The 139,936-nt window shown below is 46.0% G+C and overlaps 5 protein-coding genes and 2 pseudogenes across 19 annotated transcripts; 5 read left to right on the top strand and 2 right to left on the bottom strand.

Moving 5' to 3' along the window:
• Window positions 1-7,386: 7,386 nt before the first annotated feature.
• On the bottom strand, window positions 7,387-16,454 carry ARRB2 (arrestin beta 2). 2 transcript variants are annotated; one of them, XM_072940499.1, is made up of 16 exons: window positions 16,238-16,454; window positions 15,977-16,150; window positions 12,604-12,634; window positions 11,919-11,979; window positions 11,762-11,806; window positions 11,336-11,532; window positions 11,045-11,104; window positions 10,652-10,719; window positions 10,412-10,547; window positions 10,116-10,200; window positions 9,770-9,842; window positions 9,359-9,496; window positions 8,571-8,654; window positions 8,397-8,476; window positions 8,231-8,285; window positions 7,387-7,938 (listed from the first exon to the last, which is right to left on the bottom strand). In XM_072940499.1, exons 9-16 carry the CDS (start codon window positions 10,454-10,456, stop codon window positions 7,845-7,847), a joined length of 654 nt encoding a protein of 217 aa, XP_072796600.1. In that variant the 5' UTR covers window positions 10,457-10,547; window positions 10,652-10,719; window positions 11,045-11,104; window positions 11,336-11,532; window positions 11,762-11,806; window positions 11,919-11,979; window positions 12,604-12,634; window positions 15,977-16,150; window positions 16,238-16,454; the 3' UTR covers window positions 7,387-7,844. The 2 variants fall into 2 exon arrangements, with proteins under 2 accessions (XP_072796600.1, XP_006217624.1); XM_006217562.3 differs by lacking the exons at window positions 15,977-16,150; window positions 16,238-16,454 and adding an exon at window positions 15,624-15,759.
• A 3,708-nt stretch (window positions 16,455-20,162) lies between these two features.
• Window positions 20,163-44,043, top strand: PELP1 (proline, glutamate and leucine rich protein 1). The gene is given in 17 exon segments (XM_072940496.1): window positions 20,163-20,485; window positions 25,659-25,723; window positions 26,099-26,204; window positions 29,404-29,553; window positions 29,793-29,864; window positions 38,742-38,801; window positions 39,084-39,234; window positions 39,432-39,561; window positions 39,709-39,796; window positions 40,256-40,344; window positions 40,424-40,540; window positions 40,653-40,800; window positions 40,936-41,095; window positions 41,770-41,825; window positions 41,972-42,178; window positions 42,304-43,779; window positions 43,896-44,043. Coding segments are annotated over 17 exon segments (3,417 nt in total). The 5' UTR covers window positions 20,163-20,236; the 3' UTR covers window positions 43,989-44,043.
• Window positions 44,044-60,710: 16,667 nt separating this feature from the next.
• On the top strand, window positions 60,711-69,853 carry ALOX15 (arachidonate 15-lipoxygenase). 2 transcript variants are annotated; one of them, XM_031674963.2, is made up of 14 exons: window positions 60,711-60,845; window positions 62,435-62,639; window positions 62,884-62,965; window positions 63,055-63,177; window positions 63,340-63,447; window positions 63,643-63,802; window positions 64,447-64,585; window positions 65,805-66,019; window positions 67,324-67,410; window positions 67,500-67,669; window positions 67,846-67,967; window positions 68,530-68,630; window positions 68,753-68,920; window positions 69,030-69,853. In XM_031674963.2, the coding sequence occupies exons 1-14, from the start codon at window positions 60,711-60,713 to the stop codon at window positions 69,207-69,209; spliced, it is 1,995 nt and encodes a 664-aa protein (XP_031530823.2). In that variant the 3' UTR covers window positions 69,210-69,853. The 2 variants fall into 2 exon arrangements, with proteins under 2 accessions (XP_031530823.2, XP_072796105.1); XM_072940004.1 differs by having other exon boundaries at window positions 64,447-64,653; window positions 65,828-66,019.
• Window positions 69,854-85,005: 15,152 nt separating this feature from the next.
• On the bottom strand, window positions 85,006-88,196 carry LOC140686281 (transient receptor potential cation channel subfamily V member 3-like). The gene is made up of 2 exons (XM_072940003.1): window positions 88,123-88,196; window positions 85,006-86,058 (listed from the first exon to the last, which is right to left on the bottom strand). The coding sequence occupies exons 1-2, from the start codon at window positions 88,180-88,182 to the stop codon at window positions 85,723-85,725; spliced, it is 396 nt and encodes a 131-aa protein (XP_072796104.1). The 5' UTR covers window positions 88,183-88,196; the 3' UTR covers window positions 85,006-85,722.
• Window positions 88,197-101,360: 13,164 nt separating this feature from the next.
• Window positions 101,361-139,593, top strand: LOC102544848 (leucine-rich repeat-containing protein 37B-like). Of its 13 annotated transcripts, XM_072940549.1 has the most exons (15): window positions 101,368-101,546; window positions 104,224-104,386; window positions 107,584-107,614; window positions 111,170-111,241; window positions 117,719-117,790; window positions 120,649-120,720; window positions 121,301-121,381; window positions 125,404-125,475; window positions 126,020-126,094; window positions 128,774-128,892; window positions 130,827-130,978; window positions 134,312-134,416; window positions 137,445-137,494; window positions 139,157-139,300; window positions 139,410-139,593. In XM_072940549.1, exons 1-15 carry the CDS (start codon window positions 101,481-101,483, stop codon window positions 139,504-139,506), a joined length of 1,371 nt encoding a protein of 456 aa, XP_072796650.1. In that variant the 5' UTR covers window positions 101,368-101,480; the 3' UTR covers window positions 139,507-139,593. The 13 variants fall into 13 exon arrangements, with proteins under 13 accessions (XP_072796657.1, XP_072796656.1, XP_072796654.1 ...); XM_072940553.1 differs by lacking the exon at window positions 125,404-125,475 and having other exon boundaries at window positions 101,365-101,546; XM_072940552.1 differs by lacking the exon at window positions 117,719-117,790 and having other exon boundaries at window positions 101,367-101,546.
• On the top strand, window positions 131,818-132,739 carry LOC140686337 (leucine-rich repeat-containing protein 37A3-like; annotated as a pseudogene).
• On the top strand, window positions 132,774-133,838 carry LOC140686443 (non-histone chromosomal protein HMG-14 pseudogene; annotated as a pseudogene).
• Window positions 139,594-139,936: the final 343 nt, after the last annotated feature.

Here is a 139,936-nt window from a genome sequence, read left to right as displayed (position 1 = left end):
CAGCGCGGCCTCGCCTAGCCCTGCTCTCCTGGTAAACTACAACTCCCAGAGTCTCCTGCGCGTGGCCAGGTCTGCGCCAAGCGCCGCGTGACCACCTCGGGTAAGAGGCAGTACCGAAATACTCCCTAGGCTGAGGCGGTTCAGAGCTGTCTTCATGACCGTCTTGTAGTCTATATTTAATTCGTTCTACGATAATTTATTGAGCGTCTGCTGGGTGCTAGTTGATGATGGCGGGAGCCCCGGGGTGTTTCAGCCTGGACAGCCATGGACACCCATGGACCCTCTGTTTGCTTATCCCACTCCGCCACCTATCGGGGCCTGGGGAAAGCTTGATTTGATGAGTGTTACATTGTTCGCCCTAGCGCTTCCCCTCGACAGGAACCCAGCTGAAACAGACGCTCAGAAGCCAGCTCCTTTCAGCGCTTATTGATCGCCTATTATGTGGGTACAAAGGTGAAGGAGGTGCACTCTCACGTGACGATGGAATAGATGTTTTGTTAGAGATACACCCAGGGTGTATCTCTAGGAACACGGAGAAAGCATTGTGGGAGGAAATGCTGCTTGAACTGAATCTTAAGGGTTAACCAGGTGGATAAGAGGTTAGTGTGGAAACGGGAGAGACGCAGACAAGCTCGTGGTGCCGTGACGGGGGCTGGCATATTGGAAGTCCAGCCAGGGGTTCGTTGGCTGGAGAGAGTGTGGAGTGTGGCGGTGGATAGTTGTGCGTGGCCAGACCAGGAAGAGGCTTGCAAGCTAAGGAATTTGGACTTTATTTGAAGGCATTTGGGAGCCTTTGTAGGATTTTCAAGAAGTGTGTTCTGACCAGCTTTACCTTTTAGGAAGGATCAATCTTGACAGTTTATGAAAGATTGAGAATGAAGCCAGTTTGTACAGTGTTAGCAAACGAGCAGACTTTCAGTTACACTTGAGGGATCTAGAGTTTAATTTCACTCCTTTCCCAAATCCTAATCAAATAACAAGGAGATTTTATAAAGGGGTCAAGGAGAAAGAGAGGAGTTAATAGCAAAACTCTAAATAGAAACTGGAAGACAGAAGGGTATGTGGTAACTGATTCAGCAGTGAAGTGGTAACTAAGCCGGTAGTGAAGAAAGCTTAGAAGCAACTTGATTTACCCTGAAGTCAGTGGCATCCCAGTACAACTGGGCTGTAGGTGATATTAGAATTAGGAAGATTATTTGAAGCAGTTAGACACCACCACCGTCCCCTCGGCAGTCACCTCATTTACTCCATAGATCTTAGCAGATTCTCACCCCCAGCTCATCAGATTACTGAGGTCATCGTTGTTGTTGTTGTTGGAGATGGAAAACAGAATCTCTGGCATGGAGGGCACCTGGGCGTGATTGTACTGAGAACAGAGATTAAGTGAAAGTTGATTTTACTGAGTGGTGGTTTCTAGAACTCTGGCAGGCAGGTCAGAGACTGGAAGACTCTTATCTAGGAAATTTGACTCTTCAGAGAAAAGACCAGGGGTTCTTCAACAAAGCAGCTAGCCAGGTCACCCCATAGTGAAATACACAGTTGTTAAGTCCCAGCTGTGTCCGTAGATCTTCTAGTCAACTTCTTAGTACCTCATCCTTAAATATGAGCAGACAGAAGAGAAAGGATTTCTAGATATTTGAAGAAATTTTCTAAGATGAAAGGCAGAGAGCAAAATAAACAGGGAAAGAAAAAATCCACACACACACCCCTTAGATAGTGTAGAGTAAAACTTAAGGGGAAAAAAAAGAACCTATTGATGCTCTTGGGTAAGAGATGCCAAAATAAAGGATTGAACTCAAGGAAACACACTTGAGAAATAAAACCATGAGGGAAGGAATGAGAACTAGGCAAAAGGGTGGGAAGAGAAACTGAGGCACTCTCCCAGCAAGTAAAGCAAAAGAAAGAAGATGGCGTATAAGAAGGAAAAGGTAAGAAAATTAGAGAATCAGCCCAGGGGGGTTAAATTCTGTAAGAAGAGAACAGAGAAAACAAAGGGGAAGAAAGGACTTGCGCTTCCAGAAGAAAAGAGCTCATTCAGTGCCCTGCATCAAGGCACGTCATAAACTGTCAGAACACTAGGCTCAAAGAAAAAGGTCTTGCAGAAGCTTCCAGAGAGAAAACAGACCACATGCTATGGATCAGCAATCAGAAGGGCGCTGGGCCTCCGAACAGGAACACTCCACAGAGAAGACGGTGGAGCAGGGCCTGCAACATTTTAGGGGAAAGTGATCTCCAATCTGGAATTCTCGACTCCAGCTGTGCTAGGGTGAAGGCTGAAAATGCCGTGACTCAACAAAATAGAACTTTTTTTTTTTCTCAGAAAACAGTTCCATGTGCTCCACAAATCACACAGAGACCAAGGCCAGCAGTGCGGCTCTGCCATCCTTTAGGGTCTGATGCTCAGAAGTACAGTGTGCAGGCCAGCAGCATTGGCATCACCTAGATGCTTATTAGAAACGCAGAACCTCATACCTGCATCCCAGTGTTCATAGCAGCGTTATATACAATAGACAAGACATGGAAACAACGTAAATGTCCATTGACAGATGACCAAATAAAGAAACTGTGGTGTGTTTATACAATGGAATACTTCTCAACCATAAAAAGAATAAGATAATGCCATTTGCAGCAACATGGATGGATCTGGAGCTTGTCATTCTAAGTGAAGTAAGCCAGAAAGAGAAAGAAAAATACCATATGCTATCACTCATATGTGGAAAAAAAAAGAAAAATGAAGACACTAACGAACTTACCTACAAAATAGAAACAGACTCACAGTAAACAAACTTATGGTTATGGGGCGAGGGAAAGGAGGTGGAAAGGGGTAAATTGGAAGTTCGAGGTTTGCAAATATTAGCTACTATATATAAAATAGATAAACAACAAGTTTCTTCTGTAGAGTGCGAGGAACTATATTCAATATCTTGTAATAACCTATAATGAAAAAGAATATGAAAAGGAATATATGTGTGTGTATGTGTATGACTGAAACATTATGCTGTGCACCAGAAATGGATACGCTGTAGAGTGACTGTGCTTCAATTAAAAAAAAAAAAAGAAATGCAGAATTTCAGGCCCCACCATAGACCTACTTTACTGTGTTTAAAGATCTCCGGTGATCTGCAAGCCCAGTAAACTTTGAGAAACACTGCTTGGGGGCATTGCTGTCTGCAGTGTCAGAACTGGATTGCTGCCCTCCCTGGGTTGCAGCTGGCAGGAAGGCAGAATGTAGACAGGAGGCACCCCAGTCTCAGAGGTCTGGCCAGGGAGTGGTCCATGTAATTTCTACTCACGTGTTTTTGAAGAAAACTCAGTCACGTGGTCTTCCCCAGCTCTGGGGTTCTGGGAAGTCCAGTCCTGACCCAGGCGGCCCGTTCTTGTTTCAGCACCATAGCAGAAGGGATTTTAGAGGATATCTGGACTCTCACAACAACCAACTATTAATAACAAAGAAAGAATGAGGGCATCTTGATATGTACAAGATCTCAAATTTCTCTTCCCAGTACCTTTCTTAGGAGGTTATTAGAGTTGGACCCAAGTTAGAAGGCTCCTGGAGAGATTTCTTCAAGGAGGTGGAAGAGATAACATCTGTTTTCTTCTGAATGAATCAAGAGGATGTATAGACTTTTGGAGGAGAGTATAGGGCGGAATTAGTGATAAATTTGGAGAATAAGCAAAATTTTAAAATGACAGTTGTTCAGGGAAAACAGTTGTGCAGGAAGAGAAAGATAATCGTAATATACCACGTGATGCAGCCATGGATAACATTTGCAATAAGTGCTGAGCACTCACTTAACCTTGACTGATGGAATTCTCTTGGGAGCGTGGGACGTGGGGACAGGATGGAGAATGTCCCACAGTAGGGGCTGGGGGGCAAAAGGGAGCTCAGGCTTCACCTTCCATGGCGGGAAGACGATGCTTTAAACAAAGATCAAGAAGTAGCAGAAATAAGCTTGTTAGAGACATGGAGGTAAATACCCAAAGAAATATCCGGAGGAGGTGAAGCAGTTGCCTTAAGGAGAAGGAAATTGGAGAGGAAAGGGGTTTACTTTTTATTGTAATAGGCCATGTAGTCCTGCCTGACTCCTTAAAAAATGTGCATCTATAACTTTGAAAATAAAAACACAGAAAGTGGGAGAAGAAATGGAGGCATACTTTACTGTGAAAGAGCCCTGAGCGTGGAGGAATGTTTTCTCTTTTGCTTCTTTCCTTTATCTCTTCTTCCCTCCCTCCCTTCCTCTCTCCTTCCTTTAATGGAAGAGACTTGTGTGGGTTTATTTACCATGGAGGAAGAACCAGCAGAGAGAGGCAGAGGTTGAAGACCCGGGGGCGGTTCGATGAATGAAAGTCTCAGAGGGGGTGGGAGGGGAGCGATCTGAGCACAGGTGGAGGGATTAGCTTGGAACCAGAGGAGGCATCCTAGCCTGGGCCGTGTAGGAGAAACGGTGTCGATGTCAGTGCTTGTCGGTAGGAGGTGGGAATTGAAATCATTCATCCCTCGCAGCCTCATCTCTGGAAAATGGGAGAAGCATCCTGAACGTGAGGAAGGTTTGGAAAATTAGTGGGTAGGATGGGACCAGGAGAAGGAGGCGACCAGGCACTTGGAGAGGGACCAGAGTTTATCGGATATCGAGGGCCCAGCTGAGATGAGGTTAAAGACCATAGGTTTGTAGTGGCCCAGATCCATTCCCAGCGCCTAGCACTGTGTGGGCACCTAGGATGTGTTAAAAAAAAAAAAACTTGTTAAATGAACGAGTGAAGATGGTTATGTGACTTTCCTCTGGCAGTCCTCAGCAGCCCTGTGGGGAAGCTGAGAAGGGCGGGGTGGCGGTTGGGCAGAGCCAAGGGTGGGGTTTGAGAGCCAGTATTGTGATAGGAGGGCTGGTTGAGGGTGCCAAGGAGATACGGGTTGGATATAATGATCTTGAAGTTTAGTCTGGAAAGAAAATGCAGTGTCAAATTATGAGAAAACACAAGGGCTAAGAGCTTTGTGACAAAAAACCAAGAAGCTATTCAAAAAAAGTGATTATAATTGACTACGGTTTAAAAATTTTAATTTAAAGATTATGAATTATTAGAAATACCAGAAGCAAAATACTTTGAAACCAGAAGTGATGGTGGCACAGCGTTGTGCAGGGACTAGATGTCACCAGATTGTACACTTTAAAATGGTTAACTTTGTGTTATGTGAATTTTAAGGGGTAAAAAAAAGCTAGGAACAAATCTAGAAGACAAACTGGGAAAAATATTTTCAAAACATATGACAAAGGGCTAATTCCTTTACTATATAAAGAGTTCTTACAGTCCATTAAGAAAAACATCAAACCCAATTAATTGGCTTCATCCTCACTCATAGTCAAAGAGAAGCAAATTAAAACGTGCGTGATTAAGTCACTTGCGTGATTGGCAGTGATGAAAAAGACACTCACCCTTTTTGAGCCGCCGATTCTGCTTTTAAGAATTTGTCCTTATGCACTTTGCATGTGCAAAAAAGACATATCCTCAAGGATAATTATTGTAATACTGTCTGAATTAGCGAGAGTGGACATCCTTTATGTCCATCGATAGAAAATTGGAAAAAATAAAGGACATCTAGGCAACGGAGAGTGTCTAGCTCTTTAAAAGAATGAGGTAGATCTGTATGTATTGATAAAGGAGTGTTCTCCCAGCTGTGTTAAGGGGAAAAAGCAAGGTGTAGAAGAGCGTTCATAGGATGCTACCATCTGTATTTAAAATAAGCGGGAAGTGTGTTCCTGTGTGTGTGACTGACTGAAGAATGTCTTTGGAGGAAGAGTCAAGCACCTGGTGATAGTGATCGCCGTTAGGAATGAGAAATGGGAGGCTGGAGATCAGGGACAGGAAGGAGCCTTCTGTTCACTCTGTACTGTTTGGATTTTTTTTGAATCATGTGTGTGTTTTACTTTCTTAAAAACATGAAAAGCTGAAAGAAACAAGGCATTGTTTCTCAAAACGTGTGCTAACTCAAAAATATGGATTCGTGGATTTTTCCCGGGATGGGCTGAATGAGAATCGGGGACATAGAGCCTGGACTCTGTCTTTATTGTGTGTCCCAGAGGGTTCTAATTCATCTGAAAAAGTTGGAGATCCACGGGCCAAGAGCTCAGAGGTCAAGGAGCAGGCTCATGGGAGTCAGAGGGAGTCCTCCTCCGCCTGAGGAAGACCAGGGTCTGCAGGGTGGGCGGCTGCCGTGGGGAAGTAAGCAAGGTCATTGGCGTTTTGGCAGCACTGCAAGCCGGTTGGTAAATAATGATGTAACTAGATGTCTTGAGCCCTGTCGTGGATTAAAGGCCTGTGTGAGCTGCCCCATTCCCCTCACCAGCCCCATCTGGAAGTACTTTGTCCCGGGCTGTCTCTGTCCCAGTCCCTCTGAAATACGCTCTGTTCCTTCCTGCCGTCACACGTGGTGTTACTGCTGCCGAGACCCTGGAATTCCTCCTCGTCTTCCAGTTCTCTGCTCAAAGGTCCCTTGCCTCCAGGAAATCTCCCTCCAGCCCCGGCCTAGGTCAGGACTCGCTAGCTCCTGCAGTTCTCCTTTGGGGCACAGGTTTTGTAATGTTTTCATGTTCGTTTTGATCACTGCCATCCCACTAGGATGCCTGGCACATAATAGGGATCTAAGCCAAGATGGCTCATGGCATGAATGAATGAGCCTTAAGAGAAAAAGGAGAAAGGCTGGGCTGCAGAAGTGGGAGTGGGTGGTGGAGGTGAGGAACGCCAGGGGAGTATTGCTGACTCCCTCCAGCCCAGCCTGGGACTTCGGCCAAGCCTCTGGGAGTCCCTGATGAACGTCAGAGGAGCAGCAGCAGGATGTAGCTTCCTGGACTCGTCCACAGCAGTGTGACTCCCTTTGGCTGCCCAGAGCCTTGGCTTCTGTGCTAAAAATGTATGAGGCTCCCCTGAGATGTCTGTCGTGTGGCTTCTGCCTGCTGCTGTGGTCCCGCTGAGCCCCAGGAAGGGACAGCTCGAGCAACCCTGAGGAGCCGTGGGGACAGACGCACTGGGTCACAGCAGGTCACCGTGCAGCCATGAGTGGCAGCCCCGACAGGGGCGGGCCTGCCTGCCCAGCTCCCAAGAGCATCTAGTCTGCAGGGGAGTGAGTTATTATTCCCTCTGTAAATGAACACGTTTACTCTGTGGCTTTACTCAACTGTACCTTTGAGTTTGGACTGACCAAATCAAGTTTCCGTGTTTACCCTGGAATACAGGTTCAGCTCAGCCATTCAGTAAATGTTTATTGACAGACAGCGTGTGGGCCAGGTGCCCTGCAGGTGTAGAGAAGAGACTGGCCCTCACCCACAGCTGCCAGAGCCCTGAAGGAACACACGATGTACTCCCTAAACGCTATGCAGAAAACACACGTGCTCATGCCTATTAAAAGGTTTATTTTCTTCTTTATGCTCAGAAACAAAGAAGTGGCCTTGCCTGCCAAAGGGTCTCATCTTGAAGGAATGGGAGGCAGAGGCAGTGACAGGAAGGGGGTGTTGGTGTGAGGTTGACTGCAGAAATGCTTTCTCCCCCTTCCCTCCTAGCTCTCCTCTAAGGCGTCCCCATCCAAAAAATTTCAGTTTGAACACAGCTTGCCACCCGCTGGGGGGTTGGGGAAGCACAGCTGTAGTCAAAAAATTAATGCCCACGTTCCACAAGAGATGGGTCCAGTGCGTATCTGGTCGGGGGTGGGGGCAGGAGGCAGGGGAGGGGTGGGTTGAGGAAGCTGCTGGCTGGGCGGGGCGGGAAGAGAGGCTGGGATTCCCCCTGTGGCAGTGGGGATCATGGTCCTGCCCGTACCTCTCCCAGCACCACCACTCCCTTCTTCCAGCCCCTTCCTAGCAGAACTGGTCGTCGTAGTCCTCATCCTTCATCCCCTTCAGCCGAAGCCGGGCGAAGTCCTCAAACACGATGTCGTCATCTGTGGCGTAGCTGGGTGGTGGGGAGGAGGGGGTGAGGGGGGCTCCGGACCCTCTTCACTGTCTCCCACGGCCCTCCCAGAGACGGGGCTGTTGAAGCAGCAGCGGGACTGGAGGTATTTGCAAGAAGGGACCAAGGGTGGGAGGCGGGGTGTAATAGGCAGCTCAGCTCACAGGGCTAAGTCATCTCTTCAACCATCCCTCCCTCAAAGAGAGAAAAATAAGGGGTAGTGGGGTAGATCTGAATGTTACAAGAATCTTTGTCCAGAGAGTCAAAGCAGGAAGGCAAGGGACAAGCCTCTTACTTGGTATCAAATTCAATGAGGTTGGTGTCCACAGGGGCATCTGATTCAGGAGCAGCTGAGGGGAGGAGAGTGGGAGGGTGGGTGGGCGCTGAAAGGACCAGCTTTCTTCTCCACTGGCCCTACTGTAGGCCCTTCCTCTGGGGGCTTGGGAGGGTGGCCGGCTCACCTGACTGGGGCCTGGGGAGGGTGATGTGGTCATGGGGCTTGGGGTGCATAAGGACAAAAGGCAGCTCCACGGAGACATCCCTGGGGAGGGAGAGACAACACGAAGAGACAATGAAAAGCCAGAGGAAACCATCGTGCCCCCCACCCTTGGCGCCCCCTCCCCACAGCCACTCACCCGCCTCGAGACACCACCAGCTTCACCTTGACCCTGTAGGACACCAGGATTCCCAGCACCTCCTTGTTCGCACCTTCTTTCACACTGCAGGCAGGGGGCGGAGTTGGACCAGAGCCCTTTGCCCTGCACCCCAGCCTACCCTGGGGGCTCACATCAGGATTTGGAGCAGGACTTTAAACTTGCTGTCATGTAAAGTACCCCAGTGCGTCCTAAAAGCCCAAGTTCTTCTGACCCCATGGCCCTGAACTGTCTTGCTCTCCATTCGTCCTCTGACCTCACTTCCTACCCCTCTCCAGGCTTGCCGTGTGTGGTTGTGCATGCAACGACAGCGGGGGTGGAACCCAGCCCTCCCAGGGGTTCGTGCAGGCTAGCAGGGGCTCGGTGGCCCCTGACGGGGCCCAAGATACCAGGGCCGGCCTGCCTTTTTGTCTTCGTGCTGCTGGTGCCCTCTGCCAGGGGCCCTCCCACCCTGCGTAGCCATGTCGCCTGCTTCCTTTGGGTCCTTACTCAGAACTCACCTCTGGCCACCTTCTTTAAAGTTAACCCCCCACGCCCCCACCCCCATCTCCCTTCTCTGCCTTTTCTCATCAACACTGGTCACCACACTAGCTCTATATTTTGCCATTTCTGATTCTTCTGGCCTCCCTCTCCAAGAATGTATGGGATCCTGTGGGTCTGTTCTGTTTACCGAGAGCGCACCGGTCCCTGGGACAGAGCCTGGCACATTGCTGGCCCAGAATGAGTGTCTGTCTCCTGCACTGCAGGCCCCCCACCCTGACCCCCCTCACATGGTGCTGGAAGCCAGGTTGGTGTCCTCATGCTTGAGCTTCCCATCCAGGGCGAGGCCTCGCTTCTCCCGGTTGTCGCTGAGCAGGGGGGTGATGGTGTACACCTTACAGAACGTGGAGCTGGGTGACACCTGGTCACTGGGAAGTGGGGACAAGAGAACGAGACTCTTGGAGGGGCCAGGCGGGGTGAGGGGGCAGCTTCCCCATCATGAACCCCTTCTCTCTTTGGGCTTGGGGCCCAGGGGGTAGGTTTTGGCTCAACCGACTCAAGAAAATGAGCAGCTCAGACTGGAGGGAATGCCCTTGTAAGTGGAGACAGTTCGGGAAGGATTCTGCCCTGCCTCACATCCCCGCACCCCAGGCCCACCCTTCTCCCCGGAGATGGGGACCCAGGGCTGTTATGGTACTCACTCTTGTTCGATCTGAGCCACAGGACACTTGTACTGGGCCGTGCTGAAGAGGCAGATGTCAGCATACTGTCTCACTGCGGGGCGGGGTGAGGCTGAGCAGCTCTGACACCCACCCCACCCAACTCCAGACTGCCAGGCAGGGCCCCAGGCTCCAGCCCATCACTGCCTCTACCCATCTGATGACACATGCCCTCCCCCTAGCAGTAACCTCCCTCCATCTCGTCCTGAATTTTCTGAGCCCTGTGGGTCTCCTGCCTTGGAGTATGTCCTTGGGCTGAGGGGATGCCTGAGTCCACGTTGGCAGCAACTCCCTCCCCTAAGAGCCCTTTCCAACCCCCACCTCCTACCAGAGACTTTGATCTTCTTGACGGTCTTGGTGGAGTTGTTGGTGACGTGGACGTTGACATTGAGGGGCTCCCCATGGTAATACAGCTTTTGAAGGGAGGGAGGTGTAGTTAATTGGGTCTGTTTCCACTGACCCCATTATGAGCATGCTCCCCCCCATCACTGGGCTTCCCCCCTCTAACCCCGAGCCCACACCCAGCTAAAGCGGCCTCCATGAAGAAAACCACCATCCTGATGTGTGGCTTCCCCCTCCCACCATGGTCTGGCCTGCACTGCAGCACCTGCGTCACCTCCCCACCTCCTTGTCCAGGGACGCCTCAAGGTGCAGGGACCGGTCAGACATGAGGAAGTGGCGTGTGGTTTCAGCTGAAGGCTGGGGGCCGGGCTTCTCGGGGGCAAACTGCACCTTTCGGATCACCAGCCGCACAGAGTTCCTGGGGGCGGGGATGAGGGGTGGGAGGGGTTGGTCCTCAGACACCCAGATGTCCTGGTAGCTGGGAGGGAATGGTCAAGCCCAGTGGGAGGTTGGTTCCTTTACCTTTTGTGGCTTTTCTCTTCGAGGGATTTGGCACAGAAGGCTCGAATCTCGAAGTCTACCCCGCAGGCCTTGGGAGGGGGAGGAAAAGTCACATCTTACACAAGGCGCCCCCCCCCCCCCCGCAACCCGCCGCTCCCTTCCTGCCCGCTGCCCTCATCTAGGGCAGGGACTCTTGCCCCATCCTGGGCTGAGGAGCACAGGGCCTGGGGGTTCCTCCTCCCTGAGGCCTAGGGCCCGGCAGCGTCACATGAGCAGTGGCCAGCTGAGACGCCCCCCCCCCACTACCCTGGGGACTTTTCCCTACCCTTAGTCCCACCTTGACTTCACCTCAACAGCCCACCCCACTCTTGGGGGGGGGGCCCAGGCTCCTGCTGGACCCTGTCCCTCCTGTACCTTCCCTGTGTCCTCTGGGCCCGGCTGCAGGGTGACGGAGCAGGGCAGGTTCTGGGGTATCTGTGGCAGAGGGAAGGAGAGGCTTCAGTTCTTCCAGAAAGTCCCCCAGATCTTCCTCCCAGTCTCAACTTTAAAGGCTGGAGAAGGACTTTGGGGGAGGCAGGGTGACCCTGAAGGGAGGGGGGTCTGGGTTCCCTCCTCACTGTTTCTTCCAGATCTGCCTGTACTGGGCGCCTCACCCCCCCAGCAGCCCCAGGCCCCTTGCTCTGCAGCAGGTGGGGGTGTCCTTACGGTGAAGAAAAAGGGGTAGGCGTGCTGGCCTAGCTTCCTCAGCAGCCGGTCCTGCAGGCGGGTGGGGGGCCGGGGCGGGTTGGGCACCGGGGGGAAGGCCTGGTAGGTGGCGATGAACAAGTCTTTGCGGAAGGACAAGCCCAGCACGTCCAGGTCTTCACGGCCATAGCGGAAGGCACAGGTGAGGGTCACGAACACTGGTGAGGGAGGGCAAGGTGGGGCGGTCAGGAGTGCCCCCTTCCCTGACCCCCAGGTCCTAGGGTCCTAGCAGCAGCTGCGCCTCCCTCAGCAGCACAAGACCTGCCTGAATCCCACTCCTGGCTTCTGCCTCAGCCCTCTATCTCTCTGGGGTCCCCCTCAGGGTCAGCTCGTTTCATCTCCCCACCTCCCTCCCTCCCCTTGGGCCCCTGGACTCCGGTCTAGTACCTTTGCGGTCCTTCAAGTAGTCAGGGTCCACGAGCACCACGCCATCTGGGAAGGGGACACGTGAACTCAGTTCCCATTAGGGCCTCTCCTCCACTCCTGTGCCCAGGAACTTCTGCCCATCTTGGGGGACATGATGCCACTTTCTGGGCACACTTACCTACGGGATCCACTTTATCCAGGTGATCTACAAAGTCTCGCTTGCCCAGGTACACAGTGAGCTGAGGATGTAGAAGGGATCACAGGGAAGACTGGGTGGTAGGAGGGTGGCAGGGCATCAGAGCCCTCCAAAGTGGCTGCCCTGCCCTGGTTTTCCCAGCCTGGGGTATCTGGAAGGAGTTTCTCCTGCTTTCCTCCCAGTAGGGTTTGAGTGTGTGGTGGGGGGGTGTTTCCCAGGCTACCCAACCTTGAGGCTTTTTAACTGCCCCCTAATACCTATTCACACTTCTGCTCACCAGTGTGTGTGTGTGTGTGTCTAGGAGGACCTCACCCTGGGCAGCCAGTAGAGAGATTCACCTGTGACCCCAAGGATCTCGGATAAAGAGGCCATATCCTGGGGGCCTGTGAAGTCTTCTGGCCCCAGGCACATGGGTTGGCTCCTAAGAGGGCTCCAAGCATGGGCTTCGGGCCCCTCCCCCCTGGTCTTGCTTAGGGACCCAAGCCTGTCCCCACCCAGCCCTGTGGCTGGCTCAGGCTTTTGCGGCATGGGGCTTCAGGAGGGAAGGAAGTCAGCTCTTAGCTGTCACAGGAAGTGGGGAGCCCGGGGTTGGGGATCGACTAGGGGCAGGCTGAGCCTGGTGAGGGCCCAGGGAGGGTTGGGAGGAGGAGCACTGTGGGAGACTCACCTTGCAGTTAGGACTCGACTTCTTGAAGACCCTAACAAAACAGAAAGGGAAACCCCACTGCCTCCCTCAGACTCAGCAGGGACCCTGGTGCCAGGACCTTGTCCCTTCCCAGCCTGAGAAGCAGAGCTCACCCGAGATTCTTGCCTGGAGGCTTCAGGCCTTTACCCAGCCCTATCCCATCCTGCTCCTGCCCAGAAGGAAAGGTAACCCCAGGTCCTTAATAATTCGCAGCATGGCAGGCCCTCAAAGCTGGTTGCCATGGCAACCCCCTTGCTCCACCCTCAGTCTTCCCCTCCTTCCATGGTAGTGGCCACTGGTTGCCACAGGAACCACTTAGCCTCTTCCCAGAGGACCTCCCCCAGGGGGACCTGAATGAGGAGGTTGCAGTAGTGTCTGTGTAAGACCTAACCCTCTTCCATCTCTTCTCCACCTCCAACAAGAGCTGGAGTACTTGGAAGAGCAATGGCCCCGGGCTTCGCCTCTAAAATGGTTTCTATTATGGGCACTACCTAAGTGCGACCCTACTCTCCATTAACCTCCAACTGTCCCCATCTCTGATCTCAGCAGCTTAAAAGCTTATTTGTCTTTCAAGGCCCAGCTCAGATATCACCTCTTTTAGAAAGCAGATCCAGCCCAGACTCCCAGTCACTCTTGTTTTTGGGATTCCTGTCACACCTTGTTTGTGCTTTCCCTGGGGTGGGATAGCCTGCAAGGGCAGCTGTATGTATCATCTGTCTCACTAGATAGACTGAGTATCAGAGGCCTTACTGACGTAGGCATTCCCCAGCACTACGCCAGCTGTAAGATGATGACGATGCTGGCTAACATTTATTGGATGAATGGTCCATGCCCAGCACTGTTGCAAGCATTTCATGTGTGTTATCTCATTTAGTACTCTTAGCAACCCACTGATGGAGGTCCTAATAATAATATTCCTGTTTTACAGACAAGGAAACTTTCCAGTGGCTCGGCACAAGTCCAGTGGGGATCCCCCTCCTAGCATCCAGCCTGGCTATAGCACAGGTGAGGTCAAGTATTTTGTCTAAGGTCACAGAGAGTGGACATGGTGGAATTGCTTACAGACAGAGGCAGTCTGGCTCCGAGTCCATGCTCTTCATCACTAAACTACTATACTCTCCTGCCTCTGCAATTGGCCTTATGTTTGTTGGAGTGAAGGGGATCCGCTTTCCAGTCGCTGAAACAATCTAAGCCTGGACTCCACCCATTGCTGGGAGGGTAAGGAAGTGTCTGGCAACCCTGATGCCCTGGCCACTTGTGGGCCTGTTCTTTGCTGGACCACCTTATTCCTCCCAATCCACTTTGCCTCAGCAGTGGTGCTGGGAAGTGTCCCCAGGTAGTAGAAATTGAAAGCCCACCAACTGGCCCAACCCTCCTCCAATTCTACCCCTTAGTTTCCACTACGTCAACTTCACATGGCCCTTCCAGAGGGCCAAGCTATCCAAAGACTGTAAGGCAAAGGGTGTGGAGGCCCCCAAGTATCCCCATCCAATAAAGGAGAGCAGATACTGGTATGGGGCAGCTGGGATAAGCCCCCCGTCTCTTGTCCCAGCTCAGGGGCTGATTGCTATGGCACTGTCCAGCTTTCCCTCCCCTTGGCTTCTGGTTTTCCTCCTTGTCCCAGTGCTTCTTCCAATTAGGCGTCCTGGCAGAAGGCTGGAACAGCCACAATCCATTGGACAACTGGGAGTGTGGCTTTAGGGTAATTGCTTTGAAGCAGCTGCAGGGCACCTGTCCTTTGGATCTTAACCCAGCCAACCTCCTGCTGGTTAGGCAAGAGCAGCAGGTGTATACTGAGGTTGGCCAAGGAGGAGGAGTGTTGGGGTGACCGCAGAAGAGCCCAGCGTGGGGGACAGCAAAAGCAGATACCCCCCTCACACTTCCTGCTATTCTCTCCATTTCCTGTGGCCCAAAATTTGATGGGGGTGGGAGGAATTGTGCCAAGTCAGCAGTACCCCTTTGGTATATCCATCCCCCTCCCTGAACCACATAACGGAAATCTAGGGCCTCCTTCAAATCAGCAACTTCCCCTTTCTCTGTGTTTAACCCCTAATCCAGGACACTAATCCTCCCTCTGATCACCTCTCCAATATCACCGACTTGGCACTTAGAAACCTATGTTCTCCTACTCTATGGGTAGGGAGTAGTGGGGCTGATATGATAATGTTTTGCAGAACAAGTGACAGCTCAGAACAAGGCCCCCATTCCTGATCCCATAGCCCCAGTCTTTTTCCTCTTTTGCTCCTGCTCCCCACGGACTCAGGCATTCACCCCCTTCCCCCTTAGGGGTGTTGGGTCACAACAGGAAGTGGATTTTGCTAGAGACCAAAAAAGAGAACTCGGGGTGTCAGTGGAAGGAAGGAGCCTCGATTTCAGAGAAAACATCCGGGGAGTGGATGGTGCGCCCAGGGCGGATACTGCCTCCCCTCACTCCCTGGAAGAGGGGTAAGGCCCAGAATCGGGGAGGGTAGCCACGCATTCTGCTACCCCAAGATGAAGCTGTTGCTCCTAGCAACCCAGGGGAAGGCAGAAGTTTCGAAGCGGAGCCACCTGGCCCTTGGGACAGGTTGGGGCAGCCCAACTGCCTGTAGGGTATTGAACAGGAGGCTTTCCAGTGGCTCGGCACAAGTCCAGTGGGGATCCCCCTCCTAGCATCCAGCCTGGCCATAGCCGACCCCTCGGGGCCGGCCACCTGCTCCTCCTTCCTCCGCCCCTGCATCGCAGCCTGCACCAAAGAACCCAGTCGTCCGGTCCCCACATGCCTGGGAGAACCCATAGGCAGGTTTCCTGATTCTCTTCAGCCCTCGCGTTCTGCAGGGGCCGTAGCATGCGTTCCCTTCATTATCTCGGAGGACCCAGGCGTGCGGCCCCGGATGGCTGCCCCCTAGGGACCCAGGTGTCTGGCCCCCGGCTTCTCTCCCCGGTGTCCTTGTCTGGGGACTGTCCCGGCACCCGCCCGGAGCCGCCGCCCACGTCCCGCCGCGTGGCCCCACCTCCCTTACCTGGTCCCGGGTTTCTCCCCCATGGTGCGCGCGCCCGCCACCCGCCTGGTTCGCGGCTGGCTCGCAGCCTCCTAGCCCGCTGCTAGGTCCCTGCTCCTCCCCGCGCCACTGCGCACGCGCGCCCCTGTTCTTTCTCCACTCCCCCCTCCCCTCCTGCCCCCACCTCGGATCCTGGGGAACCGAGGCCAGATGCGTCAGCCCGGATCGCGCGCGCCGCGGCGCTGCCCGCCCTCTCCTCACAGTCACGCGCGCTGATTGGCTCAGCCCGCCCCCCTCCCGAGGGACCCCTCCCCAGCGCGCGCAGTCCCTACACCCTGCTCTTCCCGCCCATCTCCCCGCCCCACCGAGCTCACCTAGGAACTGATTGGACGTCCTCAAACCAAGGCGCCCGCCCTCCAGAAGGTTAGGGCCTTCTGATTGGTTCCCTGTGTCCAGGACACTGCAGGGGTCCCCTCCCTTTTGTTTGCTTTCTCGGTGGAGGGGGAGGCGACGGGGGCGGTAGGAGGCAGTGAATGAGCTCAAGCAGTCTAGGAAGGAAGATGAGGGGATGCACACTTGTGTGAGCGGTTCCAGTTGCGAGATGCTCGCTTATTGCGCGCCGCTCACCGGCTCACCCCAGAGGTTGCAGCCTTCTTTGGTTCGCTCTCCGGATTTATTGTGATGTGTCAGCTCCCCCTGGTGTCTGTCTTTGTTCTTCGCAGGGTTGCTTTTCCTAATTTCTCTTACTACCCTTCTCCATCCATTCATCGCAGCTAACATCCATTCATCCGTTATCCATCCTCCCATCCATCCATGCTTATTTTGTGCTAATCACTATGCTAGTACATGAGGACACAGACATACATTAATATGGTCCCTGGCTTCCTAGGATAGTTGAGGAGACACATAAACAGGTTATTATGATCCCAGGATTGCGGTAATAGAGGTAGGACTCAGAAGACAAAGCAACTCCCAGCGCTTGACTGGGGGAGGGATGGAGGGAGTGAACGCTGTCCAGAGGAGGGGACATTTGAGGACAGTCTTTCTGTCCTCGTGGCATGATGAGATTTCTCCTTTAGGAAGATAATTTTGGGCCAAGTGGAGGGTGGAGGGAGTGGGGCCAGACTGTTGTAGACTAAAACTAGACACGAAGGGATGACGAACCATAGAGTGGAAGGGAGAAGGGGGTGCCAGGCTGAAGAGTCATTTCTAGGGCAAAAGTTGATTGGACTTGGGGAGGATGACGAATGACATTTCTGGACTTGAGGAGATAAAATATTTCCCTTCTTTCATCTCTTTTCCCATACTCCCCCATCTTCCCCAGATAAACTAACTTCACTCTTCTCCCTCCACTCTTCCATGCAATAAAAAGTAATGTGCACAGCAAGACAGTTTCTGAGATCATCTTTAAGGTTCAAACACAGGCCTTACTCACCCGCTGCCACCTCCCCACCCCCAGTTCTATCACCATCTTCTAAGCTCATTCTCACCCCTTTCAAGCTATAGCTCATATATTTCTTTTAGACTCATGAATCACTCTTATCAAGGGGTCATGACCAGAAGGTAATGAGATCTACATTGCTACATATGTAGAATGATTTTGGAACTGACGGGTAGTGATCTGCCTGGCATGAAAGCTACTGTATTAAAAAATACTAACATAAAGACAACTATAGAAAGATATTAAAGAAGACCAGAAAGAATGAAAGAGATACACCATATCCTAGGTGGGAAAAACTATCATTACAAAGATGTCATTTCTCCTCATAGTGTCTATAAATTTAACACCATATCAGAATAACAATGGGACTTTTTTTGGGGCGAAACCAAATTCTAAACAAAATTAGGAAAACCAACTTTCAAGTAAAGCCAGGAAAATTCTGAAAAAATAGGAGTAAAGGAGGCAGTTGTCTTACCAGATAATTTATTATGTTACAATCATTAAAATAGTGTTGTTGGTGTGGTAATATGAAATATGGCAATGAAACAGAATAGAGAGCCCAGATACCCACGTGGTATTTCAAGTCAATGGGGAAATAAAGGCAGATTCACTAAATAGGGCGGGGACAATTGGCTATCCACTTGGAAAAAATTATATCTCCCACATGTAAACAATAAATTCTAACTGGGTTAAAGATCTAAATGCACAGAACCAAACTATGGAAGTATTAGGACGAAGAAATACTTTTATATTAGAACCATTTTATAATCTCAGAGGTTAGGGAAAGCCTCCCAAGATAAATTCCAGGGCTGTAAGTGGTAACAGCTGAACACTGTATGTACAGTATCTACCAGGTGCCAAACATTGTTCCAAGCGTTTTACAAATATCAACTCATTTAATCCTCACAATCCTACGAATTAAGGTTCTATGATATCCCCACTTCCTAGATAAAGAAATGGAGACACAGTTAAGTAACTTGCAGACTCACACAATCAGCAAGAGGCAAAGCTGGTGTTTGAATCCAGCAGTCTAGCTCTAGAGTCTGTGCACTTAATCATAACACCTTACTTCAAAAAGACCGAGATTAAAAAAATAGCAAATAAAAAGGCAAACTGGTAAAAAAAAAAAACAAAACCCTTGCAACCTTGCAATACATATAGCCATCAAGAATAAATTCCCCCCCAAAAAAGAAAAAAAAAGAAAAAATTCCCTCATCTACAAAGAGTTCCTAGAAATTAATAAGATAAACAACCCAATAGAAATTAGGTAAAAGGTATAAAAAGGTAATTAATAAAGAAGAAACTACTAAACATATGAGAAGTTATTTCATTTTACTAATGATCAGGGAAAATGAATTAAAAGAAGGAGATATTCCTTTTTATCATTTGGTTGACAAAATTAAAAAATAAACCTATTATTGGGATGATGTATAAACAATAAAGCACTATTCTACATAGTTGGCAGGGGTATTAATTGATACAATCTTTCTAGAGGGCATTTTGCTTAGTTCTTGTCAAAATTAAAAATAATCATCTTCTTTCATCCAACACCAATTCATTTAGTCACTCAATAAATATTTATTGAGCATCTTTTATGTGCACTGTTCTACGTAATGAGAATACAGTAATGAAGTTGATAAGACCCCTCTCATGGAGTTTGTTTTTTTTTAATGGAAGAGATAGTCAGTAAATAAGGAAGATAATAAGTAAATTTTGGATAGTGCTATGAGTAGTAAAAAAGAAAAATTAAACAGGGTAATGTGATAGAGGGTGATAGGGGTGGGAGTGGGAACTTCTTAAAAAGGAGCCCTTTCTAAGGATGGCCAGATGGTGTCAGTTATACAGAATTCAAGGAAAGTTTCTCCAGGCAGCAGCAGTAGCGTGGGAAAAGGCTCTGAGGCTTGCTGGAGGATAGCAAGTGGGCTAGTTTGGCTCAAGGATAGGGAAAGAGAGGGAGAATGACTCCTGTGGTATGTGTTGAAGTCAGAGAGGTGAGTAGGGGTCTGATCGTGTAGGTTCTAGTTGGCCATGGGTGAAAAGATGGTATTGCATTCACATCATAATTGGAAGCCACTGAAGGGCCTTAAGGAAGGAGTGACAAGAACTGATTTACCTTTGAAAAGACCACTCTGGTTGCTGTGTGGAGAAGAGACTACAGAGGGCCAAACAGGGAGCAAAGAGAGCAATGAAGAGGCCACTGTAGGAGGCTAGGATAAGAGGCCAGTGAAAGAGAATGGTGACTTGGCCCAGAGTGGCACTGCAGATGGAGAAAGAGAGAACAACGAACCCTCTTGGGTTAGTGTATTTTGGAGGCAGAATGCCAGGATTTGAAGGATTAGATAGAGTGCAGTAAAAGAGGAAAAAAATGATCCTTGGATTTGAATCTTGGATTTGAACTTGATTATATTCAAATTATTAAGATTATCTCTGTGCACAAAAAGTGCACAAAGGTTCACTAAAGTGTTTGTATTAGTGAAAAACTGGAGCAGTTTGAAGTATTCGGCAATAGAATTGTGAACTCACGGTGCACGCAATTCATTGTACCATGCCGCTTAAAAAATGGCTTAAAGTTGCCCACAATATAGTGAAAAAAGCCAACTGCAGGCTCCGCTCTTGTAAAATAAACTGTGTGTTTACGCATAGACTAATACTGGAAAGTATACATATTATTCGGGGAACAACTTAAGGGGAGAGGTTCTCTTTTTACTTTATGCCCTCTTTTGAATTTGTTTTTGCAAGGCGCGTGTATTGTATTATTTCTGTAGTTGTAAACGCAGTTTAAAAACGTCGGTGAGTTCAAACAAGGCCAGTCCCTTAGGTATCAGTGAAGCCTTGAGTGAAAGTGTCCTGAAACTCCGTTACATTAAAGGCTAGCTTTCAGACTTCGGCGCCTTTTGTCCGGACCACGTGTTCTTTAAGCGTCACCGGCCCACCCCGGGCCTGCTCCCGCCCCCGCCCCACCCCCGCCCACCTGGCAGGCCTTGACAGCCAGGGAACCGACTGAACCGCCGCCTCCCAGGCGCCCGGGCTTCTCCGCGTTGCGCATGCTCCGTCCCAGCCGGAGCGCGGAGTCCAACCTCCGTTCACGCAACGCGCAGGACCACGGCCCCCTCCCCACGCCCCTTCCCCACGAGGCGTTGGTCGCGGTGTGTTTGCGTCATCGCGCCACGCCACCACTAGAGCCCGGGTGAAGATGGCGGCAGCCGTTCTTAGCGGGCCCTCTGCGGGCTCCGCGGCTGGGGTTCCCGGCGGGACCGGGGGTCTCTCGGCCGTGGCCTCTGGCCCTCGTCTCCGCCTGCTGCTGCTGGAGAGCGTGTCGGGGTTGCTGCAGCCGCGAGCGGGGTCCACCGTTGCTCCCGTACATCCCCCAGTCCGCTCGGCCCCACATTTACCGGGGCTCATGTGCCTATTGCGGCTACATGGGACGGTGGGCGGGGCCCAGGTGAGTCTGTGGCCCGCACACCGGCGGCCCTGTTGGAAGGTTGGCGCAGCTTTTGTGCCCCGGGGTCTCGGTGTACCGCCGCTGCAGTTGGGAGGTGGAGGGAAGGAGAGCTGGGGGCAGAAAGTGGATCCAGATATCACTGTGGACGAGATTAACGCGTTTCTCCCTCATCAGCCATGAGCAGGAGAAACTCAGGGAAGAGGAAGGGCCTCATTTTTGTATTGCTAGGCTGTTTGTAGTCACACGTGAATGGGTTCTATTCCAGGCCCCGTCACTCATTAGAGGTATGATGTTTAACTTTTCCTCTGGCAGTATCTATGTTTGGGATTGTTTCGACTGAGTGAATGGACGTATTCAACAAATATTTACCGAGCTCTTACCGAGGGCCCAATCCTGGGCACTCCAGTTACAGATGAAATGGCGATGAACAAAATGTTATGAAACACTATGAGAATTGTATGGTAGGGATCTCAAACCTAATCTGGAAAATTGCAGAGATTTTCCTGAGGTGCTGGAATTTAAGCTGAGATCCCCAAGGATGAGTAGGGGTTGGGTAGGGAAAGAAAATGGGAGGAGCGGTTCAGTTAGCGGAAAACTCGTGTGGGAAGGTCCTGTGGTAGGAAGGAACTGAATAGAAGGGCATCCTGCCTGGGGCTCCCAGGTGGAGGGGAAGAGAGTGGGCGCGATGAGGCTGTTGAGGTAAGTAGGCAGTGGACAGATCATGGAGTGCTTTGTAGACTGGCTTAGAATGGTCCATTGAATTATATCAAGAGTAGAATCTAACATCCATTCAGTTCTGCAAGCTAGAAACCCAGATGTCATTCTAAACACTTCTTCTTGCTCACACATCTCTATATGCAGTCTGTTAAGTCCTTTTGATTTTATCTTTTAAGTAACTTTCAGATCTGTCCACTCCTTTCCATATCATTCCCATTGCTCCCATCCTAGCCTAATTCCCATCATCTTGCCCAGGTGAAAGCACTGATTCTAAGATGTAACTGGCTAACCTGTGGTAGGTTCACCTTTAATATTTTGTCTTCCATCTTTCCCCCTAATCTTCCCCCAAATTCTGCTCATCTTTGAAGACCTGTGTACATGAGGTCTTACTTGTCCAACCTTTGTTACTGGGACCTTCCCAGCTCTACGATTCCTTTCAGGAAGAGAGTTGTGACAACCTGCCGGGAGGTTCCATAATCTTAGCCACAGATTTATCAGAGATGACCTTATTTGTTTATATTAACATTACTCCTCAGTGAGGGTGACAGAACTGTGTCTCTGGTACATTCCCACTTTCTCAACTCTGTCTCCCGCCCCTGGAGCATTTTAAAGCAAATCTCAGATCTCAGTTCCCCTGTAATTGTACAGACTTTGAAGGACAGAGTGTATTGTTCTGCACTGTGTCCCTAGGGCTTTGTACTATCCCATTGCCTGGCCAGTAGCCAGTGATTTTTTAAAAAAATATCGATGAGATTACAGAATTCTCTTGCTTAAAACTGTACAGTAACTTACTGCACCAGGCCCTACATATTGTGACCTCTGCTTGCCTCTTGACCTCATCTCACACGACTCCTGGCCTGTCTTCACTGCTCCAGCCACCCAGGCTGATCTCATTTCTGCTGCAGCTGACGCCTCTGCTAGCCAGTCCTCTCTCTGCTGGGAAACACCTGGGGAGGTGAGCTGCTTAATTTGGTCTCAGCTTACCTGTCTCCATTCAGAGGAGCCTTTCCTGGCCACCGTGTTTTAAATACAGTAGTCCTTCCCGCTTCAGTCATTCTCAGATTATTCTGTTTTGTTTCTTTCCTAGTGTTTATCACTATTTGAAATAAATTAACTTATTTATTATCTGTCATGTTCTCTCTTCTCTTCTTACCCTGTTTAAATTCCACTATAATCACTTCCTTGCCCCTCTCCTTTCATTGTACTTGCCTGGCAGCAGTCCTTCTGTGTTGAATCCAAATCTGTTTATTTGGTGCCTGCACCTGCACCGCTCAGTATAGCTGGAGAAAAGCATGTATCCTGATGACTGGTCTCACTTAATTAAAAAATTTTTTTTATTTTTTAAATTTAGATTTTTAATTGAAGTATAGTTGATTTACAATGTTGTGTTAGTTGCATGTATACAGCAAAGTGATTCAGTTATATATACATATTTCAGATTCTTTTCCATTATAGGTTATTATAAGCTAATGAATATAGTTTCCTGTGCTATATAGTGGGACCTTGTTGTTTATCTATTTTATATACAGTAGATTGTATCTGCTAATCCCAAACTCCTAATTTTCCCCTCCCCTACCACCTTCCCCCTTGGTAACAATAAGTTTGTTTTCTATGTTTGTGAGTCTGTTTCTGTTTTGTAAATAAGTTCATTTGTATTATTTTTTTAGATTCCACATACAATATATGATATTTGTTTTTCTTTGACTTTACTTTGTATGATAATATCTAGGTCCATCCATGTTGCAGCAAATGGCGATTTTTCATTCTTTTTTATGGCTGAGTAGTATTCTAGTGTGTGTGTGTGTGTGTGTGTGTGTGTGTGTTTGTGTTTGTATACACACCACATCTTCTTTATCCAGTCATCTGTCAATGGACATTTAGGTTGCTTCCATGTCTTGGCTAATGTAAATAGAGCCGCTGTGAACACTGGGGTGCATGTATCTTTTTGAATTAGAGTTTTCTCCAGATGTATGTCCAAGAGTGACCGTACTGGTCACTCCTTTATAGTCTTCTTTACTGATTCCTCCTCACCTCTTTGATCTCTAAATATTTGAGTGCCCAAGAACCCAGTCCTTGTGCTGCCTTTTTTCTTCGTTTATACTCATTTGCTCAGGGAGCTGATCCAGTCTCATGACTGACAACTTCCCGTATTCATACTCTACGTAGGATTTCTCCTAACTCCGGACTTATCCACCCAATGCCTGCTTGGCATCTCTATTCTGATGTTTAATAGACATCCCAGATTTAACATATCTGAAACTGAATTCCTGATTCTCACCCCCAAAATCTGCTCCTCCTGCAGTGGTCCCCTTCTTAGTAAATGATGACTCCATCTTTCTAGTTGTTCAAGTGAAAAACCTTGGAATTATCTTTGCCTCTTCTCTTTATCTCCCGCCCATATCCAATATGTTATCAAGTCCTGTGGGCTCTACCTTCAGAATCTGTCCAGAATTTGAAACTGCATCCTCTCTCTCCTGGATCATTACAGTGGCCACCTGCTTCTGTCTGCTTCTGCCTTCTCTGCAACGCAACTCATGTATTGTGGATGTGTTTTAAAAAATAAATTATGTCAAATAACATCCCTTCTCTGCCTAGTTCTCTCCCGCCATGGCTTTTATCTAATTGAGAGTAAAAGTCAGCAGTCGCCTATACGAACAACTCTGCAAGATCCGGCTCTGCTCCTGGGACCTTTGGCTTTTATTACTCCCCTTCTGTCTTGCTCAGTCTTCTCTAGAGACAGTTCGCCTCCTGGCTGTTCCCCAGATACACTAAGGGCACTGTTGTCCCACAACCTTTCCTTTTTCTCTGCTCTGCCTGGAACATCCTTTGTTTCTTGTTTTTTGTTTTTTGTTTTTTGTTTCATTATCAGTGTGCCTTTTTTTAAAAAAACAGTTTTATTGAGGTGCAATTCACATACATACAGTTCACTGATTCAAAGTACACAGTTTCATGGTTTTTAGTATTTGCAGAGTTGTGCAGCCTTCACCACGATCAACTTTAGAACATTTTCATCACTCCCAAAGGAAGCCCTAAACCCATCAGTCGTCACTCCCATGTCCCACCAACCCCTCTCTGCCCTTCAGCCCTGGGCAGCCACTAATCTACTTGTCTCTATAGGCTTGCCTGCTCTGACCATGTCATAGAATAGAAATGAGTCCTACAACGTGTGGCTTTTTGGGTCTGGCTTCTTTCACTTAGCATGATGTTTTTAAGGTTCATCCATGTCTCAGAACTCCATTCTTTTTATGGCCAAATAATATTCCATTGTATGGGTATACTACGTTTTGTTTATCCATTCATGGACACTTGGGTTGTTTCTATTTTCTGGCTGTTACGAGTAATGTTGCTGTGAATGTTTGTGTACAAGTCTCTGTGAGAACATACGTTCTCTTTTTTCTTGGCCATATACTTAGTGGGCTTGTTGGGTCATATGTTAACTCCGTATATAACCTTTTCAGGAGCTGCTGGGCTGTTTTCCAGAGTGGCTGCACCATTTTGTGTTCTTAACAGCAGTGTGTGAGCATATCAGTGTGTCTTGCTCTCACTTTCCTCTGCTCCAGTGGCCTTTTTAGTGAAGGCCCTGTGTCCCCTCCACATGAAACGCTGTCTCCCTACTCCAGGTGCTCTGTTCTGTCCTCAGTCTGCTGTATTCTTCCTGTAGCACCTAGTACCAGCCAACACACTATTTTTTATTTGGCCATTTGTTTATTTTCTGTCTCCTCTAACAAGAACATAAGCTCTCCAGCCCCTAAAACAATGTCTTACATGAAGTAGATGGTAAATAAATGTTTATTGGGTAAAAGAATCAGCATTGCTCTTCATGAGAACCGGGACCTTATCTATTTTATTTAGCTCTGTATTCCGTCATCTGACTCGGTACATAATACGTGTTTGTTGAAAGGAGTGATGAGTACCGTTAGAGAGATACTGGGGGAGATAAGAGTGGAGGCTGGGGGTAAAGAGGTTACTTGTGGGAAGGCTGAGGAGGAGACCTTTCAGGGCTCCCACATGTGCTCGAAGACAGCCAGGAACAGGAGGAGGAGGATTTGTGTGGGGTGAAGGAAGAAGGCTATCAGATGAGTTCAGTGTCCAGTCAGCAAGCATTTAGGGATGTCCTTCTGTGCTCGGGGCTGTCCAGGGAAACAGAGGTAAAGGAGCTGGGATGAGTCGGGCTGTCTAGCCATCTGGGTAGCAGTGATTTGTTGGGTGGGAAGCGGTGGGGGTGGTGGTCAGGTAAGACGTAACCGAGGAAAGCCTGCAGGACGGGCTGCTGTGAATGTCACCTACTGAAAATAGGGCAAAGGCTGAAGGCATCTAGAGGAATGGTCTTTTGGCCTCAAGGAGGTGTTACTTCGGAAAAGGCTTTAGAAATGCCAGACAGGGAAGGACTTGGAGAAGCCTTCCTGTGTCCTTAGTGTCCTATTCCTGACTCACTTCCCTGTTTCCTTCCCTCCAGAACCTTTCCGCTGTTGGGGCGTTGGTGGGTCTCAGTAATGCACGCCTCGGTTCTATCAAAACTCGGTAAGTCTTTAAGCCTGTTTTTTCCTCCAGGTGGTTGTTTCTTTAGGAAGAGGGTTATATACCTGTCTGTCCGCTGTCCCCACCCCATGGCTTCGGACTCCGTGCCCGAGAAGGTGGAGAGTTTGATTCTCTTCATGGGCTCACTTGAACGCCACCTGTTCCAGCTGCCAAGTTCCCTATGCCCCACCTTCTGTTCCCTTCTTTCCTTGCTGCTCGCCCCTCACTCCCCATCCTCCAAGTGTTTCAGGAGTGAGAGACCATGGCGGATCTGGAGGCGATGTCCTACTCTAGCCTGGGGGAGTAAAAGAGCAGGGAATAGCTCCCCCTGCAGTCGGGCCACCACCCGCTCGTCATCACTCACTTCTTTCTTTTAAGGTTTGAGGGCTTATGTCTGCTGTCCCTGCTGGTGGCGGAGAGCCCCACGGAGATGTTCCAGCAGCACTGTGTCTCCTGGCTCCGGAGCATTCAGCAGGTCTTGCAGGTAAGGATTCAGCTGCTGCCCTGCCTCCTCCCCCTCCCTCAGCCATACCTTCTCCCTTTTGGATGTGGTTCCTCTTCATGGCTTAGACATTTAATTCTGAGGACAGAATGATTAGAAGCAGTTTCCTTCCAGTGGGGAGGATGAGCGTCAAATAGAAACATCATTTTAAACTTTTTGGTATTTTTATCTACTAGGTTCTTTTAATTCATCTGACCTTTCACACACTGTAACCTCTGACAGTTTCACTTCCTGTTAGCTTTTCTAACGGGCGACATCTCTAAAGTTCCTTTTCCCAGGTGTTTGTTTTTTTCCCTACTCTTCTCTTCCTCTTTTAACATTTAAATTTTTTTCCACTTTGACATCCTTTGATGGCATCCCCACTTAGTTCTTGCACAAGCCTGTTCTGAGCACACACGGCCGGCTGTGCGCTAGGCTCTGGGGAGGCAGTGGTGAGATGTACTGGGACCCTGCCTTCACGGTGTTTAGAGTCAATTGCAGGGGTTGGGAAACTTTCTATGAAGTAAATGTTTACAGATAGTAAAATGTTTTTGGTTTTGTGAACCACATATAGTTTCTGTTGCCTGTTGTTTCTTAGTTGGTTTGTTCTCTAACCCTTTAAGATGTAAAAACCACTTTTAGCTTGGGGCCTTGCAAAAACAGGTGCCCACAGAGCATAGTTTGCTGATCCCTGTTCTAGTGGAAGAGACGCTATTTGACTGATTACATAATGAGCGTGAAATGGTAAACTGCAGTAGGTGCTGTGGAGGAAAAGGCTGTGGTTCCCTGAAAACTTGTAATGAGAGGAATCTGACCCAGACTGGGATGGTGTGAGGGGGTGGTGATCGGGGTCAGTGGTTCAGGGAAGGCTTTCCTGAGCTGATGAGTAGAAGTAAATGGGGCTGAGAAAGTTTTCTGAGTGTTCTAAGTATAGAAAGGCCCTGAGATAAGAAGAGTTTGGTCCATTTGAAGACTGATAAGCGAGCTGGTGTGGCTGGGGTTGGAGAGGTAGGTGGATGGGGACCAGGCCACGTGAGGCATTGTAGGCATGCTGAGGGAGTCTGGTCTTTGTTCTTGGAATAGTGGGAACTCATGGAAGGGCTTTTCCTTTAACTTTATTTTTAAAATTTTCAAATTATTTTCAGGGGGAATAATTAGGTTTATTTATTTATTTTCAAACAGGTACAGAGATTGAACCCAGGAACTCATGCATGCTAAGCATGTGCTCTGCCACTGAGCTATACCCTCCCCGCCATGGAAGGCTTTGAGTAGGGGGGAAGGAGGTGGCGGTGGTGATATGATCAAATTTTCATTTGGAAATATCACTCTGGCTGCTGTGTGGAGAAAGGATTAGAAAGGAGCCAGAATGGCAGCAGAAAGACCCTGTACTGAAGTAACCTAGGGGAGCATCCACGGTAGCTGGACTAGGGTGACAGAAGAAATGATGGCAAGTGGGTGAGGGATTTAGAGGTAAAGGCGACAGGTCCTGATGGCATACGGTCAAGGAGAGGATGTTTCCCGGAAGACTCTGGATTTCAGAACATGGCTAGACAGCCAGGTTCAGAGGGGAGTGGTGAAGATACCATGAGGATGGCCCTGGGCATTCAGTAGAAGCCCTCTTAGGAAGCTTACCCCAGATCTGGTGCCAGTGGGAGTGGCCAGATATTTCAGGGCGGAAGCCCTGAGTGGGTGGGTTCAGTGGGTGAGGGCTTCAGTCACTATGTTTTAAAAAGGGGAAGAGTCTTCAGCATTTAGATGGCAGCGGAAGGTGAGGATGAGGCTCAGATTGTCAAGTTGAGTGCTTACACAGATTGGGTTTTGAGGCACTACACATTCAGTGGTCAGGTAGAGGAGGATGAGCTTATAAAGGAGGCTGAGACAGAGTAACAGAAGGAGATAACCAGGGTGGTGGGTTGGATGGAATCCAAGGGAAGAGTGCTTCGGGGAGAAGGAGGAGTCATTTCTGCTTAAGCCCCTCTGGGCTGGAAGAAGATGAGGACAGAAAATTGTTCATCAGACTTAGCAACTCAAGGGTTCTGAGACTGTGAAAGAGTTTTTGGTGGTGCAGTGGACACTGAAGCCAGATTGACCTGGGATGAGCAGTGAGTGGGAGGAGTGGAAACAGGGGAGGTAGGCAGTCCTTTCAAGACGTCTGGCTCTAGCAGTGACAGAGAGAAATTGCACAACAACTGAGATCGGGCAAGTGGAGTGGGGGCTCGGGAGGAGGAGTTTTGGTATAGGAGAGACTGGAGCATGTCCAGACGTCAGCGGGAAGAATCCTTCTGAGATGGACTGGAGAGAAGGGGCTAGTCAGCAGTGTACGGTTCTGAGAGGAAGGCAGGGGACAGTACGTAAAGCATCGAGGAGCAGTTGTCCTTGGATGGGAGGAGTACCTCCTCTAGTGAGATAGGAAGAGGGACAGCAGGGATGAAGGTAGAGATGGTGTTTCCAGGTTTGGTGGTGAGGGAGTTCCCACTTTGGGCTTCAGTTTTCTCTGAAGTCGCAGGTTAGGTTGTGCAGAGGTGGTGGTGGAGAGGAGGGGCTGAACAGACAGCGTTGCCCAGAGAGAAGTGCAGTGGGACAGCTGGGCCGTGTTGGGGGCCTGTTGTAGCTGATAGGCCTACCTGGACTTAACTTTCCAACAGATGTTCTTGTTTCATTGACATGTAGCCTCTGGTCTGGCAGGAGGGACGTGCCAAATGCTTTCTCCTTAGATACATGTTAACGGTTGGGGGGAAGTCCTAAATTCGAACTGTTTTTCCTCCATAAGTTCCAGGGTGTGTTTGAGCCAGCCAGAAGCAAGCTGAGAGAGATGGGGCGGTCTTGTGGCTGAGACTTTTTCCCCCAGTCTCAGAAGTGCTCGTCTCTATTCCCGGTAGGGAAATGTGGTATGAGAGAATCAGGCAACTCTTGAGATCTTCTGATTAGTCAGATCTTTAAAGTGTGTCTTTGTTCCTTTTTTCCCAAACAAATTTCTAGGACCCCCAGACACCCATAGTGGTAAACACGTGTCCTTTCTGTAGACAAATATGTTACCTTGGCTGCTCCGTGGCTCTGGTGCACTCTGTTCCTAGTGGATTCGATGGTAATGTCGACATTAGCTGTGGTATTTGTCAGAAGCCCCAGGTTGTCACACCTCTCGCTCCTCCTCCTGTTGACCATGAACGTGAGGCTGGGGGCCTGAGGTGTTGTTGCTCTTTAGTCCCAGGACCCACCCCCCACGATGGAGTTGGCTGTGGCCATCCTGAGGGACCTACTCCGCTACGCCGCCCAGCTTCCTACGCTCTTCCGGGACATCTCCATGAACCACCTCCCGGGCCTTCTCACCTCCCTGCTGGGCCTCAGGCCAGAGGTGAGACCCCCTTTGCAGCTCCCCTGCCCCTCAGCCCCTTGAGGGCTGCCCTCTGTTCACACTGACTGGGTTAAAGAATGTGCTGGGAAACGACTGGGGAAAAGGACTGAAGATGTGAGAGGAGGGAGAGGCCAAGGGAAAACGTGAGGAGAAGGGGCCCTGCGGGGCGGTGGGGCGGAGTCGGGTCTGCGGGGGCGTTGGGCTTTCAGCCTCTGTCTCACTTTCTGTTTTTCCCACAGTGTGAGCTCTCGGCACTGGAAGGAATGAAGGCTTGTATGACCTATTTCCCTCGGGCGTGCGGGTCTCTCAAAGTAAGCATTTGTGGGAGCTCCTCTCCCCACCAACAGAAATCTGGTTTTTGTTTTTTTTGTATATCTGTATTTTTTATTGAAGTATAGTCAGTTTACAATGTTGTGTCAATTTCTGGTGTACAGCATAATGCTTTAGTTGTATATGAACATCTGTGTATTTGTTTTCATATTCTTTTTCACCATAGGTTACTACAAGATACTGAATATAGTTCCCTGTGTTCTACAGTATATACTTGCTGTTTATCTATTTTATGTATTTTTGTATCTGCAAATCTCGAACTCCCAATTTATCCCTTCCTACCCCCTTCCCCACCTGGTTACTCTAAGTTTGTTTACAATGTCTGAGTCTATTTCTGTTTAGTAAATAAGTTCGTTTGTCTTTTTTTTAGATTCCACATATAAGTGATATCATATGGTGTTTTTCTTTCTGGCTTTCTTCACTTAGAATGACAATCTTCAGGTCCATCCATGTTGCTGTGAATGGCATTATTTTATTTTTTATGGCGGAGTAGTATTCCATTGTATAAATAGACCACAACTTCTTTATCCACTCATCTGTCAATGGACATTTAGGCTGTTTCTGTGTCTTGGCTATTGTATATAATGCTGCTGTGAACATTGGGGTGCAGGTGTCTTTGAATTAAGGTTCCTTCTAGATATATGCCTAGGAGTGGGATTGCTGGATCATATGGTAAGTCTACTTTTAATTTTTTGAGGATTCTCCATACTGTTTTCCATAACGGCTGCACCAAATTGCATTCTTACCAACAGTGTAGGAGGGTTCCCTTTTCTCCACACCCTTTTCAACATTTACTGTTTTTGAACTTTTGAATGATGGCCATTCTGACTGGTGTGAGATGATACCTCATTGTAGTTTTGATTTGCATTTCTCTGATAATTAGCAATATTGAGCATTTTTTCACGTGCCTATTGGCCATTTGTATGTTTTCATTGGAGAATTACTTGTTTAGATCTTCTGCCCATTTTTGGACGGGGTGTTTGTTTTTTTATTATTAGATTGTATGAGCTATTTATATATTCTGGAAATTAAGCCCTTGTCAGTCTCAACTTTTGCAAATATTTTCTCCCATAGGTTGTCTTTTTGTTTTTATTATGGTTCTTTTGCTGTGCGAAGCCTTATAAGTTTAATTAGATCCCATTTGTTTATTTTTGCTTTTATTTCTCTTGCCTGGGTAGACTGCTCTAGGAGAACATTGCTGAGATTTATATCAGAGAATGTTTTGCCTATGTTTTCGTCTAGGAGGTTTATAGTGTCTTATCTTATGCTTAAGTGTAAGCCATTTTGAGTTTATTTTTGTGTATGGTGTGAGGGAGTGTTCTAACTTCGTTGATTTACATGTGGCCATCCAGTTATCCCAGCACCACTTTCTGAAGAGACTGTCTTTTTTCCAGTATATTCTTGCCTCGTTTGTCGAAGATTAATTGGCCATAGGTCTGTGGGTTTATTTCTGGGCTTTCTGTTCTGTTCCTTTGATCCATGTGTCTGTTTTTGTACTGATACCACGCTGTTTTGATTACTGCAGCTCTGTAGTATTGTCTGAAGTCTGGGAGGGTTATTCCTCCAGCTTCGTTTTCTTTTTCTTCAGTATTGCTTTGGCAATTCTGAGTCTTTTGTGATTCTATATACATTTTGGAATTTTCTAGTTCTGTGGGAAATATGCTGGGCAATTTGATAGGGATCACATTAAATCTATAGATTGCCTTGGGCAGTATGGCCATTTTAACAATATTGATTCTTCCAATCCTGGAGCATGGGATATCTTTCCATTTCTTAAGTCATCTTAAATTTCTTTAATCAATGTTTTGTAGTTCTCTGCGTATATGGCTTTTACTTCGTTGGTCAGATTTATTCCTAAGTATTTTATTTTTTAAAAGGAATTGTTTCTTTACTTTCCTTTTCTGATATTTCATTGTTTTTTTTTTCTCTTTCATTGTTAGTGTAAAGAAATGCAACTGATTTCTATATGTTAATCTTGTATCCTGCTACCTTGCTGAATTCTTTTACCAGCTCTAGTAGTTTTTGTGTGGAGCCTTTAGGGTTTTCTATTTATGGTATCATGTCATCGACATACAATGATAATTTTATCTCTTCTCTTCCAATTTGGATCCCTTTTATTTCTTTTTCCTGTCTAATTGCTTGGCTAGGACTTCCAATATCATATTGAATAGAAGTGGTGAGAGTGGGCATGCTTGTCTTGTTCTGGATTTTAGCAGGAAGGCTTTCAGCTTCTCACTGTTGAGTGTCATGCTGGCTGTGGGTTTATCATAAATAGCCTTTATTATGTTGAGATATGTTCCTTCTATACCCCCTTTGGTTAGAGTTTTTATCTTAAATCGGTGTTGAATTTTATCAGATGCTTTTTCTGCCTCTATTGAGATGATCATGTGATTTTTGTCCTTTTGTTGATGTGTGAATCACATTGATTGATTTGTGTATGTTGGACCATCCTCGTGTCCCTGGGGTGAACCCAACTTGATCATGGTGTATTATCTTTTTAATGTGCTGTTGGATTCTGTTTGCTAATTTTTTGTTGAGGATTTTTGCATCTATGTTCATCAGTGATATTGGCCTGTAAATTTCTTTTCTGGTAGTATCTTTGCCTGGCTTTGGTATCAGGGTGATGGTGGTTTCATAGAATGAGTTTGGGAATGTTTCCTCCTCTTCAGTCTTTTGGAAGAGTTTGAGAAGGATCGGTATGAGCTCTTTGTATGTTTGATAAAATTCCCTAGTGAAGCCATCTGATCGTAGACTTTTGTTTGTAGGGAGGTTTTTTATTGCTGATTCTATTTCACTTCTAGTGATCGGTCTGTTCAAATGATTTACTTCTTCTTGATTCAGCTTTGGTAGACTGTATGTTTCTAGAAACTTTCCCATTTCTTCTAAGTTGTCCAATTTATTGTCATATAGTTGTTCATAGTATTCTCTTATGATTTTTTATATTTCTGTGGTGTTGGTTGTAATTTCTCCATTTTCCTTTCTTATTTTGTTTGTTTCCTGTCTCTTTTCTTGGTGAGCCTGGCCAGAGGTTTGTCAATTTTGTTTACTCTTTCAAAAAACCAGCTCTTGGTTTGATTGATTTTTTTCTATTGTGTTTTAAATCTCTATTTTATTTATTTCCTCCGTGATCTTTATTATTTCTTTTCTTTTGCTGACTTCACGTTTTTTGTTTTTCTAATTTTTTAGGTGGTAGGTTAGGTTGTTTATTTGAAGTTGTTCTTGTTTTTTGAGGAAGGGCTGTATTGCTATGAACTTCCTTCTTAGGACTGCTTTTGCTGCATCCCATAGATTTTGTGTGGTTGTGTTTTCATTGTCATTTGTCTTAAAGTATTTTTTAATTTCTTTTTAATTTCATCATTGACCCATTGGTTTTTTTTAGTAGCATGTTGTTTAGTCTCCATGCTGTTGTTGAGTGGGGTTTCCTTTTTTGTTCTGTGGTTGTCACAGCCTTGACAGGGGCCAGGACTGCCCACCTGTTGCTGGAATAGAGGGTTCTAGACCCATTTTTGAGCTGCAGTGTGTGGTAGGCGGGGTTGGAGCACTTCAGCTGGAAGGAAGAGTTGCTGAGTGTACCTCCACAGGAGATGTCCACTGGGAAGTGCCCTCTGTGGTGTTGTCTGTCACTTGTTATGCAGGCTTACAAAGTACTCTTTGTTGATGCTGCATTTGTCCCTGCCTTAGCTGTGGCAATGTCAGCCACCCTCTGGTGTAACCCAGGTTCTAGGCCCCTAGAACCACCAGCACAGATTGGCCAGTGTCCGACGCTAGGACCCACTGTAGCGTGCAGTCATGCTCCTGGATCCGTGGTGTGCAACAGGGTCAGCACAGACCCCAGCCCCACCTTCAGATACCATTTGGTATGCCGGCCTGCTGTAAATATCTGTACCTTGCAGTGCACCAGAACTCCACTCACTGTTAGCCCCAGAGGCGTGGGTCCACGAAGGGTCCAGAGAGAGCACATCCACCCTCTCTGCCTGGGGCTGTAAATAAATCTCAGTCCTACCTGTGAAGTTGCAGGGCCGCTGGGTATGGGTTCAGCTTTCAGCCCCACTCCGCGCAGCAGCACTGGCTATGACTGAGCCCCACCTCTCTTCTCGTGAGAACACACCAACAGTGGAGCCAAGCAGAGACAGAAGCTATGGTGCGACTCTGTCGCACCACCCCACCCCATGCACTTCAGCAGTGGTGCTTCTTTATCTGGGTCTCAGGCTGTTCTGTTCCTCACACACCCCCAGCCGGAGCTCACACCGCCCTCCAGTCCCCTGAAGCTGCCTCTGTGCAGTGGGCCCCTATCCTCTCCATGTCACCGATCTCCAGTAGCCAGTCCCGGCTCATCCCTGAGGGCTCGCATCTAGCCGGGGATCGCAGGGACCCTCTGTGCCTGTTTCTGTTAGTTCTGTCTGCCAAGTGGCTGCCTTTTTCTCCTCCGAGCCTTGGAAGCTCTGCTTCTGTCCCCAGTGACCTCCCGACTGGAGAAGGAGCGTCCCAGTGTGAGGGCGCCTTTTTCCTTTGTTGCTGCCTACCCACAGGACTGGCCCTACACCGATTTTCTTTTTCTTTTTTTTCTCTTACTGGATTTTGTGAGGAATCCTCCTGTATTTTGAAGCGAGAGACACTGCCAGAGTTCAGTAGGTGTTCTGTGCGATTCAGTGGGTCTGTAGATGTAGTTCTTGGTGTCTTTGTGGAGTGGGCGAGCTGTGAGTCTCTACTTCGCCATCTTGGCACCACCTCCTCCCCGACAGAAATCTTGATAGCTGTCTTACCTCAGATTCTGATGCTAAGATTTCTGAGCACCTGCCTTCTGATTATTACGTCACCCATCTCCACAGCTATGATTATACCACCTCATAGCTTTAAACTCATTCTCATTTAATCCTCTTAGATAAAGAAATCAAAATTGAGTACCTTGCCCTAAGATCTGACGCCAATGCCCAGCCTCTTACCCTGGACGCCGTCCTCTGCCCCTCTGGAATGCCCTGCCCATTTTTCTACCATCGTGTTTCACTTTGTCTGTAAAGCTCTTATAATTTCCTCCAGGAAGCCTTCCTGGCTTATTACTTCCCTGTATCAACTTCTCCTATGCTTCTCTCTCCTTCTCTTCCTGACTAACCTCCCTTTGTCCCTTCCCTACCCTGTCCCCCAACCTGTTGTGACCCGTACAGAGGTGACTGGACCTAGGGCTTTAATAGGTTAGACAGGCAGGGTGAATGTGGGTCATGTGAGGGAGGAAGAGGTCAGTGAAAGAATTACAGTTTCATTTTCAGGGCCATACAATAACAAATATGAATGGTTATCAAATTCTGCCAAATAACAGTTAAAGGGCCTTTGGAATTGGCATATTTATTTGCAGAATAATTTGATGCCAGCTAGTATCTAGGAACAAATAGATGTACTCCTGTCGATTAAATGTTCTGTCTTGTTTTGATAATATTTGCCACTGCTTGACAATCCTTTGGGCAGCCCCTTTCTTAGATGGAAGCACAAATCTGTGGAGAACCAGAATTAGTGGCAAATAATTTTTTTTACATAACTGATGTGCTTAATCACAGTAATTGGTGATATGAATCAAGAGGGAGTTTGCCATTGAAATTATCTAGAAAATAACATCATGTGGTTCTATGACCAGGTCACGAAAAGGAGGGGGAGCTGGTTGGTAGGTGCCCACCATGTGCTAGGCGCCCAGCTGAGAGTCTGAGATGTATCATCACATTTTACGGTAATTCTGTGGAGTTGGCGTCACCGAATGAAACAGGGAGAAACAGACCCAGAGGGGTTTGACCACCTTAACCGACGCTTGCATCTGGTAGTTAGAAAACCAAGGTGTGAACCAGAACTGTTTGCCCTTCAAGCCCAAGTTTTCCACCAAACCTAACTCCCCGGATGCTTTTAAGAATGTAGACAGGATGGGCAGAGAGGCTTGCACGCTGATGCTGGCTCTGATGGCCTGTCAGTGGCTTGGGAAGGATTGACCAGACGTGGAGCTCGAGGGACACAGTGGTCTGGTCTGGGAGTGGTGCTTGCTGAAGCTTTGGGACTGGTTACCTGCAGTATTTGAAAAGCCCCAGAGCAGGTGAGGTTTCTCAGTGAAGTGGGGTCACGTCCTTGCCGATGCTGATTCCATGTGAATGCCCCCGACGGCAGGTCATACAGGCTTTGGCAGGGCAGGACTTTGTCAAAAAGGCATTTGGAGTAACTCAGGGATTTTACTGAAGTTGAGTGAAGTTTGTTTGTTTGTTTTTTTTTTTTACTGAAGTTTGCTTAGTTGCTTTCTTCTAAAATGCCCTGTAAATTAACTTCTCAAATTATGCAGGCTAGATCTTTGTCCCTGACCCCTCATTGGTTGAAGTCTGTGAGGTTTTGCTGCAGATGTCTGTTTTGATTCAGCTTGGTTAGGAGTTATTTGTACCAACCTGCAGCCCCCATGAAAATGGAAGGGGAATCAGGCGTTACCTGCGGGGCAGACGAGACGAGACTGGGTCGCCGGGGTTGCCTCTGCTGGTGCCCTTAGTGTTCACGGTGAGTGGTCAGGAGACTCTGCCTGTAACTCAGAACCTTTTGTCAGACGGCCTGCATTTTGAGTACCCTCTCCAAACAACACAGCTTTCCTATGTTGTTACAGGGACATATGCCTTTATTTCTCTAAGAATTCAGTATCTGAATACAGTGTCATCTGGAGCACGTCCCTCTGTTGAGGCGTTTCGCTCTGCCTGTTGTCAACATGGCGGATAGAGTCTGTCTTGTGCGGAGGCCCTGGGGCAGTTTGCACTTGGAGTATCTTGCACACCAGTTCTTAGGAAAGTGGTAATGGGAGTGTTTATCTGCTCTCTTTTCCATCCCCCAGAAGCTCCCAGGGCAGTGGCTGTCTCCAAACTCAGGATCACTCCTCCCAAATGAAGCATCTCAAGCATTCTGAGTTCATGAATTCAGGCCGGTAGAGGCCTTACCTCTACCCTTCCGTGACAGATTGATGAATAGTTCCAGGAGTGGGTGGGAAAACTAACCCCACCCTTGGGAGACACCCAGGACATGCTGTGTCTGCACACGTGTGTTTGTTCGGGTGCCAAGTGAGATGTCCCAAGTGAGCATTCCTTTGGTTTGTTTTGTGCGTCAGCTGGGGTGGACCTCTGGCCAGAGCCATGTCCCTGTACTCTGCCTGATTGCAGTCACATAGGCAGACTTCTGTTGGCCTCAGCCCAGCTTTTTGAATCAGAGTCTCAGGGAAAGCGGGAGCAGTAAGTTGGCAGAAGGGCTGAGTGCCACTACAGATGAGGCTCCGGGGACTCGCTGAAGTTTCATCCTTGGAGAAGCTGGTGAATCAGACCTGTGGGTGGTTGCTGTTTTTGAAGTGTTGTGAACCCTACCCCATCGGTCATGAACTTGCTTTCCAAGTCCCAAGGGAAATGGTTCTAGGTCTTCCAGCTATAACAGTGCTCGCCCCGCGGTCGATGAGAATCCTGAGGTGGAACCTGGGAAACCACATGTGGTTCCTGCCACGGGGCAGATGGCAGGGAGCCCTGGGAGGGTTGCTTTCTGGACCACACACCGCTAGCCTGCATTTCCTCCCCGAGGCCTCTGCCATCTGCCTGGTGCCACTGTTGGTTTGTCTTTGTGGTCTTCTGGAAGTTTACCTTTGTGCGGGTGCTGCCCGCCCCCTGATGAAGTCCGTACTCAAGAGCCTGGGATGTAAGGCCTTGATCTGCTCCTCCACATCTGTAGCTCTCCTCACAACAGTCTGTCCTCCCCTTTCTCCCAAGCCCCGCTCAGTCCTGCCTCCCAGCTTCCATTCCTATTGACCCACCCTCTGTCCCCCTCTGGATGCCACTGCCACTTCCAGCATATTGTTCTCCACACACTTGTCTCTGACCAACTGTTGCACCCACTGAGGGTGGAAATCCTGTTCCACTTCAGGGTTCTTACCCTTTTTGTGCCATGGACCTCCTCTCAGGATGTTTTTAAATTCATAAAATACCTGGAATTGCAAGGGAGACCAGTTCTGTGGACATGTATATTGTGATGGAGTCTGTGTTTTTTATTAACGTGTCAGCAGGAGCTGGTAGCAGGTCTGATAACTACTGAAATTTCAAATCAGTTATTTCAAGATACTTGTTTACAAATATAATGTGAAATGAAAAGAAATGATTTCTGGTGGTGACAGAGGTACTGCTAATACTGCTGTGGCTTTTTGTCTACATTTACAATTAAAAAACACATTTCAAAAAAACCACATTTCATTTATAGATTAGTGAAAATGGTAAAAAAAAAATTTTCCCCTATCCATGTGGTCCCTTTGATTCTACCCCAAGTAAATGTGGCCCCAGTGAAATACTCTGGGGCCAGCACCCTCATGGAGCAGGTAGGGGAAATGTTGGCTGACAGGTCGCTGCTCTGAGATGTGCTGCCTGGGTTCTGCTTGGCTGCTCCCCCTTCTCTCTTGACCTGGTCCTGCCCTCATACCCTGGCTTATGCCTCAGCTCCCAGCTTGGACCCTCACTTCTTGTCTGAGCTGGCAGGGAGTTGGGCTGTGGGGGTAGCTGCTTTTCAGGACTCTGTCCTTTTGGCGAGAGGGAGATGATGCTCATTTCGAAAAAATTGGCAGGAGGGAGCCCAGGTGTCTGTAGGGCACAGACAGACCCTTTCCACCTGAACAGGGAGGCTGCGGACCAGAGGCGACACGTAGGATGTCTTTCTGCCACGAGAGCACGTCTACTCCCAGGAGTGGCTCTCTGCAGGGGGCGCTGCTTCCTCGTCTGCTGGAAAAAAGGCCTGTGCTTAGATTCTGCTGCTGGGATTGTGCAGGGTCTACTGCTCTGGCCCTTGAGCTGACTCCCCAGCCTCTCCCTCTCTTTTCCTTAACCCAGGGCAAGCTGGCCTCATTTTTCCTGTCTCGGGTGGATGCCTTGAGCCCTCAGCTCCAGCAGGTAAGGGAGAGGAGGGAGATGGAGCCTCTGGGGGTCTGAGCTGGAGCTTCTCTTGTCTCTTAGCTTTTCTCTGTTCCTGCTTTTCGACCATGTTCTCACTTCCTTCTCTTACATACATGAATCATGACTTCTGCCTCTGTTTCTGTGTCTTTCTGCCCCATCACCCCTTCCGTTTTCCCTCGGAGCGCTCTTTGATCTCTGTCTTTCTCGCACTGGTGGGGTTGGGATTCCGTGGCTGGGCTGGATTCCCATCTGACCAGGTTTCCCACCTTCCTTCTGCAGTTGGCCTGTGAGTGTTACTCCAGGCTGCCCTCTCTAGGGGCTGGCTTCTCCCAGGGCCTGAAGCACACCGAGAGCTGGGAACAGGAGCTGCACAGCCTGCTGGCCTCACTGCACAGCCTGCTTGGAGCCCTGTATGAGGGCGCAGAAACAGGTAGGGACCATGGCTGGGAGCTGGTGGCTGAGGGGTTGGGGAACATGGTGGGAGCAGAACCAGGAGGGTGGTCCAGAGAGGCGGGGCCATTGATTTCTAGGCCACATGGATTAGAATATGGGTGGGTCCTCCACCAAAGTGAAGGAGGAGAGGCTGGAAGACAGGCCTGGCGCTCAAAGGTGGTTGTTCCCGTCCAGCTCCTGTGCAGCATGAAGGCCCTGCGGTGGAGACGCTGCTTTCCCCGTCAGAAGATGGCGATGCCCATGTCCTCCTCCAGCTTCGGCAGAGGTTTTCCGGGCTGGCCCGCTGCCTGGGCCTCATGCTCAGGTGTGTGAGTGAGTAATGGAGAGAGCAAGGGCCTGGAGCAGGAGGGGCTGAGATGGGGGTTGTCTTCATCATGAGGAGGGAGGTAGAGGGCGTGGAGTCCCCCTGGGGCCCCTGCACTGAGGGGCTCCTTGCTCTGATTCTCTCTAGCTCTGAGTTTGGGGCTCCCGTGTCCGTCCCTGTGCAGGAGGTCCTGGATGTCATCTGCCGGACCCTCAGCATCAGTGCCAAGAACATCGTAAGTGCAACCTGACCTCTGTTCACAACCCTGACCCAGGACCCAGGGCAACCAGGAAAGCGGTGTGGGATCGCAGCTCCCAAAGTGCTGCCGTCCCGAGGTTGTCCCAGACAGCTCCTTACCTCGTCCAGGTGCCGGCATTCCTGTGCTACACACACACATGCAGGCCAGCGAGGATTCTCTCATGCGTTGCGGGAACACTTGTAGCAATGCTTCCCCAGGGGAGGGTGAACAGGGGTCAGCTGAGTCATTGCTGAGAGGCTCAGCCATCCCTCCCCTCATCCTCCTCCCAGGGTCTGTCTGAGAGGATGGCGGGTTGATCTTGTTGGGAGGGCTGGGCTCGGCGGTGGGTTCCTCACCTGCGTGAACACGTGTATGTAGTCACACAGATCTGTGCTGTCTCCAGTTCTCTTTCACTTCCTCCCCCTCCTCCTTAACTTTTGCCGGTTTTCTCCACAGAGTTTGCTTGGAGATGGTCCCCTGCGGTTGCTGCTGCTGCCCTCTCTCCACCTGGAAGCCTTGGACCTGCTCTCTGCGCTCATCCTCGCGTGAGTGGGCTCGGGAGGGTGTGCTGTGGGGGCTGGGACGCCCTAGGAACAGGGGTCACTGTTCTGTCTTCACCCCTAGGTGTGGAGGCCGGCTCTTGCGCTTTGGGGCCCTGATCAGCCGCCTGCTTCCCCAGGTCCTCAATGCCTGGAGCATTGGTAGGGATGCCCTCTCGCCAGGCCAGGAGCGGCCTTACAGGTGACCATCAGGAAGAGAATGAGGAGATGGTGGGTGAGGGGATGCAGGGGAGGAGGGGCATGAGCTGGCACGTCAGCTCCCATTCACAGGCTGCCCTCTGCTCACCCCACAGCACCGTGCGGACCAAGGTGTATGCTGTCCTGGAGCTGTGGGTGCAGGTGTGTGGGGCCTCGGCAGGAGTGCTTCAGGGAGGAGCCTCGGGAGAGGCCCTGCTCACACACCTGCTCAGTGACATCGCCCCCGCGGCTGATGCCCTCAAGGTGAGCGAGGCCTCTGCTCCTGCCCCAGGACCCCAATCTGTGCCCCTTGTCCAAATGTGCCTCCTCACCACTCACTGCCCTATCCTGCCTTGCTGTGCGCCTGTGCATGTGATTAGTGTTTCCCTCCCCCGCCAGCTGCGCAGTCCCCGGGGGAGCCCTGACGGAGGTTTGCAGACTGGAAAGCCCAGCGCCCCCAAGAAGCTAAAGCTGGATGTGGGGGAAGCTATAGCCCCGCCCAGCCACCGGAAAGGGGACAGCAATGCCAACAGCGATGTGTGTGCGGCTGCACTGAGAGGTGGGTAAGACCTGTGCCCTGCACCTCAGAGTGCTGGGGTGGCCTGGGCTGATAGCCCCAAACCAGTTGAAGTGGAGGGTGTAGGAAGAATGCAGACCCAGCTCAAAGCTGCAGAGAAGCCATGCACCTCCCAGGGCTGCAGGCGGAATCTTGGGGCCTGCTGTCTGCTAGATGGGGGCTGCTGGTGTTGTCACGGGTCTTGTTTATCTTTGTCTGTGCACGTCCAGTGCTGTTCTAGTACAGGAGGGCGGGGGAGGAAGACGATGAGATCCCTGCCCGCGGAGCTTACACTCCCCGGGCCTCAGTGGGGCTTCCTGCTTCCAACACAGTCGCTAATCTGGGAGCAGAAGTGACGTTCCTTTGGGTCCCCTATAGTTCACTGCCCGCCCCCCAGCCCCGCCCCCTTGAAGGGAGGTCCAGCTCTACCCAGACAAGTAAATGCATCCTTAGAGTGTCCTGCCTTCAACATCTCATTCACATCATGTTGTCAGCAGCCTCATGCAGTAGAGGTGCTTTCATGATCCCTATTTTGTAGTCTAGGAAACAGCAGTTCAGGGACTGGCCCGAGCTAGGCCAGGGCAGAGCCGGGTGCCCACCCAGGCTGTGTGCTCCAGAAGCCCTTGCTCAGAGGTGTGTTAGCAGCCTGCCTCTTACACACCGTTCTCCTTCCCCAGGTCTCAGCCGGACCATCCTCATGTGCGGGCCTCTCATCAAGGAGGAGACCCACAGGGTGAGTGGAGCCTGGTCCCCGTGGAGGTTGGGGAGGGGCTACTGCTCTGTACACGGGCTGGGGGTCCATCCCTACCTGGGAGTGGGCCCTGAGAAGGGTTGAGTCATCTTGGTGACATCTCTGGGAGTGCTCTCTGTCCTTTGCAGAGATTGCATGATCTGGTCCTCCCGCTGGTCATGGGCGTCCAGCAGGGTGAGGTCCTCGGCAGCTCCCCGTACACCAGTGCCCGCTGCCGCCTCGAACTCTACCGCCTGCTGCTGGCTCTGCTGCTGGCTCCTTCTCCTCGTTGCCCGCCTCCTCTGGCCTGTGCCCTGCAAGCCTTCTCACTGGGCCAGAGAGAAGACAGCTTGGAGGTAACTACTGCTGGGGCTGAGTTTCCCTCTTTGGTTTCTGGATTCCCGTTTCTGATGCTGGTTGGCTTTCCCTCCTGAAGGCCTGTATCCTTGATGCTCACTCTGGCCCTTTCTTCCCTCCTCAGGTCTCCTCTTTCTGCTCAGAAGCACTGGTGACCTGTGCTGCTCTGACCCACCCCCGGGTTCCTCCCCTGCAGTCCATGGGCCCTGCCTGCCCCACACCTGCCCCAGTTCCGCCTCCCGAGGCTCCATCTCCATTCAGGGCTCCAGCCTTTCACCCCCCAGGCCCCATGCCTTCAGTGGGCCCCATGCCTTCAGCCAGTCCCATGCCCTCAGCGGGCCCCATGCCTTCAGCAGGCCCTGTGTCCTCGGTGGGCCCCATGCCCTCAGTTGGCTCTATGCCCCCGGCACGCCCTGGACCTCCAGCCACAGCCAACCACTTAGGCCTTTCTGTCCCAGGCCTGGTATCTGTACCCCCCCGGCTCCTTCCTGGCTCTGAGAACCACCGGGCAAGCTCAAATGAGGACCCTATCCTTGCCCCTAGTGGCACTCCTCCACCTACTGTACCCCCGGATGAAACTTTCGGGGGGAGAGTGCCCAGACCAGCCTTTGTCCACTATGACAAGGAGGAGGCGTCCGATGTGGAGATCTCCTTGGAAAGCGACTCTGATGACAGTGTGGTGATCGTGCCTGAGGGGCTGCCACCCCTGCCGCCCCCGCCACCCTCGGGCACCACACCGCCCCCTGTAGCCCCAGCCGGGCCACCAACGGCCTCCCCTCCTGTGCCAGCCAAGGAGGAGCCTGAAGAACTTCCCGCCACCCCTGGGCCTCTCCCTCCCCCGCCCCCATCTCCTGTCCCTGGCCCTGTGACACTCCCTCCACCCCAGTTGGTCCCTGAAGGGACCCCTGGTGGGGGAGGCGCCCCAGCCCTGGAAGAAGATTTGACAGTTATTAATATCAACAGCAGTGATGAGGAGGAGGAAGAAGAGGAGGAGGAGTAAGAGGAGGAGGAAGAGGAGGAGGAGGAAGATTTTGAGGAAGAGGAAGAGGATGAGGAAGAGTATTTTGAAGAGGAAGAGGAAGAGGAAGAAGAGTTTGAGGAGGAATTTGAGGAGGAGGAAGGTGAATTAGAGGAGGAGGAAGAGGAGGAGGATGATGAGGAGGAAGAGGAGCTGGAGGAGGTGGAAGAGTTGGAGTTCGGCCCCGCGGGTGGAGAGGTGGAGGAAGGTGGGCCTCCGCCCCCGAGCCTGCCACCGGCTCTCCCGCCTGCAGAGTCCCCCAAGGTGCCACCCGAGCCAGAACCAGAGCCCGGGCTGCTGTTGGAAGTGGAGGAGCCGGGGGCCGAAGAGGGCCCAGGGGCCGAGACGGCCCCCACACTGGCCCCTGAGGTGCTCCCTCCCCAGGGCGAGGTGCAGAGGGAAGAGGGCAGCCCCCCTGCAGTGCCATCTCCTCAGGAGCTTGGTGAAGAAGAGCCCTCTGCACCCCCGACCCTGCTGGAGGAGGGGGCGGAGGGTGCGGGTGACCAGGTGCCACCCCCGCCAGAGGCGTCAGCAGCGGAAGAAATGGAGACGGAGACAGAGGCAGCAGGGCTCCAGGAAAAGGTGAGTGTGTGGCGGGGAGATGGGGGGGTAGCTGCCTGCGTTTGTCCCCAGCCTGACCCATGCTTCTGCGTATGTGTGACTGACTGACTAGAATCTTATGTCTTTGTCCCTGAAAGGAGCAGGATGACACAGCTGCCATGCTGGCTGACTTCATCGACTGCCCCCCCGACGATGAGAATCCCCCACCCGCCCCAGAGCCCGATTCCTAGCCCTCCTCCGCCCCTGCTCCTGGTTTCCAATAAAGTTATGTCCTTGTATAAGGGACTGCCGCTTCTGCCTTTTGCCACCACTGTGTCCCCGGCTAGAAGCCCAGATGTCTGCTGGGCTTTTCACAGTGTCTGTAGCGTCCCAGACTTGGCCATGGTCGTCCTCTTCACGCCACTGTCCAGAAGCGGAACCACTGACTTACGGGGGTAACAGACTGTCCTGTGGTTCAGCAGGTCAGTGTTTTTGACTTCTTGCCCGCTGCTCTTGCTGATGCTAAGTGTGTGCTGGGTCGCCTGTGTGGCTAAGAAGATGAGGAGGAGTAGCCCTACTTTTGAGTGTGCGATCCAGGTGTGGGGGCACGTGGGAGATTTAGGGAAGTAAGTGTCCTGGTGAGTGCACCTGTGTGAAAACACGTGCACACACCACCCTCGGGTCTGAAAGAGCAGGCTGAGTGACTGTGATACGGAAACTTACTTATGGGAAAGGAAATTGGGAAACTTCACACATTTCCCAGCCAGCTTTTGATCCCAGAGGTGTGTCTGTGGGAGGGGACTGAGGTGGACAGACTGGAGATAGATGTGCCCTGGTTTTCTCAGTCACTGTTGAAGTGTGACCACGAGTAAAGTGCCTTGGAAATGCAGAAAGGGGAGTGGCTTTCCAACTGCACATCTGCAGGGCCTCCGAGGCGGTACATTTGAGCTAATTTTTGGAAAAATAGTAGGAGTTTAAAAAAAACTCCCGCCTTCCAACTTATTATTTTGAAAAATTTTAAACCTGCAGAAAAGCTGAAAGAACAGTACAGCACATAACCTTTGCATAGATTTACCAGTGAACATCTGCCACCTTGGTTTTTACCCCGTATAACTACGTACCTGCGTATAGACCTGTGTTTACACTTCCACGCGTCTCCAATCAGTACAGTTATATCTATGCACGTTTTTGTGGGATCACATAAAAGTAAGTTGCAGACATCATGGTCCTTCACCTCTAAACTCATCAGCATTGTCTTCTAAGATTAAGGACACTTTCCTACATAATCACAAGACCACTATCAAACCTAAGAAAAGTAACCATGATTCAATAGTATGAGCTATATACAGCTGACCCTTGGAGAATGTGGGGGTTAGGGGTGCCAGCCCTCTGAGCTTTCCGAAATCCACGTGACTTAGTGTTGGCCCTGTGTATCCGTGGTTTTGCGTCTGCGGATTTGACCAACCTTGGATCATGTAGCACTGGTATTTACTATTGGGGGGTAAAAAAAAAAGCTGTAGAAGTGGACCATGCAGTTGAATTCTGTGTTGTTGAAGGATCACCTTAGTGTGATGTTCAAATTTCCCTGTTTGTTTATTCTTAAAATGTCTTATAGCTGTTTGTTTTTTAGGCATGGGGGCGTACAGACCACTGCAAGGAATAAGGTGCAGAGGTGTGAAAATTCCTGCAATAATAATTTTTCAAAAATGGAAAGAACCTGAATTCTGGAAACTGTAAATAGGTCAAGTTGACATGGACCCTAAGGAAGAAGCCAGAACAGAAAATTTTCTAATTTAAATTGTATTCTGAATAGATGACACATTCACATGGTTCAAAACTTAAGAGAGATGAAAGGTTTGCTGACAAGTCTTCTTGCCCCTGTTTCCTAGTCACTTAGATTTCACCTGAGCAGCCCATATAACCAGTTTTATATATTCCAGAGGTAATGTATATGCATACAAATATGTATAAAAATCCTATTTTTCACACAATAGTAGTATATTATCACTTAATATAAAACACATAATTTCACTAAGTCATGGGATAGATTCACTCAGTGAATACTGAGTACCAGTTTTGTACTAGGTACTGTTTTCTCAATATATATATATTGAAACAATTGTAGATTGGCAGGAGGTTGCAGAGTCCAGAGGGAGTGGAAGTGACAAGGCCCCCTTCCTCCTGTTTCCCCCGGTCTTACATCTTTATAGCATAGTGTAAAAACCAGGAATTTAACGTTGGGACAGTGATAGGCACCTGTTTTACAAACTGGAGATGGAGCAGTGAATAAAATAGCCCTTTACAGGATTTATAAGTTCCACACAGGAGGTGAGATAGATAAATAAGAAAATAAAATGTACGTTAGGTGGTAACCAGTGCAGGGGAAACAAAGGAGGAGGGATAGGTTTGTGTGTGTGTTTTTCAACATTTTATAATGAAAATTCTCAGGCCTTGAAAGAATTATATAGAGACCACTCATATATCTACCATGTTAATACATTTGTGTGTGTGTGTGTGCATATGTGTATGCAGTTTTAAGTAGGGTGGTCAAGGAAGGTCTCACTGAGAAGGGGATAGTGAAATAAAGACCCAAAGGAGTTGAGGGGTGAGCACCACAGTTCTGAGGAAGAGCTTTCCAGAGAGGGTACAGTGATCAGAAGGTCCTGAAGTGATCAGAAAGGTTTAAAAAAAAAACCCAAAACCCTTTTAAAGTCGCATCACAAAAATAAAATACTTAGGAATAAACCTGACCAAGGAGGTGAAAGACTTCTATTCAGAGAACTATAAAACACTGATTAAGGAAATTAAAGATGATTTAAAGAAATGAAAAGATATCTTACACTCTTGGAAGAATGTCATTAAAAATGGCCATACTACCCAAAGCAATCTACAGATTTAATGTGATCCCTGTCAAATTGCCCAGGACATTTTTCACAGAACTAGAACAAATAATCCTAAAAATTATATAGAATCACAAAAGACCCAGAATTGCCAAAGTGATACTGAAGATGAAAAATGAAGCTGGAGGAATAACCCTCCCAAATTTCAGACAATACTACAGAGCTACAATAATCAAAACAGCATTGGCACGAAAACAGACATATGGATCAATGGACAGAATAGAGAGCCAAGATAATAAGCCCACATACCTACGGTCAATTACCTTTGACAAAGGAGGCAAGAATATACAAGGGAAAAAAGTCTTCAGAAAGTGGTGCTGGGAGAACTGGACAGCCGCATGTAAACCAATGAAGTTAGAACACTCCCTCACACCATACACAAAAATAAACTCAAAATGCCTTAAAGACTTAAACATAAGACATAAACCATATAGGCAAAACATCCTCTGACATAAATTACAGCAATGTTCTCCTAGGGCAGGCTATTGAGGAAATAGAAATAAAAGCAAAAATAAACAAATGGGACTTAATTAAATTTACAAGCTTTTGCACAGCAAAAGAAACTATAAACAATGAAAAGACAACCTACAGAATGGGAGAAAATACTTGCAAATGATGTGACTCACAAGGGTTTAAATTCTAGAATATACAAATAGCTCATACAACTCAATAATAACAAAAAACTATCCAATGAATAAACGGGCAGAAGACCTAAACAAACATTTCTCCAGTGAAGACATATAAATGGCCAGTTGGTGGGAATGTAGTTTGATGCAGTCATTATGGAAAACCCTATGAAGAATCCTTAAAAAACTAAAAACAGACTTACCCTATGATCCAGCAATCCCACTCCTAAGCATATATCCAGAGGAAATTCTAATTCAAAAAGATACATACACCTCAATGTTCATAGCAGTACTATTTACAATAGCCGAGACTTGGAAGCAACCTAAATGTCCATTGACAGATGACTGGATAAAGAAGTTGGGGGGGGTGCGCACACGCACACGCACACACACTGGCATACTACTCGGCCATAAAAAATAAAAATGTCATTTGCAGCAACATAGATGGAACTGGAGATCGTCATACAAAGTGAAGTAAGCTAGAAAGAGAAAAATACCATATAATATCACTTACATGTGGAATCTGAAAAAGGGAAATGAACTCATTTACAAAACAGAGACAGACTCACAGACATAGAAAACAAACTTATGGTTACCAGTGGGGAAAGGGTAGGGAGGGATAAACTGGGAATTTGGGATTTGCAGATACTAACTATTGTATATAAAATAAACAAGATCCTACTATACAGAACAGGGAACTATATTCAATACCTTGTAATAGCCTATAATGAAAAAGAATATGAAAAGGATATATATGTATGTATAACTGAACCACTATGCTGTACACCAGGAAAACAGCATTGTAAATTGACTATACTTCAGTTAAAAAAAAAAAAGGTGTGTTTTGGCTTGACCTGGGGAAAAAATAATTGGTAGGAGCCAGAAAGGGTTCACAGTGCAGAAAAGGCCTGTCAGACTAGCCCTTCTGGGTTTCTGGATTGATGGCCGTGGAAACAGGGAACACTTGACTGCAGCAAGTCTTCAGCATCTCACAGTTGTGGCCAGTGTAGAGAAAACGTTGGCTAAATATTAAAATAGTTAAACTATTCAAGCATTTAATAATCATACCCAAAGGGTAACAGATCAGGGTTATCTTGGAGATGATTTCTTGGGCTGTGTTGCAGACCTTGCTCAGAATCCTCATAGTAACTTGGATGTAGATCTGTTTACCAAATTTTCGTGGGCCACAAAGTTGGAAAGCTAGCATATATTTGGAATTATCGCACAAGGATTTCTAAAAAGCTGCAAGGAAGAACCATGTTCTGATCTCTATAAAATTCTATCTTTGGGCTCCTCAAGCAATTGTACAGGAGTGGAAGAAATTGTGGCTTAGCAGAAAGAGGGGGATTCAGAGATGGGTGGGGGCGCCTGGAGCAGGTGATGAAACAGAGCGTGGGGACAAGGTTGGATGGGTTAGCGGAGGCCTGAAAAGCTGGATCCGGAGTTTGGGCTTCGCTCTCTAGGTGGCAGGGATCCCTTTAATGTTTAACCTGGAGGAGGAAGTGATCTGATTTTCCATCAGCCTTGGCAGCCTGTGGGGGAGAGCTGGAGCCAGGGAGAACGGAGAGGCATCGAACACTGGTCTAGGTGGAGGACCATGAAGAGTGACTTTGGGCAGTGGTCCTGGGCAGGGATGGGGAGGTCTGGCTGCCTTTGACCTGCTTCCGGTAGTCGTGAATGGCTTCAGTTTTGGCGACCTTTGTCAAAGGCTGACTGGGCCCTGTCTGGGAGCAATCTCTAAGCCCTTCTGCCTTTTCCTAGAAAGCAGATGACTCTTCTGCCGTCACTCAGTACCAGTGTCCTTACAGCTTACAACCCCCTAGAGATGGGGCTTTGAGAGGACAGCTAGCTAGAATTCATAGACAATCCCCCAAACGGCAGGGCCTATGGCCAAGGTAGGAGTAGTTTGGGGTTTACTGAGTGCTCATGGTGTAGCAGGCATTGGGGGAAATAATATATTATTCTTTCTCTAAAGGAACTCCCAATCTGGCGATAATTAGAGCACTTTGAGTAGTTCCTCCAGGAAAGCGAGCAGCTGGATGTGTGGGGTTTGGAGCTCAGGAGAGGGACTGGGGCTGCAGAGAGGTTTGGGAGAGGGCAGGTCTCCCAGGGAATATGATTGAAGTGGAAAAAGTGGGCTGAGTATGGGATTCAGAGAACACCAACATTTTAGGGGCAACAGAAGCCTTTACAGGAGAGTGAAGGAGGTAGAGCAGGATTCTGCATGGAGAGGGGCAGAGAGACAATGGGGGACTGAGGACCACGGGCAGGCTCTGACCACCCCATCTCCACCCACAGCCTGCCCTGCTCCATTCCTGGTGTGATCTCTGCCTGGTTTGTCTGCTGGGGAGGGGCTGCTTCCCAGCCTCACAGATGGTTCCTGTCAAAACCTCCTGGGAGACACAGAGCTCCCCCAGACAGATTGCAGGCCCTGGCCGCCCGTAACAGAGGCAGAGAGCTGATGTTTTCAGACGTCCTGGCTAAAATCACAGCGCGCTGCTCATCTCCCATCACGAAGCCCTTATCCTGCTCCTCAGCACCCGCCCCCCCCCAATTTGTAGCACTTATCACCACCTAACATATTACTATTTAGTATGAATTTACTTGGAGTTTGTCATCTCCCAATAGAACGTAAGGACAATGTTTTGGTTTGTCCACTGCTGTATCTTCAGTCCCTAATTCCTGGTTTGAGGTGGGCGCTCAGTAAAACTTGAATGAATGAACCCATGATTGAGTGAATGAGTAACTGAGGAGGAATCCCTGCTGGGCCTGGGAGGTGCCACAAAGATGGGTAACTGTGGTCCCTCTCCGTTCCTTCCGGAGCTGAAAGTGGGGGACGAGCAAGCCTCACCCACAACTTGATAAGCTCTTCGAGACCAGGGTTGAGGGGCCTCTCCAACTAATGGGTGTCTGCAGACACCGAGCTCACAGGGTTTGTCCTGTCTGGCTGAGGTCACCACGCGATTCTTCCCTCAGCCGTCTGAAGAGGCCACCCTGCGTTCATCTCACCTGGAGACTGTCCCAGCCCCTGTTAAAAGGCTGAAGGTGACAACAAAGAACGGGCTGGGGCTGTCGGCGCCCTGGAGCTGTGCTGTCCCCACCCCTCTGCTCCCCAAAGAGACCTTTCTCGGGGCAGCAATCAGAGCATAGATCCTGTGGACCCCCAGGGGCAGCTCCCTGTCCTGTCTCCCAGGGGTCACGCTGATCTCCAGCCCACGTGCCTGGTTGCCGCTCCCCCTGTCCGTCTCCACCTGCAGGGGTCCAGGTGAATCCGTATCCAAACGTGTGTGTGCAGCCTCGCTGCCACCTACACATGCTTGGCCGCAGCGCCCTCTGGGTGGGGCCTGTGCGCTGGGCGATCTTTTCTCCCTGTGGTTCCCGGCAAAATGCTTGGTCTGAAGGAATTATTAGTAAATAGTAAGTGAATCCTGTGTGTGATCCAGAGTCTGAAAGGAAGCTGCCTGCTTTCAGTGCTTCATGATTATCCTCGGTCTCCCTAATCTCACGCTGCTCTGATGTTTCCCAGTACATGAACCCAGGTTTGCCCCAAATTTCCTCACCTCTCTGGCCCTCTGTCTCGCCAGCTCCCATGTGGTAGCAGAGCACTTAAGCCACAGGTTTGGGTCTCAAACACCAAGACTCAACACATCTTTCCACATGGATCATTTCCGTTCTTCTCACCCAGCCTGGAGGTTACTAGCTTTTATTTGTCATGTTCCACATACTTCCTCTGTTTCTCCCTCCATCCATCGAGCCATGCACGCACTCATCACTTCCACAATGTGCAGTAGGACGCCTGTAACGTACTTTCTGGGGGCCACATATGATGCTAAGTGCTGGTGGGAACCCCAGTGAGCACTACCCAGTCACTATCTCCAAGGATTTCTCAGGCTCCTGGGGAAGAGGGAGCTAAATAGCAGAAGGCCAGGAAGTGGGTTTGTTAGGTAGTTACAGAGGACGGTGGGAGCCCCCAAGAGAGCTGTTAGGTACAGAGCGGGCAGGCATAGGAGGGAGACAAAAGGGTACCAGGGCTTTGGAGAGCAGTGCCCGTTGTCTAGGGGACAGGCATTCTGGACAGAAGGTTGGGGAACTCCACCAAACCTAAGTGATTGGAATCAAGAAGGAGGACATTTTACATTAAAATTAAAATTTTTTTTTCAAATCTGTAGAAAGGTTAACAGAATAACAGTACAACAGACACCCATGCACCTTTTATTAGATGAATCAGATACTGATATATGACATGGTTCTAACACCTCTGCTAACTCCTGCTTAGTTGTTAAAGCACCAGATGCTAGAATCAGTATTTACTTCTTCCTTTCTCACCACAACCCAAGTGCCCATCAACAGATGATTGGCGTAAGACAGAACATTACTCAGCCATAAAAGAATGAAATATTGCCATCTACAGTAATGAACAGACCTAGAGAACATTATACTTAGCGAAATCAAAGACAAATACTATATGATATCACTTATATGTGAAATCTAAAAATAATACAAATGAATCTATATACAGATTAAAACAGGCTCACAGACATAGAAAACAAACTTACAGTTACCAAAGGGGAGAGCTAGGGAGGGAGGGACAAACTGGGAGTTTTGGATTAATAGATACAAACTACTATACATAAAACAGATAGGCAACAAAGATTTACTATATAGCACAGGGAAGTATGTTCAATATCTTGTCATAAATATCTTGTATATAATGAAATATAATCTAAAAAAAGAATCATTTTTTTGTACATCTGGAACATAATATTGGAAATAAACTATACTTCAATTTAAAAAAAAGACTACAGTGGCTATGGTGACATCAGACAAACCAGACTTCACATCAAGCAATGTCATCAGGAATAAAGAGACATCCCAGAATGAAGAAAGGTCATCCTCACAAGAATTCATAAACAACCCTAAAGGTAAACGTACCTAAGAAGAAAGATGCAAAATACAAGAAGAGAAAATCAATAAGAACTGAAAGGAGAAATGGGCAAATTACACTTGGAAATTTCAGTACTCCTCTCAGCCATCACAAATCAGCAGAACACAGCAGGGATGAAGAGGACCATCAACCAACTTGACCTGACACTTATGGAACACGCCACCAAACAGCAACAGACCATTTTTCAGCTTCATACTGAAAATTTGTCAAGAGATTATATTCTGGGCCATAAGAGAAATCCTAACAAATTTAAAATAATTGAAATATCGTACAAAATATGCCCCCAACAATAATGGAATTAAACTAGAAATCAGCAATAGAAAGATAATCTGAAAAATCCCCCAAATATTTGGAAATTAAACAACGCACTTCTAAATAGTTTATGGATCAAAGAAGAATTATCTCAATGGAAACTAGAAATTAAACTGAATGAAAACATATCAAAATTTGTGTGAGACATTATTAAAGCAGTGCCTGGAGTCATTGGTTGCTAGTAACTGTTCAACAACAGGCTCTCTGGAAGCGGGGAGACTAGCCCTACTTTGTAGTATTTTCTATGGTGTAAATACTTCTCCCCCCTAACCCCCAGCTGATTTCAAGGTACCAGGGTGACATCGCTGAACACAAGGTTGGGAAGAGAAATACACAACTGACTCTCAGAAGTTGTTGCAAACCGGCTCCAAGTCGCCACTGCCTGCAGGGAAATTGCAGCAGTAAATGCTTATATTAGGAAAGATGACAGCTCCCAAATCAAAATCTAAGCTTTGCATTTAGAAAACGACAGAGAACAAATTAAACCCAAACCAAGCAGAAGGAAGGAAATAATAGAGCAGAAATCAAAAACAGAATACAAAACAGAAAAACCAATAAAAACAAAAGCTGGTTCTTGGCCAAGATCAATAAGTCAATAAACCTCTAGTTGTGACCAAGAAAAAAAGAAACAAGTGACAAGTTACCAGTGTAAGAAATGAAAACGGAGCTATGTAGACTCTACTCACATGGAAAGGATAATAAGGGAGTATTACAAACAATTCTGCCATGTATTTGAGACCTCAGATGAAACAGACTAACTACTTGAAAGACGTGAACTACCAAAACTCACTCAAGAAGAAACAGGTAACTTGAATAGTTCTATATTAAAGAGGGCTCTGGACCCAGTTCCAATATGGGGGTGGGTTTTTCCACATTGACAATTCGGCACCAGCTGGATGTCCTACAATTCAATGCACTTCTGACAGTTCCTGGAGGTAGCATCAGATCCTACAGGTTAAGGGTTCAGTCTTAAAAGACTGCTCCCCAGCACGCCCCCACCCCACTGCGCATGCATATGCACACTTCAGATGCTGGTTGCAAGTCCAGGTTATCAGTTGTGCTTCTAACCAACTGGCTATACATGGGAGGTTCCAACAACCCACTCCTTGGTTTCCATTAATTTGCGAGAGTGTCACATAAATCAAACATTTTACTTACTAGCTCACTGGTTTATTACCAAAGGACACAACTCAGGAACAGCCCGATAGAAGAATGTATAGGGGAAGGTACGGGGAAAGGGCTCAGAGCTTCCATGCTTGTCCTGAGTGCATCATTCTCCCCAAGTCTCTATTTGCTCATCAACCTGGAAGCTCTCTGAACCCCTCCTTTTGAGTTTTTATGGAGGCTTCATTACCTAGTCTTAAAACCTAGTCCCCCCTAAACTGAGTTCCTCTGCCAAGTTTATGTTTAATCGTTCTATCCAAAACTGTATTCCTTTTCTTGTCCTTCACCTGTTCCCCCTCAAAATTGCAGAGTATCCAAAAGGGGGAATTGTACCCCAGTAGGACCCTAAGGGAACTTGCTGGGACAGATCCCCCTCTTAAGTCCTCCACCTGCCTCTTGTTTGTAGAAAACTTGAGCCTTTGTGGCCTTCCCCGGGTTCCAAAGAACAAATTTAATCACAGAAGTGAGAAAAAGCAGAAACAAAGGAAAAGTGAAGCAAGACAAAATAATAATAGTTCAGCTATTAAAGTCAAGGGTCTTTAGCACTTCCCTGAGATAACATTCAAGCCCCATCCTAGAGCCGTTTTGCAGATACTGAAACCCTCACAAGATGGAAGAAGTTAGCTGCACACTGACCACAAGCATGTAGACCCCAGACCGGCTGGAACCAGAAGGCTGATGATGTTAATTCCCAATTACGTCACCACCAGCCAATCAGGAGAATGTCCAGGAGCTGGTCATGCACCCCACAACCCTCCCCTTCGCCCTACCTGTAAAAGCTCCTCCCTGAAACCTATCAGGGAGTTCGGGTCTTTTGAGCATTAGTTGTCTAGACTCCTTGCTTGACCTTGCAACAAGCTCAGCTTTTCCCTTCATTACAACCTCGTGTCAATTGGCTTTACTGCTCACAGGTGAGCAGACCAAAGTTTGGCTCCGGAACAGCCATGACTGATTAAATCATTAGCCTTTTGGTGATTGATCCAATCTCTAGCCCCTCTCCCCTCTCCCAAGGTCAGGTGGGTGGGATAGAAATTCCAACCATCTAATCATGAGATTGGCTTCTCCAGCAACCAGCTCCCATCCTGAGGTGCTTTTCAAAAAGTCACCTTATTAACATAACGGACGACCCCTTATTGCTCTCATCACTTAGGAAATTCCAAAGTTTTTAGGAGCTCTGTGCCAGAAATGGGGACAAAGACCAAATATATATTTCTTATTAAAAATCACAATATTACATATAACTATCCAAGAAATAGAATTCATAGTTAAAAACCTTCCAACAACAAAAACTCAAGGCCCAGATGGTTTTGCTACCGAACATTCAGGGGAGGAGGGTGTAGCTCAAGTGGTAGACCACGTGTAAAGCATACACAGGTCCTGGGTTCAATTCCTAGTACTTCCTCTAAAAAGAAATACGTAAATCTAATTACCTCCCCCGGCCAGGAAAAAAGCCAAACAAACCAAACATTTGGGGGAGAAATGATACCAGTTTACACACCTTTTGGAAAATAGAAGAGGAGAGAGTATTCCCCAATTCATTTCAGGAGGCCAGCCTTACTGTATTGCAGAAGCCAGTGTCTGCTCACGTACAGCAACCCAAACGCTGAAACGCTGAGATCTGCAGCAGAGGGGGGTTTATTCACAAGGCAGAGAAGCAAGAAAACAAGAACAAACTTCAAATCTGCATACCTGAAGGGAAAAAGTCTCAGGGTATTTACAGGTAAAGCTGAGGCAGGGAGCGTGGGGAAAGGTGATTGGAGAGAAGAAAAATGTGAGACAGTCTTCGTTCTGCACATGTGCAGTTAGGCTACAGGCTTTTCATGGGATGCGTGTCCAGAAAGTGGCAGTGACAGCATGTTCTGAGAGTGGAGCACCTGGCCCTCTGACCTCAGAAGGTCACCGGACACTCACACATGACCAGCTGGTTCCAACTGGTCTTAACCAGCTCAAGCTTGAACTGGATACAGCTGACTACAAGTTTCTGAAAAAAAACGACTTGGGCAAACAGTTTATTGTTCAGGCTATGTGAATGCTTGGAGGACACGCAAATTTTTGCAAAAACAAAGTGAGCCTGATCAATGAAGGCAATTTATAAGTTTAATGGATCTAGATTACTAAAAAAAAAGTTTAATGGATCTAATTGATGACTAACTTCAGTTTCCAAGACATTACAAGAAAGATAAACTGCAAATCAATATCCCTGTAGGGGAAAATCTATAACAAACTATTATCAAATCAAATTCAGCAGTACAGTAAAAAAAAAAAGAGATGATCATGTCCAAGTGGAGTTCATCCTGGGAATGCAAGGCTAGTTTATACTGTTGAAAATCAGTCATGCAACTTACCATCTTAACAGAGCAAAGAAAAAAATTTGTATGATCACCTTGATACATGAAAAAGCATGTGACAATTTCTGTTCATGATAGTGATCAGCAAAATACGAATAGAAGGGAATTTCCTCAACCTGATGAAGTTGAAAACCTACAATTAACATCATATTTAAGACTGCAGGATGCACTGTGGGAGCCCATGATTGGGTTAACAAATTGTAACAGACCCCAGCCGCTTATCTCTTTAAAGAAGAGCAAATGTGCTTAGTAACCACCTTGTTTGCATAGTTGAGGTTTTAGCAACGACTCAGGCCCTGGCTGTAAATGCTGGGCGTGCCTGCTGTTAGATAGTCTTCTATTTCCAAAACAGCCTTGGGCTGGAATGGCAAACAAGTTATAAAAAGCTGCAGACTCAGAGGTGAGAAGGCTGGTTAGCCAATGACGGGTAAGATCCCCTGAGGGGGCAACCTAAGACAGGCACAGCTACCTGAGTCCAAGAAAAATGTTGTTAAGCAGCTGATTCTCATTCATTCTGCCCTGATAAGCTGTAAGGCTCAACACAAATGTGATTTACCAAAAAGGGTCTTCTGACCTTGAGCCAAACACCAACAGTAAACAAAGCCTTTGTACTCATTGTGATCCCACCCTGTCCTTCCCTAAATTCCTGCATTCCTCCTTTGACCGTACACAATAAATACGGGAGCATTTGAGAGGCTCCTGGAGTTGGCTCCCAACTCACTCTCACTCTCGACTTTTTCCACAGAGTCTTGAGTAATTCATTCCGTCTCAGTGGGACTTTTGCCGGCCAGAACCCACAATGTATGATCAGTATACAGAAGTCAATTGTATTGCTATATACTAGTGATGAACAATTGGAATGTGAAGTAAGAAAGAACCATTTGCAACCACACCAGAAAAAGAAATACTCAGGTGTAAATCTAACAAAACATGTACATCTCTATGCTGCAAGCTATGAAATCATAATGGAAGAAATCAAAGCAGAACAAATAAATGCAGAAATAGACCTTGTGCATGGGTTGGACGATTCAATAATGGTAAATATCAATTATCCTCAGTATATCTATGGATTCATGTAATCCTAATTAAAAATCCAGCAGAAATCTTTGTTAACAATGTTTGTCAGTATCAATAAGCTGACTCTAAAATGTGTAGTAGCGAAGGCAAAGGAAACAGGCCAGCTAAAACAGGTTTGAAAATGAAGAACAAAGTTTTAACTCATGCTACCTGATTTCAAGACTTCCTAGAAAGCTGCAATAATCAAGTCAGTGTGGTATTGGCTAAATGATACACACATAGATTGTAGAAGAAAATAGGTTGACCAAAAGTAGACACAAATGTGGTTAGCCGATTTTTGGCAAAGATGCAAGGGCGATTCAATTGAGGAAAGAGACTGTCTTTTCAAGAAGTGTGGGAAAACTACTCCCATGTGCATATATCCACAAGCAAGACAAAAACACCAACCTTGACCCACTCCTTACACTTCATACAAAAATTACTTGGAATGCATCACAAACCTAAACGCAAAAAGTGAAGAAGTACAACTTCTAGAAGGAAACATAGGAGAAAAACTTTATGACCGTTTTGTTAGGCACAGGCAAACAGAATCCGGAAAAGAAAGACATTGGTAAAGTATACCTCTACGTAATGAACAACGTCTGCTCTGTTGAAGACACTGTCAAGAGATGAAAAGACACTCTTACATCCTGAGACCTCGCTTGTTAGAAGAAAATAATTGCAAATCACATATTTCATAAAAGACTTATCTAGAATATATAACGCTCAAAACAATGAGAAAACAAGCAACGCAAAAAGTGGGGGAAAGTTTGAACAGATGCTTCCCAAGAAAGATATACAAGTACCAAATAAGGACATGCAGAGATGCTCGTTAGAATTAGTCATCAGCAAAATGTAAATTCAAGCCACAGTGGCATACATCTATACAACTATCAGGATGCCCTGCAGCCTCAAGAAACCCCCGTCTCCCCTAAGCTGTACTGGTGAGGATGCATAGCAACTGGATCTCTCCTCCATTGCTAATGAGAGACGGAATCTACAAAGGGAAAATGACCAGACTTGTATAAAGAAATAAAACTCTGACCTACAACTTCTGCAGCAACCAGTCCAGAAAGTCAAACCACAACTCTGGAGCAATTGGCCCCAAACGGTCAGAACTTGGTCAATAATTGCCAGCTTCTCTAATTTTGCTCCTGCTTCCACTTTAGGACCAACCAGAGAAAGACATACGTGCTCCATTAACCAGTCGCACAGGAGGCCCCGCTTCCAGTTAGCTCGCCTGCAGTCGTCCCATGCCAACAGCCCCTTTTCCACCGTAAAGTTTACCAACTACCCACCTGCCTTTGAGTCTCTGCCAAGTATGTGTGATGGTGTCTGACTCCCTTGCTATAGAGTAAGGTCTGAATACATAGCCTCTGTTCTCATTTGGGGTGGGGGAGGTCTTCAGTTATTTCCCCACTGGGGGGAATGCAAAATGGTACAACCACGATGGAAAGCTGGGAGTTTATTACACACTTGCTGTATGAGATCCAGGTCCAGCCATCTCACTCCCAAGTGTTTACCCAAGAGAAATGAATATACTTATGTTCATACAGCAGCCTATGTGCAAATCTTTATAGCAGTTTGCTCCATAATCCCCCCAAATAAAACAGCCTAATGTCCTTCAACTGGACAGTGGAATCCTATCTCAGCAGAAGAAAGAGTAGAGGATGATCAATGTCAAGCACCTCTTTACACTTTCCAAAAACTCCACTCTCTTAAGGAAGGGAGTGTCTACAGAGGCTGCTGAACGCCGGATGTTGAGGTCTTCCACCCACAATTATTTCACTAGAGAATTTCTTAGTGACTATAAGTTCACCTAATAGTGTAGACAAAACTTACTGTTGTAACATCCAATTCCAGACTGTACATTCATTCCCCGAAAACTCTAAGACTTTCAGGACCTAGCTTCAGAAGTCATACAGCATCACTTCTGCCATATTCTATTGGTTACAAAGACCAACCCTGATATATTTGGGAGAAGACTATGCAAGGGCATGAATACCATGAGGTGTGGCTCACTGGGGCCCATTCTGAAGACAGGCTACCACTGCATGGCCTCTGGCCCGCAACCATTGATATTCCTCCCACATGCAAAATGCACTCATCCCCTCTTGAGGCACTCCAAGATCTAATTCCACTATAGAATCAGCTTGAAGTCTAGAATTTCATCATCTAAATTAGGTCCAGGTATAAGTGAGATTTCTCAGGCACATTTCCCTAAGTACAGCTTCTCCAGTGAAATCCTTCTCCTTCTGAAGACCTGGGAATTAAAGAGAAAGTCATCAGGCCCCCAGTGACTGCTGGGGGCAGAGGAACGGGGTGACTTGGAGCCAAGAGGCATGGAGATACCACGAGTGAACCCCACTATGTACCCTTCGAACATTGAACCACATGAATGTACTCCCCAATAAAAAAACAAACAAAAAGCAAACAAGAAACTATGCATTGCAGACATATTTTGACCGACTTCATTTATTTTACCAGCTTATATATACTACTCTGTCCCATGGTGGTACTAGTGTTCATTTCACTGTTCCCTTAGGATTTACACTGCCTGGGAGTTATCTGTTTGCCTTTGACTCCCCCAAGGGAAGGACTTATTTATAAGGGATCTTTCAGTTCAGTGGGTTTCAGCAAACACTACTGACACCCAAAAGCCCTCATACTGTGCTGAATACAGGGGAAACAAAAGTGAGTAAGTGGTGCTGGGAACGCAGTCCCTGTCTAGGAGGAGCTCACCTTAGCGGGGGATCCAGACATACAGACAGATTGCTGTGCGGCAGTATTCAGTGTGCCATAACAGAGGTGCATACAGTGTGACAGCAGCAGAGGGGAAAGCTGGTCAGCTCTGGTGGGGGTAGTGGGGAGGGGCAGAATTGCCAGGAAAGACTTCTCTGAAAAACTGGCTCTAACCAGGGATAAGAAGCCTGGACAAAATTTTCCAGGATCAAGGAATGCAAGCAAGTATGGGAAAGATAGGGCTCCAGCCCAAAGTGGAGAGACCAGAGATGAGGATGGGGTGCAGTGGGACGAGGTGGGAGGAGGCAGGACAGGTGGGCAAGGGCTTTGAATGCCCAGAAGTTTGGACTTTTATCCTGCAGGCAAGAGGAGGCAGAGGTTTTTAAGCCAGAAAGGAATGAGCCCCTGAGTCTGGCACAAGGCAAGGAGGCAAGTTTTCCCCTGTAGGTCAAATGAGTTCCGTGGCTGAAATGTACCTTTCTCCAACGCTGCTGCAGACTAGCTCTCCCTGCCCTGTGTGTGTGTTTCGATGGAGGGGGCTGCCAGCCACACGCACCATCTCACTGTCTGTCCGCTGAGCCGATTCCTTCTTCCTGCATGTTTTCTGCCCAAATCGTCATCTGCTTCCCCTACCATCCTCCTCCCAAACCAGTGGTTTGCACCCCCTGGCCCTGCCACGGCCCCACCTTCTTGGGCTGAGGGCTGAGCTCCGGGCTGCACGGAGCTGGGGGCCCCGGAGCGTGGCCAGCCGGGGCTGCTTGGAGACCTGCCACCCACACCCCCGACCGCCTCAAGGCTTCCGAGGGGCGGGGTCTCAGGCCCGGTTATTTGGCGCGTCCACCCTCCTTCCCCCTCACAACCCGCCAGCCCTCCGCGCACGATGGGTCTCTACCGCGTCCGCGTGTCCACCGGATCCTCGCTCTGCGCCGGCTCCAAAAACTGGGTGCAGCTCTGGCTGGTCGACCAGCACGGGGAGGCGGCGCTCGGGTCGTGCCTGTGGCCGGCGCGGGGCCAGGTGAGCGGACCGGGGCCGGGCGGGGCGGGCTGCGCTCCCGGCCCCCCGGGGCCGGCAAAGCCCGGGAAGGGCCGCGCCCCGCCGGCCGCCGGCTCCGCGCGGGGCTCGGGCCGCGCTCGGAGGCCGCAGGGGAAAGCGCTGCAGGGCGGGAGGCGGCGCCCGGTCAGCGCGCGATGATGCTCCCGCCGCCCGGCCTCCCGGGAACAGGGCGGACAAGCTTGTGCGCCCGCCGTTCCACAGAACCCCGTCTATTCTTGAAACTCAGCGAGCTGCTAACGGGCTCGTTTCCTCTTCTCAGTAAGTGCTGTTTCAGGTCTTCTCCACAGAGCTAGATCTCCGCCCTGCGGGTTTTACCACCGGGACGAGATGGGGAAGGGTGGCGGGGAGCGAGCGGGGAGAAGCCAAGTGGGGAGAGAACACTGAATTTCCCGACCCCCTCCCCTCTCCCATCACATCTACCTGGAATTGGCCTCTGGCTCCTGTTCCTTTTTTTCTCCGCTGACCCCCCCCATTCCCATCGCCTGTCCAGCTCTGTCCAAGACTCACAGATCCGACGTCTGTCCCACCGACGCTTCAAAGGACCATACTCAAGTGAGGTCCTCCCCTCTTCCCGCCTCCCAGACCCAGCCTCTTGTCTCCACCTCTCCTCCACTTCGTCTAATCAAGAATCAAGCGCTGTCAAGTCCATCTCTTAAGACATCTCTGGCATCCGTGCCCTGCTGTGGGTCCCACACTGACCACTAATGTCCTCTGGAACCTACATCACCTTCACCCTCTTCACTCACCTCGCCGCTTGCGCTCCTGCCCTTCCAAGCGATTCTGCAGTCACAGCGGTTTCTTCCCAGTAGATTCCCACCTTTTAAAACAGTCCCCCCGCCCCGCCCTCCTGCTGAAAACATGTGAATGGCTCCCGCTTGTTCTCGGCACCAATCTAAAGCTCTCAGCTTAGCCTTCCAGCCTTCACGATCTGCTCCTGCTCAGCTTCCCACACCTCGGGTTCAGAGCCCCGCTCCAGAGCTGCTCGCCTGGCCTTGGTTTCTGCTTTCCTCTCTCTCTCTCCCTGACCTGCCTTTCCCGGACCTCTTCCTCTCTCTCACCCTCCCTGGCCAAGCCCTTTCCGCTCGGGCGATGCCCCTTAGTGGGATTTCTCCGGGAAGCCTGCCCCAGGCTGAGTCGGGGCTCTTCCTGCGCTCGGCCTTGCTGACGGGATAGGAGCACGTCGGGCTCTCAGCCGAAACGGCCTGCTCACCAGCGTGTCTCCCGGCTCACATGCGCGCTCGCCCAGGGCGCGGTGCGGGTGCCCAGTGCCCAGCCAGCGCTCAGCACACTCAGGGACTGCGGGGAGGAAAAAGCGCAGGAAGGAGTGCTCCTCTGCATCTTCCATCCCCCGCCTCGCCTCACCCGGGACTGAGGGACGGGACAACCCAGAATGGGGCCCTGGAGCCACCTGCTCCGTGTGCGCAGCTTTCTCTTTCTGACTGCTTTTGTGCCGCTTTCCCAAAGGCCCAGGGCAAAGGGCGTCCAGGGCTCAGTCTGAGGACCCCTTCCGGAGAGCCCCATCTTGCTGACCCCCCTTTTGTCGCCTGCAGGAGAGGGAATTCAAGGTGGACGTGCCAGAGTACCTGGGGCCGCTGCTGTTCGTGAAGCTGCGCAAAAGGCATCTCCTTCAGAGTGACGCCTGGTTCTGCAACTGGATCTCCGTGCAGGGACCGGGGGCCAGTGGGGATGAGTTCAGATTCCCATGCTACCGCTGGGTGGTGGGCGACGACATCCTGAGCCTGCCCGAGGGCACTGGTGAGCGTGGGCGTGGGGGTTGTGAGAGGCCTCGGGGTGGGGGGGCACAAGAGAAGCTGGGGTCTGGGGAGCAGAGAAGAGGGCTTGGGGGCAGTTAGAGGGGCGATGCGGGAGCTGGCGCAGAGCCGGTGGAGCAGAGGGGAGCGCAGTGATGCCCAAGGGCGGGCTGAGGGACCCTCGGCAGGGACAGGGCAGAGGCTCTTAGGAGGAGCCTCATGGCCGGTGCCCTTCTCCCCATTTCTAGGCCGCACGGTGGTCGATGACCCTCAAGACCTGTTCAAGAAACACAGGGAGGCGGAGCTGGCAGAGAGAAGGAAGCAGTACCGGTCAGCGGCACTCCCGCCCCCTGACTCCCGACCCCGCAGGGAGCTGCTTCCCTTCGCCAGGACCAAGCCTGCTTTCATTTCTGCCGCAGGTGGGGTAACTGGAAGGAAGGGTTGATTCTGGGTATCGCCGGGGCCAATCTACGTGACCTCCCTGTAGATGAAAGATTTCTGGAGGACAAAAGAATTGACTTTGAGGCTTCGCTGGCCAAGGGGTAAGAATGAGGAGGGCTGGGTGACAGGGAGGTGTCCCGGTCCGGTGGAGGCCAGTGAGTTTCTGGACTTCGCAGGGCTGGGCCAGCCCTAGTGGATGCCTGCGGTTGTGAGGTTTGATTCTGAGACTAACTCTCTTACTCTTTGCCTGTCCTCCCCTGAAGGCTGGCAGACCTAGCTATCAAAGACGCTTTAAATGTTCTGACTAGCTGGAACAGTCTGGATGACTTCAACAGGATTTTCTGGTGTGGCCAGAGCAAGCTGGCTGGTCAGTACGCCTACCCAGTATTTCCCCAGGACTTTTACCCCCAGATCCCACCCAGTCTAGAGAACCAGGCTTGGGAGACCAGAAGCCTGGGCCCCTCTGGTAGGCTGGGGTCAAGTGGGGATGGTTGAGGTGGTTTGGTGGGGGTGGGGAGGACCAGGAGGTCGGTTCCCACAGCAAGCCCTGCCACTGCCATCCCCAGAGCGGTGCGGGACTCCTGGAAGGAGGACGCTTTATTTGGGTACCAGTTTCTCAACGGCACCAATCCCATGTTGCTGAGGCGCTCTGTGCGCCTTCCTGCCCCCCTCGAGTTCCCTCCAGGGATGGAGGAGCTGCAGGCCCAGCTGGAGAAGGAGCTCCAGGTAAGGACATAAGAGCCTGAAGGCGCTCACACAGTGAAATGGGGGTGGGATCAGCATTTGTGATTCTGCGGGGTCCACTGGGGGCACAGCCTGCTGCCGGATGGCAAGAAGGGGTTCTCCAGCAGAAATCCTGAGGGGATGGGAAACTCCATGACCTTCCTCCGCAAATGAGAACAGTGTGCTGTGGAGCAAGGGTGTGTGATGGGGGACAGAGACTAAGCCAAAATGAAGAGCTGGAACTGGACCTTGGTGCTAGGGATTTATGGAGGGCACAGAGTAAGAGAATCAGGGCCAGGGATGGGTCTGTTAATGGGGAGTTGGCATGGAACCATGGAGAGAGAAAGCTCATGGCATTTAGGGAGAGACTGACTTGAGTTTGAATCCTGGCTGCGCTGTTTATAAGCGGTGTGACTTCAGGCAAGATACCTATCCTCTCTGATCATCTGTTTCCTCTTTTATAAAACCGGGCTAATTCAAATGCATCTAAGAATTATATGAGGCAATAAGGACATGACCCACTATCTGGTATGGAGTAGGTGATCGAGACAAGTTAGTTGTCTTCTTTCACATCATCCTTCGGTGAATCAGGGTGGGAAGAAGATGCCTTATGCTGATAGCAGCCCTTGCCCTCTGCCCCCATCCAGGCAGGCACACTGTTTGAAGCTGACTTCTCGCTGCTGGATGGGATCAAGGCCAACGTCATCCTGTGTAGCCAGCAGTACCTGGCCGCCCCTCTGGTTATGCTCAGACTGCACTCTGACGGGAAGCTCTTGCCCACGGTCATCCAGATGAGAGGACCTAGCATGTCTGCTCCCCAGCGGTTGACCCTCTCTGCTCAGCCCCCCACCCCGGTTCTCTGAGTACCCACCTTCATGCCCTGGGGGTGGCATTAAAGGAGGAAATGGGAAATGGAGGAGAGCTGCACTCTAGGTGAGGAGACAGACTAGACCGGGTGGACACATCTGAATAGGCTCCAGTGTCAAGGAAATCCACGAGGATGCAGACATCCTGGGAGGCTTCACTGGAGGTGGGATGGGCTGGAGCCTTTTGGTACAGTCAGGGCTTAGATCTTCCAGCAGGAGGAATGGGCAGGACTCCCCTCCCCCAGGGCAAAATGGGCTGGGCAGAGAGGCTGAGGTGCAACTGAGTGCGCAGCAGTCAGGAGATGCCCAGGGGACACATGGGCTGGCACAATGGGGAAACAGGGGAGGGGAGAGGGGTGAGAATGTGGTGGGCTGTGGATGCCAAGCTCAGAACTATGAACATGGGACACGGATGAAGGCTATTGTGACAGATGCTGTTGGCACATTCGGGCCAGTGTGTTTAGGATGGATTGTGGCAGGGAGATGTTAGAGACGGAGAGGACAAGCTAGAGCAATCATCCACAGAGGTGATGGGCTTAGAAATGTGGGAAACAGCTGTTGGGAAGGGAGGAAAGATGGAAGGGAGTGCAGAGGTAAACTCAACTGGCCTGGATTCCAGCAGAGAGGGAAAGGAGGGGTCAGGCAATGTACCAGCCCATACAGGACAAATAAAGTGGAAAAGATGCTCACGCAGGCTTTTGTCTGGGTCGATTTTGAGGTGACAGCGAAACATTCAAATTGTAACATCGAGCTAATGACTGGCGGAGAACTGGAGAGTTAGTGGAGTAGAGGTGGGTTTGGAAGATGGGAGAGAGGCTGAGATTTCTGAGGAGTGTGGGATGAAGGAAGCAGAGGGTTTGAATCTTGTCCACCCTGAAGAACTGAAAGGGGAAGTGGGGCCGGGAAGGCAGTGGGAGAGCAGTTTTCCACAGAAAGCTGAGGGTGGAGCCTCCTGCCCAGTGTTAATGGCTGGGTGGGCGGGGAATGGAGAGGAAGGCACAGCTGCTTGAGGGGAGCAGCGACAGGCAGAAGCGGAGGCTAGCAACTTTGAAGGAAGCAGGCAGAGTTGAAACAGGCAAGGAAGGGGAGTCTGTTGCGCACCTGGCCCTGGTCCCCCTTCTTTGCACTCTTGTCCCTGTTCCAGCTCGAGCTGCCACGCAAGGGATCCCCCCCGCCACCGCTTTTCCTGCCCACGGATCCCCTGATGGCCTGGCTCCTGGCCAAATGCTGGGTCCGCAGCTCCGACTTCCAGCTTCACGAGCTGCATTCTCATCTCCTGAGGGGACACTTGATGGCTGAAGTCATCGCCGTGGCCACCATGAGGTGCCTTCCATCCATACATCCCATCTTCAAGGTGACACCTCGTCCTGTCTCTCCTGCCTGCCCCACTCTCTGCCACACCGCCGTCCCGCCTCTGGAGGCATCTTCTCTCTGGAATCCCAGGGTTTGGGGAGAGTCACTAATGAGAGACCAAGTAGCAAGGGAGTGAGAGCTTGCTCCCTATTTTTACTAGTGCGCTAGCCCTTTTCAAGGAGGTGAAAATGACTCACTGGCAGGGTGGGTGTAGTGGGAGGGCGAGGAGGTGGGGATGAGAAGTCTTGCTCTTTTTATGTATAAAACATGGATCTACATATGACATATAAACAATACACACAAATGACTGAGGATTCCGTCCAACAAGAGGGGACTATGCAAATAATAGAAAAGACTTCTCCAGCCAGTTTTGAAGACTTCTCAAGCAGTAACACATGGGCCACTCAGAGGGGCTCCGGTTAACGGCAGGAGCCTGGTTCATGACAATTAGAACAGCGTGGTCATCCTTTAGCACTTTTCTTGGGTGCCTCCTTTGGGGCAAATGACCATTCTAGATGCCAGTCCTAAGCAAGATGGGGAAGTTCCTGGTCTTTGGGGATTTTCGTTTCCATTATAGGGCAACAGACAATAAAGACAGTATTGTAACAGATCAGCTGGGAGAAGTAGAGCAGTAAGGCAGGGAGTCAGCGCAGGATGATGTGATGGCGAGTTTAGACAGGTTTTCGGGAAAGGCTCCTTTGAGGAGGTGACACAGAGAATGAAATTATACGGAGCCAGCCATGAGATGATCAAGGGGCACATTGCTCTAGGCAGAGAGAACAGCTTATGCCAAGGTCCTGAGTTAGGAACAAGGTTGGTGTGTTTCAAGGACAGAAAGATAGCTAGTAGCACGGACAAAGGAAGAGGCGAGGAGGTGAAGTTCCAAAGGTCGCAGATTAGACCATGGTTTCGGGGCAGGGCACAAAAATCTTCTCACTTTTATGTATAAAGCACATATATACATAGTGTACTTAACAGCTATATAGTGTATCTATAGCATTAAAATTGCACGCTTCGAGGTGGTGGCGAGAATAGGACAAAGACCTTAAAAGGCTCTTTAGCGGAGTGAGCATGAAAAAACGGTGGCAAAACACTGAGCTAGACCTTGAACAGCCTACGTGAAGTGGAGAATGATTTCTTTCAATTATCAAAGAGCATTAAGTCAGTAGTGTCAAGGGGCCACTGGACTTCAGTCTCTGCTTTGCGGAGAGACCTGGGACCTTGCCTGCTTTGCAGCCCTTCTCTCCTGCGGGGACGGACCCCCACTGTCTTCTGATCCTGCCCTTCCCTGTTCCTTCCCTCTAGCTCCTCATCCCCCACCTGCGATACACCATGGAAATCAACATCCGGGCCAGGACTGGGCTGGTCTCTGACTTTGGAGTTTTTGACCAGGTATGAGGAGAGAAAGGGGGATCCTGGAGTTTACACTCCCTCTGTGTGTGGCAGGTGGATTTGTCTGACCCACTGGCCTTGCTCCTCAGGTGGTGAGCACAGGTGGCAGCGGCCACGTGGAGCTGCTCAAGCGAGCGGGAGCCTTTCTAACGTATAGCTCGTTCTGTCCCCCGGATGACCTGGCTGACCAAGGCCTCCTGGGAGTCAAGTCTTCTTTCTATGCCGAAGATGCCCTGGGGCTCTGGAAAATCATCTCTCGGTGAGGCAGGGGGAAGACACATCTGGGGTGGGGTGGGGATGGAGGCTGGGAGAACAGGAGGTCTGTGCACCAGTTTGGGGGCAGTGGGCCCCGGCCTGGCTGTACCCACGAGGAGCAGAGGGCCGGCGGGCCCCCTGTCAACCGCAGCCCTCTTGCCCTGGTCCCTGCGCTGGCAGCTACGTGGCGGGAATTGTGAGTCTCCACTATGAGACGGACGAGTCTGTGAAAGAGGACCTTGAGCTGCAGACCTGGTGTCGGGAGATCACTGAGGTTGGGCTGCTGGGGGCCCAGGACCGAGGTGAGTTGAGCCCGGAAATCTCCCACACGAGAGATTCCTCCTGGGAACCCCCAGAATCCTCTCTACTTCTATGGAAACATTCAGAAGCATTTCCAACCCCTACAAAAACACCCAAAGCCTTCCCAAATTTCTTTTGCTCTCAACTAGAGACAGGTCCCCATCCTGTACACGGATGCAGTGGGACCAGTGGTTGTGTATAAACGTTTAACAACTGGCTCTCTAGGGGGAAATATGCCCTAATTTGTAGCCTTTGCCCATTTCCATGGTGTAAATATTCACAGCGAGGCTTCCAAGGGGATGTCAGCCAGCCTGCTACATATCTGCACATTTGCCATCATTGGCTCTTGTGAGCCTGTATGAGCCACATCAGGACCCCGTGGGTGGGACCCACTCAGCAGAGCTCCCCACTGCCTCCACCCCAACCCCTGCTCATGGCACTTCCCACAATAGTTACCAAGAGTCCTTGGCGTCCTTCTCGCGTCTCTTGTTCTCCCCCTCGGTCCCTCTGAGCTCTGCCTCCGTCCCTGGCCTCATAGCTTCTAACTCTCCCTCCCCACTGAAGGGTTTCCCGTCTCCTTACAGTCCAAGCACCAGCTTTGCCACTTCGTGACTATGTGCATCTTCACCTGCACTGGCCAGCACTCCTCCAATCACCTGGGCCAGGTGCTTATCATGGCGAGCAGCCGGGCATTTTCGCCTGGAGTAGGGAGGGGCGCTGTGGGAAGGTGGGCCGCGGGGTTTCCGTGCTTAGCAGACACTGACGGTAGCTATCTGCCCCTCCACAGCTGGACTGGTACGCTTGGGTCCCTAATGCGCCCTGCACGATGCGGCTGCCCCCGCCAACCACCAAGGATGTGACACTGGAGGTGGTGATGGCAACACTGCCCAACTTTCATCAGGCTTCTCTCCAGATGTCCATCACCTGGCAACTGGGCAGACGCCAGCCCATTATGGTGAGAGCCTGGTGCCCGGGTCGCAGGAAAGCGGGTGGATGCAGGGAGGTGTGGCACCCCAAACTGAGCATCAGTCCAGCTCTTAGCTGCCTTTTCCCCTCCATTCCAGGTGGCTCTGGGTCAGCATGAGGAGGAGTATTTTTCAGGCCCTGAGCCCAAGGCTGTGCTGAAGAAGTTTAGGGAGGAGCTGGCTGCCCTGGATAAGGACATTGAGATCCGGAACGCAAAGCTGGACTTGCCCTATGAATACCTGCGGCCCAGCCTGGTGGAAAACAGTGTGGCCATATGAGCACCCCCAGCCTTTGGCTGCTTCAGTCCCCTTCCAGCCAAGCCACACCCACCGCTTAGTGCTGTCAGTCTTGCCCGCCCCGAGCCCCATCCTCTTCCCAACTCCCACCCTCAAAGAGTCACCTTTTCAGTGTCTATGCCTAGTGAGATCACACTTAACTCTGGACGCCCCACCTAGGGACCCCAGTCCTCATTTCTTCCTCCGCCTCCCCTTTCTCCTTCATCTTACAGATCTCCCACAAGGCAGATAACAGCCCCACTGATACAAAGGGTTTCAAGAATAGAACAGGGTAATAACACAGTTTATTCTACAGGAATCAGATAGGATTTTGAACCTAAATCGAGCTTAATATCAAGAAAAATATATTTGAGACTAATGAAAGAAAAGAATTTAGTCCAAACGATCCTAAAGCAAACACTGGCAAAAGAGTATACCACTCGTCTTTCTAACCAGGTAGGATTTCCCACCTGTCCTGAAACCAGACACAACACAAAGCCAACCATTAACACAGCAATTCTCAAGATTTTCATTTCATGGCCGACTTACAAAATCATCCGTGCAAGTAAGTAACTCCCAGCTGGAGGAATTTGGCTTCGGGGTTTTGCCGGCGGGATCCGTATCTATAACCCTTTTGATGTTCACCTTTTGCTCCAAATTAAAATAATCAACTGGAAAAATACTAAAAACCAATCTCATCATTTTAACGAGGGACAACAAAGGAAACAATAAAATCCAACTTCGGTGTCTGATTAAAATTTTGCAAAAATAAACTTGGAAGTTTGATTTCTTCCTATGATCATCCATGGATATTTTAAGACAGAAACTAACAGGAAGCAACAGCCAAAACTGTTGTGTTTACAGTGTGAACACAGTTACTTCTTGCCTCTAATTCTGTTTAATTTGGCAGAAGACATATGGATAATGCTTGATGCGATTCTTGATGGAAGAATAGGAAACAAAGAGCTGAGAAGGGCGGGCAGAGCTTAGCGCTGGGATCTAGGAGAGCCCCCAAGGTCAGAGAGAGCCTGACACAGCTCCGCCCTGGGAACAGCAGCGTGGTGATTGGTGCAGCGCGGGGAGGAGGAGCAGCTAGAAGAGAAGCGGAGGGAAGGGGTGGCCTCGTGAAGAACATGTTTGATGCCAGAAAATGAGGCTTGACCTTTAGGAAACAGCCAGTGAAGGATTCTAAGTAAGCGAATGACAGGGTCCTGGAAGTCACTCACAGAGGCACCCAGTTCTCCTTGGAGGCCACACCCTCTTTTCCTTCGAAGCCACACCCCTTCCCTTTGGGGGCCACACCCTTATGATTGGTTCCTTGTGGTTGGATCCTTCCATTCTGACATCTTTTCTCCTCACTCCCTAACAGAGAAAACTTCACATCCCAGTGCTTTCTGGGAATGAATCTTCTAGAGCCACAGGTTTATTTCAAACAGGCTTGTATGGAGAAAACCAAGACACGTGGTCTGGATGTTCTCCAAGACATGATATCATGGATCTTAAGAACCAGTGAAGTTACAGAATAAAAAGTGAGATCATAATGAGCTACGTTACTTTTTTAAGAGTAAGCTAGGAGTGAAATTTCTGGATCATTTGGTAATTCCATGTTTAACTTTTTGCAGAACTCTCAAAATGTTTTAAAAAATGGCTATTCCATTTACATTCCCACCAGGAATTTCTCCACATCCTCACCACTGCTTCTTATTTCTTCTTCTTTTGCTTATAGCCATCCTAGTGGATGTGAAGTGGTATCTCATTCTGGTTTTAATTTGCATTCTCCTAATGACTAATGATGTTGAGCATCTTTTCACATCTTTATTGGCCATTTATATACCTTCTTTGTGGCAATGTCTATTCAAATCCTTTGTACGTTTAAATCTTGGGTTATTTGTCTTTATTACTTTATTATAAGAGTCCTGCATATATTCTGGTTACTACACCCTTATTAGATACATGATTTGCAAATATTTTCTCTCATTCTCTAGATTGTATTTTTACTTTCTTGATAATGTCCTTTGCTGAAGCTTTTTTTTTCTTCAAAAGTTTTTGTCATTGTTATTGAAGGACATCTTTTTCTTTTATTGCTTTAAAGATGTCTTTCCATTGTCTCTTGACTTACATAATATTTGATAAGAAGTCTGCAATAAGTTTAATCTTTATTGCATTGTACATAGTGTGCTTTCTCTGAGTGCCTTTAAGCTTTTATCTTTTTTTTATGGTGAGATCATTTTATTTATTTTTGTTTGTTTTTTTAAACATTTTTTATTGATTCATAATCATTTTACCTGTTGTCTCAAATTCCAGTGTACAGCATAATTTTTCAGTTATACAGAAACGTATATATATTCATTGTGACATTTTTTTCTCTGTGAGCTACCATAAGATCTTGTATATATTTTCCTGTGCTATACAGTATAATCTTGTTTATCTGTTCTACAATTTTGAAATCCTAGTCTATCTTTCCCACCCCCCACCCCCTTGGTAACCACAAGTTTGTATTCCATGTCTATGAGTCTACTTCTATTTTGTATTTATGTTTTGTTTGTTTTTTTGTTTTTTTGTTTTTAGATCCCAGATATGAGCAATCTCATATGGTATTTTTCTTTCTCTTGCTGGCTTACTTCACTTAGAATGACATTCTCCAGGAATATCCATGTTGCTGCAAATGGCGTTATGTTGTCGGTTTTTATGGCTGAGTAGTATTCCATTGTGTAAATGTACCAACCTTCTTTATCCAGTCATCTGTTGATGGACATTTAGGCTGTTTCCATGTCTTGACTATTGTAAATAATGCTTCTATGAACATTGGGGTGCAGGTGTTATCCTGAAGTAGGGTTCCTTCTGGATATAAGCCCAGGAGTGGGATTCCTGGGTTACACAGTAATTATATTCCTAGTATTTTGAGGAATCTCCATACTGTTTTCCAGTGGCTGCACCAAAATGCATTCCCACCAGCAGTGTAGGAGGGTTCCCTTTTCTCCACAGCCTCTCCAGCATTTGTCATTTGTGGATTTTTGAATGATGGCCATTCTGACTGGTGTGAGGTGATACCTCATTGTAGTTTTGATTTGCATTTCTCTGATAATTAGTGATATGGAGCATTTTTTCATGTGCCTATTGATCATTTGTATGTCTTCTTTGGAGAATTGCTTGTTTAGATGTTCTGCCCATTTTTGGATTGGGTTCTTTATTTTTTTCTTATTAAATAGTATGACCTGCTTATATAGTCTAGAAATCAAGCCTTTGTCAGTTTCATTGGAAAAATTTTCTCCCATTCTGTAGGTTTTCTTCTTGTTTTACTTACGGTTTCCTTTGCTGTGCAGAAGCTTGTAAGTTTCATTAGGTCCCATTTGTTTATTCTTGCTTTTATTTCTTCTAGGAGAAAATTTTTGAGATGTATGTCAGATAATGTTTTGCCTATATTTTCCTCTAGGAGGTTTATTTATTTTATTTTTTATTTTTTTTACATTTTTTATTGATTCATAATCATTTTACAGTGTTGTGTCAAATTCCAGTGTTCAGCACAATTTTTCAGTCATTCATGCACATATACACACTCATTGTCACATTTTTTTCTCTGTGATTTATCATAACATTTTGTGTATATTTCCCTGTGCTATACAGTGTAATCTTGTTTATCTATTCTACAGTTTTGAAATCCCAGTCTATCCCTTCCCACCCTCTACCCCCCCGTAACCACAAGTCTGTATTCTCTGTCCATGAGTCCATTTCTGTCCTGTATTTATGCTTTGTTTTTGTTTTTTAGATTCCACATATGAGCGATCTCATATGGTATTTTTCTTTCTCTTTCTGGCTTACTTCACTTAGAATGACATTCTCTAGGAGCATCCATGTTGCTGCAAATGGCATTATGTTGTCGGTTTTTATGGCTGAGTAGTATTCCATTGTATAAATATACCACATCTTCTTTATCCAGTCACCTGTTGATGGACATTTAGGTTGTTTCCATGTTTTGGCTATTGTAAATAGTGCTGCTATGAACATTGGGGTGCAGGTGTCATCCTGAAGTAGATTTCCTTCTGGGTACAAGCCCAGGAGTGGGATTCCTGGGTCATATGGTAAGTCTATTCCTAGTCTTTTGAGGAATCTCCACACTGTTTTCCATAGTGGCGGCACCAAACTGCATTCCCACCAGCAGTGTAGGAGGGTTCCCCTTTCTCCACAGCCTCTCCAGCATTTGTCATTTTTGGATTTTTGAATGACGGCCATTCTGACTGGTGTGAGGTGATACCTCATTGTAGTTTTGATTTGCATTTCTCTGATAATTAGTGATATTGAACATTTTTTCATGTGTTTTTTGATCATTTGTATGTCTTCCTTGGCGAGTTGCTTGTTTAGGTCTTCTGCCCATTTTTGGATTGGGTTGTTTATTTTTTTCTTATTGAGTCGTATGAGCTGCTTATATATTTTGGAGATCAAGCCTTTGTCGGTTTCACTTGCAAAAATTTTCTCCCATTCCGTAGGTTTTCTTCTTGTTTTATCTCTGGTTTCCTTTGCTCTGCAGAAGCTTGTAAGTTTCATTAGGTCCCATTTGTTTATTCTTGCTTTTATTTCTTCTAGGAGAAAATTTTTGAAATGTATGTCAGATAATGTTTTGCCTATGTTTTCCTCTAGGAGGTTTATTGTATCTTGTCTTATGTTTAAGTCTTTAATCCATTTTGAGTTGATTTTTGTATATGGTGTAAGGGTGTGTTCTAGCTTCATTGTTTTACATGCTGCTGTCCAGTTTTCCCAACACCATTTGCTGAAGAGACTGTCTTTATTCCATTGTATATTCTTGCCTCCTTTGTCAAAGATGAGTTGACCAAAAGTTTGTGGGTTCATTTCTGGGCTCTCTATTCTGTTCCATTGGTCTATATGTCTGTTTTGGTACCAATACCATGCTGTCTTGATGACTGTAGCTCTATAGTATTGTCTGAAGTCTGGGAGAGTTATTCCTCCAGCCTCTTTCTTTCTCTTCAGTAATGCTTTAGCAATTCTAGGTCTTTGATGTTTCCATATAAATTTTATTATGATTTGTTCTAGTTCTGTGAAATATGTCCTTGGTAATTGGATAGGGATTGTATTAAATCTGTAGATTGCCTTGGGCAGTGTGACCATTTTAACAATATTGATTCTTCCAATCCAAGAGCATGGGATATCTTTCCACTTTTTTTTTTTTTGATGAAAATCTCTGATGTAACTTTATTCTTTTCTTTTTTTTTTACATTTTTATTGATTCATAATCATTTTACAGTGTTGTGTCAAATTCCAGTGTTCAGTACAATTTTTCAGTCATACATGGACATATACATACTCATTGTCACATTTTTTTCTCTGTGATTTATCATAACATTTTGTGTATATTTCCCTGTGCTATACAGTGTAATCTTGTTTATCTGTTCTACAATTTTGAAATCCCAGTCTATCCCTTCCCACCCTCTAACCCCCCCCCCCCGGTAACCACAAGTCTGTATTCTCTGTCCATGAGTCCATTTCTGTCCTGTATTTATGCTTTGTTTTTGTTTGTTTGTTTGTTTCTGTTTTTTAGATTCCACATATGAGCGATCTCATATGGTATTTTTCTTTCTCTTTCTGGCTTACTTCACTTAGAATGACATTCTCTAGGAGCATCCATGTTGCTGCAAATGGCATTATGTTGTCGGTTTTTATGGCTGAGTAGTATTCCATTGTATAAATATACCACATCTTCTTTATCCAGTCACCTGTTGATGGACATTTAGGTTGTTTCCATGTTTTGGCTATTGTAAATAGTGCTGCTATGAACATTGGGGTGCAGGTGTCATCCTGAAGTAGATTTCCTTCTGGGTACAAGCCCAGGAGTGGGATTCCTGGGTCATATGGTAAGTCTATTCCTAGTCTTTTGAGGAATCTCCACACTGTTTTCCATAGTGGCGGCACCAAACTGCATTCCCACCAGCAGTGTAGGAGGGTTCCCCTTTCTCCACAGCCTCTCCAGCATTTGTCATTTTTGGATTTTTGAATGACGGCCATTCTGACTGGTGTGAGGTGATACCTCATTGTAGTTTTGATTTGCATTTCTCTGATAATTAGTGATATTGAACATTTTTTCATGTGTTTTTTGATCATTTGTATGTCTTCCTTGGCGAGTTGCTTGTTTAGGTCTTCTGCCCATTTTTGGATTGGGTTGTTTATTTTTTTCTTATTGAGTCGTATGAGCTGCTTATATATTTTGGAGATCAAGCCTTTGTCGGTTTCACTTGCAAAAATTTTCTCCCATTCCGTAGGTTTTCTTCTTGTTTTATCTCTGGTTTCCTTTGCTCTGCAGAAGCTTGTAAGTTTCATTAGGTCCCATTTGTTTATTCTTGCTTTTATTTCTTCTAGGAGAAAATTTTTGAAATGTATGTCAGATAATGTTTTGCCTATGTTTTCCTCTAGGAGGTTTATTGTATCTTGTCTTATGTTTAAGTCTTTAATCCATTTTGAGTTGATTTTTGTATATGGTGTAAGGGTGTGTTCTAGCTTCATTGTTTTACATGCTGCTGTCCAGTTTTCCCAACACCATTTGCTGAAGAGACTGTCTTTATTCCATTGTATATTCTTGCCTCCTTTGTCAAAGATGAGTTGACCAAAAGTTTGTGGGTTCATTTCTGGGCTCTCTATTCTGTTCCATTGGTCTATATGTCTGTTTTGGTACCAATACCATGCTGTCTTGATGACTGTAGCTCTATAGTATTGTCTGAAGTCTGGGAGAGTTATTCCTCCAGCCTCTTTCTTTCTCTTCAGTAATGCTTTAGCAATTCTAGGTCTTTGATGTTTCCATATAAATTTTATTATGATTTGTTCTAGTTCTGTGAAATATGTCCTTGGTAATTGGATAGGGATTGTATTAAATCTGTAGATTGCCTTGGGCAGTGTGACCATTTTAACAATATTGATTCTTCCAATCCAAGAGCATGGGATATCTTTCCACTTTTTTTTTTTTTTTGATGAAAATCTCTGATGTAACTTTATTCTTTTCTTTTTTTTTTACATTTTTATTGATTCATAATCATTTTACAGTGTTGTGTCAAATTCCAGTGTTCAGTACAATTTTTCAGTCATACATGGACATATACATACTCATTGTCACATTTTTTTCTCTGTGATTTATCATAACATTTTGTGTATATTTCCCTGTGCTATACAGTGTAATCTTGTTTATCTGTTCTACAATTTTGAAATCCCAGTCTATCCCTTCCCACCCTCTAACCCCCCCCCCCCGGTAACCACAAGTCTGTATTCTCTGTCCATGAGTCCATTTCTGTCCTGTATTTATGCTTTGTTTTTGTTTGTTTGTTTGTTTCTGTTTTTTAGATTCCACATATGAGCGATCTCATATGGTATTTTTCTTTCTCTTTCTGGCTTACTTCACTTAGAATGACATTCTCTAGGAGCATCCATGTTGCTGCAAATGGCATTATGTTGTCGGTTTTTATGGCTGAGTAGTATTCCATTGTATAAATATACCACATCTTCTTTATCCAGTCACCTGTTGATGGACATTTAGGTTGTTTCCATGTTTTGGCTATTGTAAATAGTGCTGCTATGAACATTGGGGTGCAGGTGTCATCCTGAAGTAGATTTCCTTCTGGGTACAAGCCCAGGAGTGGGATTCCTGGGTCATATGGTAAGTCTATTCCTAGTCTTTTGAGGAATCTCCACACTGTTTTCCATAGTGGCTGCACCAAACTGCATTCCCACCAGCAGTGTAGGAGGGTTCCCCTTTCTCCACAGCCTCTCCAGCATTTGTCATTTTTGGATTTTTGAATGACGGCCATTCTGACTGGTGTGAGGTGATACCTCATTGTAGTTTTGATTTGCATTTCTCTGATAATTAGTGATATTGAACATTTTTTCATGTGTTTTTTGATCATTTGTATGTCTTCCTTGGCGAGTTGCTTGTTTAGGTCTTCTGCCCATTTTTGGATTGGGTTGTTTATTTTTTTCTTATTGAGTCGTATGAGCTGCTTATATATTTTGGAGATCAAGCCTTTGTCGGTTTCACTTGCAAAAATTTTCTCCCATTCCGTAGGTTTTCTTCTTGTTTTATCTCTGGTTTCCTTTGCTCTGCAGAAGCTTGTAAGTTTCATTAGGTCCCATTTGTTTATTCTTGCTTTTATTTCTTCTAGGAGAAAATTTTTGAAATGTATGTCAGATAATGTTTTGCCTATGTTTTCCTCTAGGAGGTTTATTGTATCTTGTCTTATGTTTAAGTCTTTAATCCATTTTGAGTTGATTTTTGTATATGGTGTAAGGGTGTGTTCTAGCTTCATTGTTTTACATGCTGCTGTCCAGTTTTCCCAACACCATTTGCTGAAGAGACTGTCTTTATTCCATTGTATATTCTTGCCTCCTTTGTCAAAGATGAGTTGACCAAAAGTTTGTGGGTTCATTTCTGGGCTCTCTATTCTGTTCCATTGGTCTATATGTCTGTTTTGGTACCAATACCATGCTGTCTTGATGACTGTAGCTCTATAGTATTGTCTGAAGTCTGGGAGAGTTATTCCTCCAGCCTCTTTCTTTCTCTTCAGTAATGCTTTAGCAATTCTAGGTCTTTGATGTTTCCATATAAATTTTATTATGATTTGTTCTAGTTCTGTGAAATATGTCCTTGGTAATTGGATAGGGATTGTATTAAATCTGTAGATTGCCTTGGGCAGTGTGACCATTTTAACAATATTGATTCTTCCAATCCAAGAGCATGGGATATCTTTCCACTTTTTTTTTTTTTTTGATGAAAATCTCTGATGTAACTTTATTCTTTTCTTTTTTTTTTACATTTTTATTGATTCATAATCATTTTACAGTGTTGTGTCAAATTCCAGTGTTCAGTACAATTTTTCAGTCATACATGGACATATACATACTCATTGTCACATTTTTTTCTCTGTGATTTATCATAACATTTTGTGTATATTTCCCTGTGCTATACAGTGTAATCTTGTTTATCTGTTCTACAATTTTGAAATCCCAGTCTATCCCTTCCCACCCTCTAACCCCCCCCCCCCGGTAACCACAAGTCTGTATTCTCTGTCCATGAGTCCATTTCTGTCCTGTATTTATGCTTTGTTTTTGTTTGTTTGTTTGTTTCTGTTTTTTAGATTCCACATATGAGCGATCTCATATGGTATTTTTCTTTCTCTTTCTGGCTTACTTCACTTAGAATGACATTCTCTAGGAGCATCCATGTTGCTGCAAATGGCATTATGTTGTCGGTTTTTATGGCTGAGTAGTATTCCATTGTATAAATATACCACATCTTCTTTATCCAGTCACCTGTTGATGGACATTTAGGTTGTTTCCATGTTTTGGCTATTGTAAATAGTGCTGCTATGAACATTGGGGTGCAGGTGTCATCCTGAAGTAGATTTCCTTCTGGGTACAAGCCCAGGAGTGGGATTCCTGGGTCATATGGTAAGTCTATTCCTAGTCTTTTGAGGAATCTCCACACTGTTTTCCATAGTGGCTGCACCAAACTGCATTCCCACCAGCAGTGTAGGAGGGTTCCCCTTTCTCCACAGCCTCTCCAGCATTTGTCATTTTTGGATTTTTGAATGACGGCCATTCTGACTGGTGTGAGGTGATACCTCATTGTAGTTTTGATTTGCATTTCTCTGATAATTAGTGATATTGAACATTTTTTCATGTGTTTTTTGATCATTTGTATGTCTTCCTTGGCGAGTTGCTTGTTTAGGTCTTCTGCCCATTTTTGGATTGGGTTGTTTATTTTTTTCTTATTGAGTCGTATGAGCTGCTTATATATTTTGGAGATCAAGCCTTTGTCGGTTTCACTTGCAAAAATTTTCTCCCATTCCGTAGGTTTTCTTCTTGTTTTATCTCTGGTTTCCTTTGCTCTGCAGAAGCTTGTAAGTTTCATTAGGTCCCATTTGTTTATTCTTGCTTTTATTTCTTCTAGGAGAAAATTTTTGAAATGTATGTCAGATAATGTTTTGCCTATGTTTTCCTCTAGGAGGTTTATTGTATCTTGTCTTATGTTTAAGTCTTTAATCCATTTTGAGTTGATTTTTGTATATGGTGTAAGGGTGTGTTCTAGCTTCATTGTTTTACATGCTGCTGTCCAGTTTTCCCAACACCATTTGCTGAAGAGACTGTCTTTATTCCATTGTATATTCTTGCCTCCTTTGTCAAAGATGAGTTGACCAAAAGTTTGTGGGTTCATTTCTGGGCTCTCTATTCTGTTCCATTGTTCTATATGTCTGTTTTGGTACCAATACCATGCTGTCTTGATGACTGTAGCTCTATAGTATTGTCTGAAGTCTGGGAGAGTTATTCCTCCAGCCTCATTCTTTCTCTTCAGTAATGCTTTAGCAATTCTAGGTCTTTGATGTTTCCATATAAATTTTATTATGATTTGTTCTAGTTCTGTGAAATATGTCCTGGGTAATTGGATAGGGATTGCATTAAATCTGTAGATTGCCTTGGGCAGTGTGACCATTTTAACAATATTGATTCTTCCAATCCAAGAGCATGGAATATCTTTCCATTTTTTAAAGTCTTCTTTAATTTCCTTCATCAATGGTTTATAGTTTTCTGTGTATAATTCTTTCGCCTCCTTGGTTAGATTTATTCCCAGATATTTTATTACTTTGGGTGCTATTTTAAAGGGGATTGTTTCTTTACTTTCTTTTTCTGTTGATTTATCGTTAGTGTAAAGAAAGGCAACTGATTTTTGAACATTAATTTTGTAACCTGCTACCTTGCTGAATTCTTCGATCAGCTCTAGTAGCTTTTTTGTGGACCTTTTAGGGTTTTCTATATATAGTAACATGTCGTCAGCATATAATGACACTTTTACCTCTTCTTTTCCAATTTGGATCCCTTTTATTTCTTTCTCTTGCCTGATTGCTGTGGCTAGGACTTCCAGGACTATATTGAATAGGAGTGGTGATAGTGGGCATCCTTGTCTTGTCCCAGATTTTAGTGGGAAGCTTTTGAGTTTTTCACCGTTGAGAACTATGCTGGCTGTAGGTTTGTCATATATAGCTTTTATTATGTTGAGATATGTTCCCTCTATACCCACTTTGGCGAGAGTTTTTATCATAAATGGGTGTTGAATTTTATCAAATGCTTTTTCTGCATCGATTGAGATGATCATGTGGTTTTTGTCCTTTCTCTTGTTGATGTGATGTATTACATTGATTGATTTGCGTATGTTGAACCAGCCTTGTGTCCCTGGGATGAACCCCACTTGGTCATGATGTATAATCTTTTTTATGTGTTGTTGGATTCTATTTGCAAAAATTTTGGTGAGGATTTTGGCGTCTATGTTCATCAGTGATATTGGCCTATAATTCTCTTTTTTTGTAGTGTCTTTGCCTGGTTTTGGTATCAGGGTGATGGTGACTTCATAGAATGAGTTTGCGAGTATTCCCTCCTTTTCAATCGTCTGGAAGAGTTTGAGAAGGACTGGTATGAGTTCTTCTTTGTATGTTTGGTAGAATTCCCCAGTGAAGCCATCCGGTCCTGGACTTTTATTTGTAGGGAGGTTTTTTTTTTTTATTGCTATTTCTATTTCATTTCTAGTGATAGGTTTGTTCAAGTAGTCAGTTTCTTCTTGACTCAGTCTTGGTGGACAGTAGAGATGTTTCCAGAAACTTGTCCATCTCCTCTGTGTTATCCAGTTTGGTCCCATATAGCTTTTCATAATATTCTTGTATGATATTCTGTATTTCTATTTTATTTTTTGTAATTTCTCCATTATCCTTTGTTATTTTTCTAATTTGTGGTCTCTCTTTTTCCTTCTTTGTGAGTTTGACCAGAGGTTTGTTGATTTTATTTACTTTTTCAAAAAACCAACTTTTGGTTTGGTTGATTTTTTTCTATGGTCTTGTTAACCTCTATTGTATTTATTTCCTCCCTAATCTTTATAATTTCCTTCCTTCTGCTGCCTTTTGGGGCTTTTTGTTCTTCTTTTTCTAATTCATTCAGCTGGTGGGTTAAAATGTTTATTTGAGATTTTTCTTCTTTTTTTAGGAAGGCCTGTATCACTATAAACTTCCCTCTTAATACTGCCTTTGCTATGTCCCATAGATTTTGAGTGGTTGTGGTTTCATTGTCATTTGTCTCAAGGTATTTTTTAATTTCAGCTTTGATTTCCTCATTGACCCATTGGTTTTTGAATAACATATTGTTTAATCTCCATGCTTTCCTTTTGTTCTCCTATGTTTCTCTGTTGTTGATTTCTAGTTTCATGGTATTGTGGTCAGTAAAAATGCTTGAAAGAATTTCTATCTTCTTAAAATTGTTGAGGTTTCTTTTGTGCCCAAGTACATGATCAATCCTGGAAAATGTTCCATGTGCACTTGAAAAGAATGTATATCCTATTTTGAGGGGGGTGTAATGCTCTGAAAATATCCACCAAATGTAATTTTTCTATTGTATTATTTAATTTCTCTGTTGCCTTATTTATTTTCTGTCTGGAAGATCTGTCTAGTGATGTTAATGCGGTGTTAAAATCTCCAACTATGGTTGTATTCCCATCAGTATCCCCCTTTATCTCTGTTAGCAATTGCTCTATGTACTTAGGTGCTCCTATATTGGGTGCATATATATATTAACGAGTGTAATATACTCATCTTGTATCACTTCTTTAATCATTATAAAGTGTCCTTCTTTATCTTTCTTTATGGCCTTTGTTTTAAAGTCTATTTTGTCTGAAATCAGTACTGCAACACCTGCTTTTTTGGCTTGTCCATTTGCATGGGATATCCTTTTCCATCCTTTCACTGTCTATCTATATGTGTCCTTCTCCCTTCAGTCAGTCTCTTGTATGCAGCATATTGAAGGTTCTTGCTTTATTATCCAGTCTGCCACTCTGTGTCTTTTGACTGGAGCATTTAGTCCATTAACATTTACAGTAATTAATGATAGATGTGTGTTTATTGTCATTTTGAACTTACCTTTGCAGTTGATTTGGTATTTCCTCTTTGTTCCTTTCTTCTTCCTTTTGTGGTTTGGTAATTTTCCTTTGTGTTATCATGGATTTTATTTAATCTTTGTGACTCCCTTGTAAGTTTTTTGCTTGTGGTTACTATTTTTTGTAAATCTATTAGCCTATTACTATAACTGTTTTTATTAACTGATAGTAACGTGATCTCAAACCCATCCTACTGAGAACAAAAAATTTAAAAAAGAAAGAAAAAAAAATTCTATATTTCCCTGCCTCCCTCTCTCACTGTCAATGATTTGTATGTCTTCTTTTATAATTTCTTGTTTATTTTATTTGTAATTCATCAGTTATCAGCTTTCCAGTTGTGAGTTTCTCATTTCTGTAGCATCCTGCTGCTTTTCTATTTAGAATAGCCCTTTCAATATTTCTTTTAGCATGGGTTTAGTGTTGCTAAACTCCTGCAGCTTTTTCTTGTCTGTGAAATTCTTTATGTCTCCTTCTATCCTAAAGGATAGCCTTGCTGGATAAAGTATCCTAGGCTGCATCTTTTTTTCACTCAGGACTTTGAATATATCTTGCCACTCCCTTCTGGCCTGTAGTGTTTGTGCAGAGAAATCAGCTGAGAGCCTTATGGGGGTTCCCTTGTAATTTACTCTTTGCTTTTCTCTTGCTGCCTTTAGGATCATTTCTTTATCCCTGACTCTGGTTATCTTGATTATGATATCTCTTGGTGTGAGTCTATTTGGGTTCTTCATGTTTGGGACCCTCTGAGCTTCCTGTATTTGGATATCTGATTCCTTCTTTAAGTTTGGGAAGTTTTCAGTCATGCCTTCTTCAAAAACCTTTTCAGTCCCCTTTGATCTTTCTTCCCCTTCTAGGACCCCTATTATGCGAAGATTGGCACGCTTTATATTACCCCATAGGTCCCTTATGCTATTTTCATTTGTTTTTATTTGTTTATCTTGTAGCTCTTCTGATTGGGTGCTTTCTATTGTCCTGTCTTCTAGGTCACTAATTCATTCCTCTGCATTATCTAGCCAGCATTGCACAGCTTTAAATCATTCCTCATCTCAGTCAATGAGTTTATCCATTCTACTTGGCTCCTCTTTATAGCTTCAAGTTCACTTTTGACATATTTTATATCTCTAAATACTATCTCTTTTAGTTCCTTCAGCACTTTGATCACTCCTTTTTTGAAATCTTGATCTAGTAGGCTATCGATGTCTATTTCATTGATCGTTCTTTCAGGGGATTTCTCTTGTTCTTTTAATTGGGAAAGCTTTCTGTGTGTCTTCATCTTGCTCCTACCTCTCTGGCACTGTGGTTTATGGAGTATCAGTTATCTATTGTGGTCCTTAAGGAGTTTGTCTTTCTAATGCCTATGTAGGAATAAGACTTAGGAAAAAAGAAGAAAAAATGAGACAGGGAGAAAATTTTAAAAGAAGGGAGAAAAAATGTTTGAAAACAATGTATAATGAATAACAGAAGAGCACGTTGAAGCAGAATAGCAACCGAGTTGAGACGTCCTTTTAAAACCTTTTTAAAAAGGGGAAAAGATGAAAAGATGTGTTTGAAACCTGTATATAATCGATAAGAGGACATCAAAACCCAACAGAAAGAAAAATGAATTAAGAAGTAAAAATTAAGAGGGTAACAGAAAATAAAACAGATAAAAACAGATTTAGAAAAAGTGGGGGGGGTGTCGATGTTCTCCTGGAGACTGTGTGCTTTTAATGTGAAGTCTTTCTGTCTTCGCCCTGTTTTGGAAGCTCAGCTTGCCGTTACCAGAGGCCCTCCGTTAGCGCCTTCGTGTGTGCTGCTCCCAGTGCACCCTTCCCCCCAGGGCACATCAGCCATGCTGTTTTATGGAGGGCCCGGGTTGTTCTGCCCTGTGCACCCACAGGCATGGCGCGCAGCTCCCTGCAGTACCCCGGGGCCGCCTCAGTGCCCCCGTCCCCATCTCCCACCCCGCTTGGGCAGCCTGGCCCTGCCCCCAGCTGCTGGCCCACATCTCAGGCTGGGTGTCGGGGGGACCCTCTGTGCCCATTTAACTTAGTTCTGTCGGTCAAGGACTGCTCTGTACAGATCTGAGCCTCGGAGTCTCCCTCTGTCCTGCTGGCCTCTCAGTTGAAGAGGGGAGACCCAGCGAGCGAGCGACAGTCCTTTGCCGCTCCCTCCCTGGGGGACCCATCCAGCACTGCTTTGCCTTTTCTCCTTTCTTTTTTCCTCTTCTCCTACCAGATTTTTGGCATCTCTATCTTTTGAAGAGGGCGATGTTCTGTTGGAGTTCCGCAGGTGCTCTGGTTGGCTGAGTGGGTCCGTGGATGTGAGTCTTGGTGTATCTGTGGGAGAGGGTGAGCTACGAGCATCTTTCTACTCCACCATCTTGGCCTCCTCCATCAACTTTGCTTTCTTTTGTAGGATTTTTACCTTGTAGTTTTGGTCATTCTTTCCCCCGAAATGGACACTATCACTTTTTTCTGGGAGCTTGATTTCTACAATTTATAAGGATGGGAATATCTTCAGATCAATAGAAAGAGATCTAACTACTCTTTTCATTAGTTTTAAGGATTCCCCTCTTGATGAGTGTGAAGGTTGTTACCAGTACCTTCAAAAGTGATAAGGGCTTTAGTCACCTTTGCATGCCTACCCTGATGGACAGGAGATTTCATTTTTATAGGATAGATTCAAGAAATGAGTTTTCAGAGTGACATGGTATGCGTAGGTTTTATATTCAATAGTATCTTTAAAAAAACTTTATTGAAGTATGATTGACATGTAAAAAACTGTTACATATTTAATGTATGCAGCTCAGTGAATTTGAAGATAAGTATCCATCAATGTCTGTTAGGTATCATCAAATTACTTTCCCAGAAGGCTGTAGTGTGGATTCAGAGTGTCCTTTTCTATACATCCCTACCAGCAGAGACAGTTATCACTATTTAACTTTTGCCAGTTGGGTAAGTGTAAAGTGTCAAGATCTGTGAAGGGTCTGGGCCTTTACCTACTTGAAAACTAGCCAGGTAGCCTGTTTGGGGAGGTCACAGAAGACACAAGAGTTCCACTTTGTAGACAAAAGACATTTTTGCTCAGAAAAAGCAATAGCAAGAGCTTCATATCCACATCAGTTCCTCTTACCCTCCCAAGTACTGGGAGGGTGATGCCGGTGGGCTAGAAGATGGACCACACATACGGGTTGCATTATAGGAGAGACCATGGAGTTTGGGGGACATATTACATATATAGGGAGTAGATTCATGTCCATTCTTTGTCCATGGGGACCGTTACCTCATCCCTCATGGTTGCTGGCTGCAAATACAACCCTAAGAAATAGCCCAAGTAAAGAGCAGTCAGGACCTCGCATTCCTGACAAACCCAGCAGGAAGTTTCAGGGACCCCGAGGGCACGTGGCAGATCACCTCTCCCAATAGAAGTTAGCATGTCAGCTGTTTAAGCCCTTCTAATAGCTCCTGGTAAATATGAAGTAAACCCTAAGCCCCTTGCTAAGGTGTGGCTGTCAGAGTTAAGCCTGCCCTGGGTGTAGTGAAAAAGAAAGAAGTAGAAAAGAGAAGTATATAGGTGTTACACATCAAGAGTGTCTGTACATATTAGTAACGTGGACCCCTGAGCACTGGTGGAGCATGCCCTGCACTGTTCCGTGAACCCGACGCTGTCATTCCAGGCTTTCTGCCTTGGTGGGTCCACCCCCACCACCTTCCCCAGCCCACCCGGGAGACCCACATCGATGTTGGTGTTGTAGACGATGATTTCCAGCACCGAGTTGTCCGTCGTGGTGTCCACGTTGGTGAGGTCGTACAGCGAGGATGACACGGGCCCGTAGGCCCAGTCGGTGAACTTCCTGGACAGGCTCCGGAGCCGCTTCTCCTTGATCTCACGGCTGAGGATGTACTTCAGGATCTGGGGTAAGAAGAGGAATGACCGTCAGCTGCAGAACCGGGCTTGGGGCCAACACAGCTGGGCCCGCCCAAGGCAGATGGCGCGGGGAAGAGGCCCCACCAGGGATGGACTGAGTCGGGCCTCTGCTCGTGTCACCGTGGCCCTGGGCCCGGCTTTATCTGAAGAATGGGCGCCAATCGCTGATCTGCCATCAGTCCGGGGACTGTGAGCACCGGAGACAAGAGGTGTGAGGGCCCTGCACAGTCAGCTCACAAGTCCTTGCACCAGCTGGGGAGTCCAGTCCCTGACAATTCCAGGAAGTAACAATTTCAAGTAATAATTTCTGTTTGGCCTGGACTTGAGAAGAAGCTAGAAGTTTTTCCGGCTTCCCCATCCTACCCTCAGTCAAGACCCTGCCAGTTGAGGCTCACTGCTCTGGCCAGACAAGGGGTGATGCAAGCCGCCAGCCTTCCTGAGGGGCCTGTGGGACCCACTCCCTAGGTCAGCAGTCCTCACTCTGCTGCAAATGAGAGTCCCGAGGGAACACCGAAAAATCCCACACCACTGACAGATTCAATCCAAGTCTCTGCAGGGGGACCCAGGCATCTGCATCTAGTAGAGCTTCCTGAGCGGTTCCATAGTGCAGGGAGGTGAAGAGCTCACTAGTTCCCGACAGCTGAGCCCTGGTGCCCTAGGATGGGGGCAGAACTTCCCGGGGCACCAACTCAAGGTCCAGGAAGAGGGTTCTGTCAGGAAGGACAGCGTCAGAGCCCTCAGCTCACGTGACCCTTGGAGTTCCCATCTCATCTCACCTGGAGCCTAGTCTCTACAGCCCAGTTAGGAAGCTCCTGTGGAAAGGGTAGGTCTCCCCTTCCTGCATCCCCAGCCTAGAGGGCCCAGGGACAGGGTCTGTGTCTCAAGTATGGCTGGATCCTCCACTCCCAGCAGAGTGGCCGACTTGGGCAGCATCCAGAAAGGTTTCCAAAGAACACTGAACGCAGGAGAGAAGGGGCCAGGAAGGGTGCAGGCACCTCCCCAAGCCTGGCCACGGGGAGGGGTGGGGGACACGCTATTCTCTAGAGAACCAGGGGGGCATGGGGCCATGCTCCATGCGGGAGGCTTCGTCCCGGGGCCCTCCCCAGGGAAAGCACACGCCTTGGAGTCCTTGGAGAAAGCCCACTTGCAACCACAAATCTGACTTCTCCTCAAACCCCCAGGAAGCCGTGTCCTTGGGGTGGGCAGGGGATGGGGGAGGCAGGCACACAATTCCTCCTGTCCAAGCTGTGCTCCATCCCCTCCTCCTCCCACAACAGAATGAAAGGGTCCCTTGTGGGCCCAGCCCTGAGCTCTGGGCTGGGACCCAAGGCCCTCAGGGCAGTGCCTCCGGCCCCCCACCCCCATCAGCCGCCCTGAGGCTGGCACAGCTGCCATTGCTCAACAGTCCCCCACCGTCACCTCTCAGCGCCCTTCCAGCAGCCTCCCAGGAGCCACAGTCCTCTCCCAGAGTTCGAGATATGGAGGCCAAGGACGGGCTTTGCTAAGCTGTGACTCCCACCCCAACCTGAGTCTTGACCTTGAAATCTGACCAAGCTGTGGTCCCGGCCGCTTAGAGAGATGTGAGCCCACCCAGCTGAGGCTTCACCAAGGCTCCGGGTTAACTTGAGTTCCTCGGCCACAATGCAAGGGCACGAAGGGCCATGAGCAGCCACACACACTGCTAGGGACCTGGCTCAAGGTTTCCACCTGACAGACAGGCTGGGGTCTCCCCAGAGTCAGGGAGCAGCAGCCCATTGGCTCTGGATCCACAGCAGGCCTTCTGGGGCTCCTGTCCTCATGAGAGGCTGAAGGCCCCGAGGCTCAGACACTCAGCCTCTGCTTGGGTGCCTTGCCACATAGGAATCCTCAGCCTTAAGGCTCCTCCACTGGGGCTCCGGCAAGGAGGTCCCAGGACAGGAGAGAAACAGTGTTAGGAACTGAAGTTGAGAAGGTGGGTCCACGTGCTGCTTCTCATGGCTCTGCGCAGTCAGCCAGTCAGCAGGGCCCCTTGGGGAGCGTGCCTACAGCCCCCATCCCAGTCTCGCCCACCTCGGCCTTGCGCATCTTGGCGGCCAGCTGCAGCGGCGTCAGGCCATCATTGTTCCGCATGGTCTCCAGCTCCCAGTTGCCACTCCTCCGCAGGATCATGTCATATGTGCGCTTGACGAAGTCATTCTGCGTCTTGAAGTCCTCGGCCACCCTCACCAGCGCGTGGAGGATGTTGTTTCCCCGTGGGTCCTGGGAGGTGATGTCCGTCTGCTCGTTCTCCATCAGCAGCTGCACGATCTCGGGCTGGTTGGTGCAGGCTGCCAGGGCCAGGGGTGTCTCACCTAGGGGAGGCGGAGCGCGGGGACTCGGTTCTCTCGCGGACCAGAGCGGCGATCCCCAAGTCCTAGGACTGAGGCTTCTCCGGACCATTTCCGCAGGGATGGGAGACTGGGGCTGGATCGTTGCAATAAACTCCTAGCTGGTCTCCCTGCTACCACCCAGGCCCTCCAACATGATTCTCAGCACAACAGCCAGACTGATCCTGCTAACAAATAAGGCTCACCTTACCCAGAATAAAAGATCAGATTCCAATAACAGCAAACAAGGCCCAACATCTGACATCATCTACTCCTCTCCCCATCACTCACTCCCTCCAGCCACAATGGCCTCTTCCTTTTCCTCAAGCACACACAAGCATTTTCCTACCTCAGGGCCTTTGCACAGTCTGTTCCCACCACAAGAAGTGCTGTTTCTTAGATACCAGAATCGTTTACTCTCTCACCACCTTCAAGTCTTTGCTCAAATGTCACCTTTTCAATGAATCACCCTAACTGTTCTATTTAAAATTGAAACCCACCTCCTTCCTGCCCCAGAACTCCTGATTCCCCTTTCCTACTTGACCTTCTATTTTCCGAATAGCACTTATTGTTTTCTAGCATATTACAGAACATTCTTCTTTATTATGTTTATTGATGGTCTCTCTTCCATCTAGAATGTAAGTTCCACAAGAGCAAAGATCTTGGTTTTGTTCAGAGATGTATTTCTACTACCTAGAACAAGACGTGGTGTATATAGTAAACAATGAAGGTTTGTTAAGAAAAGAGAAGACAAGTGACTCCCACAGGGTCACACACGGTAAGCTGAGGACGTAACCAGGCCTGGACCGCAGGCCTTCTGCTGCCGCTCCCCAGTCTCCCCCGGTACCCTCTCTTCATCCCACCTGACAAATGTTCCCAACACAGGCTCAACAGGTCTGACGCCAGGCAATGGACTGGACAAGACCCTGTCCTCCAGGCCACTCAGACCCATCTAGACCTGCTGACTAAAAACCACCCAGAAAACAGGTCAGTGGTCATCCGTCAGGGGCTGGGCTGGGAAGAGGAGCTGACTACAAAGTTGTACCAGGAAATTTTGGGGTGTGATAAAGCTGTTCCCTGTCCTGATCACAGTGGTGGTTACATGACTGTATGCATTTGTGGAAATGAACAGAACTGTCCATTAAAGTGGGTGAACTTCACTATATCTAAATCACACATTAAAAACATTTTTTTCACCCAAAACGGCCTAACTCCCATTGTTTTTGGACTCCCTAAGGTGTCAGCCAGGGAATTCTCGTCCTCTCACTTTTGACTGTTCGCAGTTCTGAGAGGCACTGGACACGGAAGAGAAGCCCGAGCTGGCCACCCGGATGCCTACAGCAGCTGCTTGCTACACTGGGGCAAGTCACATCCCTTCTCAGGACCTGTCGGCTGGTTTGTAAACTAGGGCTCTCCTTTGGTCTCCCTCCCAGGTCTCTGTTCCCTGAGGGCTGCTCAGCTGAAAGTCAGGGTGCCCACTAAGACCACCAGGTGACACTCCCAGAATGCCGGCTCCCCGATCCTCCCAGGTCCCCAGCTACTTCCTCTCCGGTCCAGCCTGGCGGTGGGTCCGGTCCGTTCAGATAGATCCACCCCTGCCGCCTCCCTAGTCCCGGCTCTGTCCTCCAGGGCCTCGGACGCCTCTGAGGCGGAAGAGATGGGCAGGAGGGTCTCCAGCCCTCTGCCCGCCAGCTCCTCTTGGGTCAGAGGTCATGGGGCGGGGCGTACTCTCCCTGCACCGCCTTCCCGCCCCCCACCCCGGCCCCGCTTCCCCGCCCCGGGCTAGGGCGGCACCCACCGAAGTAGAAGCCTTCGTGCTGGTACTTGGGGTTGAAGAAGACCCCTTTGGCGTGGGCGTTGACGTCGGCGCCAGCCGCGATGAGCACCGCGGTGATGTCTCCCTGCCGCCGCTCGATGGCGATGTTCAGCGCCGTCTGCCCTGCGGGCCGGCCGGGGGTGGGAGGGGGCGCTCAGCGGCTGGGAGCCGGGGTGACACAACCTCTCTGGCCTCCATACCCTCCACGGACCCACGGAGAAATACTAGCCTCCTGTCGGGTCTGTGTCACCCAGCTACCAAGAGTCCCAGCTTCATTCTTTGCTTCAATCTTGCTGGGAAGCAAGGATTATTTAGGGAGCATCTGCTCTGTGCTAGGGTCCAGGCGCTGGGAATGCAGTGGGACACAGGATGCAGTTTTGATTCTTGTCCTCCAGAAGCTCACTATCTCACTGAGAATGAAGCGCTATGATACCAGAGGTGCAGGGGCTGTGGTGCCCAGAGCAGGGGCTCTTAACAAAGACGGGTTGGGGGGCTTCCCAGAAGTGGCCTCTAACCTGGGACCACGTAAGTTTACGGAGGGTGGATGGGGCCAACTCAAGGCCTCATAAGCCAGGTGAACAGATGAGAACATTATCCTAAGGACCATGGGAAGGCACAGAAGGCACTGAAGCAGGGAAGTGACATGACCAGAGTCTTGAGTTTTGTGTGTGTGTATTTTCAGATCACTCTGGCTGCAAAATTGGAGGATGCATTAGGAGCCCAGAGTTGTGAGGAAGTGTCCAGCCCGTAGACCTAAAGATCCTTAGGAGAAATAGTCTTCGGAATGGCCTGTGGGGGTTGGGGGAGAAGGGGAGTCTCAGGTAAGATCCAGGTGTCTGGCCTGGGTGCTGGGTGGCTGGTGCCTTTGTGACTAAGAGACAAAATAGGGGAGAAGCATTAGGGAGAGGGAGGAGGGACATTAACCCTGTTGGTGGGGCCTACAGAACCTCCAGATGGAGGGGACTGGAAGGCTGGGGCACGGGGTCTCAAAATATCCCACCAGAAACAGCATTTTCCAAAGAGCTGCCATCATGCCACAGACCAAAAAATGAAGTCCTGGTGGGTTAAAAACTAAGCATTTTTAAAGTCTGGAAAACTGTTTATAACTGACCTTCTGGCAGGGAAAACCTTCTGAAGCAAAATCCAAAATGCAGAGACCATAAAGAAAAAAATGGACAGATTGACAGTTTGCTTACATAAAAATTAAAAGTTTCTCTATTTCAAAAGATATCTTAAAGGACAAGTGATGGGCTGGAGGAAATATCTGAGATGTATGAAAGAGGCAATGTGTGTTTCAAAGTCCACAATAGATGAGGAGCTCCCACAAATCAATAAAAAGACAAACAACCTAAAAGAGAACTGACAGAAGATTAGCAACAAGCACCTCACTGAGAAGAAGACACACCCAGCCAATACAGAGAGTGCAAGGTGTTTGGAATCACTGGTGATCAGGAAGATGAAGACTGGAACCCGAGGAGTTAACACTTTTCACCTATCAGATTGACAGTATGTATCTTGGCAATGTAATATTGGCCAGGATGCATGCTTTTGTACTCTTGTGTGTGGGGGAGAGTAAATTAGTACTTTTTGCAGGCAAACTTGGGGCAATAGCCATTGTAATTTTAAATATGCATGTCCTGAACCCAGAGAATCCAGTTCAAAGTGCTTTCCTGAAACATGTATGCGCGGTGCAAGGGTTACAGACAAGACTATGCACTGCAACGCTGTCATCGCAAAACACTGGGAAGCACCTGGATGTCTGCCATCGACAGGGAAAAGTGAAATCACCCCCATTGCAGCCGTCTTCAGACTAAGCAGGTGAAAAGGAGGCAGACTTTTATATTCTGATATGAGAAGGCATTTAAAACATATATTTCATCCCCCCAAATCAAATTGTTGAACAATACAAACAGTACAATACTATTTTATGTTAAATAGGTAGATTAGTGAATAAATAAAACTATTTCTATGTGCACATACACACTTATGTCGGAAGTCTAATATAGTCATCATCTCTGAAAGGGAGAGTGGGGAACAGGTGAAGGTTTTCTGGTTTTGTTTTTACTTACTATAGGGGAGAGGGTATAGCTTAAGTGATAGAGCACATGCTTAGCATGCACGAGGTCCTGGGTTCAATCCCCAGTACCTCCACTGAAAAACCAAATCAACCTAATTACCTCCCCCCCTGCAAAAATAAGTAAATAGTTTTAAAAAAGAAATAAGTGTAAAAAAATTCCCCATTAGTGAAGATGCATGAAAACCACAGAGAGACCAAAGTGGATGCAAAACTCTAGTGCACTTTTAGCCTGCGCACTTTATAGCACTTTAAGTTCTATATATGTCTGCTGACTTGGAGTTGTAAACTTTGAAACTTTCAGCATAGGTCCATGACAGTCTCTGAGTTTGGGATGTTGAACTCATTTATTTTTTACAGATGTGTGTTTGCAGTTTTTACTAGTCTGAAATTAGAAGCATCTCTACACTTTATGACTAATAGTAGTTAGCCCCGTATTGAGTGAGGACTTCCGGTCACCACATATTGTCAGGTACTGCTTGTAGTATTGGTTTCAAGGGCTTCTCTTAGTGTTTCAGATATACCGAGACCAGCCTCTAGGGGGCATATGGAGAATGTATATAACAGCCTTAGGTTTTTTGCCTGGTATGTGAGTGTTCTTAAAAAGAATATATATATATTTATAGGTTGATTTTTTTTAAATTTGGTGATTTCTATAGAATACATTTATTTTAAATATATAGAAAGCTTGAGATGCCTCATATAGGGTGGCAACTCTATTTATTTGTGGGATGTTTCATTGAGAGAGATTATTTTCAGTCCCCTTCTTTTGTGAGCTGTGCTGTGAACTACAAACCGTGCATGTGTATGAAAGGTTAAGAGCCCGGGTAGCTGGGTGGGGTGCCATGCTGTTAGCAGACGACGAAGGCAGTGTTCCACACCAGGTACACGCCATCAGCTCTTTAGAAGATGCCACCTTCATGGAGTCAGCTCATGGTCCACTTTTTCTTGAAGCCAGGTAACAGTTCCCACAACCAGTGGGTTCGTCTTGTTGGAGTTTTTCCAACTAGAAAAACTAAAAACCTAAGTTCTTTTCTTCCCTAACTGTTTTTTTAGTGAAACATTGCCCGTTGGAAGAACTAACTTGCAAGGTAGAATGAACCTGTGTTATCACTTTGTTTTGTAAAATAATAATTATATAAGGAGTGACTTTTGTTTGTTTTTTTGGCTAGAAACTGGGGAGGATAAGAAGTTAGAGTGAGTGCTGTGTGCCGTTTCACTGTGGTGATAAGCATGGAGTACCCTGCTTATTTCTTAGGGGGGTACTGAGTGCCCCTTTTATGATAACTAACCTGATTGTCCACTCTGACTATTACTGAGGCAAAGTAATTTTGTACAGTTTATATTCTTGGCTCTTAACTCTTTTCAATATGTCAGTGTCTTGGCCTTTTAATGATGCCTGACTCTTGCTTCAAATCTATTTAATTTAGTTGTAAAATAAACTAGACAGTCTCTCTAAGCTCTTAATTCTGTAAGTTTTCTACATCACCTCAATTGTGCTCACTTAAGTAAAATGTCAGTGACACTTGAATAAAATGTTCCAACCTTTGCTTTAAAGCTTTATCCTCTTCGTGATAAGCTGTCATACTTAGTGCCCATGAGGGTGCTTAGCAGAGTTATTAACTGCGCATGCTCACAAACTCAGCTTGTGGTTCAGGCTGTCCCTGTTCTTGTCATGCATAGTATGGCTTGTTTTATGTCATTACCTTTTGGTCCATCGTGTTACATTATGTCCTTTAGTTGGTATCATCATCACTGCCTGTCTGACTAATACCAGGGTTTGGTTTGGTTTGTTTGTTTTTTTCTTCTTCTTTCTTTGATCAGCAATAACCAAATTAAATGCGAACTGGTAAACCTTCCCCACTCCCCCTCTGGGATTTTTTGGGTAAATTTTTATGGGGTTGAATGTTTCCAAGGTTGATTTTAAGCAATGCTCTTAGAAAAGTATTGTCAGTTGTCACTTAATTGCTTACAAATGGCTTTTGGTTGGTTCCCCGGGGCAGAAGTTGCACATCAAGTTCCACGAGATTGACTCTCAGAATTGTGAAGTCTCAGTCTTACCTCTCCTTTTGAAGGACCACGGTGGTATTAAAAAGTGGCAGGTTGATTTGTCTAAGTTCTCCATTTCCCATGCGAAGAAAATGTCTAACATTTTAGATGTTGCTTCCTCCCAAATGTAACAAATTGTAAAGTCATTTGTCTTTATTAATGTCTACAGTATGTCTTCAAAAAATTTTTTTAATAGACTTTATTCTTTTAGAGCAGTTTTAGGTTCACAGCAGGACTGAGCAGAAAATACAGAGTTCACACATAGCCCTCCCCACCCACACATATATACTCCCCTACCCTCAACATTCCTCATCAATGAGGCACATTTGGTTCAATCGATGAACCCACATGGGCACATTATTATCAACTGAAATCCACAGTTTTCATTAGGGTTCACTAATGGGTTCTTGATGCTGTGCCTTCTAAGGGCTTTGACAAATGCATAATGACATGTAGCCACCACTATAAAATTATACAGAATAATTGCATTGCCCTAGAAATCCCTTGTACTCCATGTATTCATTCCTCCCTCCCTCCCTCTCCCCGAATCCCTGGAAACTATAATCTTTTTATTGTTTCTGTAGCTTTGCCTTTTCCAGAATGTCATTTGGTTGGAATCACACAGCTTGTAGCCTTTTCAGGCTGGCTTCTTTCATTTAGTAATATGTCTTTTAAGTTTCTTCTATGTCTTTCATGGCTTGATAGATCTTTTTCTTCTTCTTCTTTTTTTTTTCACTGCACATATATTCTTTAATTTACATATATGTACTGTTCATGGCTTCTAAGAAAGTTTAGAGCACTGAATTGCCCAGGAGCATGTGTCTGAGATTGGACCTGGTCAGTGGGACTCAAAATTCTGGGAAAGGCTTCCAGGAGCTGGGGTGCTGGAGAGATGGTGGTCTCAGGGCCTGGTCCTCTGAGATCACTAGGGATCCTGCCCTATCTGCAGGAAAGTGAGATCCTGGAGTCTCTCAGGGAGCCTGGGGCCCCGGAGAAACCTGTCTGACTGCTTCCCTGCCCCACCTGGTTTCCTGCCCAGCGCCTGGGGTGTAGCTGCCTCACCTCTGCAGCCTTCCCCAGGGGGCCCAGTGGATGGGGGTGAGTCTGTGAGACCCCAGAAGCTACTGGAGGCCCTGAGTGCCTTCTCCTGCTCTGGGGGTGTCAGGCAAGGGCAGCCAGAAGAGGGAGCCCAGGGCTGGGCTGGGGCATCTGCCCCTTTACTGCCCCTCCCCACCCCCCAGGTTCACCTCACTCTGGGCTGGAGGTCAGAGATCCAAGCCCAGGACTCACACACAGGCATCCCATCCTGGGCAGTCCCTCCCTGGGATTGGTCCTTTCTGCCTCCCACCCTACCTCCTCCACAGCCCACTGGGGCCCTTGGTGCTGTGGTCGGGTAGGGGGTGATGGACAGGGCAGGAGGAGAGGCTGAAGATGGGGACTGGTCCAGGTGATGGGATGCTCCACCAGGGCCAGCTAATTTCCTGCCTCTCTTTTGTGTCCCCTCAGCCACCAATGACCTGATCGAACAACCCATCAAAGTGACCAAGTAGCAACAGATGTACACCTATGACTCGGGCATCCACTCGGGGGCCAACACCTGCGTGCCCTCAGTCAGCAGCAAGGGCATCGTGGAGGAGGACGAGGCCTGCGGGCACCAGTGCACGCTCAAGAAGACCACCATCTGCACCCAGGCGGTGCCCCAGAGCCAAGGTCGGGGTTCCTGGGGACTCTTCTGTGGGAATATTCCAGCAGAAGGCCAGGCTGGGCCTGGAAGGAGTCAGCGTCAAAAGAGACAGACTTTAAGGGGCTCCCAGACTGAGCAGGGAGGCGCAGCGACTTCCAGGCACCCCCATCTGGGAGGGAGGCAGATTACACTTCCATGAATGTATTGTGTGAAGAGGAGGCATAGACCCTCTCCTCCATGCCTAGAGTAAAGCAGGGGGAGTGATGGGTGACAGTGTTACACAAGAGGAAGTCAAGGAAGGCCTCTCTGAGGAGGTGACACTGAGCAGTGCTGAATGGAGTAAAGGACCTGGTCCTCCAAACATCTTGGGGAAGAGTATTCCAGGCAGAGGAAACAGCCTGTGTAAAGGCTTCATCCTACTCCATGGTAGAGAAATCTCCCTTCTGCCCAGAATTTGTGCACATCTCTCTCACAGCACTCTCTCCTTTCATCTTGCTTTGTGGGCTTTTTAGGCACATATCTTCATTCTTATCCTATAGGTGCCTTGAAGGCAGCATTTGCATTTGATCCAGCTCAATGTCTCTCCCTGGGCTTTGCACAGTTTCTGGCACACACTAGGTAGTCGTTAAGGGCAGAAAGCACGGCTGGACAGATGGACGGATAGGCTGTTTTGCTGGTGGGTGGATGGATGCACTGAAGGATGAGAGGAGAAGATAATGGGTGTTTGTAGCCCGCAAGCCCCATCCAGCCTGTCAGGCCTTGCTCCTTTCCTCTGATTCCTGGCCTCCCTTTCTCCTGCATCTCCCTTCTCCCTCAGCTTAGTCCCCTCTAAAAACCCCCTTCTCCCTGTTCTAAGGGCTGTGCCTGGCTTTCATAGAAAGTGACTTCAACATAACAAAGGCAAATGAAAATACAGATGGCAGCTTTGACTATGGCATCTTCCAGATCAACAGCCATGACTGGTGCAGAAATTACCAGAGTCACACGGAAAACCCTTGTCACGTGGACTGTCAAGTTCTGGCTGGGGCCCCGGGGTGGGAGAGGTGAGAGAGGTGACCAGGCTGTATGCACAGGACTTCCTTTACCTACGCACAGCCTGGCAATGGCCCCTGGTGGGGTGGCTCAAGGAATCAGGGAATCCCTTTACTGAGCAGAGGGTTTGACTAGTGTCCCTAATTGCGCATCCATAGCAGTTGCCACAGTGTTCCTCAGGCTCCAGATAGTCTCTGCACGGCCAGCTGCAGTAGAGCAGCAGCAGCAGCAGCAGCCAGCATTTATCGAGAGTGGATTATGTCCTCAGCACTTAACATGCATAGCTCATCTCATCCAACCTGCCATGTAGTACAGACTAGTATGATCCCCACTTTACAGATGAGCAAACTGAGGCTCATAGAACCAGTGCTGAATGCCAAACTGGTGGCCCTGAAATCTCAGCTCTTACCACCAAGTAGTCTAACCAAAGGCCAAGGATAAACTCCCCACTCAGAGTTGATCCAGGAGGCTCCACTGGCCCATGACTGTGTCCCTTATGTCCTCCTTTGTTCACCTGAGGAACTTCCCTCCTTAAGCATGACTTTACCTTGGTCTCTGTGCTTTCCCTAGGAACCTCCACACCTTGGGGTGAATCACCATCTACTCTGGCTAGGAAGTATGGTAGTAAACCAGCCCAAGTCTCAGGCTTCCTGTCCCTCCTGCCCCCACCCCCAGCCACCCCCCAACCTCCAGCAGCCATTGTATGGATGCCCCAGTGGGCCTCTAGGAGGGAGGCCCTGCCCCATCTGGAAGTACTCAGCCTCCGGGCGGCACACGCCTGGCCTGTGCGGGGAGAGCCAGTGACTGCCTCAGTCTTCGGGACTGTCCCCTGTGCTCTCACCAGTACTCTCCTTCTTCCTTTCAGGACTGCTGAGCCCCAACCTTCACTCAATCATCAACTGTGCAAAAAAGCTTGTGTCTGGAGCAGGGGGCATGAAGAACTGGTGAGGAGGACCCTGTGGGACTAAGCTAGTGGGAAGGGTCTTAAGAAAGATGTGCTGACAGAGAAAGGGACACTAGGCCAGGCCTAGATGTCTTCTACAGTCTAGAAAAATGTGGGCTAGTGGCAGGGCTTGGAACGCCGGGATCTGGCTCTTCCTCTGACTCTGTGTTAAACCAAACTCTTTTGGTTGCAGTGACAGAACAGCCTGAGCTAGCTGAAGGAGATTTAGTCTGAGAGGACAAGGGGTCTTACTGAGCCCACACAAGGGGTGAGGTTGGGCCTCAGGAAGAGGGTGCAAGCAGGGCTGGAAACCGTCAGCAAGCTTTCCTTGGCAGGTTTCTGCTTCTCCTGGTGTATCTGCTGTATGACTTCCTCTGCAGACCAGCTTTCTCTGCTCTACCACCCACAGGACCATGTCTGCCCTGAATCTATGGGCTAATGTCCTAAGCAACCACACAGAGCCGGGCTAGGCTCAGTCCCAGTCCAAGTGCTTGAGGTAGAGAATCTGTTGGGTTCAGCTCAGATCCCGTGTCCCCGCTCGGTTCAGTCAGCCGTAGGCCTGGGAGCAGTGAAGCAATAAAAACCTGGCTGCCACAGGGCCCTCTCTCCATAACTGGCTGCAACATTTTCTAGAATAAGTGTGTTGTTCATCAGCTGGACAGACACCCCAGCTGTCAGTTTACCAGCGGTAGATGTTGGGATGGTTACTTAACTTCTCTGACCTTCAAACTAGATGTATAACTAATATTAGTGGCTGCCTCTATGGGAAACTGGAAAACAGAAAGAGTTAAGTGCCTTGGATTCTCTAAAAACACAGGCAAAAGAAGGGACATTGATGATTATTATGGAAAGAAAGTCAATGGTTGCCTCTGGGTGTTTTGTTTGTTTGTTTGTTTTAGTAACTCTCAGGCCTGTAATACAGTCCTCTTCTCCTTCAGAGGGAGATAAGGATTTGAAAATGTGGAAGCAAAATAAAAAATAATAATAATAAATTTTTAAAAGCCTGCGGTGGGGGGTGTAGAGGTCATGGTACAGTGCATCCTTAGGATGCAGGAGGTCCTGTGTTCAATCCTCAGTACATCTATTAAAAAAGAAAAAAGAAAGAAATGTAGAAGCGAACGGAATGGGGAAAGAGGGCGAACAACACGGACAAGGGAATTTAAGGGAAGAATCAGAGGGGCCAAGGGAGGACAGATTAGACTGCTGGGAATGAAGGGGATGCTGGGCGTCGCTCTGCGTGGAAGCCTCACTAAGTTCTGGGTCATGTGGTCAGGGAAGCAGCTGGTAAGGTGGAAACAAGAGCCAGTCTTCTTTCTCTCCACAGGGTAAAATGCAGGCTGCCCTGTGCAGGCCAGCCACTCTCCTGCTGGAGGACAGGATGCCACCTGGGATGAGGCAGGGGACAGGCCTGTGGTGGAGTCACTCCAGAATTCCTCTCCTCACTTTGAAATTCTTCATTTCTTCTTCCTCTTGCCTCCACTTCCTGTTATTTTCTTCCCTTCCATTTACAAATAAAACTGACCAGAGCCCCAGAAGTAGATGATGTTCTAGGACTTCCTCCTTGTTCCCATCTAGGCCCAGGCCTCTGGTTCCCTGACTGTCATTTACAAACCGAGAAGACCATAATGAGGAAGTTTCTGTATTTTTGGAATTTTTAAATCATTCCTTGTGCAAAGACTGTGTTAATTTATTCATTATTAATTCCACATGTATTTGCATACCTAATAGAGTAGGAATGTGCTAGGGACTAGAAGATAAAGCATAACTATTGTTCATGAGGCGTTCATAATCTAGCTGGGGAAGCAGAGACATATATGCATAATGGAGACAATGAATAGATACATACAATGAATACAGTAGTAATAAAATCTATAATTATTGGTTTGAAACAGTATCAGGATCTAAGTAATTCCTTCAAAGCCAACTATTTTTGAAGTAAAAGCTCAGAAGTAGGCCATGGGTGGGGCTAAGGGTCTGGTATATTGAGGTGGAGAAGGGAGTGGAGGGGAGGGAAGAAATGGTGTCAGGTGCCAGGTTCCAGTGATTTGGGGGTACTTTGGGAGAGTAGGCTAGAATCTAGATGATTAAAAAAGCTTCAGGATCTGCTTTGCTTGGAAGGTGCTGATGTGGAGTAAAACCTGCTTAAGGACACTGCAGAGACAGAAAAGGGACAGTTGGAGGAATGCCCTGCCCAGAGCCACCATCAGTCCTGTCTGACTAAACTGGGGTTTTATCTTGAGCCACTCATAACCCTACTCTGAGCTTTAACTCCTTCAGCTATCAAATGAGTGACTTGACTATTCAGTGATTCCCAGACTTTTGGATTTCACAGACCAGTCAAATGTCAAAGAAAAAAAAATTAAGACTGTGAAAGTTTCCAACTTTTTATTTTAATGCCTAAGTATTAATCAAAACAGCTATCCTTTATTAGTATCTTTTCATAGATAATTTTTAGCATCAAATTGAAGGAAAGTCATACTTGTAGGATAATACAAAGGAATAGATTTTGTTCTGTGGGAAAAATTAAACCTTGATTATATTGCTCTTTTCCCATTTTGCTGAGAACTAGTAAAAACTTCATCACTGCCCAGTATGGGTCTGAAGACCATTGTTTGGAAACCTCAAGGGATCTGTTTTATTTCCCCAGGAACATAGCCGATTTTTAGGATGCCTAGAGCTGCTTCTCAGGCACCAGAAGCTCCAGTGTTGGTACCCTAATTGGACCAAGTTTTTCCAAATTTATCTCTCCTCACCTTGCCTCCAACTTCCCACATCATCTGACCTCCACCAGCTCACATACATAATTACCAAAATCACGAAGGAAAGTCAGGGAATTCTTTTTAAGGACTTCATGTTAGACAGTTGATAGCTTTAATGAGATATACCCTGATATATTTAAAACTCATGCAAACACTCTTAGGTCAAAGGATTTCATCTTTAGTGGTCACATTCCACAGAGTTGGGAAGTTTAAACTTTTAAAGTTCTGTGGGTAGCTAGTGGTAACTACCTAGTAATCTAGTCTTCTGTGGGAGTTTGGAAATGAAGCCAGCTGCTATAAAACGTCGGCACCACTTGATCCTGTAAACTCACCCTTTGGACTGACTCTACCCTAAAAACACACTTGAATAGAAGCAGTAAATTCAAGGCTGTGGGGCTGCCTCAGGGAAGCTAGAGGCGGAGACCCGGCAGGAGTGGGAGGGATGAAGGAGCGGTCAGAGCACCGCTGCCGCTCCACCTCCGCCAAGCTGACCCAGCCCCTCTCACATCCGCCCCCCGGGTGGCGGGAGGCAGGCGGTGCTGTGCGCAGGCGCTACCGGCTGAGCCCCCTCCCCACCGCGTGGGGCGTCCCGAGGGTGGGCGGGGCATGAGGCGACTGTCTCTAGCTTCCCCTCCTCCACCCAGCTGCGCCCGCTGAGGAGGCACGAGCCTCCGCCAGACCCCCACACCCCCACACCGCCGGACCATGTACTCAGCCCACAGGCCCCTGGTGTCCCCGTCTGGAGCGGCCTCCCGTGGCCTGGGCAAGTTGGTCAGTAGCGCCTGGGCCCTGGGACTGCAGGGGTCAAGGGGTTGGGGCCCTGAGTGTGGAGGAAGGGTGATGGGGTATGAGGAAGAGAATGGTGGAGGCAGAGTAAAGGGGGAAGTTACAGAGCTCCGCTGGGCCAAGTGGTTAGTGGTGGCAGGTGGGAGTGTAGCGGAGTGATGGGCGTGCAGAGCGGGGAGTGACTGGGGACAGCTGTGGTGTTTAGGTGCGGCATGGAGCAGGTCTGTTGCCATTGGAGGTGAGGGGTGCAGAGTAGCTGGCTTCATAGCGTGAATTAGACTAGGAGCAGGGTGAGACCTGCTGGTGTGGAATAGAGAGGGAGAAGGGGCTAGGGGCCGTCTTTGAGTAGTGGGACTAAGGACAGGTCTTGAGAAGTGAGCGAGGTGCTATCTGCTCAGAACAGAGTGATGTGTTTGTGGTGTGCTTTACAGAGAGGGAGAGACCCAGGAACCTGAGGGGAGTGCACTGGGGAGGCGTTGAGGAAGGGCAGGATGGAAGGATTGTTCCCCCATTGTCTGCTGGGCCCCTTCTTCCCCACCCAGCAGGAGATGAGGAGGCCCTGATGAGAAAGATCTTTATGAAGAGAGGGGCAGGTCCAGGTCTCTAGGGGCTGTTACAGTTTTGGAGGGCCCAGCAGGCTTTTGGGGCTCCAGTGCCCCAGTGTAGGGGATGGGATTGTCCTAGTGTCTTGAGTCCCTTCCAGTGTTGGCTGCTTTGTTCCTCTCCTGTTGCCTCGATGTGTACTTTTTCTTTTGTCAACACCTTACAGAATCAGGTCTTGAGGCCAGTGCCTCACACAGGCCCCCCCCAGGCCAGCCTTCTGAAGGTGTGGGCCGGGGTGGGGCAGGGAGGGTCAGCCCAGGTCAGATTGATCTAGACCAGGGGGAAGCATGGAATGATGGGGACCAGGGCTGGGGCGGCTCTGTTCTCTCTTCATGGTCTTCCCCTAGCAGGGGCCTCCTCTGCTGGTTCCACTTCCCCCAGGGAGCCCACTCGCAGCCTAGGCCAGCCCCAGGAGCCCAGCCAGGGGTGGGACCCAGCCTAAGGCTGGCTCTGCTACCACCTAGCTCCTGGAGCAGGAGATTGGACTCCTAGGACTGGTCCCCTGGTGAGGGAAGAACCGTCCTGTGCATATCCTCAAGGAGACACCTGGTACTGTTGCCTTCCCTGGGCAGAGACTTGTAATGATTTTCTTGTCTGCCTCTTCATCTGTGCCCATTTTTTTTGGAGTTAACCACGTCCTCCCGTCTTGTGGGCAAGGAGGCTGAATGAAAAAAGAAAAAAGCATAATGCTTTGACTTTACTTGTATTATTTAAATTTCTTTGAATATATTTCTATACATCCTATCTAAAGTTGAGATAGAGACATAAGAAAACTAGCAACGTAAGAAATCCACAGTAATGTGTAAGTTATTTTTTAAATTTTTTAAATTTTATTTTTTAAATTTTTTTGATTAAGTTATAGTCATTTTACAATGTGAGTAATGTATAAGTTATTTAGAGAGTTAACACGAGATACTTGGACTCTCAAAGAAGCTTGCTAATGCAGATGATGCTAAAAGAATGCTAATTTAGTTGCTTATAACATGTATAGAGGTATGTGTGTTCCTTCTCACAGGGGTTAGTAACTTGGGGAGCAGGGCTGCTACAGATTCAGGTCCTATGTCAGTGGCAGGTCCATCTTATCTCCCCTTCAGTTCATATTCTCGGGCAGGAGCTACAGGATGACCGGACTAAAACAGTTTACTTCCTTTGCTTACCCACAAGCCTGGAATAGGCTTCTGCAGGACTTCCTTGGTTGCTTTCATCATCACCTTCACCACCAGAGGTCAGGGAAACCTTCTGATTAATCAGAGGCCCTGAAAGTGGTACAGGAAAGTATTGATTTAAAAGTAATATTTATTTAGGGCTTCCTATGAACTGATTGCTTAAACTGTGGTCCTATTTAATCTTCACAACCACTCTTATCAAATTGGTATTGATAAATCTCAGGTGTATCCAAAATAAGTCTCTGTGTCAAGTTGTGATATTTTTAGGCCTCTTAGGTCTTTAGGTTCGTCTGGGCACCAGACATAAGGCAGTTCAACTTAATGCCCTTGCCCTAAGCAGCTCCAGGTGCCAAGAATTGGCCAATTTCTACTTTGGATTCAATGGATGGTCAAAAAGGATCTTAAAGGTAAACTGTAGATTTTCTTTGACTAACCAGACTCCTTTCAACATTGAAATCCTAGACTTCAGAGAGAAGATTAGAACTGGGTAGTGGGGAGATGTGAAAGACGAGTTTCTGAGCATTGACCTTCCATGTAGAATTAACGATAATCTCATTGACTTGGTGGTGGTGTTCATAATTTTCTCCAGTATCTGTATGGTATATAATAAAAAATAGTTGTCCATATCTAGTAATTCATTTGCGAGCCTTACTTGATTTTGAAGCAACAGGACACCTCTACTATTAAGTGGGCTTGCTGGAGTTTAGTTTTTACTTATAATAAGAAAATATCTTGAAGAATTGACTTTAATTCAGAGTCCTGGGTAGGGATGTAACTCAGTGGTAGAGCATGTGCTTAGCATGCATGAGGTCCTGGGATCAATCGCCAGTACCTCCATTAAAAAAAAAAACAAAAAACAAAAAAACTCATCACCAAAATTCTACCGGCTTCAGGATCTTTCTGACCTTGAAGAAAGGGGAAATGAAGATACTGTGGCACAACATCGAAGCAAAGCCTGGATGGAGTTCTGTGCTTTAGAGGTGTTGTTGCCGTCCTACGAGGGCAGGAGTCCTGGAGCTGGCATGGCCGAAGAACCCTTGCACAAGCTGGAGGAAGGTCTGATTTCCAGTGTGTGGTGGGTGGTGAGGGGGTGGGATTTCTCCTTTTTCCTTTCTTTCTAAAACTCTTTTTTTCAGTTACATCATCACCCTGGCCAAGCAACTAAATCCCTGAGCAGAGTTTTTCAGCCTTGCCATATAGGTTCTTATCTTAGGCAATGCCTGATAGAACCTTTAACTCTAAAATTTTAGAGCTGACGACCTGTCAAGCTTAGGAGGGAAAATTTTTTCCCCCATTTTTGGTTAATAATTTGTTTTGTGCTAAAATAGTCCTTTCCAATACAGAATTCTTGTAGCCTTCAGTTATCCCAACAGAATCATCATCTAAAGATTTCATCATCACAGAGCACTTTCTAAAGCCAGTTGTCTCTCCAGTGTGGGGATGGATGAACAGCTGAGACAGACAGCCCCAGCTCTCTGAGGATGGGGTCCAACGCGTGCATGCAAGTGTGTGTATGCACCTCACCCACGCCCGGGGACTCGGGTGCAGAAGGTGGAGGAGTGGGCCTGACAAGTGGGCCCAGGAATGCAGTGGCCTGCACCATCCCACTTCTTATGCCCTTTCCCTGCCCTGTAAGCCTTGTGTGCCTTCTTAGGACCTGAGGAGTCTGGGGAGGGGGTGGGACCCTCAGGCCTAAGGGCTGGAGGCTGGTGGGTATATGGAGAGGGGCTGGGCTGGGGATGGAGAAGCAGGAGTCATCGATATGGAGGTGGGGGTGGGTTACACCACCCAGAAAGGGTCTGCGGGTGAAAGGGGCCAGGCCCAGCTCAGAGCCCTGGGGACCACGGTTAAAGGGTGAGGAAAAGAACAGCCACTCAGGAAGGTCCCTGGGGAGGAGAAGCTGAGGGGGTGGGAGGGCAGTCAGGACTGGCAGGAGGAGGGATGGTCCTCAGGGGGCAGTGCCGGAGGGCCTGGAGGGGGTTCTGAAGAGTTCTGAGGAGCAGTTGCAGGGAACTGGAGCCTCCAGGCAAACTGGGAGCAGGAGGAGCTGCCCAGGCTTAGCTGAATTTGACTGCTGACCCAGAGGGTTGCTGGGACTAGGGGCAGGGCCCTGGGTTCTGGTCCTGTCTTTGTGGACCTTACTTGTGGCCTCGGGCCTGTCCCTGTTCCTCCCGGGGCCTCCGTTTCCCCATCTCATCTCCTGGCTTCGTGGTTTGGGCTTGGCAAGGATTTGACTGCGTGAGGTGATGGCAGGGGACTCAGGAAGCCTTGTCCCACATCGTACTTCCAGCCCAGCAGCAGAGCAGATCAAGGGACCAGCAGGCAGTGGGCAGGTCACAGCCAGGGGAAGGGAAGCTGGAAGGGTGGGTGCCAGAGCCCCTGGGACTCAGTGGGAGGTCGGCCTCGCTAGCCTGCTGACATCAGGGCTGGTGAATGTGGAGGGAGTTCAGCAGGGTACATCAGCCCTCACCTCCTCCACAGTCTGGTAGCCGGCAGGAGCTGGGGGAGGGTTGGAGGAGGGGCCTTGAGGGGATGGCTGTGAGGAGCCCCTGGGGCCTGGGGCAAGCTGCAGCCTCCCCCCAAGTGGCATGGAGCCAGCTCTTGGGTAGCACTGGTCGTCGATCACCCCCTCCCCACCTCAGCATCACCCCCTCCTCCCTCCCTCCTTCTCTCCCTGCCCCTCTGTCCCTCTTCCTCCCACTCCTCATCTCTCCTCCCCTAGGCTCATCTCCAGCTACTGACTCAGTGGTCTGACTGTCAGCAGTCAGAGAAGCCAAGGGAGATGGTTTGATTCTGGTACTGCCTGCCCAAAACCCACTGCAAGCCCCATCTCTGCCCTTGCCAGTCACAGATGGAGCCCTGCCCAGCCCCTCCCAGATGTCATCATGGTACATCAGGAGAGACCAGATAACCTGCCTGAGGTGGGAGAGTGTGGATGGATCCTGGGAAGCTAGTCTCTAGAATCTATTAACCATTAGGGTTCCCAGCCTAGAGACCTGGCCAGCCATCCTTCTCCAGGAAGCTGGGAGAGAAGGCCAGACCCCTGCCTGCTCCCACTCCCCTCTATGCTGCCGGACCAAGCACAGGCCCAGGTGCACATCAGCTATGGGACAAGGGGCCAAGCTGTTCAGTCCCTCCCAAACTTCCCCACCTGGTCATTCCTCAGGTCCTGCAAAGGAAGTGGCTGGGCTTTTCTGGCAGAGACCAGGGTCTCCGAACTCCAGGCTCCCGTGCTCAGACTTGGAGGGGCTGAGTGCTACTTGGGGCAGAAGCTGTAGCAGAAGCCTCTCTCCTAGTCTCTATCAAAGATTCCACCCAGAGAAAGAATGCAGGGAGCAGTCTGGCTCACTCTGTGCAGAGAGCTACTTACAAAACACATACACACACAAACACACACACACACACCCCATGCACACCTTTTGGTATTTGAGTTTCTCATGAAATAATTGCTGGAAGGCTCCTTGGATTAGGTAACCCAGTGTTCCTTCCTGTCCCTGTGGAGGAGGGAGAGAGGGGGCATTGGCGTTCAGCATCTGTTAGGCTGATCCAGCTCCTTTGGGGCAGAGCAGGCCAGTCCAGGAGGTCTGTGGCTGCAAACGTCTTGGGAAGCCTAGTGTGACAGGAACAAGTCTTTCAGGCCTCTCGTTCCCCTGCCACCTGGCTGTGCCTGCCCAGCCACTAGCCCTCCTTCAAGTGGGCCAGGCCTGGGAAGGAAAAGGCTAATCAGGAAAGGCTTTTTGCACAAAGAAGGATGAGATGCTCCCACTTTTTATTTTAAATCAATTTTACATTGTAAGTGAGATCAGACAGCACCTTTGCCCATCGTTCTGTCATTCTGAAGCAACAGCTATTTTCACTCCTCCCTTTCTCATGATGTTTGGAGGTTGGGGGGTATGGAAGGAAGGAATATCTGGGTTCCAGCATGAAAGGAGTGTTGAGAGGGAATCGAGGTGGGAGCCCTGGCCTGTGGTTACAGGCCAGGGACCGAGACTCTGATGGAGGGAGAGAGGTGATTAGTCCCACGGTCTCTGACCCAAGAATTTGGAGATTCGGTCCTAAGCACACCTTCTCTTCTCTGTCTGACCTCAGTCACTTGTGGATGCCCCAACAGGGGCCGCTCAGTGAGCTCGGAGCCCCGTGACCACTGGCAGGAAGGACACAGGAATCTTGTTACACAGAGTGGGGCTGGGAGGGGAGAGTGCATAATTGCAGAGACAAGGAGGGACCTCACCACCTGTCTCCCTCTCCCTTAGGTGCAAGAAATTCCAGACAAAGATGCCACACGTAAGTATGTGCTTGTGAGGGCCGTGTCCACAGCTTAGAGCGGGCAGTCATGTGCACAGGGAGACAGTTCTGGGGGTTACTGCTGCTGCTCTCAGGTACCCCAGAGCAGTGGGGGATCCCTACCCCCAGTAGTACCTGGGCCCTGAGAGTCAGAGCCCCGTGGGAACGCATAACCCACGTCCGCTGTCTCCAAAATCAAGTCCACTTGGGGGTCGAGGCCTTCCTCTGGTGGCCCGCAGTCCCTCCCACATGTCGCACACTGCTTCTCCAGGGTCAAGGGGGGTCTCCGCCTCGGCACTCCCCCTGAGCTCCGCACCGAGGGAGACGAGAGGCTGGGCAAGCTCTTCTCCTCCGGCGCCACTGGCGACACTCCCCCTCGCCACATCGCGTAGGTCACAGGGGCTGGGGTTGGGGGGGTGACCCCGAGCCGCCAGGCCCCGCCCCCAAGCGGCGCCCAGCCCCGGAGCTCGCCGGGCTCGCCCCGCCCTCTGCCCGCCCCTCCCACCGCCCCTCCGGCGAACCCGGCCCTGGGAGGCCAGCAGCGGTTGGGAGCTGCAGAGCTCGGCTGCTCACTGGGCCAGACCAGCTCTCTTTGAGACCCGCCCGCCCGGCCCGACTCCGGCTCTCCGGTCTGGCTTCATTCGGGTCTTGCGGGCCGGTGTTGCTTCCGCTGTCCAGTCAGCTCTCATTCAGCTCCTCCGTTCCCGCGGCATCTCTCAGTTTGAGAAGGAACGCAGGCGCTCACGGGGAACCTCACTGCGCGTGCGCAGCGCAGCTGAGGCGGACGGGCCACAGCCATTACCCGCCTGAGCTGCGAGGCTGGGAGGAAGCGTTCCAGAGCTCGGGGAACGGAGGGGCCGCACGCGCGCCGCGCCCCGCCTGCCTCCGCGCGGGAGGGTGGAGAGGGGAAGGGTCGGCCCGTGTTGCCTCGGTGCTGTGGGTCCAGTGATGTCCGCCTCGCGCGCGCCGGGGCGGCGAGGCGGCTCCGGCGTGCTGTGACTCCCCGCCCCCCCCGCCCCTCCGGCGGCGGGAGGCAGACGGTGCGCTGCGCAGGCGCGCCCGGCTGAGACCGCCCCCCCTCAACCCCCGAACTACCCCCTGCTAGGGGCGGCCCAAGGTGGGCCGGGGCAGGCGGCGACGGCCTCCAGCTACCCCCGCCCCCGGCCAAGCGGCAACTGCCAAGGAGCCGGCGACGGGCGGAACCGCGGCTGCCGCTGAGGAGGCGCGAGCCCTGTCAGGCCCCGCCCCTCCCCGGCCAAGCGGCAACTGCCAAGGAGCCGGCGACGGGCGGAACCGCGGCTGCCCAGCCTTCTACCCAACCATGTACTGAACCCACAGGCCGCTGGTTCCCGCGTTAGGCGCGGCCTCTCGTGGCCTGGGCATGTTGGTCAGTAGCGCCTGGGCCCTGGGACTGCAGGGGTCAAGGGGTTGGGGTACTGAGTGTGGAGGAAGGGTGATGGGGTATGAGGAAGAGAATGGTGGAGGCAGAGTAAAGGGGAAAGTTACAGAGCTCCGCTGGGCCAAGTGGTTAGTGGTGGCAGGTGGGAGTGTAGCGGAGTGACGGGAGTGCAGAGCAGGGAGTGACGGGACAGCTGTGGTGTTTAGGTGTGGGGTGAATCCAGGTCTGCCATTTATTAGCTTTGTGACTCAGTTTCCTCATCTGGATAGTGGGGATTATCATAGTCACCATCTCATAGGATTATTGTGAAATTTAGATGAGTTAATACATGTAAAACTCTTATATCGGTGCCTAGTGTATATCTGAATTTTATACATTATTATTATTTGATCCCTCAGTTGTATTGAGAACTCATCTTTGCCCCCTGGGTTTCTATATATAGCACCCATTTTATGCCCAACCCAAGGCTAAGTACTGCAGAAGCCACAGAATTATGGCATTGTCTCCTGAACATGACAATGATAGGTGGGAAGAAAGGGAGTATGTCTTAAAAGGGAGATGATGTGTAATTGAGTATTAAAAGAGATACAGAGAGGTGCTGTAATTAACCAGAACCTGGAATCACTGGGGTGTGGAGGTCAGGGGAAACTGTATGGATAAGCTAAAACTTTTGCTGGATCTTAAAAGACTGGCTGTGATTTGTTAGAGTAAAAATAGAAAGTACAGTCTAGGGAAAGGTGTGTCTGCAGGAATCATCAGTGTTTAATAGATCAGTCTGTGAAGAACTGGGTTAGGCAGCAATGAAAGATTCGCTTATGAAAAACCTTGACTATCAGAAATTGGGGTTTGAAAAATATGCTATAAGATGCAGGGAGCCGTTGAAATTTTCAAGGAAAAGAGATAAATGATTAAAACAAGAATTTTATTTTAGATTCCATATGTAGTGTGATCTAGAGCGGGAAGTTTGATTCAGGGAGACCAAATAGAATGCTGTAGCAAAATCTAGGAGGAAAGTGAGAATGGGCTGAATTAGCGTGCCTGTGACAGGAGTAGAAGGGAAATCCTGAGAGCATGACAAAGGGAAAACCGACAAGATTTAGTAATTGCCTAGAGTTGAGTGATGAGGTGTACAGGAAAGAGAAAAGTCAAATATGTTGATGAGGAGAATGATGGTGGTACAACAGGTGGAAATACAGTTGGGAAGGAGATGGGTTAAGTGTTACTGATGAACATAAAGCAACCAGAAGGCTTCTGTTTGAGTGGAAATGTCCCCTAGGCAGGTGAGCAGACAGGTATCTGTTTTGACTTATTTCTGATCCCCTTGAAACATGTGCATATAAACTGAATAGTTGTTGCTGAGGGAAGAGGACAAAGCTAAAGGTAAAGGTTCAAAGTCATCCACAGTTAGTGGTTGAAACTGCACCTCAAGCATTTAACAGCTTCTTTTAAACATGTGTAGCTCATGAATACATTCTCACTATTTAAAAGAAAATGTCATAGAAGTATACAGAATAAAATGTGACTTTCTTTCCCCTCCCTCCCTCCCACCCATAAGATAACTATCTTACTATTTGGATGTGTGTCCTTCCTTCCAGGCTCTTTCCTTTGCATTTTTTCCCCTATTGAGGTAATAACTTTACTCCTTGCTCAGTGATCTGTGCTTTTCCTTATGCAATATGTCTGAGAGAAATTTCCATATTAGTCTCTAATTTCTAATTGCCCCTGTCCTTCCAATACCTGGAGAGATTTACAGGGCACTGAGCCAAAGCTTTGGTGTTACCTGGCATAAGATTTCTTTATTTGCTGATAATTATACATTTTTGCCATTTTTATCATTGATTTGCAGGAGTCATTTTAGACACACAAGTGATTTGGGGAGAAAAAAACTTACATTGAAAATAATTGGCATTATATATACCAAGAAACTGGACAGATAGAAAGTTCAGCTTCTGAGGAGATGCCTCATTGTTTGTGCCAGTGGCCTCACATTATGTCTTTATTAATTGTGCCCACTGGGAAGCTGAGAAGCTGTGGGAATTAGAAAGCTGATCTTTTCTGCATTTGAATATTCCCCATAAGGTTGCCATGAGTCTTTCACTTATTCTGCTCATTCTCATTCCTACCTCTTTAAGGATATGAACTGTATTTCTTCACAGAGATTCGCAAGGAAACTCTATTTCTTACATTGATGAAAATACATGGAAGCCTTACCGCTGGACGGAGAAACTGTGAGTATATTCTCTCCAAATATGCATACAAAACACTAACTGCCTTGTCAGATTCTTCTTGGTCCAGAATTCCGAGGTCAACAGCTGTGTTAAAAGGTATTTGCCCCTTCATATTCCAAACCAACCTATTGATTGAAATTCTGTTTATTTAAAAAATTAAACTTGGCAGGCCCTCATTCAAATAAGCAAGAACCAATTTAAACTTATTTTCCATTATACCAGTAGTACATGATTATATTCTCAATATATAAATATGAAATAACAGGTGTAGTGAAACCCCTCCTTGTGCCTTAATCCCCCACCCACACAATTTTGAGTTTAGTAAAACAGTCCTTCCAGACTCTTTTCCATGTATTTGACTACATACATATTTACAGATAACAAAATAAGTTTGTTGTGTGATTTTCTTATCCTTTTTTATATAAATGATAACATCCTGCAACTTGATTCTTTAACTTCACGACACGTCTTAGATTTCTTTCCTTCCCAGTACATAGAAGGTTGCCCCATTCATTTAAACTCCTGCATAATATTCCATAGTATGGACATATCAGTTTAATAATGCCCCTATTGAAAGACGTTTAGATTATGTCCAGTTTTCTTGTTACAAACACTGCTGCAATGAATATTTTGTACATGCATCTTTATGAAACTGTCAGGTATTTCTGTAGAATAGATACCTAGAAATGGAATTGTTGGGGTGAAGACTATGTAGATACAAACTTTTAATTGCCCTCAAACAAGTTGTGCCAGTTTACACTCCAGTCAGCACTCCCTGACAGCCTTTGTTTGCTGAACAATTGTATTTCATCTCTGAGTTGTCTGTCCTTTACCCATTTTTCTGGTTTTTTTTAGTTGATTTGTAGATAAGTCAGGTTAGATACATAAGTGATTTAAGGAAAAAAATTACCTTCAAAGCAATTAACTGGCATTTTTCATGGCATTTTGTGTTATTTGTTCAACTTGAATAGACAAATCATAGATATGACTTTTAAATTAATAATAAAAGACATAACAGTCATAGTAATTAAAATAGGGATTATGGCTACCCTTAAAGAGATGCCTCCTTATTCTGATATGTTACTGATAAGGAAAAAATGCTAGAACCGGGAAGTTTTTTTTTTAAAATAGATTTCTTAAGTACTATATGTGATTTATATTTCTCATGATAATATCTGACTTGGAGATTTTATTTCCCAAGCTTGTAAGAAAAATGAAAGTCATTTGGCAAAGGAAATAGATAATATTAGTTTTCTCTGGGGAGGAAAAGGGAATGGTAGACTGAGAGACAGAGGTAAGGGGAAAACTTTGGATTGTGTAGTATATGCCTTTGGGATTTTGAGCCATGTGAATATATATTACATATTTAAAAAAATTGAAATTAAGAAATGGATTTTTATAAAGCATGTGTTTCCAAGTTGATACACTGTTACATGAATCTGGTAAGATTTGAAGAATTCTAAGTCAGCTTGAGTTTTATACCTTATAAGCAAGTTTTCCTAATTTAGGGTCAGTGGTTCCTGAGAGCAGAATTTCTTATTCTCCCACCCCCACCACATATATCTCTTTGGCTATCTGCAGAACCTTTTGTACTTAGGATAATGTTATTAAGTGTAAAATAAATTAATAAATATAGAAAAATAGAAGAAACCAATTACATCGAAATCATTTTCAGAATATTTTTAAAATTAGTGATATAGTAATAAAAATGCTTCTCTTAACACATTAAATAACAAGAATAATGGTAAACCTAATAACTATTATAATTCCAAGATAGTGATGAGAATAAATGATATTTTGAGATATCTGCAACAAATATGTGATATGAAGTGATTTGTGACTTCTGTTGGGAACCAAATTAACTGTACTGCTAATTGCCTGCATTCATAACGGAAGGAATTGCTAATTTTAATTAGAGATTTGTGAAAATGTAGATGTAATTTTATTTCCCTTCCAAGTTTGGGCCTCTGAATTTGGTTGACTCTGTTCACAGACCTCTGCCCTAAAAGGATGACCCACAAATGGAAATTGTATGCACATTTTTGCATGTATTCAAGAAAGTGCAGGTTTCTAGGGAAAAAGACCATTGCTTTTATGAAATTCTCAAAGGATTCTTGTCTCAAAAGATTGAGTCACAAATGTAAGGGTGAAGAAAGACGTTTCTGTAAAGCTATACTGATAAGTAGCTAATAAATGGAAGATTTGTTTTAAATAAAAGTACCTGATAGTTGGTAACCTGTCACTTCCTGAATTCATCCAACAAATGTTTACAGAGTAACCATGGCGTGCCAGGGACTGTTTTACATGCCAGGGATACAGGCCCAAGAACGAAAGATACCAAATAGCCCAGTTCTCAGGGGGTTAAAAATGCATAAAAATAAATATATAAATATAATAGATAGATATAATATTAACTATTGATAAGTGCTTTAGAGAGAAAGAAAGGAAAGGAGAGTAAGTCACTTTCAGGATTGCCTATTGTTTGCACTATACATTAAGTCACACAAACAAACAAAAGAAACTTGACCCCTCTCAATTTCCTAGAAGTTACAGAGATGGAGATAAGGATAATTGTCAAAAATATTACATCAAGAATGAATGTGAAATTCAGAAGGTTGCCTTAGACCTTAACCTTGGTCAGAAGTTAAACATGGATGTTTCTTAAATGTTTGTTCATGCCTGGTTTTGGTATTTTCCTGGTGTGAGAAAGTTTTAGATCTGACTTTAACTCTGATTCCCTATAATTTAAATTTTTTGCTTCAGTGAAAATGAATATTTGGAGTTCTACAGATCAATATATTTTATTTCTGTTAGTTGCTTATTTGAAGCTCCTTTCTGGGATAATTTTTTGGTGACTGACTCATCCTCTAAACTTTACTTCTAGATTGAATGTATTATTGTTATTTTTAAAAATTTTACTATCCTATCATCCAAACAGCTTGACACAAAGAAACCCCATTAATTTAAAAGACATACTCTTTGGTTACTCCCCATCCTTCTATGATATTCAGATTCTAGCTGGTCTGACATGGCCATCAGCCAATCAGAGAAGACACTGCCATCAACAGTTAAAGGTCAGCCCTGTCTCTGCTGTCTTACTGAATCCTTGTCAATGTTTAAAATTATAATTAGTATATACGAATTTCATTTTTGCCTTGTTTTTTTTCATGTATTATTGTTTCCTATGACCTTTGTATGTCATCTATGGTGTTCACATACAGTTTTGTTATGTGATGTAGGGAAGTAGAGTTTTTTTCCAACTTTTTAACTTATGAAAAGGGTTACTATAAATGTCATTGGACATACTGATTTTTTTTTCTTTCTGGATCATTTCCATGGAAATATGAAACTTAACTACTTAACAGAGGTGAGAAAAGAATCAGTCATAGCACCACCTGTTGACCATTCACATATATTCTGACCATCACTGCTGTTCCTTCTAACATGGTCAATTCCAAATGGAGGTCAGGGTCTTTGAAGCATTCTCAAGGCTCCAAGAGTTCTTTGTGGGAATTTATGTTTTTTGTGTTTCTGTTTTAGTGATCTTTTGAAAATGCTTGGAACTATATCCTGTATAATATGAGCCACCTTATAACTGAGAACTGCCCTTGATTTCAGCCACAGAGTTTCCAGATAGTAACATGTTAATTCTCATAAGCTGTGAGTAAATAATCTATGAGAAGGAATTACGCTATGAGGTGGAATTAATATAAATGTGACCAAAAGACACTGTGAGAGAAAAACAGAACATTTTGAATGCAGAACTCAGTGGAAATAGTTTCACAAGGCAACATAGCATGTACTCAAATCCCCAAGGCTCCTGAAGGATGTATAACTGTTAATACTTCCTGCAAGGGCATTCTTGGAGGCAAGAGAAAGTTACCTTTGTCATCTCACAGAGTTTCTTGTGCACTGGCTCCCTACTGCTGCCTCCCTCCAACTCTTGGAGGCACTGGTTATGGGCCTTCCTGCTTAGCAGGTTTAAGAAATGGGTGCCAAAAAAAAAAAAAAAAAAAAAAAGAAAAAAAGAAAGAAAGAAAGAAAAGAAAAGGAGGAAACTGGTGCAAAATAGCACCTCCTCTTCCCTGCAGCATGTTCCTAGTGTTTATTGTGAGACTAGGCAAAGCAAAGGCCTTAGCAGTCCTCGGGCAAACCCAGGTGTCAGGCATGACTGTGAGTCATTCCTGCTCCCTTCATTCTGCATTCTGGAGAAATCATTGGCTGGATCTCTCAGTTTTCTAATTTATTCTTTAACTATTATTTCTGCTGCTCATTTACTGAGTTTTTTTTTTTTTAATTAATGCTAACTTTTCATTTGTATATTCTTGAGCTGATTCTTTTCAGCTGATGCACTGTCTGTTTACATCTGCCTGGGGATACTAATTATGCTGTTCTAGAGTCCTCTTGTGTTTGTTAACTCTGATTAGTGGGCTATATGCTCTTATGTTTGTTTTTGTTTTCTGTCCTTAGCAGAGTTGGCTTTTCCCCATTGTTTGGTCATTTCTGAGTACAGTTCATCTTTGTAGTTGAGATTCTGCTGCATCTGTTCCAGCTTTGTGGGAGAGGTGAAGTGAGCTGCTGAGGCGTGTTACTCGCAGTGGGTTCTCCTGAGCATAAGCAAGAAGTGGAAGGTACCTACTGCTGGCTAGTCAGGGAGTGCATACCCTTCCTCCAGGGTTCTGGGACTTTGCCTTTTTTCTAACATGAGTTTCTCTGACCCGGAGGAAGAATCTTTTTTTTTTTTTTTTTTCTGCCTGGGTCAAGGAACAAAGATGCAGGGTTGATGTGCTACAGGTTGCGCCTACCACCCTATCCCAAATAATCACCCTATAGGTAGCTACAGGACATTTCTGATTGGGGAGCATTTGTAGAGCTGCTCGCTTTGAGCTAAGGTTGTAGTTTTTAAATTATATCTTTTCTATCATTCTTAGGGATTTTGGTGGAAGTTGAAGGAGTAGAGTCTTGACATGTTTCAGTCTGCCAACTTGAAATAGCACAACTTCTTCAGAATACAATTTTGTATCCGTGTTACATCCTAGAGAAACTCAGGCAAATATGTATCAGGATACAATACAAGACTGTTCAAAGCAGCATTCTTTTTAGTAACTAAAAACTAGGAAAGTCTCAGTATCCACCAGTAGTTGAATTAATAAAGTGTGGTTAGTCCCACACTTAGAAGTCATACACTCCATCAGAAAGGTAATGCAGGCCACAGAATTAATCTTACTATTTCTGGTAGCCACTTAAAAGTAAAAAGAAACAAATGAAATAAATGTTAATGTATTTTATTTAACCCTTATATTCCAAATATTATTATTGCAACATGTAATCATTATATACATTATTGATAAGATAGTCTACATCTTTTTGTATTGTCTTCAAAAATATCCAAAGTATTGTCATATCTACATGTAATCAGTATAAAAATTAATGAGAGTCTACATTGGTTTTTGTCCATATTAACTCTTTGAAATCTCAACTTGGTTGGTAAAGTTTATCTGTGTTTAGATTTCATAAAAATTACAGTTGAAAAGTAGTATCACACACACAAATTGTTGCAAACATACTTAACATTTTCCAATAATTACACTGAGTGTCAGTTTTTTAATTTTAATTTTAAACAATAATTTAACTTAATTAAATTAGAATTCAACTCAGTCACATTAGCCACTGTCAAGTATGTAGAAGCCACATGTAGCTAGACATGCAATACTACATGCAAAAATAAAATAAATTTACAAAATATTGTTGAATGAAAGAATGTAGAGAACAATACATATATGATTCCACTTATATAAAGTTCAAGAAGCAAGACTAAATTGTGTTGTTTATGGCTGATGTATAAAAGGCAAAACTACATTTAAAAAGCAAGGAAATTAGTATTAAAATCAGGTTAGTGGTTCCCTCTAGGAAGAGGGTTGTAATTGGAAAGAAGCACAGCGAGGGCAGCCGGGATGCTGGCCATTTTCCTTCTTGATGTGAATGATGTTACATGGGGATTTATTTTCTAATTATTAAAGTGAACAATTATGTATATTTTATGTACATTTTAATTTTCAAAAAAAATGTTAATGGGGAAAAAAAATCAAGTGGCTTCATTTGCAGCCTAATACAGTTCTGTCTGTGACTTGCAGATAAGGTTTGGGAAAAGAGGAAGGAATGGCAGCTCTGCAGCATTAGTGCTGCCCAGAGTTGGGTTCTAACCAAGAATGTGTGATCTGATTTGGTGAGGAAGAGCGGATAGCGGTGTGCGAGTCTGTGTGTGTGTGTGTGAGGAGAGAGATGGACACAAAGTCGTGAGAAGAAATGATTAAATGAAAACAAAGCAGCGATCACCATCTCTAAATTAAATAAGAATTAGGGTATTCAGATGGCACCATTACCCACGTTTCCCTTACACATAGGAGTTAGTCCTATGTAGTAAATAATTGTAGTTGTTTTGCATTTTGACCCAAAAATAACCTTTTCATTTTTCAGAATTCTCAGAGACAATTCTTTGACTGAGTTACATAAGGATTCATTTCAAGGCTTGCCATACCTCCAGTATTTGTAAGTTAATTAGTTAGTCATATTTATTTATGAGTCCTTAGTTCTGTTATCTATAAAGTAGTTAAGGGGTTCAAATTAGATAATCTCTACAATTTTTTCCAGCAATAAAATCCTATCATTCTCTAAATCTGTAGGGCCCCAGCCTATCTCTAGCATCAAAAATCTCCTATTCATTTTTAATTTTTAAATTTGTATAGACAAAATATAGATAGAAAAACACCTTTTAGTTGTAGAGGAAAAGTGGTAATGAGGTCTGAGCAATTACAGACACCCGTATGAACCTTATTATGTAAGTGTTCATACACCATCATCCACTTATATTTAGTTTATGGCCCTTGGATCAAATCCAGCCTATGATTCATATTATACAGCACACAAGATAAGAATGATGTTTAAAGGGCTATAAGTGAAAAAACAGAGGAAAAAACAAAGGAAAATTCATGACAGAGACTGTGTGTGGCCTGCACAGCCTCACGTATTCACTGTGTGGCCTTCACAGAAAAGGTGTGAAAAAGGTGGTTTAGTAGAATGAGAGGAATTAAAGTTAAGCTCAAATTATCACCTACAGGACAAGAAAATATAGAACACTTACATTAATGTGAATGCCATTAACTCATAATTTAAATCTAAACTAAATTAACATTTAAATATTAAATATTTAAGCAGATGAGTTATGTAAACAATGCTGTCCAGAACATATCAAGTTACCAAGAGAACAGACTGGTATTAAGGATTCAATGCAGGAATTGTGATACCAATGTTTAAAATGTTTAAGATGATGGTTAAGGTGGTATAGTTATAAATATTTACATGAAATAAGCATATTAGAAATGCCCTTAACTTCACAAGTTACAAAATAAAAAACTCTTCAGCCTTGTTATACAAGGAAAGAAATGCTTGCATAGTATTTTTGTTTATTTAAAGATAAGGAGATACTGTGTTCTCTGCTATAAAAGATCAGTTTTTATCCTTTGTCTGTGGCATCCAGAGCTGTGTATGTCATTAATCCTTACTAAGATAACTAATGATGCTCTTTAGCAAAGAGATTCTTCTTTCAAATAAAGAAGGCTAAGAGAAGTGGGTATAAAGAGCCTCACATGACCCTAAAAATAGTCCTTTTAACTATCAAACCATCCAAGCCTTAAGGGGCAACCACTTTTGTATTAGTCTTTTTGGGTTCCTCTGTCATCTGGGCTCCAAACCTTAGAAACACAGTTTGGAGAAAATTAAATGAGATAATTGCTTAGTGGATTAGGCTTTTAATTACTTCTACTATGAAATACTTTCTTAGCTGATTATTTCATGTTCGCACAAGTTATTCTCACTCATTTTAAAAAATGCCAGTCAGTAAAAAAGATTAAGCTGAGCACTGTGCATACTGTTGTAAGCACAAAGATGGGTAAGACAGAGTTCCTTCTTGCAACTCCTGATCTCACAGGGAAAGTAAACGTAAGCTCAGACCATAATGCACAAGCACTGAGTGGCTGGCAAAGTGCTGTCTGTAGAGGCATAGAAAAGGGAGCTGTGAAGTAATAGACCTATGTTTCTTCTAAAACAGTCATTTTCCTCCTGTTCACTCCCCAGCTAATTGTTTATTTTTAAAACTATCTGACTTTGCTTTATGTCAACGCATTGGCTTTAAACATGATAGACAATGTGCATGAGCAGGTCTAGTCCATACATTTAAGGAGTTTATACTCAGAGGAAATGGGCTGCGAGAATAGCCTCGTAAGAAAAGAAAGAGGAGGGGGCAATGAGAGCTCTAAGTTGGTTTTGGAGCTCGGAAGAGGAAAGAAAGTCTTCAAACTGGATCAGGGAAAATGGTAGAGCAGCGCTATTTGAACAGGACCTTAAAGGACCATTGTATATTATCAGACAGACATCTTGGAAAGAATGGATTTGCAAAAAGAAGGTAGGAGAGAGGCAAAACACAGGAAACATGCTTTGAGAACCTGGAGAGTACAAGTAGGAAGAGTAGGAGATTAGAGCCAGGTCATCTAGGGCTTTGAAGACCACACCGAGGGTAACACGCCAGGCTGCGCCGTTCCCACAACAGTGCTCTCAGACAGACTTGAGCCTGCAGCAGAATCAGTCACTTGGAGGGCTTGTTAAAGCACAAGTTGTGCCCCACAGTTGCTGATTCAGTTGGTCCAGAGTAGAGCTGAGTATTTCTTCAGTAAGTTCACAAGTGATGCTGGTATTTGAGAACCACGTCTGGAGAGTTAATCTGGTGACTGTACAGGATGGCTGAGAAAGGAAGAGACTAGAGGTGCAAACACCAGTCAGAAGACAGTTACACCCACCCAGGAGAAAGGAGAGACTAAGAATCAGTGGAAATAAGTTAGCCAGTTATAGTCAAGAGTGGGTGTTTCAATATTTTAGTATAACACTGAATTAGTTCAAGTTGTGTGAAAGGCTATCTTTTATTTCTTCTGGTAATGAATTTGCATAGAAAAACAGAATTAAACTGGGAGGTGTGTAAATAGGACAGTATTCCTTTTCATATTAAACATTATAATTATATACGGAGGTAAAAACTTTGAGTTTATAATCTAGAATTTGTTGAGACCACAGAAGATTATCTAATGAATTCTTCTGCTCTGAGGAAAGATTACCTCCAAAATCTATCAAGAGCTATATAGGTGTATTTTATTTATGAACATCATGATAGTGAGACTCTTTAAGGTAGGTGAGGGCAGGGTTTGGGGCTCTGAAAGGTTTAAAAAACAATTCATAAGGTTTAGAGGTTCTATAGAAGCTACTTATTTGTTATTATTATTCTAACCTCTACTAATTATCCCTACTAATTAGATATCTAGTAGCTAATTGAGGCAATGTTTTCCTTTCCCTTTTCCTAGAGATTTATCCTGCAATAAAATACGATTTATTGAAAGCGGTACATTTGAACAACTAACTTTTTTGAAGTTTGTGTAAGTTACAAATATAACTTCATTATGTTTGGAATTTTTATAAAACAATTTTTTTATAAAATTAATTTGCTACTCATTTTGAAACATTAAAATTTTAGTGTAGAAAGCTACTAGAATTATGTAGCTAATCCTTTTTGTCTCTCGCAAAGATTTGCACTCAAATGACATTTGGCAATGTCTGGACACATTTTGGGTTATCGGAACTATAGATATGCTGCTGCCATCTGGTGGACAGAGGCCAGAGATGCTGCTAAACCCCCTACAGGGTACTAGACAGCCCCCCACAACAAAGTGTTGTCCGGCCCAAAATGTCAGTAGTACTGCCCTTTGCTAGAGAAATAAGGATCATTTATCGCAAATATTTATTGAGGATTTACTGTTTTGTATCTAATGCACCATATATATAATCATGAAAATATTAATCATAAGCAGCTGTTTTCCACAGTGAGATTTCTTTAGTGTATGGAAGGGATAATGAAGTTATGTTTCATCATATATAAATTGGAATTACTGCTAAAGGATAATGTTCTGATAGAATATTTTTTCTTCTTTTGCTTGTGTCTTTTTTTTTTTTTTGTAGAAACCTTAGTTCCAATTTAATCATAGACCTGAAATTTGGAACGTTCCGGGCACGGCATAGAATGGAGATTTTACAAAAGGTGTAAGTGAAATAGAAGATGAATAAAAGTAAAAAAGCTGTGTGTTTTTGTTATTGGTAATTGGTTAGCTTGGTGTGAGCTCACTATGAATTCCAGAAAGTATGTCTTGAGATCCATTTATTTTTTTTTTAATGGGAAAACTAAGGTACAAAGAGGCCAAGAGACTTGTCTAACTCATATATGGAACACTTTGCTTTCCCTCATACTGGTATTTGGCACGAACAATAAAATAAAAGGCACCCAGCAGAAACACAAATTAGCATTGTAATGGAATCCCATTGTTGTTTCTCCAATATGCAAGTGGTACTTGAAATTCCACTTTTGAATTTAATTCCTCCTCATGTGCAGAATTCCTAACTGCTTAAAATGTATGCAGCACAGAGCTGCAAAGAACTAAGTTTAGCCCCAAATTCTTCAGGGAGCAATAGGTATGGATGCTTCCTCAACTATTAGCTTCTTTTAAATGGTAAAGCAGAAAGAATTCCTGAACACCCACCACTGGGCACCTCTCTCCCCAACCATCCAAAACATTATTTTTCAAAAAGTATACATGTCTGAAGTGAATTATCTGTGGCCAATAGGAACCTTTGAGGCATGGATGTTTTTGCTAAGCTGTAGTGTGAAAAATATAAAGAAAATACATCTCTATAGCCTAATTCTCTATACTTTCTTTGCTGACTACCACTAATAAGAAGTGTGGGTTTTTCATAATCTTGAAAATTCTGTGGTTTCTCCATGTCACAAGCAGATCACGGTGGGTAAGTTCAGTGGCCTGAAGGGGATTTTAGACTCAAGGTGAAGAGCCTCCTCTAAATCAGGCTTTGGAAAAGACTCTATTTGTCTTGTGGTTCTGAAATCCAGCTTCCCACAGTACACTTTGGGCTAATGAAGGTGTCGAGGGTGTGTCTGGAGCTGGATTAACAGTTCTGCAGATGCCCCCCAGTGGCAGCCTCCCTCCCCCCTTCATTAGTTTGCTGGTGCCTAACTTGTGGAAAGAGAACGTAGGGTCAGTTTTTCTTTTGCCAGCGCACCGGAGAGTGGGCTCATTAGGTCTCTCCACAAAGAGGTTTTAGTAGCATCAGTGCCATGTATTAAACTCGTGACCTTTTCTAAACACTTTATAACACAGAGAGTCTCTTATAAGAATCTGAGTTTCATTATAGTTATGTAGGTGACCCAGGGGAAAAAATTGTGGAATCATAGTTGATAAAAATTAATGAATTTATTCAAAAACATTCACTGAGTGCCATACACACTGTGTGTCTGCACTGCACTGAGTACTGGGCTTACAAAGAAGAATAGGCTAAAGACTTTGTCCCCAAGAAACTTTCATACTGGAAGAAAGTTGATAGGAAAACTTATGAGAGCCGTGCTAGCATCTCTGCAGCAGGGTAACAAGGTAGGGGGGCAACCAAGTAGAAAATGGGTGGTGAGTTAGAAAAGATGGTCATGGAAGAGGCACCAACCTGTTCGTCTTGAACTTCTGTGTTCATCTTAAATGGCAGAAAAAGTTAATGAAAGAATCAGAGCTGGTTTTGGAAATTAACCAATACTGTTTTCCTAAAATTCATTCACAGTTACTTTCAAAAGATTGCGAGGATACAGTAAGTGTGTGTCATGGGCTGGTCTCCTCCTTAGTTTTGTGCCAAATCTAGAAAGTCTAGAAGTGCCACCCCTCGAGTTGTCATTTCATTGCCTATAATGAGATATTACTGAGGTGGTTATAGGTTGAAATATTTTCCCCTGCATTAAATAAGTCTTGAAAAGGGCTCCAGCTGAGGTGGATGTATCATGAATTAAATGAAGCTGAAGCTGCAGGGATCCCCACTTGCATGGGACCCTTCCAAGGTCTTGGGAGTGGTCCTAGAAATTTTTGTGTTCATAACTTTGCAAGTTTTTATTAGATAGGATTTTTCCAAAGTAGATGAGGTTCAAGCCCCACAAAACCTTGATTCATCACTGGGTTTCAAGTAATTATAACTCAGATGGTTTCTTGAATGAAACCTTTATGTTATTGACAAACACCAGGTGAACAAGTGAGAGGTGTGCTAGAGTCTATTTTGAATCTGAAGTCCACCTCAAAAATGAGTCAAGAGCTATTAATTAATAAAGCATCATTTTAAAATTTGTTTTCTTTTGGTGGTGGGAGGTAATTTATTCATTCATTCATTCATTCATTCATTCTCAGAGGAGGTACTAGTACTGCTAATTTTAATATTTTCTCCTTATCCTTAATTTTTGTCACTTTGATTACTGTGTGACTTGGTATGTTCCTCTTTGGGTTGATGCTGTGTAGAACTCTCTGCACCTCCTGGATATGGGTGACTGTTTCTTTTCCCAAGTTGGGGAAGTTTTTGGTTATTAGGATGTGGGCTAGTTTTCAAGGCTACCACTGGCATTTAGAGCAAAGATCTAGGGCAAGCTAAAGCAATACAGGTCTCACTGTTCTTACAGAAATTAATTTGTTTTTCTTAAATAAATTGCTTCCCAGATTGCTACAAGCCCATTGGTTAAATTTCCAGAGTTCTGAGAAAGTTGATTCTGATAATTTTTGTGAGTTTTTTTGTTGTTATTTTATGGAGGGATGAATTTTCAGGTGTCCTTACTCCACCATTTTTACTAATCAGCCTGCAACATGGTTTAAAAATCTCTTAAAAAATAAAATAAAATAAAATAAAATCTCTAAAGCCTCAATGACTGTAAGCTAATGAAATATTTAATCATGGGAGATAATTGAAGAAAAGAAACAAATGAGAAAATGTAATTCTCATAGAGGCTGTCCCAGATGGGGAGATGAAATTTGAAAAGGTATTTCTATATTTAGTGCCCTCAAAATTAAGGTTAAAGTAATCATTATTTTAAACACACTCCACCCCCTCCTTTTTAAATACAGGTTAAACACAGGCTTTGGAGTCAGAATTAAGTTCAAATCCCAGCTCTGCTTCTTTCTAGCTTGATGACTTAGGACAAGTTATATAACTTCTCTGTGCCTTGGTTTCCTCATCTGTAAAATGTGGTAATAATAATAATACCTATCACATAAGGTTACTGTGAGGATTAAATATTAATTGCTGATCATAGATACCTGGCAATCCAAAAGGTGTTAGTTGTGATTATGTTTATAATCTGCAAAAGTACACTAATGATTCTTGAGTAGAGTTAATTAACTTAAAGGCAGACTTTCTTTTCATTCTTCCTGTTCCTGTTTTTTTGGGTATAAAATTTTTTTTTTTGCTTTTGCTTGTTTGTTTTAAAGAGTTGAGAAGAAAATATATTCCAGCATTTTGGAATAAAAAATTGTTCCAGAAAATGAATTTGTCACTTTGCTGATATATAAACAAAATGTTATTTATTCAACAAACATTTATTAAGTAGATAGTGAATATTAGGCACTGTGTCAGGCACAGAGATGACAATGACAATAAAGTGTAGTCCCTGCTCTCATGGAGCTGACAATCCAGGAGACTGACAAGAAAGCAGGTGACCCCACACACGGTAGCAAAGGCTGTGATATAAGAACACATATGGGAGTGTGCAATGGGAGTGTGGGTCTCCCCGGTTCCTCTTGTATTTTTCTCTTCTTCAGCTCCAAAACCAAGGCATTGGTCCTACTTTTGTCTTTAACTGGGTAGTTTAAAACATGTAATTTAAAAAAATTTCTAGAGATGAAAGAAAAATGCCTTGAATTATGGAGGACACTAGAAATAGTATTTCTTACAGAGGAGGGGCTTCCTACCAGCATTGTCCCTTCTAGGGTTTTTGACCTAAAATTTCTTTGGTGTATTTTTTTCTTTGCTATCCACTTTTTCCCCCTATTTTTTTCTCTTTCTGTCTCCACTTTATCATCTAGATGCCTGGGTACTTCCCAAGTGAAGAGTGCTTTACGAATTCTATGGGTGATTTATAGGTAAATTCAGAAAATGATTTTTTTTTTACCTTCAACTTCCATACCAAGAAAATGAATATAAACTTTCATGGACATTATTGAAAATGTAGATAATTTTAATGCCATTCCATTTTTCAGAATTCTCAGTCATAATCCTTTGAAAACAGTTGAAGATCCTTATCTTTTACATTTGCCAGCATTAAGATATTTGTAAGTATTTCAACAGTCTTATGGCTCTTGAGTTGATTTCTGCTCCTTTTTACTTTCATCAAAGATTGAGGGTTTTGGCTAAAAAGTCAAAATTTAAATTTTAACTGAGTTATTGAGGTAAGAGTTATTGGCAAAGAAAAGGATTAAGAAAGAAAGTATACAGCTAAGACAACCAGCAGGGGAAGAAAACAGTGTTGAAGAACACTTATAGAGATGAAGCATGTAAAAATATGATTTATCCCAGAAAGCAAAAAGGAATAAGGTGTACATTGTTTAAAAAAAAAAGTGTAATCAAGAGAGCTGGATGCAAGTGAGAATGAGAGGTAGGATAATAGTTAAAAAATAAAAAAAGATTGTACTTTTCAGCACCAAGGTCATTAATTTAATGATGCAAATAAATGTAAATTTCTTCAATATGAGCTACCTGGAATTACTGTCTATGGCAAGTTAGAAGTTGAATTGAAATAATCACATTCATTTTATTTATAAGTGTAGAATTTTTGTCTTTGGGTTTATATCATGCCTGTTTGCGCTTTTACTTCAGAGACATGGGAAAAACACACGTCTCACTTACAACAATTGAAAGAATCCTGTTTATGACCCCTGAATTGGAAAAACTGTAAGTTGATTTTTATTGCATTTGTTTTCACTTAATTTTTTTATAGGTTTGTTTTTATTATTTTCTTGAGTCAGGTTTATTGATGTATATGTTTCCTAATTTTCACTTAATAAAATTCACTCTTTTAAAATATACATTACTGTATTTTGATGGACATGTAGTTAGATAGCCACCCCCACGTTTGAGATATAGAAAAGTTCTCCAACCCCAAAAGACACCTCGTGCCCCTCTGTAGTCAGTCCCCTCCTCCCACCACCAGTCCTGGCAACCACCAGTCTGATTTCTGTCCCTATAATTTTGCCTTTTCCAGAATGTCTTATAAGTTAAATCATAAGGTATGTGGCCTTTGGTTTTGGCTTCTTTCACTTAGCCAGTCTCTTTGGAGATGCATCCACGTTGTTGCACCTGTCAGTAGTTCATTTCTTTTTATTGCTGAGTAGTAAGTAGTCCAGTTGTGTGGATATACAGTTTGTTTATGCATTCATCAGTTGATAAACATTTGAATTGGTTCTAGTTTTTTGGCTATTAAGAATAAAGCTGCTAAAAATACACATGTATGTGTAAACATTCATTCTGTGTGAGTATATGTTTTCATTTCTTTGAGACAAAATACCAAAGGATGGGATTGCTGCATCCTATGCTAAATGCATGTTTAATTTTAATTTTTTAGAGAGGGGAGGTAATTAGATTTATTTATTTATGGAGGTACTGGGGATTGAACCCAGGACCTTGTGCATGCTAAGCATGTGCTCTGCCACTGAGCTATACCCTCCCCTCTTAACTTTTTTAAAACATTTTTTTATTGAGTTATACTCATTTTACAATGTTGTCTCAAATTCCATTGTAGAGTACAATTTTTCAGTTATACATGAACATATATATATATTCATTTTCACATTTTTTTTCGCTGTGAGCTACCACAAGACCTTGTATATATTTCCCTGTGCTATACAGTATAACCTTGTTTATCTATTATGCATTTTGAAGTCCCAGTCTGTCCCTTCCTACCCCCTACCCCCTTGGCAACCACAAGTTTGTATTCTATGTCTATGAGTCTGTTTCTGTTTTGTTTTGTTTTGTTTTGTTTTTAGATTCCACATATGAGCGATCTCATATGGTATTTTTCTTTCTCTTTCTGGCTTACTTCACTTAGAATGACATGCTCCAGGAACATCCATGTTGCTGCAAATGGCATTATGTTGTTGCTTTTTGTGGCTGAATAGTATTCCATTGTATAAATATACCACATCTTCTTTATTCAGTCATCCATTGATGGACATTTAGGCTGTTTCCATGTCTTGGCTATTGTAAATAGTGCTGCTATGAACATTGGGGTGCAGGCGTCATCCTGAATTAGGGTTCCTTCTGGATATAAGCCCAGGAGCAGGATTCCTGGGTCGTATGGTAAGTCTATTCCTAGTCTTTTGAGGAATCTCCATACTGTTTTCCACAGTGGCTGCACCAAACTGCATTCCCACCAGCAGTGTAGGAGGGTTCCCCTTTCTCCACAGCCTCTCCAGCATTTGTCATTTGTGGATTTTTGAATGATGGCCATTCTGACTGGTGTGAGGTGATACCTCATTGTAGTTTTGATTTGCATTTCTCTGATAATTAGTGATCTTGAGCATTTTTTCATGTGCTTATTGATCATTTGTATGTCTTCCTTGGAGAATTGCTTGTTTAGGTCTTTAGCCCATCTTTGGATTGGGTTGTTTGGTTGTTTCTTATTAAGTGGTATGAGCTGCTTATATGTTCTGGAGATCAAACGTTTGTCGGTTTCATTTGCAAAAATTTTCTCCCATTCCATAGGTTGTCTTTTTGTTTTGCTTATGGTTTCCTTTGCTGTGCAGAAGCTTGAAAGTTTCATTAGGTCCCATTTGTTTATTCTTGCTTTTATTTCTTCTAGGAGAAAATTTTTGAGATATCAGTCAGATAATGTTCTGCCTATGTTTTCCTCTAGGAGGTTTATTGTATCTTGTCTTATGTTTAAGTCTTTGATCCATTTTGAGTTTATTTTTGTGTATGGTGTAAGGGAGTGTTCTAGCTTCATTGTTTTACATGCTGCTGTCCAGTTTTCCCAACATCATTTGCTGAAGAGACTGTCTTTATTCCATTGTATATTCTTGCCTCCTTTGTCGAAGATTAGTTGATCAAAAGTTTGTGGGTTCATTTCTGAGCTCTCTATTCTGTTCCATTGGTCTATATGTCTGTTTTTGTACCAATATCATGTTGTCTTGATGACCAGAGTAATTTCTAATATATTTCCTACTCACAACTAGGAATTGAGAAAGGGACTCCAGAAGTTGGGGACTTACTCAGACTCTTCTTAGAAGTCTACCCTCTTCCTGTGCACTCTTAACCCAAAGTGAAACTTTTGGGTTGGGAGGAGATACTTCTGAATTAAACTACAGATCAGTGTCACCCAATTCTAATCCCTTTCACCTTTTTTCTAATCTCACCGACACCCACTGTCATCCTTACCCTTCTTTTGGTCACTTCTGTACTCCTCTGCATTTTTTTACAACAGTTAAGAGCAGCAATTGGCCAACTGGTCCCTATCCAATTCTCTAGGCCATGTGCCCCAAGAAGTCCTTTCTTCACTGCCCTGTGGTGGCCTTGGCCTGCCTCCCTACTCAAGTCACTCCTTTACCACTAATTTAACCCTGTTTCCATTTATAGGATCTTACCTAGCCATAGGACCTGCTGCCTCTGCCAATTGAAAAATACTATTGAAGTTGTCTGCAAGACAGTCAAGCTGCACTGTGACAGTGACTGCCTGGCAAGCACCATACGTTGTGGTGAGTCTGAATTGCTTGATAAGAAATTTTTAAATTTAAATGATAAAACTTTTAAACTAATGATGTAATTGAATTATTTTTATTCATTCATTTCGAGTTTCAACTCCCTAAATTTCTAAGAACTACTCCCTTGCTAAAAGTCAGATTCTCAATTACATTATTAAGTTCATAATACCTCAGTTACATTGTTAGCTTAACGTAACTGATCCACATACATAGAGGAACAAGAGAAAGCCATGAAAGCGGGAAGGGAATTAACATTCATGGCCACATATTTTATACTGTGCACTCTGCTTGATGCCTTACCCCTAAATGAGAACTTTTTCCTACAGTGCATCACAGTTTGTAAACTGATTTAATATTCATTAGGTCTCAAGTTCCACTTGTCTTATAGGGCAGGCATAAGTATATTTTTGTTCATTTTGTTTTTGCAGTTTTATAAAAGAATACAAGTGGTGGTGTTTTATGTTTTATTTGGAGCCTGAGAGTTTCTGGCTCCATAACCAGAAGCTGCTACCTAGCGCTTCCAGTGGATGGGATGGCTCTTTTATTCTTTGACTGTCCAGCTCTGAGCTTGCTCTGAATCTCAATCATTTCTATCCACAAAACACTCACGTGCTTTCAAGGATTTTTCTATACATTAGACTTACTGGCACTTAACTTGATGACTTCCAAAATGTGCTTTCATGCCCAGACAGCTTGAATACTGGTCCCTATCGATGAGCTGGAGCACATCATAAATAATAACATTTTGCTACTGACATAAAAATGTTGCTTATTTTCCAAGCTTTTTCTTTTCTTTTCTTTCTTTCTTTCCTCTTTTTTTTTTTTTACCAATTATATTACTCCCTTCTCCCCAGAAATGGGCAGAACAGGCATTTTTAATTTCCTTTTATGGGTGAGCAAAAGCAAGATCAGAGGTGTTAGGTGCTGTGGCCTAGTGCCTTGATCTACCGTCCTCAGTTTTGGGCTGTCTGTGAGCTCTTGTTCCTCCTTTCTCATGACCCTTCACCTTTTCCTCTGACCCTCACCTCCTCCTCTGACCCTAACCACCACCACCACCAAAAGTACTTTTAATCCTTCTGGAAGAGAGACCCAGCTGCACAGGGGTACACATGACCTTCACACAGTCAGAAGTTTTGATGGGTCCCCAGGTAAAGCTGGATATACTAGGAGTGAAATGAAATGAAAGCAAAGTAGGCATCTGACAACAGTTGCTTTTTCCCATCTGCGTTTTAGGACTTCAAGTATTATTCCACTGATCTGTTGAACATTCCACATTAGCATAAAGCCTGGCAAATCTCTTAACCTGCACCCCAGATCCCTGCCCAAGTGTTAGCAGAGAGCCAGGGTGGACATGGTGTTTCTCTCTATGTAGAGCCTTCTGTTATAGGGGCTGGGATCTAGGGGAGCAGGGACCAAGGAGAGGAACTGGTGGTAGTTGGAAAAGGTCACATCCAGATGAGGACCTTTTAGCGGGTGTTGTCATGATCACCTGTGATGAGAGCAGGACACGAGCAAACTGAGGAGGCGGAGAGCGGAAGCCTCGCACTCTTCTGCGTCTGAGGCAGGACGGGGCAGTGTGTATGAAGTGAGGAGTTACAGTGGGTCTGCAGAGCGTCCTGCTGAGTGGGGGACAGCTGTCCTTCAGCCAGCCTTGACTTCTCTTGAGTGCCGGGCAGTTGGCCCCTGGAAACCAGTGGACTAATCCTAAACACTGTCACTCTATTTCACACCATGGAATTTTCTGAGTAGATAGCCACTTTTTCAAAATATATCTTTTTCACCTTCTGTTGTGAGGTTTCTTTTCCCCTCTCTAAGTGGCACCCAGACATTTGCTGATTTCTAATTTATTTGACTGGGATATGTGGCTGTGGACTGGCAAAAAACTGTCCATCAGCCTTCAGTTATCAAAAAGACTTCTTTTTTGACAGGTGAAGAAGCAGCTGTAGGGAACGTAGAAGGATCATTCATGAAGGTGTTACGAGCCCGGAATAAGAGCATCAGCACTGAGCTCATTATTGAGCCAGAGAAAGCGTCCTCGGACAGACGTGGTGTCAGCCTGTCAGCCTTCATGAATAAACAAGTAGATTTTACTGACAAAAGTGATGTTATCAGTGCACTAAATTACGTACTGCCTTGTTTCTCAGAGGGAAATCTAGAGGATTTAGAAACAGCATTTTTACCATTCATTAAACTTCTTTTTTCAAATGTACAAGATAGAGATAAGCCCCTGGGTTATTTGATAAAAAACACAAGGAACTGTTCATTCTGTTAAACCTGAATCCAACAATTCACCTTATAAAAATAAACTGAAGAGATTCTATCTTCTGAAAAAATGGTTAGATTCAGAAATTAAAAAAAAAAAAAGATGAGAATAGAAACAAAGAAAAAACTGCCATGCTTGTACATTGCTGACACTTTAGGTGCCAAATTTAAACAACAGATCTTTCAAAATAAATTGGAAACTGCCCAACCACAGGAAAACAGTACGGCAAAGACTGACAGTGTAGGGGAAAGGCTGCAAAGAGTGGATAGGGTCCTCAAGGGCCCAGAGGACATAATCAAAAAACGCATCAAAAAACTGATGTGTCAGTGTATATAGAATTACCAGCTACCTGTGAAGAATGCTGCCAAAGAAGAGGATCTTTGGAGGCCATCCCCAAGAAAGTAAAACAGCTTCACATGATGTGGAGGCCCAGGAAGTTAGTGAGAAACTCCTTCAACACAAAATCTTCATTTATAAATGAACATAAGACAGCAGTCTCTTCTCTGCCTTCTGCTTCCAGCCCTCCTAAATCTGAGGTTAAACACAAATCAAAAGATATCCTACACTATTTTAGAACATACAGGTGCTAGAGTTAGAAATATGGAGGCTTCTGTACCAACCTCACGTCCCAGAAAATACCATGGTGTTTGCTCTCATGTGATGTACAGATTATTCCAGGCCAAAAGGAACCACAATTTGGGAAGGAAAGAGCTACTCAGGAGAATATCTGCAGGCAGGCCTCCCTCCTCTGCAGGGAGGAGCCTCATAAATCCTCCTTCACGAGAAGCTTTTTCATCTTCAGGAGAACTGACTTCTCAGGAAAATCCTTCTCCAGAATTATTTTCCCCTTCAGACCCTACTGCAGGAAAGGTGACTGTGCCGGAAGGAGCTATCTCTGAATTCACTGTCCATACGGATGTTTCCAGCACATATTCTGTTACTGCAGGTGACTTTATGCCAACTGTTCAACACACCCATGAAACCCAACAGGAATACCACAACGTGGGCACTGAATGACCCTCTAAACCCACTGGCTTCACTTTCCCAGGGCTTTCATCCTTGGGTGATCAGTTTGAAATTCAGGTAGACCAGCAGCTTTGGTCCCTCATCCCCAACAATGATGTGAGAAGGCTCATTTCTCATGTGATGCAGACTATGAAAATGGACTGCTCTGAGACCTACATGACGCTGGCCTGTGCCAAGCTCTTCTCCAGAACAGGCGTCCTGATGAAGCTTCTCAGTGATCAGCAAGAAGTAAAGGTGTCCCAGGCAGAGGGGGATACCAACCTATGGAAAACTGAGAACTACATTAGTGAGAGCACAGAAGCCCAGAGTGAACAGAAGGGGCGGGAGTCAAGTGAAGTGAGGGCAATGCCTGAAACACGGGGACCTGGACTTTTACTCAGTGTAGGACATGCCATGAAAGTGCCAAAGCAGGAAGACCAGGGGCTCCTGACCTGTGTCTTATCCATGAAACTGGCTAAGACAGCAGTTTCCCTCTTTGCTCATTTAGAGAATGGTGCCACTATTCCTAGGGGAGCCTTAACACACGAGATAAATTGTAGGAGAAAATGCTAATGATAAGATTAGTAACACATGAGATCTGGTAGGTTCCTTAATAACCTATAAGCTACTCACCTGAAAGGATGGGGTTTAGAGTAGTTTAAGAACAGTCTGCTAAGGGGGAGGGTATAGCTCATGTGGTAGGGCACATGCTTAGCGTGCACGAGGTCCTGGGTCCAGTCCCCATCACTTCCTCTAAAAATAAGTCAACAGATAAACCTAATTTTCTCCCACTCACCCCCAAAAGAAGAGTGAGCAAGTGTCTGAATAGGTTTAAGAATAGTTAGATTTCGGTGGGCCCCAGCAGCTCCGGGGGTGGGAGGAGGGCCAGTGGCCAGGCAGCCCAGCTTCGTGAAGACTCGGTGCGCCACGTCCCGGCCCACAGTCACCCGGCACAAGTCCGCCCCGCCGCCAGGATGCCTAAGAGGAAGGCCAGCTCCGCTGAGGGGGTGGCAGAGGAGGAGCCCGAGAGGAGATCTGCGTGGTTGTCAGCTAAACCTGCTCCTGCAAACGTGGAAATAAAGCCAAAAAAGGCAGCAGGAAATGATAAATCTTCAGACAAAAAAGAGCAAACAAAAGGGCAAAGGGGAGCAAAGGGAAAACAGGCCGAAGTGGCTAACCAAGAGACTAAAGATTTACCTACAGGAAATGGAGAAACTAAAAATGAGGAGCGCCCAGCCTCTGATGAAGCAGGAGAGAAAGAGCCAAGTCTGATTAATAGCATACAGCTAGTCTTTTGAGTGGTCCCTGTCCCCCTTCTTGTATAATCCAGAGGAATATTTTTACCAACTATTTAATAAATGCAAGTTTTAGTAGCTCTAGAAACATTTTTAAGATGGAGGGAATCCTACCTCATCCCATTTTTTGTGTAAATGCTTTTTTTTAAGAGGTAAAATCATTTGCTGGTTTATTTTTTTGATACAACCAGAAAATAGTGGGATGTTGAATATGGGAGGCTTTGATTGTCTTCGGTGTCAGCTTAACATTCCATAGATGGGGGTAGTTTTTATATCCTATAATACAGAGCATACTTAAATCGCAATTTGGAGTCAGTGGTGCATTTAATGTCTTGAACACTTTAAATTACTTCTCTTCCCCTGTTGTTTTTGGTAGAATTGTTTCCTAAAGCAAACCACTCCTAGATCTTGGCTCTCCTCATCAGAATTTTGTGCACTCTGTAACATCTTTGGTCGTGATAGTCCAGTTTTCCTAGTAACTTTGTTAATGTACTGTGAACGATTGAAAATTTGAGTATGTAGTGTATATGATATTAAATTGTGTATTGGTGAGACTTATGATGTAACAGCACATCAACATTTGATGATATTGGTAATTGATATCCTGTTAAGGAAAATTTGCCTCCAAATTTTAAGTTGGAAATTCACTGGAATATCTGGAAAAGGATCACAGCTATATAATTTTTTTAGATTTTTGGTACGTACATTAAGAATTGTGTACAAGTTGAAATGTCTGTGTACTGATCCTCAAAACAACCAATGAAATCTCAATTATGAAAGAAAAAAAAAGAATAGTTAGATCTCATCTTTTCTCTTTGTTTTTTAAGAAAATTATTCTTTATTCTTTTAGGCGACAGAAGAAGTTCCAGGATATAGGGATAAGGAAGATTTCAACATGATAACAGCTGTTCCGATAGCAGTGCTTATCTTCATTATAATTTGCTACCGTTTTCAGGTAAGGACAACAATTCAGGTTCAGAGCCCACAAACTGAAAATCACAGCTACCTTTCCACCTGCTACTACTTATGGTCCTCTTCAGTCACAAGGACTGAGATAGGCTTTGCTCTTTTCTTGAAAAGTACACACCAGGGATTCTTAAAGGAACTCCAGTCCCAGGGGGTCTCTGTGGCATTGAACCCAAGATAACAAACCATTAGACTATTTTGAAAAGTTAAGTTTATAAGAAGGCCAGAATTGACATGGTAGTAAAATTTCTTCAACTCAAAAAACTGCACCTCACCAGTCACTCTCATCCCTTCACTGCTTTCTTTCCTTGTTGGGTGAAATGATGACATATATCATCTCCACCCTCATGGAGCTATCAGTCACCCTGGGAGGGCTAGAAAGACATGGCTAAAAGATCAAAGTGTGATCTTGTCGATTCATTAGATTTACTTATAGCTTTCTTCTCCAGTGTGTAATATATTCTGTAGATAGTTTCCATCAAAACACTGCAAATAAAATCCTACATCAGGCTACTCTAAAGTATGTCCTTTTGTTCTAATCCTGTTCTCACCACGTAGCCTTCTGGTTGTGCCTTAGTGTGCCATGGAGGAAGTTCTCTGCTTGTGTAGACACAGAAGCCCTGTCTGTAGAACAGATGTATTTCTCATTGACAAGTAATAATTTGGCATTCTGATTTCTAATCAATCCTGTGATATTGATAAAGTGGGACTGCCTCAATAGGAAGATGTGAGATCCTTCTTGGTGAAGGCAGAGTCTAATTTCTGAACCTAGGAATCTGGGGACGAGAGTGGGGTCAGCTTGCTAGTCATTGGCCATTGCCCAACTGTACCCCCTGCATCTGAAGGTGGCATATGGCCTTGTGCTTTTGTAGCATTTCCATAGACTCCTCTTTTACTGCTTTAATTGCTATGTAGTTTAACCTTGCATTTGTATTTATTTATATCATTTCATTATTTCATCTCCCCACTTAGACGATAAGTTTTTTCAGGACAGGGACCATGCAGTGTTTTTCCTAAAGTTGACAATAATGATGTTCAGTGGAAGAGAGATGAGGCATTATGTCAATTCCACAATGAAGAGTAATGCAACAAAATATTTATTTAAGTAGCTAGAGAGCCCAGCAATCGACAGACCCACGTGTTCTTTAGACTTTTGAAATGTCATATTTAACATTCTAATTGGTGGAAGAAAATGAATAAATGGTAGTAGAACAGCTGCCTAACTATTGGGGGAAAGATAACTGCAGGTCCCCATTTCTCACCTTAAACATATCTCCATAAACATGAAAGAAAAGAACTCGTGAAAGTATTAGAAGAAAATAGAAGCAATACGTTTATAATCGTGTGGTGGAAAAGAGCTTTCAGAGCCTGATGCCACAGGCAGAAAGCTTTGGCGGATCTGACCACCTTGTCTGTGGCACCAGCTTAGCACGGACCTATGCCAAGCACTGGACGAAGAGTCTTCCATATATTTTCTGGCCTAATCCCCACAGTCCTGTGAGGACGGCAGTACCATCCTTGTTTCATAGATGAAGGACATCGACTTGAGGCCCCAGTGACAAAACCAAAAGCAGAAGCCAGTTTCACCTGACTGTAAAGCCTGAGCTCCTTACTCCACTCTTCTGTCTCATCCCCTCAGAGACAAAAACATTGGGAAGTGTTTGAAACACTGAAAATCAGTGAAAGCCAATATTTATCATAAATAGCTTAATAAATAAGCAGGAAGAAGACGGACAATCCAGGGGAGGAGAGGGCAAAGGCTCAGAAGAGCAGCCGTCTGTTGACCGTCTGTCCCTGTATCAGCCCGTCCTCGTGGCTAGCGGGTTTTGTCAGCTAGGCCTTCGTCATCTCGTAGCATAAAAATGGTCTCTGATACTTTCTTCTAGTACTTTTACAATCTGTCTAGAATTAATTTTGTTTTTAAGTGTAGATGAGGTAGGGGATCTAACTTTTTTCCCTACGTGAAAATTGAATTGTTTCAACATTTTCTACTGAATGGTTCATTCTTTCTTCGCTTATCTAAAAATGCTATCTTTATCTAGACTCTGCTCTATTGATCCAGTTATCTTTTCCTATACCAGTACCAGTATTACACTGCTTAATTCTAGTTGCTGTGGAACATATTTTATAAATGATAGGGTAAGCCCCTGCTCTTTGATAATCTTTTTCATACATTTCATAACTATTCTTGCATGCTTTCTCTACCAAATGCCAACTAGCCAGGTTTTGTTGAAAATTTATCTTGAATTTAAATAGGACTGCATTGAATTTGTAGGTCAATTTGAGGAGAACTGATGTCTTTACAACATTCTAGGAAGATGGCATCTCATACCATATACACATTTTTCATTTTACGTCCTTTGGAAGAGTTTTAATGCTTTCATCACATAGGTCTCACACATTCTCAGTTAAGTTTATCCCTAGGTACTTTATGCAGTTTTATTGATACTGTAAATGGGATATTTCTTCTATTTCTTAGTCTTCTGTGTTATATAGGAAAGTTTTTGAGGTTTATATGTTGATCTCTTGATTTTGTATGTAGCCATCTTCCTGAATTCTCACATTGCTTCCAACCTAGAGGTTGTCCATCATTTCATATGCAAATGTGCTTGTCTTTTCCTTTCCAGAATTTTTCTTCTTGCATCGATTAGGACCTCCTCAACAATGATCAATAGTGGCCATAATGATAGGCATCCAGCTCTTGTTCTTGGCTTTAGAACACTGCTTAGGTTTCTGGTAGATATTTTTATTTTGTTTTCCTACTTCCAAGAATTTGTATTGGGCATTATCTGTTGAATGTTACCTAAAACAATCAATAAAATGTATTGCCAGCTGCGTGCAAGATCCTAAGTTAGGTGCTGTGAAAGAGGCAAAGGATTATTAAACAAGATAGCATTCCTTCCACAAAAAAGCCTCCATCTCACTGGGTGGATAGGACTTAAAATAAAAAAGAATGAATAACGATTTGGAGATAGTCATTGTGATGAATAATTCTGATCATGTTTCTTCCAAAACAGAATTGTGCTTGCAGAAAAGCAGTGAAGGGCGATAATAAAGGACACATAAGGTAAATATTAGTCTGGTGATTTTTTTTAAAGTTTTTTTTTGTTTGTGTGTTTTACTTTTGGGGGGGAGGTAATTAGGTTTATTTATTTTGAATGGAGGTAGTGAGGATTGAACCAAAGATCTCGTGCATGCTGAGCAGCTCACTCTACCACTGAGCTGTACCCTCCCCCTAGTCTGGTAATTTTAAAAGTAGAACTAGAGGAGAACTTAGAGCTCATCTATTTCAATCTCTTCAGTTTACATTGAAGAGACCACAAAAGGAAAGAAGAGTATTTATCATAATGCTTTACCCTAATTTATTTACCAGCAAAACTAGCTCCCCAGCCAAAGCTGAGCTGGAATGGGACAGGCCCAGACGCCTCTGCTTTTCCTAGTCCTTTAAGGGAAGAAGGGGGAGGGGGAGAGGTTTGGGTTTTCACCTGTTTCTGCTGGTGGTGGCCATCAGGATGGGCTGGGCCAGTGGCCTTCTTGGAGGTCCTGGGTCGGGAAGGCCACATGGCTCTAGGGTTTGAGGACCAGCCTCACTCAAAGTTGTTGGAAGGGAGAATATATGAGTCCTGCCTAGAAAGTGGCAGGGAAACTTCCCTTGTCCTCCTGCTGGTTTTCAGGCCCCCACACTCTATTCCCTTTATCCAAATCTCATAGAATTTTAACTGGGAGAAACTTTAGACAGCAGTTTGTTTCTGCCTTTTATATTAAGAAAGTGGAGAAAGAGAAAGGGAAAAGGTCCTGCCCCATGGCCATACTGCTAGTGAGTATTAAAAAGATGCTTCCCTTCCACTGAGGCCTTCATTGATCACACTGTGCTTGGGCTGTGAGCTACATTTGCTGTCACAAATTAGCACCACACACTATATGGACACAAGGAGTTTCTAAAACAAACTTATTATGCACTCTGATTTTTTTCCTTTTCTATGTATATTCAAAAAACAACATTTTGTGTTTCAGTGCTGGTCATGGCCTTTAAACTGATTTAACAATTCCTTATGCATCGGGGACAGCTTGTAGTGTGAAAGTCAGTGAGTCAGATAACTGTGCTAGCTGGACTCAGGGGTTTACTTGGTGTGATTCAACTTATAGGAGAAAGCAGTCAGGAAAATAGGAGCACCTCCCCCCCCCAGCCCCCAGCAAGTGTTGCATGTGAGACTAAGTCTGAGAGGACTGGTGCAAAAGACTTCCAGAGGGTCATGTGCTTCCGCCCAGCACAGCTGTGCAGTGTCTTCCCTGCACAAGGGCGCTTGGTGGGGCCAAGAAGGCCAGTGGGGCTAAAAACTCTGCCTGATCTCCATGCCAAGCCACTTGCAAAGACCTCTCCAGAGACACCGCGGCGCTATCTTGGACATCATGGAGAACTTGGAGAAGCCCAGTGTGCATGGAATTATCATCAGGGTCCAGGTCTGTGGTACTTTTGCTTGTTCTGAGTATTGACTGAGGTGCCCATTTAGTCCTAGTAAGACCGGAGAGACACACTGAGAGATGTGGAACGTGGCAAGCATCACTATTTCTGTGTGTTTTCTTCCAAAGGGCTTCTTTCAGTCTCTGTTGCATAGGAAATAAATGCTCAGGGGAAAGTGAGAATCAGGTAAATTTGAGGAGAATAAACTACTGTTGCCAGATAAAGCAGGGGAGATGCAGAATTAATATTCCCCCCTTTCTTTTCTAGGAGGGCTTTTCCTGGAGAAGGTGGCCACCTTGGCTCACAGACAATGTATAGACCTCTCATAGCCACGCACAAGGAAAATATGGCACAGAAGCTACACGATGGGGAGTCTTCTGAAGAGGAAGAGATTTTCAGTAAGGATGCAAGGTAAATGATTGGGGACAACTTAAAATTCTCATCTTAAATGAGGAAAGAATGAAAAATTTAATTGTTCCCTTCAAGAGTAGAAGCCTCAGCATTTTTCTTCTTATCCCAGGGCACCCAGAGATGGCACAGCAGAGGTGGTTCTGACCACAGAGCCAGGAGAGCCAGACAAGGAAAGTGAGGCAGCACAGGAGAGTGATGGGGTGTGAGCCACGTTCCCCCACAGGCTGCCTGCAAACTTTATTTTCAAATGTTGTCTTCTCAGCATAGCTAATAAAATGCTTGTTTTTCTCCTATTAAGATGTACAAATTCACAACCAATTCTAGCCATGTGGTGAGGACTTAAAATGTAAATAGTTGAATATTTATAAGCAAAGAACAAGGGCCACAGGCAAGAGAAAGCAGGGCTGAGGCTAGAATCCCTCACAGTAGGCAGTGCTTCCACGAGGGGTGACGTGGGCACAGGAGGATGATTAAAAGGATGAAGAAGGGCTTCTCTCCCTCGTTTCCCCAGTACAGTCAGTCCCTGGGAACCGGGAAGTGTGTCGTGTGCCGGGGGCAGGATCGTGCAGTCACAGCACAGCCGGCGCCTGCGTCCCCCCTGCTCCGGCCGGCGGTGGCTACTCACAGCACGGCTGC

This window comes from Vicugna pacos, chromosome 16 (genome assembly GCF_048564905.1).
Source record: "Vicugna pacos chromosome 16, VicPac4, whole genome shotgun sequence".
NCBI classification, from domain to species: Eukaryota; Metazoa; Chordata; class Mammalia; order Artiodactyla; family Camelidae; genus Vicugna; species Vicugna pacos.
The sequence above is the reverse complement of the archived record's forward strand: the minus strand, read 5'-3'. Positions and strand labels throughout refer to the sequence as shown.

Coding starts and splice junctions, on each gene's coding strand:
- ARRB2 (XM_006217562.3), bottom strand. CDS start 15,646: ATGGGGGAGAAACCCGGGACCAG. Junction 11,807..11,918: donor GGATAAAGTGGATCCCGTAG/GTAAGTGTGCCC, acceptor TCCCCTTCCCAG/ATGGCGTGGTGCTCGTGGAC. Junction 8,477..8,570: donor CTGGTGGTGTCTCGAGGCGG/GTGAGTGGCTGT, acceptor CTCCCTCCCCAG/GGATGTCTCCGTGGAGCTGC.
- ALOX15 (XM_072940004.1), top strand. CDS start 60,711: ATGGGTCTCTACCGCGTCCGCGTGTCCACCGGATCCTCGCTCTGCGCC. Junction 62,966..63,054: donor GAGAGAAGGAAGCAGTACCG/GTCAGCGGCACT, acceptor TTTCTGCCGCAG/GTGGGGTAACTGGAAGGAAG. Junction 66,020..67,323: donor CCATACATCCCATCTTCAAG/GTGACACCTCGT, acceptor CCTTCCCTCTAG/CTCCTCATCCCCCACCTGCG.
- LOC140686281 (XM_072940003.1), bottom strand. CDS start 88,182: ATGCGGAACAATGATGGCCTGACGCCGCTGCAGCTGGCCGCCAAGATG. Junction 86,059..88,122: donor CCAAGATGCGCAAGGCCGAG/GTGGGCGAGACT, acceptor TTCTTACCCCAG/ATCCTGAAGTACATCCTCAG.
- LOC102544848 (XM_072940549.1), top strand. CDS start 101,481: ATGTACTCAGCCCACAGGCCCCTGGTGTCCCCGTCTGGAGCGGCCTCC. Junction 111,242..117,718: donor TACCGCTGGACGGAGAAACT/GTGAGTATATTC, acceptor TTCATTTTTCAG/AATTCTCAGAGACAATTCTT. Junction 137,495..139,156: donor GATAATAAAGGACACATAAG/GTAAATATTAGT, acceptor TTTCTTTTCTAG/GAGGGCTTTTCCTGGAGAAG.